Source organism: Pleurodeles waltl, chromosome 12 (genome assembly GCF_031143425.1).
Source record: "Pleurodeles waltl isolate 20211129_DDA chromosome 12, aPleWal1.hap1.20221129, whole genome shotgun sequence".
NCBI classification, from domain to species: domain Eukaryota; kingdom Metazoa; phylum Chordata; class Amphibia; order Caudata; family Salamandridae; genus Pleurodeles; species Pleurodeles waltl.
The window spans coordinates 139,962,590-140,106,768 of record NC_090451.1 but is presented as its reverse complement, the minus strand read 5'-3'; the positions used below and the strand labels follow the sequence as shown (position 1 = coordinate 140,106,768).

Here is a 144,179-nt window from a genome sequence, read left to right as displayed (position 1 = left end):
TTTTAGACGGATCTTGGATTGAGTTGTAAGTGTGTGCGGTTCATCCCAATAGACTTTCAGCCCTAGATTGTAAAAACATTGCCTAATATAGTGAAGCCACGGGAGGGAGATGGCCTTGTCCAAACCCATGATCTCTGTTAGTGCTTGCCTGTATTGGATCAATTCAGGGGTTGTCCAAAGTCTACACCAGTAAAGCAGGGGCCTCAGGGCTGCCAATTTGCCTATTTGTTTCATATTAATGTCATAGGCTAAAGGGATCAACGGAGTGGATGGAGGTAGACCCAGTACCCCCCTCATGAAATTATTTTCCTGAGTGACCAATGGGGTTAATTTTGTAAACCCCCACAGTTCAGCACCATATAGAGCAGCGGCCTGTGCTTTGCACCTATAGATCTCAAATACTGGTGACACAATGCTCGTCCTTGAGCATTTGTATTTTTTACTAATTGCCATGGAGCTATGAGTTAAGGAGACAGCAGCTTTACTGATGTGCGGAGCCCATGACAATTTGGCATCAAGCAGTATCCCTAGATAATTGAAGTTTTTTACTCGTTCCAGTGCCTGCCCTCTAATCCGAATGTTTCTCTTAAGTGCTTTGTGGGGGTTAACAGTCAGGTATTTGGTCTTATTTGTATTTATTTCTAATCCCTTCGAACTGCAATACTCACTGAATTTATCTAATAGGGATTGCAAGCCCATGGGAGTTTGAGATAATAGAATGGTATCATCTGCAAAAAGAAGGGCGGGGACCGGAACATCATTCAATCTTGGTGAGTCATGGTTACTTTGTTTCAAATACTGGACCAGATCATTGATGTATAATGAGAAAAGTGTTGGGGCCAGCACACAGCCTTGTCTCACCCCCCTCTTGATGGGTATTGGGTCTGTCAACTCTCCCTTTGGCCCCCACCGAACTTTTGCAAATGTATTTTCATGTAACCTCTCCAGCTGGCCCAGGAGGTTCCCTGGCATGCCCTGTTTTCCTAGTGCTGCCCATAAGGAGACTCTTGGCACCAGATCAAAGGCTGCACGCAGGTCCACAAATGCAATGTAGAGGTGACCTTTCCTTAGTCTAGTATATTTCCACATTATTGTCAATAGCCTAAAGGCCTGGTCGACTGTACTCGTCAGCTGTCTAAAGCCTGCTTGGTATATAGTCATTATGCTGTTCTCTTCTATCCAGATACTAATTCTATTCAGGATCTGTCTAGCGTAATTTTTTTGCATAACATCTATAAGGCTGATTGGTCTATAGTTCCCTGGGTCTTCCCTGGATCCTTTTTTGTAAATTGGAATTATTTCTGCCCCTTTCCATGTCTCGGGTATTAGGCCTCCCCTTGCTATAGCGTTATTAAAAAGATTTAAATAAGGTGCCCAAATTTCTATGCTATTCTTGAACATATCCCCCTGGATCTTGTCCAAACCTGGGGCTTTCCCTGGCTTGATTGCTTCGATAGCAATCACCGTCTCCTCCAGACCAAATTGTAACTCGGGTAAAATGCCCCAAGTAGCTAGGGTTTTATGTCGTGAGGGATAGAAATCGAGGATGGGGGGGTCAGAGTAAAGATGTGTAAAATAGTTAACCCATGTTTTGGGATCTATATGATGATCTGTGGTAAATATCCCCTCTTTGCTGCCATGGGTAACTATTTTTCAGAAGGTCCTTGTATCATTGCATTTTGCTGCTTCCAGCAGATCTTGCCATTTTTTATCCTCCCAGTTGCTTTGGGCAGTGGCCAGCGTTTTCTTATAGCTGGCCCTTGCCTGTTGTACGGCTAATTGATTTTTTTGCTTTAGTGCCTCTATCAGTACTCTTTTCCTCTCCCTACATTTGATAGTATACCATGGACTGCTTGGGGTGGTATGGACCCTCTCCTTTTTGTGCTTGATCTGTAACTGTTTGGTCAGGATGGGTCTTAGTGCAATACTCAATGAATGGTGAATAGCCGTAATAGGAATATCACAAAGTTTATTTTCTGCATAAGGCTCCAGGAGATCAGAAAATATGTTGTAAATATTTTTCATTGTATCCTGATTACCTAGTATTGCTGGCCATTTCACAACCCTTCTATTGTTACTGAGGGTGGGTTGTAACTCCACCTTGTCATGGTCTGTATATTCCAAGTCCAAATGTAGGAGGTGGGCCCTGAGTTCAATTATTAGCGGGAAGTGATCGCTATCCCTTCTTTTATCAATTTTAAAATTCGCTAATCTTCCCCATGTGCTTATACTATGCAGAATGTAGTCTATTTTTGAAGTTGAGTTGCCTCTCTGGAAAGTATCCAGATTAAGGCCTCCTTCACCCACTCTGCCATTGCACGCCCTCAGACCATTGTTTAGTGTGAGGCCCATGAGTTGCAGTGCGGCCACTGTGCCTGGAACAGTTTTTTCTATTGTTAGGTAAGGAATTGCTCTCATTCGATCTTCCTCTTCTGCTAAATGTTCGAATCCAGTTATAGGTTCATAATTACAGTTAAGGTCACCCCCTATCATGATTGTCTCTCCTGCTGGGATTTTTTTAAGCAGGTCATCTAGTAGAGTTATTTCAGGAGACCCCAAGTTTAATCTTCTAGGTCTTATATATACATGAAACAAGTGGGTTATTATCTTATTTTTTTTTCCCACTACCAACCATAAAATGTCCTCTGACTCAGTATCTTGCATACATATCTCGACATTTAATGAGATTTTTGCCCATATAACCAACCCCCCAGACGGTCTCCCTCTGGCAGCTGAGGTAGCACTAATAAAGTAGGTTTTATATCCTAATTTATACGGTGGATCTTTGAGCCATGTCTCTTGAAAGAGACAGACATGATGTCGGTCAATATAGTCCTGCCAATCGGGGTCTATGAGCTTATTTTTTAAGCCGGCTACATTCCAAGAAATCATGGTAATAAGACCCCTTCTGTTTAAGGTCGTAACATTGGAACTAGGACTCAGAAAGGTTGTTGAATCTTTCCTACTATGCAAAGGCTCCCCTACACTCCCTGCCCCTGTAGCATGAAGAACATTCCCTTCGTGGGACTCACCTACTGTTGTGTCCCCATTGGGTCCCACTTGTGCCTGATCCATCTGGAATAGTCAATCTACTCCATCAAGAATGGAATCACCATTTCTCTTTTGCAATCCCTCGTTGTAAGTGTGCTTATGCCTCTGGACACGGAGTTTGGTAATTAAAGGATCCGAACTGAACCTCATGGCATTGGAATTTGGGGCGGGGGTTCTCTGTTCCATGTCAATCAAGCCTCTGATTAATCTTCCATCCTTAAATGTTAGTGCAATAACATCAAGTTGCCCCTTCTCTCCAGGGATTCTTTCTGCCCCCCTGATATCTGAACGAATTATGGATAGACAGTGTCTTTTGGCCCTAATCCAGTGTGTAAGCTTATTTTTTAAGGAGTCCTCATCTTCTCTGCTATTTAAGGGCAATTTTGGAACATTTAACAAATAAACAACATTGGTCGTACTAGGAAACCTATCCTCCTCAGAATATGGATTCCATATAGTGTATTGATTGTAATCATTAGATACTTGGGAATAGGGATTCGGAGTAGGTTCCAAATTTCCTCTTTGGGATCCTTTTACCAAACGGGGATCTCTTCGTAGATTCCCTGATCCTTGCCATAAATCACTAGCATTTCTTCTAGGGAAGTTGCATGAGCCAATGTTTTCCCCATTAATCCCTGTCCTACATCCCTGTGGATGATGTACAATCTTAGCTATAGCTGGAGTAGGGTCGGGGTTAGTGATCAGATTTTGAGAACATGTGGGTTTACCTTGTAGATGGAACAAAACTGGGGGGGACTCCTTTTTGCACTGGGCTCTATGGATACCCCTACCCACCTCCTTTTCCACAATTTCTGTTAAGGTTCTTACTTCAAGTTTCAGGTCCCTAACTTCCTGGATTAATCCAGTGATTAGATCATAAAGGTCTGCTATGGATCTTGTTTTATATTTCAGAGGGTTCACTGGTTCTAAGTTGAGAGGAGAGGTCCTCTCACTATCTGACTGTACAGTTGGGATATATGGGTGTATGTCATTCTCAGAATCCCCCTCTTGTGCATTCTGTACAGTACTACTATCGAGTTCTGCCAGGACTGCATATTTATTAGAGCACATAGCTTCATGCTCCTGCGTATGGCTCTTCTTCCTATTATTATCGAAGGTGCATAGGTGTATGGATCGAGTTGTGGCAACTTTAGGGCTGCCAGTCCTAATATCAGATGGTGCCTCCCCCTCTTGCTGGCTAACAATCTCTATCACTTTATTTCCCACTGATTCGGATTTCTTCGTGTAATAGGAGGTAATCTTTTTATCGGGACCCTCCCGAATAGTGGCCCTGCTAGACAGTAGTGACTCTACCTCCTCGATAAGATCGTCTATTTCAGCTATTGTGCAGTTCTCACCCGCATTCCTAAGTTTTTTTACAGATTTCTCCTTCCCCCTTGGGGGTTCTGATGCCTTGCGTTTTCCCATAGCTTGAACTGCCTATGAAGTGCTTCGGCTCCTTGAACCAGTCCACACAATATATAAATTATAAAAGAGAATAGAGCAAGGGCTGGTGGGGATAGACCTAGATAGTACAATTATGACAACGATATCTATAAGTTTTCCACTAAAGAAATATGCAGACCTCTTGCAACGTGTAAAAAGGCAGCGGCCCAACCTTGCCCCTCTGATGATAAGAGCGTTGCAACAATTGGTGGAATATACCGACCTATGGCCCTCTATAGAATGACCTATTTAGGAGTAAATGTCAACACAGTACCTTCAGGCAGCCGTGCATGTAGGTTGCCTGATCCTTACAACTTTGGATGAATGTCAGGGGGGTGGCCCAGCCCTGCCTCTTCCTGGCAATGACGGGCAAGGACGGGCCCGCCCTTGGCCCGGGCTTTGCCCGGGCGCGCTTCCCTCGCGCGTCCCGTGCGGCGGGTGCGCTGTTCAATTATAAAGGGCTCCTGCCCCTGCCACACCTCCTGGGACCTCTGACGCGCTTCCCGCGACGGCGGGAGCGCAAGTAAGGAATTAAAGGGCTCCTGCCCTCGACACACCTCCAAGGACTTCAGACGCGCTACCCGCGACGGCGGGAGCGCTGTTCAATTATAAAGGGCTCCTGCCCCTGCCACACCTCCTGGGACCTCTGACGCGCTTCCCGCGACGGCGGGAGCGCAAGTAAGGAATTAAAGGGCTCCTGCCCTCGACACACCTCCAAGGACTTCAGAATACCAGTATCTCCCTCTTGAAGAGTGGAACCCTCTAGGTCCTCAATTACAAAAGAACAGGGATACTATTATCATCAACACACCTTGTTTCTACATACCAAAAAAGTTCAAACAGAAGCCTTGCAGATTTGTCACAACTCTCTTACTGCCGGACGCTGTGGAATCAAGAACAAGCAGGAACTGCTCCTTCTTCCTTTTGGTGGCCTACTATAAAGACATACGTTGAAATCTATGTAACCTCTTGTCCAATATGTTCTCAAACCAAGACACCCTGAACTAAGCCGGCAGATTTATTGATGCCCTTGCCTGTTCCGTCCGTACCATGGAACACATTGTCTACAGATTTCTTATGTTCCTTGCCATCTTCTGCAGGAAACCATGCCATTATGGTAACTGTTGACTCGTTTACCAAGATGGCTCATTTTACGGCTTTGAAGAAATTGTCCACCACTAAAGAAATTAGCCATATTTTCATGCTAGATGTATTTTGCTTACATGACTTCACACAAGTAATCATCTCAGATCGAGGACCCCAATATGTGTCACGTTTTTGGAAATCCTTTTGGAAATCTTTACACATAGACGTTGCTATATCATCTGGATTCCATCCTCAGACCAATGGTTAGACGGAAGGCCTAAATCAGGGAATACAACAGTACCTACACTGTTTCTGTAATGCCACACAAAGTAACTAGTCATCACATCTCCCAGTAGCTGAGTTTTCCTATAACAACACGGTGCGACAGGATCCACACCTTTTATTTGTACCTATGGTTTACATCCAAAAACTTTTCCTACAATCTCCTGGGAACTATCTACAGTCCCAGCAGTCACTTCATTTGCTTGCTGTCTCCACCACATACAGGACATGATACGTACCAATCTTCTAGCCACAAAACGATATATGAAAAGAGTTGTCAGGGAGACCAGATCCTCGGGGTCTGCGCACGTTCCCAACAAGTCCACCAAAAGACAGCTCCAAAACTCTGATAGAAATATCACAGAGCCTAAGAGAGTCCAAGTGGGGAAAAGGGGATTAGGAAAGGAACAGCTGGGAAGGAGACCTGTTGGAAGCAAAGGTTAAACAGCACAATATCAAAATATAGGCCCTCATTACAACCCTGGCTGTCGGTGATAAAGCAGCGGTAATACCGCAAACAGTCCGGCGGAGAAAAAAATGGGATTGCGACCGTGGCGGAAACCGCCAACATAGACAGCCACATTAACAGTCCGACCGCCACGGCGGTACAAACAAACAGCGTTGTGGACACCACCAACAGGCAGGCGGAAGACAATTTACCGCCCACCCTATCACAACAGGCCTATCCGCCACCTTTTCCGGGGCGGAACCAACACGAACAAAAACACGGCAGAAACAGTACACAGAAGGGAAAACACTCACCTTTCCACACTCCACGAGGAACCAGGACGCCATGGAGCTCGAATTGCAGATACTGCACATGATGGTTTTCCTGCACCTCTATCAGGAGGTCCAACGATGGCGGCTGCGACCACGGTGAGTACTGCACCTACAACACAGGGGAGGGGGGAGGGAAAAGAGAGTGACACACACACGCAACACCCCCACCCACAACACCATACACACAAATACATGCAGCAACATTACATATACACCCCCCCACCCCCTGGAAGAACGCAAGGACAAAAGGAATTGATTTGAACGAATGTAATCTTGTGAAATATCATTATCAAAATTCTAAATCCAGTATATACAATTATGTACACCAAATACACAAGTCAGGATAGTGCACCAATCATTGTCCGTGGACCACTGGGCCCAAAATACATGGGCGAGGCCCACACATGATACTGACTCCAAACGGAGAGAACACTGGAGGGGCATCAGATAGAAAATATACAGGCACCTCACGGGGAGGGGGGGCACCTCAGCCTGATGAACGCACGACGCCACTGCTCCACGAGGGGGCTCCATGCCCACAGTTTGGTCCTGGGGAGTGTAAAGCCACAGTCTCTCAAGTCTTTCTAGTGGGTGGTTTGCCCACTGCTTTATCCAGGGGAGTGCAAAGACACAGTCTCTCATGTCTCTCAAGTGGGTGGTTTGCCCACTGCTGTATCCTGGGGAGTGCAAAGCCACAGTCTCTCAACTCTTTCCAGTGGGTGGTCTGCCCACTGCTTTATCCTGGGGAGTGCAAAGCCACAGTCTCTCAAGTCTTTCCAGTGTGTGGTTTGCCCACTGCTTTATCCTGGGGAGTGCAAAGCCCCAGTCTCTCATGTCTCTCAAGTGGGTGGTTTGCCCACTGCTGTATCCTGGGGAGTGCAAAGCCACAGTCTCTCAAGTCTTTCCAGTGGGTGGTTTGCCCACTGCTTTCTCCCAGGGAGTGCAAAGCACAGTCTCTCAAGTCTTTCCAGTGGGTGGTTTGCCCACTGCTTTGTCCTGGGGAGTGCAAAGCCACAGTCTCTCAAGTGGATAACAGTCTCCAATGATTCTGGAGGGGGCTTTGTGCCCAGAGTGCTTCATCCTGCCAAGGACTGAAGTAGTGGATGTCATTCTCCACTGGTTCTGGAGGGGGCTTTGTGCCCAGAGTGCTTCATCCTGCCAAGGACTGAGGTAGTGGATGCCATTCTCCACTGGTTCTGGAGGGGGCCTTCTGCCCAGAGTGCTTCATCCTGCCAAGGACTGAGGTAGTGGATGTATCTCTCCACTGGTTCTGGAGGGGGCTTTGTGCCCAGAGTGCTTCATCCTGCCAAGGACTGAGGTAGTGGATGTATCTCTCCACTGGTTCTGGAGGGGGCCTGGTGCCCAGAGTGCTTCATCCTGCCACGGACTGAGGTAGTGGATGTATCTCTCCACTGGTTCTGGAGGGGGCCTGGTGCCCAGAGCGCTTCATCCTGCCAAGGACTTAGGTAATGGATGTATCTCTTCACTGGTTCTGGAGGGGGCATGGTGCCCAGAGTGCTCCACGTGCAGTGTGGCCGGAACAACACACTCTCCTGGGTGTGTGTGCCACAAGATTGCCGAGGTACAGGTTGCATGATACGCCATGGAGGCAGAGGCATACCCCACACTGCTGCGGCTTCGCATTCCGTATGCAGGTGACAACTGTGATGACAGTGATGCTTCATGGAAGCTGCCCAGGGTCCTTGAACTCACCACGAGCCTCGGACGACTGACCACTGGGGACGGTAGCCATGTCTGCGGTGGTGCCACTATCTGAGGACGTCGCGGGGCCGCTGGCGGTGCTTGCAGCAGTGTCAGTCGTGGCGGTGCTTGCGGCGGTGTCATTCGTGGCGGTGCTTGCGGCGGGGTCTGTGGCGGCGGTGCTGGCTGCGGGGTCTGTGGCTGCGGTGCTGGCTGCGGGGTCTGTGGTGGCGGTGCTGGCTGTGGGGTCTGTGGCGGCAGAGCATGTGTCAGCACCAGCTGAGTTAGAGAGAGAGCAGGATGTCTCCTGCAGCCTCGGATGGCTGCCCACCGGGGTAGAGGCTGGGGTCAGTCGCAGCAGCTGTAGACGTCCTGGAGGCGGTGCAGGTAGCGGTGCAGGTGGCGGTGCAGGTGGCGGTGCAGGTGGAAATGTTCTCCGCCGTACAGGTTGGCGTGGAAGTGGACAGAAGGTGTGACACTGGTCCCTCAGTCTGTGCCACCATGCCCTCTCCTGACCTGCCATTCTGTTTTTGGCCCTTCCCCACCTTTGATGGTGGCACAGTTGTCTTGCCACTATCCCCTTTAGTTTTTGCTGACCCCTTGGTGGCAGGTGTTTTCGGCTTCTCCCTCCAGGATGTGGGCAGCTTTTTAACCATGGCAGGTGGTGGAATGTCCTTGCCCTCGCTCCGTGGCACACTGGCAGCCCTGATGGCTGGCGCACTCCATGACCCCGCAGTTGCTGGCACCACTGTGCCTGGGGATGTGGTGGCTGAGGTGCTGGGCTGGGACCTGGTAAGCCTGGCCCTAGTGGAAGGACGGGGGGGAGGTGTAGGGAAGAGGTCAATGTTAGCCAGGAAAAGTTTTTTAGACACACTGGGAAGGGGTAGATGGAGGGGGTTTGGGAGTGGAGGAGAGGTAGTGGTTGTAGAAGGTGTACGTCTGCTGAATTGGGTGAAGGTGCATGGGCTGGAGGCTGTTGTGAGGTGGATGGCTGTTGGGTGGGTGTGTGCCTGCGTTTGTGTACTTTGGGAGGTGGGCTCACTGACACACTGGGAGAGGACACAGGATGTGTGAATGGTAGTGGGGGTGGTGAGTGCACGTGAGCTGTGTGTGGTGATGGGCATGCTGGTGATGGAGGTAGTGGCTAGGATGTAGTGCATGCAGGAGTGAGTGGAGACGAGATTGGAGGGAGGAGGGAGACGTGGAGGAGGGGGGAGTGGATGTTGGTATGTGTGCATGGATATGATGCTTGTGTGAGTGCCTGTGGAATGTGTGGTGCTTATGTTTGCCTGAGCTACTCTTGTGTGTTGATGTGTGTGCATGCTGGTATGATGGTGTGCTTGGGATAGGCTGAGGTACAGGGGATTGGGACTGGGTGGAGGAGGTTGGAGGGGGAGACTGGACACAGGGACAATGGCTGCCATCAGTGCTGAGGCCAGACCCTGAAATGCTCTCTGTTGGGCTGCCTGGCCAGAATGAATGCCCTCCAGGTATGCATTTGTTTGTTGCAAATGCCTCTCAACACCCTGGATGGCATTCAGAATTGTTGACTGCCCAACAGTGAGGGATCTCAGGAGGTAAATAGCCTCCTCACTGAGGGCAGCAGGGCTGACTGGGGCAGGGCCTGAGGTGTCTGGGGCAAAGGAGATGTCCACTCTCCTGGGTGAGCGGGCACGGGACACACGCTGAGGGGCTGCTGGGAGGGCAGTGCTGGTAGGCGGGGTGGCGGCTGTACCTGTTGATGCGGTGGGCACAGAGGGGCCCACCACCGCAAGGGAGCACCCATCACAGGAGGAGTCGCTGTCGCTGGTCTCTGCTCCTGTCCCCGCTGTGGAGCTCCCCTCGCCTTCTGTCTCACTGGTGGCTTCAGACTCCCTTGTTTCGCCCCCCCCAGGGCCAAGTGGGATGCAGCTCCCTCCTGCTCCGGTGCCAATGCTCCTAAAATCCAGTTTTAGGCAGTTCCTGTGTCCCCATTAAACTAGGACACAGAAGTCTGGTAGAGCAAATGTTCTTCAACAAGCAGACAGTGGATACACAAGAATTGTTTTGGCATCTTGTTTCCCTGCCTTGAAGAGTGCCCACAATTGTATAGGAAATACGCAGTTGACCTGTCAAGCAGTTGTTGACACTGTGAGGTGAACCAGAAACCCATTGTGATGGAGGGAAAAAGAATCATGGAGGCCAGGGTGTTAGCTACACCTGCTTGTGACAGTGTAGGTATCTTTGAAGTTCATCAAGTCCTTGTGCCCAGCCGAAAGGTCAGGACGCAACAAGGCTTTTTGTCCATGTCTTGGGAGCACGTTTACATCTCATTCACTCCCTTTGAATTGCTAACTTAATGGCTGGCAGAAGGGAGTGAGCAAAATGCAGATTTAGCTTCCAGGGACTAAAGGCAGGACAAAGGTGACTTTCGAAAAGCCCTTTTTCCAAACTATCTTTTACAAATCCAACGTCCCCAGTGAATTGGGCTGTTAATAACTATTTTAAAGTCCCAAAAAATACATTTGTAGCTGTTTCCTCTGCAGAGATAATGTATTGTATTGTAGTGCTTTCCTATGGAACAGCCAGCCCTGAAGCAGTGATCAAAGCTTTTAGGGCTTTTTCATGGTAAGGACATGGTTAACATTAAACTTGTATATGTTCTACTTTTCAATACCATGCACTCTGTCTTACGGGCTAATACGGCCTGCTGATGAGTGATTTAATATGTAAAAGGAATGTTTAGGCGTGTCAATCAAGGTTTACATTGCTCAAATCTTTGTTTTAAGACTACACAGCCTTGGCTCCAACTGTAGATCTGGAGACATGCTTTAGAGTGCCACTACAATGGATGGTACAATGAATGCTGCAGTCCACTACTAGAATTTAATTTACAGACCCGGTGTACACTTGGCACCATGAACTAGGGTCTTATGAGTATATTTAATAATGTGCCAATCAGGAGTATAACCATTTTACTATGTTGAAAGGAGGAGTACGGGCACCTTATCACTGGTTAGCAGGAGTATAGTGCACAGAAAAAACTTAGGTTCAGCAAAAAGGTAAAACAATCTGGTTACACTCTGATGAAAGGAAAATTTCCAGCACAGACAGGCTAAAAATGTTTCACTAAATAAGATATAGTACTTTACAATTCCTTCAAGAAAATAAGTCGATATGTGTGTCTTCAGGGTTTCAAACAGCTCAGCTATAAGTGTTTGAATTAGAAACAATACAATATTGACTGTGTTATTGACTCATATCTTTAATTTCCTAGCTATTTAGACAAATCCTGGGTAATCTTTCGCTCCAGTAGGAATATATGGAAAACATGATGGCACATTAAAGGGAACATATAATGTAGAAAGAAAACTTCTCTGCACCTAGTCCTGCTTCTCTAACAAAGGCCGACATTAGACATTCTAGAAAGTTGCCTTGTTTAATGACATCTGCTAGGGTTTTGAGAAGTATTTGACATTCATTGCATGACCCCCTTTATAAGAGTGTATGCTGTTATTGTTTTGTTTTGACATTGTCACACACCAGCATACAGAGCAGTAGGATGTTCCTTCTTTGGAGTTTCGGTCACTTGCCCTCACATTGGTGTGAGATCTGCCTCTCTCACTGGTTTAGCTTCTGCACAGTCACTCATTGATAAGATCTGCATAATTCTAGGTGCTCTGTGATAGTGTTAACCGGCATCACATACAGGAAGACCATGCAATGCCAAAGTGAGATATTTTGTTACTCTATTGCTCCCTCTACACAAAAGACATTTATGTAAAAGATGTTGATTGTGTTCTATGCCATGCCACCTGGCTCACATGATCAGAATCAGACTTTAACAGAAAGGCTACTGTAACACGAGGAAAGAGTGCCTGTAGAAAGTATCCACTCCAAACCCCAACCAAATAATTCAAGATGATGTCTCATCTTGTTTCATGGATATCTGTCTCTTGTTCTAGATTCACCAGACTGCATGAAGTGCCCAGATGATCAGTGGTCTAGCAAGAAAAGGGATCGCTGCATCCTCAAATATGTGGAGTTCCTCTCCTTCCAAGAGCCCCTGGGTTTCATCTTGATTGCTGTGGCCACAGCCAGTACCATGGTTCCCATCACAATATTTGCCATCTTTTTCAAGCACAGCAAAACTCCTATCGTCAAGGCAAACAATCGGGCCCTCAGCTACCTTCTTCTAATTAGCTTGTCACTCTGCCTTCTAAGCACGTTGCTCTTCCTGGGGCGTCCTACTGACATCACCTGCATGCTTCGCCAGGTCACTTTCAGCATCCTCTTTGTCATGTGCATTTCATGCTTACTAGCCAAAACTGTCCTGGTCCTAATGGCGTTCCAAGCCACCCACCCAAACACGCCCTTGAGAAGTGGACTTGGCTCAAAAATACCAGCCGTGATAGTCTTTGTTTGCACACTCATCCAAACTGTGATTTGCACAGTCTGGTTGGTCTTGTTCTGTCCTTATGCTGAACAAAATATAAAATCCCAGACCATGAAGGTCGTGATTGAATGCAACAAAGGATCTCCCGCTGCCTTCTGGTGTCTCCTAGGGTACATGGCGCTTCTTGCCCTCACCAGTTTTCTTGTTGCATTTAAAGCAAGAAAGTTGCCGGACAGCTTCAATGAGGCACAGCTCATCATGTTCAGCATGGTGACCTTCTTAACTGTCTGGACACTATTTTTTCCATCCTATTAGAACACCAAAGGGAAGTACATGGTGGCTGTGGAGGTCTTCACCATCATCTCCTCCTCAATGGGGATTGTAGTTTGCATATTTCTTCCTAAATGTTACATCATTGTCTTCCGGCCTGATCTGAACAGCAGAAGTTACTTGAAGGGGAAACTCAGCCAGTGACAACCAACTGAACTCATAAAAGAAATACAAAGCACTTATTGAGATATTGTAAGCCCCTTTCTGTTAATTCCTTTACTACAGCTGGTAATCATGATAGTACATTGAATTCAGTATGCAATGGAAAATAAAGTACATAAATACCATTGCAACCTATTTTTCCACATTTAAAGGTGCAACAAAATCACTAGCTCTTTCTATGGAAGTGGTCTTGCAGCATCTCTCATACAATAACTTCAGTTTTATCCAGTGGTGTAAATAAATTGTATGGGTCCACCATGCAGAATGCAGTTAGGGGCCCCTGAGACTTCCATGTAATCCACAGAGATTAGTGGGCTTTGGGCTGGGCTCAGGAGAGGGCCAGTTAAGGAGGGAGAGGCTGCACCCAATGGGCTTCCTGTGTTACACCCACACTTTTAAGTGTATACAGCTTATATGTGGAGCAGCCACTTCGTCTAAATTTAGCACCATTTTCCCACTACTAGGCAAACTCTGAATGAGGGACTCAGTGTGTTGGAGACTTGCCTTGTGTATACCTTGTGTTTAGAGATTTCATGTGACACTCATGGAGCTGAAATATTATAAATAGACCGAATAATCGACTGTATCCAACACTGGTTGAATAATTAAATGAAAGATAAATCGCTATCCTGTTAAACCTCTTTTCTTTTTAAATTGCAAATGATATTTTGGAAGTACCTTTCTTTGAAATGTGCATTGCGTTTAACATATTGCATATTGTTTCGGACCACATCTTGTTTTGTAAACTTTCCAGACTGATTCAGAGATGGTCTTTGATGTACAGTAGAGGCCTCTTGAAGTAATTCTTGCTTAGGTGAAATCTTGGCACATGTCATTCAATGACAACAGAAGTGAATATATACAATCAAAAGGAACAAGAGTTTGAAAAACGTGTTCATCATATGACAGGTTTGAAACTCTTCAGTGAATCTCAGGCCTACTTCTACTGGACTTCATGAAATATCTAAGTTATTTTGTGATGCCTTGGCCAATACATGATACTTTTGATAGACAGACACCTGACATTAAGGCAATATCAGCATATGCACAAAATATAGCACGAAATATAGCAGTGGCTGAGGGCAATCACTGCCAAACTCAGTCCTTTTCTCATCTCAGATGAGATTAAACTTCTAATACCTATATCAAATGATACGTAGAACTTCGTACCTCTCATCACTAGAGATGGCCCTACAACAGGGGTATCCACACAATTTCTGGTCACACAGTTTGGCTCTATTGTCTGAATTTCTGTCACAGAAAATATATCTTGTGGCCCAGACTAAAGTTGTAGTGCAGGGGCTCATGCACCGTCTTGTGGGTGGCCAGTTGAATGGTGGTTTGGAAGAGAATTTAGCCTCTGTCCCTCTGATACAGGACTGCTTGTTTTACTTTTACATCTCTGCCTGGTGGGGTTTTCTGTGTTTACAGAGCATCGCAGATAAAATGGTAGATTAGATGCTGTGGTCGCCCTATATTTTTTTGCGCAGACATGGAATTAGTTTTTGCTTTTCAGATTTTTTTTGTTTTTGTTTTCCCAAAGTGGAAGTTTGTTTCAAGAATAAAGAATTGTCACATGGTGGACTCTGGCAGGGATAATTAGTGATTGTCGCATTGCCATACATAGGACGCATCAAATGCACCCGTGAACTGGCCGTCCTTATAGACTTCTGAGTGATAGGTTTCCACTGGTGTAGTGGACTGAAGCTCCAACCCTGCAATAGAGGTGGATTCTTACTTCTAATTAAGTGGACAACCAAAGGCTTGGGGGTTTACAGCTGCTCTCCTTTTCCACAAACCCCTTAATGACTGTCTTAGAGTGTAGAAGATTTGCACAAAAGCCTTTGAAATTCAAAATGTCAATTAGACATCCAAAGGAAGTAGTACATTTTTAGCTGCCAGGTTTTCAAACTGCTTATGTGACACTTCAATGACTTCAATGATTTCAGTTCGCATGAGTGACATTCTACTGGCAAACGTGTGACATTTCCGGTGCACTTCCTCATGAGCAAATCAAAGCAATGACCAGTATCTGTGTGTCCCTCTGTGAGTTTTCACTGCATCCGGCCATACCATGAAGCAATGAACATCCATGTAAAACAAGCCAAGTCTATTCGTGTTGCCAATCATTATTAGCAGAATCAGATCAATGAATAAAAACAATAATGTTGTTAATAATTACAATTACAAATTTTACAATTCTGAAAATAGACTGTGAATTGAACAAGTCTAGGCCTGTGGAAGGGGTAGCGGAAGGGGTAGTGGTATTTGGAGTGCATCAATCACTCCTCTTCTATCCTCTTCTATTCTTCACCCCCTTTTCCTCTGCAGTTTCTCACTCTGTTAACCACCGCATATTGTGCTGCACCAACCTATGCTGAATGTAGGCAGGTTTGCCAGTGAAGAAGCCTACTCTTACACAACATGGTCACCAGAGATAAATTGATATCCAGCCACACACTTCAGGGTTCGTAGGTTTCACAGCTACAGAAGAACTAAAGGGCCGTGCGGAGCGTTAGCTCGGTCTTGAAATTGTACAGGAAAATAAAGCAACACAGGGCACTTGGCCACACAAGGTTCCTGAGATGCCTCACGGCAGGGACACATACAAATAGCTCAGGCCAGGACTTTGGGATGCACACGGCAGGGATACTGGACCAGGGTGGGAATTGCAAGGTGGTAATAAAAATAACAAATATCCTCACACTAAAGGTAAAAGGGGGCAACGGCCCCGGACGAGGCCCATGGGATACCTCACGGCAGGGACACCTGAAGGCAAACAAAGGGTAAGGAGTGGTCAGTGCTGGGCGTTCACTGTATCTGCGGCCCAGGCATGGCCTCGTGGCCACAAATGCCACACATTAGGTAGCAGGGGAAGCTTTGACATTGCAAACTGCTGTACTGAGTAGTAGGAGAGCTGTCACTGAACGCAAATGGTTTATGACTTTCAATGACACATAACATATTGAAATGATTTGAATGTTATTATGTGATTAAGGTGAATGGATAAACATTGTATTAGGAATTAATGATTTTATTACATTGCCAGATAATCATGCTGGGCATGCCAGTGACTGTATATACTATGATGATCTATGTACCAGCTTTTGATGCTAATAAACTGCAGGCGTTCTACCACCACAACCAATCTGGTCTCTTGGTATCATTTAGTGATGGGTAGGTGAATGGCGGGAGAGCCTGCGGCAATTCCCTGCACAGCTGGGGGGGATCTACTGCTGTACCAGAGGTGTAGTCAACCTAGGTGGCATGGCGGCTAACTCCTCGCCCCCCAGGCTCCCACCTCAGTGAGTCAGCAATCAGATGGGGCACGGCAGCAAATGGCAGGAGAAAGCCCACCAGAGGGGCAAGGGGAGCAATTGGTCACTCAGTGACCAGGGCATGCAGGCTTTAAATTGTCCAATCACAAGGGGAGGGGAATGGCCACATGTGAGGACAACAGGCAACTGGGACAAGTGTGTCTGCAACACAGTCAACAGGGAGAAAGTTATACCCACCCACTCATCCCAGGTTTTGCAGGCGTCGCAGCCGCAGCAGAATTACAAGGCCAAGACAGCATTAAGAGGGTCTTGATATTGTACAGTAAAACAAAGCAGCACAGGGCACTCTCCCGAACAAGGTCCCTGGGATGCCTCACGGCAGGGACACATACAAATGGCTCAGGACAGGTGTTTGGGATGCTGCAAGGCAGGGACTTTCAACTGGGGAGGGAGTTGCTAGGCGGTAACAACAAATATTCTCACACTAAAGGTAAAAAGGGGCAATGGCCCTGGATGAGGTCCTTGGGATGCCTCACGACAGGGACGCACAATTACCCGGACTGGGTCCTTGGGATGCCTCTTGGCAGGCACACCTGAAGGCAAACAAAGGTTAAGGGGTGGTCAACACTGGACAGTCGTGGCACCTGTGGCCCATGCATAGCCTCATGGCCACAAGCACCACACATTCAGTAGCAGGGGAAGCCTCAAAATTGCAAACCGCAGTACTGAGTGGCAGCAGAAGGAGCACATGATTTATGACTGTTTGAATAAGACCTGACATATTGAACTGATTTGAATCTTAATATGTTATAAGGTTGAATGGATACACATAGTATTAGGAATTCATGTTCTTATTACAATACAAGATAATCATGATTGACATGCTAATGACCGTATATATCGTGATGATCTATGTCCCAGCTTTTGATGCTAATAAACTGTGGCCATTTTGCCACCACAACCAATCTGGTCTCTTGGTATCCTTTAGTGAAGGATAGGTGAACGGTGGATGGGCCTCCGGAGGCAGCTGGGGGTGGGGGTTTGTGTCTGGTCTGGTTGCAGGGCTGTGTCACAAGATCTTTTCTGCTGTAAGGCCAGCTCTTTCTGCCTGTTAGCTCCTGATGGCATTGTCACGTTGGTAAGCAGGCAGGGGGACTGTGCTCTGTATGTCTTTCCTAGACAGAGATCCATCATGAGGGAAAAAACTGCCATCTCAGCACTTTTATTAGTGTGTGCTCTCTGCCACTGCTGCTTGGACCAGAGACACTGTCGCTCGCTCTTGTGTGACCGGAGGGCAGGTGCGGAGTTGTTGACTAACTTCACTAGTAGTCATTCATGTCCACAAATCCATCTGGCCAAGACGGCTCAAATTATGTATGGAAGATGCTGAAAGGACCATCAGAAAAGGACTCAAATCGACCTGCTCTGGAGCCAATGGAAAACAACATCCTGACAACATGATCTGCCCAATAGCAAGGGGCATTGTTAAGGTCAGATGCAGGCAGACAGACATGTGCAAAGAACAAAACAAAGCTACCACCACCATTGTAGACCAATCACCTGCTGTGTGCTTGCATGGTGGTGACCAGGTGCCTTGCCGGAAACAACAGAAAGCAAGGGGAAACTAACCCCACCCATGTTGGGCTGCAGTACCGTTCTCCTGATCCAGGCAGCTGTAGTCATTTATTAATTTAGCACTATGTTGTCCACCCAGACGGACCGAGGCAGTCGGGCATGATCGGAGGTTGAAGCTAGCATTTTGTTACCCCATAATGCTCTCTCAACCATGATCAAAACAACAAATTAATAAAATGCATAGAAACAATTAGGACCTAGAGCTGTGGTTCCCAACCTTTTGACTTCTGTGGACCCCTATTTTATCAATACTGTGATAACATTAGTTTCTAATTCACCCATTGTTATGCTTGTTATCTATGCATTATAACATATTCTTTTGTACATAGTAATTCTTCTTTGGGATGCCTATTCTCTACCATGGGAGGGTAAGCCTTTTCTTGCTCTGTTCACTGTGCCACATTTGATGTCCGGGTTTTTGTGTGTCCATCACTTTTTTGCACTTGGTAGACACTAATTATTGTCTATGTTTTTACTTTCATGCAGGGCGACCATTTGTCTACTTGACGGTGACAAGTAGTCCTCAGTCAGTAAGTGACTTTCTAGCACTTATTTTTCTTTTTAATAGGAGAAGTAGTTGTCTAGGGCCTGATGAAGCGCCAAGGGATCAGTTTTTGACCACAGAGGCGCGAAACATGTTGACCACTTTTTGTTAGGATTGGGTACTCTACCTTTTCTCCTTTCATGGAGTATAATGGGACATGTTTACCTGTGTCTACTCCTCTAGTCCTCTCTTTTAATCTTGACCTGTTCCTTCTTTCTGAATTATTAAAATATGATGCCTAAGGCTCAGAGCCAATTTTAAATCACTTGTCTCTCCTACACTTTTGTCTTTTTGTCAGTATTTTCCGCAGACTCATTCACATCTGCTGGAGTTTCTTCGGTTGAGTACCACCACCTTGATTGGGGTGGTTCGCCAGACATTTCAGTGCCCGTCTGATGAGGAGATTGCCCAATGATGATACCTAGCATCCTAGTAGATGCTTGAGGGCTCTCCTGAAAATACTGGTATGCCTCTATCTCGCATGCCTTATGTCTTGGAACAGTGTACTATATTTTTTCTATTGTACACAATAACCAAAAAACAGAAGCAGCTTCTGTTTGGCATTAAAGTACAAGAAAGAGTCAATGTGGATGAGGCTCCCAGAAGGGTATTCTGATGAGTCTTTAGAGAATGAGGAGAGGAGGCATGCAAACCTGCGTCGAGCAATTCTGCCTTCATTAGGGCTTAAACAATCCTCCTCCTCGTGTTTTTGGATGCTATGTAGGTGTTCTAGTTCTTTGAACAATCGTGTAATCAAAGGTGGAAATCCCCCAACAATGCACTTCTTGCTTTCCGATCTCCTGCCTCCTGAAAGGCCCGGGTATTACAGTGCTCCAACCCCAGTCTGGTGAACTTCAAATCCAGCGTTCCATAGTAAAACATTTTGGCACATACTACTGGCAGTGTTCCACCAATGTGCACCACGTGTCAATTACCCTGAATTTGTGAAGTATGTTGAATATCATTCAATAAGTTCATTGTTCAAAGCACATTTCTGATGCTGTAGTGTAAATCCTGCTCAACATGGGAATGTTCACAGAAGACTCAGAAAGTTAATAAGCTCAAATCTGTCTCCACCAAATGTGTGCAAATTTTACACGCACCTACAAGCTGCGTAGAAGTAGGGTACGCAAAAGATGGGAAAAGGTTTACATATGATTGAGCATGAGTGACTGAAGTCATATTTTATCATAATTCGAGGAACTGCCATTCGCTACATTGTTCCTAGAATTAATCAGTGTTTGAAATATGTTCATAAGATTTAACACGTGCGAATATAGAGATGAATTCCAATACTTAGCAAATAGAAACACATCCTCAGTTTGCCCACTGCACATATCAAATGAGACACTAGCTCACATCTAAAGCCCGCAGGGATCCAAATGCGCCATCCCCATCGGGAACATCAGTAGCGGCAGCCATACTGTCCAGTCACAAGACAATGGGCTATACATGACCACCCATTACAATTCTCACATTTGCTGTTGTAGGGCTTCTTTGCTGGTGTTGTGTTCAATCTAGTCAGGCAATATGATTGGCCCTCCCTTTTGGGATATTGTAGCCAAGAAAGATACCTTGAGCACCTCAAGGGAAGAGGATCTTAATTATATGGTGAGACGAAGCTCCAGGTCACAGTATAACTCTGGTAGGTATTGTAAATCTTTGTTATTAAGTAATAGGTCTTCTATCTAAATCCTCTATGTGGTTAATGCAGCTGTGCTTGACATAACCCTGGTTCACAGATTTCTTCACCAGTTTTGCGTGGTTTTATCCCAGGGGTGGAGATCATAATGTCTATAATCACACCTGGAAGAGAGCGGAGGAGTGGCTTGTGTATTTATAGACCCCTCAAAATGATACTCTTTGATGGTCCTCGTCCTCTGGAGAGTGAGGTGATTCACCTTACATCTCTGTGTTTACAGATATCCCTATCGTATTCCTAATTCCATGGCACAATTCTGTAATTGTTTTGCATAAATTGACATTTTTTTGTTTTTATGTTGTGGTCTTGCATGACTTTAATTCCTCGCTTAAACTGTCAGGCTATTTTATCAAAGGCTTTCCTTGAAAAGATTGTGATTGTAAAGCACTTACCACCCCTGACTAAGCATTTTTTGCTGAGCAGCCCGCTGCTCTGGAACCCAAGGTTACTCTAGTGTTACTGGTTATTAGGATTAGTCTTGAGTGTTCAAGTCATACTCTCCATACATTCACTCCAGTTTCTTTGTGGTAGATTAAATTAATAGGAGTTAGGTGTTATCACTGGTGAGGGAGTGGGGCAGTTATGTTAGTTCATGCAGATGTTTGCTCGGATTAATAGATGAGCTAGAGGAGAGATAGATATTCGCAAAGGAGTCACTGCATCACAATAGTGATAGATATCCCGTCTGCTGACATCTAAATTCCATTATATTCTATGGGATTTAGATGCCGGCGGACTGGATGTCTGTAACTGTAGTGACGGAGTTACTGGTCCACCCACATCTAAATCAGGCCCTTGGTATTGTAATGTAGCAGTAGTATGGGTTAAAAAAAGGAGAGATAGTGATCTACACCATACTAAGAGAACAAACATGTTTTAATTTGAGGTCCACAACTGAATTGGGCTGTCATTTTTACTTCTGTCAGAGTGATTAGGTGGGGCAAATTATAGTTTGGGCGGTCCTGCTCTGCCGACACACCCTCGTGGCTACCGCCATGGGTGGGATCCTGATATATATGTCTGTGTTTCTGTGCTTTCGTATCAGTGTGGTGAAAGATGAGACGAACAAAGGCTTCTTTTATTGTGAGTGTCTATAAAGGGGAAACTTGTGTACTGAGCCTAACACTTGAAGCCTGTGGACTGTTAGGAGTGCTTAGAGGCATAAGAGGAGTGGAGGCAGACACTTTAAGAGTGGAGTACCTGTTACCCTGTCACTCCTCACTGTGGCCCTTATTCACAAATGTAAACTTACATTTTTGGTGTACGTTTGCTGTTTTTTTGTATTCACAAACTATGAGTGTAGTTCTACATGTAGTATTTTACGACTGATGAGACTGTCCTATCATTTAATGCGTAAAGTTCTCCAAAGTTGTAAAGATAGTACACATAAAACTACAATCGTATTTTGTGTATAACAAACAAAATAATAAATTCACACCAAAAGTGTAACTTTACCACTGTGAACAATGCCCTGTGCATTTAACTTGAATTCAGGACAACTTGAGAACTATTCCATCGTACAAGTCATCATTGAAACCCAATGTTAAGGCTCTCCCTTGTCTCTTGTCCTCTCTTCTGCTTCCCACCCGGTGTGCCCATGTGTCTCTTTCCTCTTTCGTCCTCTCTCCTGACACTCCGTTGTGTTCCCCACATTTCCCCACTCACTCCTCTATCCCTTGCTCTGCCTCTCTCCTATGTTCAGCCCTCTTCCATCTTGCTCTTTCTTTCGCTCTTCTGTCTCCTCTTCTCGCGCAAACATTCTTCTGCTTCCGCAGACATGTTCCTCACCTGTATCTTCCCCTTATATCATTATATCTCAGTATCTGCTCTCTTGTCCTGACCACTACTCATGTTCCTGTACCCTGCAAGTCTCTTCTTCTCCCATTTATTTTTCCTTCTCTTTCACTGACTGTGTCTATCATTCTTGTCAAACAGATGTTACTTTTCGTCACAAAGTCTGTCCTGGGTATATTAGTTGATCAGGAGTTGCATCAAAACCTATGTTTTTTGCCAATCCACTCCAGTAGCACCCACATGATGCAAAGCAATGCCACGCAAAGCTTTTTTTTCAGAGAGAAAATGGCACCTTTCCAGTGCAAGACACCTTTTGTCCTGGATAGTAAATAGCACGCATTGCTTTGTGCTGGCGCAAAGCCTTAGTAAATCTGGGCCTCCGTGTCTCCAGGCACAGAGAATGAGCGGAGGAGAGATGGGAAGGATACATCAAGATGTGCTTGCCTTCTCGGGCTTGCACTCACTTACAATCCACATTGCCTACTACTTCTTGTGCATAAGTGCAGTAAAAGCATGACTTATAGGTAGGTTACCCTACCTATAGTGCTAAAGGGATAGTGGGCAGTCAGAACATGCACAGCTGGAAAACAAGAACGTGTGCTCGTTTCATACAGTGGATCCATTGAGCTCAGTTCAGTTGAAGTACTGTGAGGCAAAGTGACCATATATTTAATTTAAAGAGGTGTTCTCAAATTATTTGGTCCACAGCAACACTTCCTCTTCCATCAAGCAGATACATGAGAGGATAAAACCACTCTACACCTTTCCTGATTACAGAGGAACAGTCGATATTGACAGAATTTGGAGTGAATGTACGTGACAGCCATCTACATTTAATAGTTAACATTGAAACTGACCAATAGCATCCAGTGGTACACCTGAAAGAGGTGAGCGTTACTTACAAAGTCAATTTTGAATGGATATGCTTCTCACCCAGAGTGAGCACACAAAGGAACAAAACTGATGATAATTCTTCTCTTTTGTACGCATATAGAGCTAAATATAGTTTTTGCGCAAGCATTGAAGTGCTTCTCATATTTGGGGAGATATGAGAATTAGGGAACAGGGTTACAAGATGACACCGCATCATGAAGGGGTAGTACTGCAGTCCTGAGGTTTAGCTGAACAAACGTTATGTATTCTGGGAGTTGTAGTTCCGGTTCACTTCATTCGAACTAACACATGAGAACAACGATTTGTAATAGAAAAACCTAGTAAAGGAGCATTGGATCCTTGGTGAGCTTGAGTCATCTCGTAACCTTGATTAGAAACTATTCAAGCATTCTCTTGGAATCACAAAAACGACAAAGGCAGTATTTACAGGAAAATCATCTTTTCTGCATGGCCACCCTGGGGTTGTCGCCTTTTTCTGGACCCTATTTTTGCCGACAGTATAAATTAGTGCACTTTACCCCTGCTAACCAGGAGTAGAGTGTCTGTGTAATCCTTAATGTCTGTTGAAATAACAAGGACAACCATATCTGCATACGTAGATCATGGTAGGTATGTAATAATACAATTGACCCTTGGGACTCATTCAAAAGTGGAGCAGTCGATGAACTCTCCCTCTTTATTGTTACGTGTTTTTTAACTTCAAGGGATTCCACACTGACATATGCAAACCCTGTTACGAATTTTATCAATCAATGCATACAATCATTGGGCTTGCACAGTTTCATTTATCTATGTTATTTGTAAATATAATCACCATTAGAGCACTGCGTCGTCTGCACCATGATTATTTATTTTGTTGATTGTTACACTTGCTTTGAGTCAAAACATTACAAGTTCCAAACTATATCAGTCCTGTGTTTTGTCTTCTTTGTAATTGCTTATGGTCGGATGAATAAGTCTGAGTAACTCTGGGTTTCTTATGAGACACATAAGAAGGTACCATTTTAAAATGAGTCCACTGGACAATTGTTATAATAATATGTGTTCCTCCTTAAAACATGGGTTAATTGGTTTATTTGTAAATCGCACATTTATCTTGCCTATAAGTCCCTAGTATATGGTGTAGAAAATGCACCCAGATGCTGGAAGTTAAATGCCACCTCTGGTCTGCAGCACCAATTGTGCCATTCACAGATCAGGCCCACAAAACATGGCTACCAGCCTACCATTCTAACCTGACTGCTGCAGTGTAAAACCTGCAGTGCGACCTGCCAAAATAAACCTTTTCAAGATGCAAAAACCTCCCTCTGAAATATTATTGTCACCTCTTTGTAGGCCTTGTAGCCCACAAGGCAGGGTGCATAGTATTTAAACATGGGCCATGTAGGAAATACATGGCAAAATGTCCCTACAGTGACAAGGCACCAAAAGATAGTTTCACTGTGGCAGGCCTGACTATCCTATACAAAAAGACAGAGTGCTGGTGACAATATCAATATTGCTATCTCAAATTTGGGTCCAGCTAGAAAAATTATCAGACCACTATTTTAATAGTTGTTAAAATAAAATTCAATTGAGAAGTCAGATTTTTAGGAATCATTAAGGAAAAGTATATTTTATAAAATTACCTTTAATCTGCCTGAAGCTGCTAGAGGTCAATTTGTATTAGCTCCCCAGCTGCCCAATTGTAGTGGGCATTTTAAGAGGTGTGAAACTTCTTCCAGGAGCTACAAAATAGACCACTTTGATTGAGAAGGCTGCTGCTGCCCGTCCTGTTGACACAGCAGTGTCAAATCCTGCCTGAAATATCTTTGTGAGGAACCTGTAAAACATTTGCATCCTGAAAAGGGATTAAACAGGACCAGATCATGATTCTAGTGTATCTCCTTTCTGGGTGATGAGGGCTCTTTTCTGTCTCATTTTTGTTGTAGGTTGAGGGCCTGCTTCAAACTAGATTCCAGGGTTAGTTGTGAAAGGACAATAGTGATTTCTATAGTACACTCATCTACACAGCTCCAGCTCGCAAAGCCCAAGTTTAGGGTGGCTGGAGACTGTGGCCATCTTGGACAGCCCTGAAATATTGTATTTTGTACCATGTACATTAGGGCAAACAGGAACTACTGAAAAAAACAGGTAGGCCAGGCCCAGATAACTTTTACTCCATTGGTTAGGAATTGTCCAGGAGTCACCAACACCCACTACCTCATCCCAACCATAAATGTGGCATCTCAGGGCACCCACTTCAGAAGACTTTCTGGACCTGCAGAAGAGAACTGGACCCTGTTTACTGCAATCTTAGAGGAGTCACAAAGCCTGCTTTCTCTTGTACCCAAGATAAATAAGTGAACAGATAACCTCTTGTATGTCTACAGAGACACAAGGTGCAAGAGACCTTTTTTCCTGAAGTGACCAGTTAACCAGTACCCACAGGAGCTGGAATGGACTCTGCTTGTGGCATCTGTTGGAGTTTGTCCTGGCCCCTAAACACTGTTGTTTAGGCCCGGGGAGCATTAAAGGTGACCTAGATGAGCTGCTCTAGAAACCCTGAAAAGTTGGGACTTAGAAAACGTTTGGACTTCAAAGACCTCCAGAGCCATCAGACGAACCTAGCAGAAAATGTGTCTGACATTGATGCATCTTCCTCAGGTACAGCTTCAGGTTTGCTCTTCTGGATGATTTTGTGCTCCATAAAACACAATACGGGCCTCATTATGACATTTGGGGTCGGACCACGTGACCGCCAATGCCGCAGGGAGGACACTACCGTCGTACCGTCAGCATCCCCCACCCTATTTCGAAGTTCCTGCCGGGCTGGAACATTGTAATAGAACGTTCTTGCCGGTCAGTCTGGAAAGAACAGTGCTGCAATAAGGGAGTCGAGTACTATACTGTAGCACAGAGTGGGCCAACCATCAAAGCAGACAGTGTGCATTCTGATGTGCTGGGCAGGGGGGCCCTAAGCATGAGCAGTGCAGAGGCCCCCGTTGCCCCCTGCACACCCTTACTGTCAGCCTTTCCATGGCGTTCAGACCACCACGGAAAGGCTGGCGGTAAGGGGAGTTGTAATCAGCCAGGCGGTGCTGAGTTCAGCGCCGTCCTGGCTGAGTACAACTCTGACTGCCATCGTGCCGTCGGGAACCATGTTCCTGGCGGGGAAGGCAGTCCCACCATCTGGGTTGTAATGTGGCAGTTGGATGGCCAAAGTTGGGGCGTTACGACTGTCACCATGAGTGATGCGGTCCTTGGACCATCACACTCGTAATACGGCCCTAAGTCAGAAGGCACATTTTTAACTGAGGCAAGTCCCTTTGGTTTATCCAACTCGCGCTCTATCACTGTCGGCCTGAACTCACGCGTAGGCCGTAGCTTACAGCTTCCAATGACAATCATTGGTACTTAGTGCTTTTTGGTGCTATTTATAATTGAAACTTAAAAAATTAATATCTCTGGTTCATCTTATTGTAATTTTAGTCATTTGTTTGTCATTTTGTTTATTAATTGTATCTCTATTTTTCTAATTTGGTTTGGGATTTTTGTCATTTGGTGTTGTTATTTTACTTTTTTACTGTTTCAGTGCTGCATAAATACATTACACATTGAGTTAACTTAAGCCTGTCTGCTCAGTGCCATAGCTACCAGGAGGTTACACACAGGTTAATTTAGTGATTGAAGGGTTCATCCTGACAAGTTAGTGGTTTTATTTCTTGAGGTAGGCAAGCACTCACTCCAAATAATACTGTACTTTCTTAGAGTCGTCCACAGTTAAACCTGCATTAACACAGGCTCTGTGACTTGGGTATCATGTGTTATGAGTATGTTATAAGTGAAAGAGTTGTGCAAAATGTGGGGAGGTTCCAAGTGTCAAACTTTTGTTTACTTAATGCCTCTCCAATCCACATTTGGAAGGGAAAAGAGTCAAGACAAAACAGATCTTTTAAAATCCCCCTCAAGTTTGTGCTGACTGTAAATAGTGCAATGAGGAAGACGGACAAGGAGGTAATATCTGCACCTCATTCATACTACCCCCAGATCTCTTCTCCTACACATTAGGTGTTCTCATCATGAAAAGAAATTCTTGCATCTGAGTGCAAACAAGTTTCAGAGGGCGATGCAAGGCTCTTACTCTCATCCAAGGCATCACCATTCAGTCCAACTATGTGTGGTTCAGATCCCGCCCTTTACCCTGTCCACAGGGTTTCCCAAGGTTGGCGAGTTGTAACAAGTAGGCTCACAAACTGCTCTGGAAATTATAACGACAAAGCACCACCTGAAGAATTGAAAGCGGGGTAAGGAAAAAATATTCTTACAGAAAACAGAACCATATGGATAATGAGCAAAACACAATGACATGGGCTTGAAAGATGTGGCTCACCATAATTTACAAGTAGTGAAAACAAATGTTAATCAAAGAAAAAAGGTGCTTAGGGAATGGTTGTACCGGAGCATGAGATAAGGTAGATATGTTTTTTTAAAGAAAGGACTACTACCAGTGCTGGAATGAAAGGTGATCCAGTTGGATCCTTGTGCTGGCAGCTGTTACGGAGCCAGTTTAGGGATCTGCCTGGCCCCAGTAAAATATGCTGAGTTCAGCAGTGCCCACTCAGTCTGCTTTCTGTTTGGAGCAGCAACATGCAGAGAGTAAGGGGGCTTTCATATTTTAGATTCAAACTTGGCCCAAAACAAATACTAGATTTATCAGCCCTCCTTTTGTTCGAGTATAAGGGCCTCATTATGAGTTTGGTGGTCCTGTGACCGCCATGTTGGTGGTGGCAGTCTGACCGCCAACAGGCTGAGGAGAGGGCCGCCAAATTAAGAGATTGGCGTTGGTGCAACCAGAAGACCGCAAGCAGTCTGCCAGCACCGCCAGGCAGTACAGACCGCAGCAGTCATCTGGAGGCACAAACAGTCTGGTGGAGACCATGTTTCCTCTGGACTTATTAGGAGGTTGCACACCGCCAATGTGACTGCCGCAGTCCAACCACCTCGGAGCACCAGGTGGAAACAAACTTTATAAAAGGAGACACTCACCTCCAGGAAGCCATACACGTCCGGAGTCGCCATGGAACCAGAACTAGACGTCATCCTGCAACTCCTGCTAACCGGAAGACAATGTAATAATTTTGGATGAGGACAACAGCAACCATACGTACACACACACTCACCTGTTACATATGTAAAATGTATAAATTTGTACAGTTGCATAACATACCATAGGGAGGGTGGTGAGAAGGGCTTCACTCTAACATCGTAGCATAGTAATGCACACATTCACATACTGCATCAAGGGCACCCACACATACACATCACACACACTTCAGTCAGCACACACACCACACGTCAATACCACACATTTACGCACAGGAACAGAGCACAGGCCCAGTGTCACAGATTCTCATACAACATACAAACTTGTAAAAACAACACAACAACTGCACAAATATAAATACATGTCAGATGCTTACACCCAACACTGGCCAGGGACTGGGCACACATACAGCACAATGTACATCCATGTGTAATGTAACACATACAACAATACCATCATATAACCCAGCAATCAACACACACATCACACACAGCGCATGCACAGTACACTCAGAAACAGTCAAAACACACAAAGGGACACATCACAACAAGACAGGCACAGCAAGCACAGCAGCAAAACTATACATGGAAGGAGGCCATACTGGGACACATCGTATATTGAACAAGGCCCACAAAAACATGCCCACACAAACAGGCCCTGGTGGGCAACAGCATTGCACATAGCCTCACATACTGCTAAAACAATACATAAAGCAGCAAGCAGCACACACAACAAAATACTGCACACAACCAATGTCAGCCAGGAACAACTCAGTCCTAGAAAAGAAATGCAGGACAAAGATGTAACAAAAAACTGGTTGGCTATAATATATTGATAGTGCAAAATATATGAAAGTTCATGGCCATTGGCCAGTCAATAAGTCACAGTTTTTGCACCAAAGGCACAAAATTGTACCCCAACTCACTCCTGACTGCCATGTAATCTCCACAGGTAGGAGCATCAAGGGGGCAGGCAGGCACCTCAGGGAGTATGGGGACGTGGCGTGGGAGGGGTGGTTTGGGCTAGGGAGAGGTGGGTTTTGGCTTTGGTTTGGGAGTTGGGGAACCTTTTTCGGAAGGGTAGATCTCTTCTTGGTAGTGGGAGGGGCATGGATTGTGACAGGATATAGGGAAGGCCTTTCAGGTGGAAGGGATGGCCTTGGGGAGGGAAACACCTCTTTGTGAGGTGTCCCAGGGGATGCATAAGCAAAAGGCCAAGGTTAGAAAGGAAAACTTTTTTAGACTCCCGGGGATGGTCATCAGTAGGGGGTTTGGGTGCATGTTTGCGGGAGGTTTGCTTGCGTGTGCTGGGTGTCTGTTGGGTAGGTGAGTGAGGGCGTTTATGTGTCTTGGGCTGATGAGGGTTGGAAGTGCTGGGGGATGCCATGGTGGGTGGCAGCTGTCTGTTGTGGTGGTGACTGCAGGTATGGTGGGTTTGCTGCATGTAGGCATGTCAGTGGTTGTGGTGTCTGTGGGTATGGTGACTGGTGTGGCTGTCTGAGGGTCTGCTGGGGAGGTGTCTGTGGGTAGGATAGGTGTGGTGGCTGGCTCAGTGAATGATGGTGTGGTGTCTGCAGGTGTGCCAGCTGTTGTGTATGTGATGCTTGGGTGGTGGGGGTGTCAGGGCAAGTTGTGACTGTTGCTGTGTCTGCAGGTGGATGTTGTTTGTGTGCATGCAGGTGGTGTGTCTTGTGGTGCTTATGTTTGTGTGTGCTTCCATTGTCTGTTGAGGTGCATGCATGCCAGTCTGTTTATGTGTTTTGGCTGGGTTGGGGAGGAGGGATTTGGACTGGGAAGAGGAAGGAGGAGGGGGAGGGTAGACAAGGGGGGACTGGCAACCATCAGTGTAGAGGCCAGAGCCTGGAAAGATCTCTGTAGACCAGTCATTGCACCGTGAATGCCCTCCTGGAACGTATTGCTTTGTTGAACCTGCATTGCTAGTCCCTGGCATTCACAATGGTGGACTGACCCACAGAGATGCTTCTCAAGGAGCTCAATTGCCTCTGCACTGAAGGCAGCAGGGGGAACAGGGGCTGGGGCAGAGGTGCCTGCGGCAAAGGAGATACCCACCCTCCTGAACGAGAGGGCACGGCTAACTGGCTGGCCAGCAACAGGGAGGGCGGTGATAGAACGGGGGTGGCAGATAGAGATGGTACTGGAGTGGTCCTCGATGGGTCTACCACCACTAGAGAGTGGCCACTGGAGGAGGACTCAGATGAAGATGTTGCAGATCCAATCTCACTGTGGCACTCCCATTGCACTCAGGGTCCCTCGGTGTCTGGGGTGTCGTGACTGGAGGTCCCGTGGCCAGAAGCTTCCCCACTCTTCTGTGCCCCATCTCCTTCACCTGCCAGTGCTGATGCTGAAAATAGATAGTGAAGTAGGTTCATACAATCACATGATAACACTTCCATCACAAATCAAAAAAGAAATCACATATCATCATGTCAACTGACCCCCCCATCCCCTCCCACAGGAAGTGCCAGCAAAGTGCCAACATCATGTAACAGCACAATACAATGCATTTCTCTCAATACCAGGAATTAAGTTGACCAACCACACAGACCATACCATAACTAGGTAACTATTCCACCCAATACAGGTGCCATAATCAGAACAACATCACAAAACAAAATAAAATGATGGATGGAGTGTTGAAACTTTTCAAACACTCACCTCCAATCACAGTTCAGGGTTTAATCCATTGTTATATAACCAGTTCAGCCTGAGCTGCCAGGTGAGGTCCTTTCTGGGCAAAAAACAAGTATACTTGGACCAGTTTCAGATTATCAACCTTCATCAGCCAGACTAACTTGAATCTAGTAATGCAGTGAGCAACGGAGCCACATCTGCGCTTACCCCTTCCACTTAGGGCACACAAAGCAACATCACAAAACAAAATAAAATGATGGATGGAGTGTTGAAACCTTTCAAGCACTCACCCCACGTCACAAATCGGGGTTTAATCCATTGTTATTTTGCTTACCACGTCACCCCAGTTTGGAACCAGCCATATGCAAATCAGTCTTGACCCTTTTCCCCATGGGAACAGTCCAACCCAAACTGCCAGATCAGGTCCTCCCTGGACAGGGAACAAGCATCCTGGGACTGGTGCCGGCCTGGCAGTTCAGGCTGGACTGTCACCTTGGGGAACAGGGTCAAGACTGATTTGCATATGGCTGGGTCCAAACTGGGGTTGCATGGTGAGCAAATGAACAATGGATTAAACCGAGATCTGTGACTGGGGTTGAGTGGTTGAAAAGTTTCAGCACTCTGTCCATCATCCTTTTGTGTTGCTAAAGTTGCCCTAAGTGGGAAGGTTATGCCCAGACGTGGGTCCCTTGCTCACTGTGCCACTGAATTCAAGCTATCCTGGCTGATGAAGAGTGATACCGGTCTCAGGATGTTTCTTTCTGGACTGTGGAGAACCTGGCCTTGCAGTTCGGGCTGGACTGTTCCCTGGCGAACAGGGTCAAGACTGATTAAGAAGCCAACAGGGCAGTGTGATCATAGGACCTGTCAAGGATATGTAACACAAATGGTCATAATTTGTATGAGCACATCTGTCACAGCTTTCCATCATGCCCCCAATGCCATGGCAATGGTATGCACTGGGCATAGGCTGAAGTCGATGAACCTTAGTAGTGAGGTATGACTTTTAACATGCTGTTTATGGATACCGGGTGTGGCTACAAGCTCACATTTGCAGTGCAAAAGCTATACAATAACAGTCCAGATGGCAATATTTACAGAAAGTGGCAATTGAAAGGCAACTTTCTCTGCAGGCAGACCACACAGATCAACACAAATTACCATGTCCCAAAAGGTTAGATGCATCACAATACTTCATGTACCCCCTAGCCATTTTCCAATGGCTTTCAATGTGCAGTGCTCAGAGCCATAGAGTATCATTAGCTGGCTTCAGTACAACATTACAACACTGCCAGATGTGGCCACAGATGTATGTGCAGATACAGAAAGGGCACAAGTATGGTGAGAAACAACATGCACCAATACCTACTGATGTCATGTTAGCACATATGACCACACATCAAGCACATCTGATGATGGGTTTACCTGGTGATGGCTGTCATGAAACCTCAGCTAACCATGGGCAACAGTCACAAGGTGGCTCAGGGAACACTCATTGCAAACGCGCCACAATGTGTCAGGACTCTAAACCTGTCACTTTACATAGGTACATGCCCAGGAACTCAACCATTTAAGCACACTGATAGCGCCTAGAGGGCTTTAAAGACACATTCTGGCATATTGCCCATAAGCCTATGGTAACTCAATCAAAGCTTAGTCGAGCTACAGAAACATATGTGCACATGGTGCTCTTACCTGCTCCTCTGGTGCACCATAGAGCTGTTCATACAGGGGTAGGACCTCCTCCCCAAGCTTCTTCAGCTCTTCGGGTGAGAGGGCAGGGGCCCTCTCACCTGGGAATGCTGCATGAATGCTCCCAGAGGCAGAACACAGCACCTCAGGTTATCAAGGTCTTGCTGGCAGCAGTGTCAGGAGTCAAGTGAGAGATTAATCAGGAGATGGCGGTCACGTCCACCACATACACAACCATCACCGCCGCCGGCCACTGCTACTGGCCCAAGACTGTGAAAGGCAGGAATGTGTTCCAATGGCAATGTCCACCGCTGTAGCATCTGCCTACCACATGGATGCATTCTGCCGGCGGTCACACTCGTTTCCTATTGTCCAGTGAAGTAGGTGAGGCAGTCATCATTTTAAAGCCTTCTGATGGTCGGAAAAGTTACTTTTTGATGAGACACAAAGTGGGAAACATTTCTACTGCATAATCTTCAGTGCTGGCATTTTCCAATGATGTATATTTGTCCAGATTGAAGAAAAATGTTGTCATGTTGTCCTGCTAAGTTTCAAAAATCTTTGGAGGCACAGTCATCACCCTCTCGGCCATTGGCAAAAATGTTTTTTGTGCTTTTAAACACAGGTATTGTTTGATGTCAATATCACATAGTCTCACTGATGCATCCGTTTATATATACACATATCTTAATTGAGGTAAGGGTATGCCATGTAACTAATGTGTCACTTTTACCATTGGTATGTGCTGTGTATCATGTTTTCACTGTATCAAATGGCATGTCACATTTTTTATGTCACTTACAAGGGACACACTGAGTGATAGACATACCTTCTTATTTTCTCTCACACAGTTACCCTAGAATGAGAAGGGCCAGGCAACCTCCTGTGTACCATCCACTAGCAGACTTGCAGACCATGGAGAATAGAAATGTCATATAAATTTACCGCCTGGAAAGGCAGGCAATCAATGATCTATGTCGTCAGTTGGAGCCAGATCTGATGCCTGCCGTCAGTTATCCAAATAGCATACCACCCATTGTACAAGTCATGTCAGTGCTGCACTTCCTGGCCATAGGCTCCTTCCAAATTACAGTGGCCTTAGCTGCAGGGATGTCCCAACCTATGTTTAGTCTGGTCTTGAAGGATGTACTGCCTGCAGTGTTGAAACACCTGGACAGCTACATCTGATTTCCACAATGTAAGGATTTGGCCCATGTGAAGGCAGAGTTCTATGGTTCGACACACATCCCACATGTAGTGGGAGCCAATGATTGTACACATTTATCTTTGGTTCCCCCTCATGACAATGAACAGGTCTATCGGAACAGGAAGGACTTCCACTCCATAAATGCCCAAGTAATCTGTTTGGAGGACCTCTACATTTCCCAGGTATGTACACGGTACCCAGGTTCAGTCCAGGATGCTTGCATCATGCGGAACAGCCCTATTCCACAGCTGGTGACACAACAGTAACCAGAGAGGGCCTGGCTGGTTGGTACGATATATATGTCATGTGTGTTTGTATGCTATGTCTCCTGCAAAATGTGATGATGCCCTGGACTCAGGTTTGCACACATGTCACGATTCCTTAAAGGGGACTCTGCCTACCCAAACCATCCCTGGTTGTTGACACGAGTGAAGAACCTAACCATGCCAAGGGAAGTCGACTTCAATGAGGCAATGGAAGGACACGGCATGTAGTGGAGCAGGCTTTGGGCTTCTGAATGCAACATTCTGCAGCATCTATAAGTCTGGTGGAGCCCTGCTCTACTTACCCGCTAAAGTGTGTCAGATCAGTGTAGCCTGCTGCATGCTCCACAGCCTTGCCCTGAGGCAACAGATCCCATACATCCCAGATGAGGGAGAGCTAGCAGTTCCGCCTGGTGAGAATGCAGAAGTGCCAAGTGAGGATGACAATGATGAGGATGAAGGTGGAGACATGCGGGCAGATCTCATTAATCAGTACTTCACCTGAGTGTAAGTAAGTGGTGGTCTGTAATTTCACTGACTCTGTGGGGTAGTGTGGGGGTCAGGATTGGTTTGAGAAGCGTCTCTGTGTGACCATCAGAAAGGTCATTTGATGCTTTGCAGTATACAGCTCACGTTTTCAGGCAAGTTTAGACTTGTGACTCTCGTATGGAACTCCTTCGTTTGGGGCAGTCAAAATACACAATCTGAGAAACAGCGATATTTGGAACAGATGTTTTCTAGGTCATTTAAGCCTTTACCTGCTGAAACACCTTGTTTACCACATTTTCCTTCCAGGTCTCTTCACAAGGCCATCCTTATGTGGACATTTCTGAGTTATGTCAGTGACAGATGGCTTTAGCTGGTCTGACATGTGAAGTGGACATGGATTGATCCAGGTACTGTGTTACATTTTTTAGGTGTATGAGTCACATGCCCAGGCTGTCAGGACAGTGGATGGCAGAGATCTGTGCTACACAATAGATCTGTTTGCCATGGCATGTAGGTCCAATGGTGTCATGTGTGTGATCATCTGTCTTTGACACATGTCATCCTGTGCATCCATTCACTCAACCTTACCTTCATATTGTATTGACAATTATACTGTTTGAGTTGTAGGTAGCTGTCATTGTGTTGCAGGCCACTGTGCATGTGTGTCAACACTGACAAAGGTGAGTAGCAAGCCTGCAGATGCCTGACCATTGTAAGTGGAAGTTTCTCTGACTAGGGTCTGTGGTACTGTCCTCTCTCTGTATTATGGGGTATGTTGCTTTGGTAGGCATGGTATAGGTATGTGATGAGCGTTACTGATGACAATTCCCACCAATCTGTTAGGCTATTCGGAGGGACACAGTCTGACATGTCCCTTACTTTAGTGCTCTGTGGGATGTTACTTACTGACACCTAGGCGGAAGCAATAAATGTTTAGACATATTTGACTAAGGCAGTCCTGACATTTGGTCAGCCTATGTGCTGCACAGTGTAATAAATAGAGATTGGTGATTGTCCACTTATGTCATCACTACACTACCTGTGACATGTCCCTCCTCACATTTCCTTCTTATAAGTTAATCATGAGCATGAAATATGTTTTAGATTAATCTACTTACATAGATGAAAAATGACTATTATACACAGATAGTGTAATAGTTGTGTTTATTTACATGTGCACAGGATATTAGGATGAATGTGAGCAAATGAATAATGTTCAAACAGTGAAGGGATCCGTGATAGTGGATGTTATTATTTGGGTAGCTGTCACAGCATTCTAAGTCCCAAGTCCATGGTCCTACTAACCTGGTAAATTGGAAAGTGGTAGTAGAAAAGTCAAAAGGGTGCATCTGAGGCACAAAAAAAGGAATCTATCAGTTGGAGGTAAATTCCTGGCAGTGGTTGTTGTCTTCCCATCTGCACCTCCTGGATGTTTGGGTGGACGTTGATGCTTGCAGGGGGTTCTTCAGCTATTCAGCTATAGAGGCAGGGGACCTGGTGCAGGTCCTTTCCCTGGCAGGGCTCCCATTCCACAGGCTGCCACAGATGTTGGAGGTGCTGGTGTAACTTGGCCAATGGAAGGGGTCTGGTGTTGTGGACGTTCCCTGCTCAGGCTCCTGTTGATGTCTCTCAGTACCCCTGTTAGGGAGACCATGTGGGTAGTGATAGCCTCCCACTGTTTCGTGACTTCCTGGTGGTTGTCCCTCTGCAGCTGCTTAATCTCCCATCATAACAAGCACCTGGTCCATCATACCTTTGGATTGTTCGTAGGCTCCTAAGACTTGGGAGATGATGTCCTGGCCAGAACTATCCCTAGCAGCCTGGTGCCACTGTCCACACCATCCCTCCCACGCACCTTACCCCCATGTGCCAGCACCCTTGGCACAGTTTGCCCACTGCCACTGGTGCCAGGTCCATCGTTGTCGGGGTTTTGAAGTTTTGACTCCAGTACTTGGACTGGGGGGCACATGAAGGTTGTTACTGTCCTTGGACCACAGGTTTGGGGACGACTAGTTGCCTGGGATGAACATGCAACAGGGCTGCGAGAAGCCGATGTGGGCAGGGTGAGGCTGAATGATGTCATCGGACCAGGTTGCCCAGATGGGCCAGAGCCATTCTCATTGTACACACATACAGGAGTGCTCTCCTCACTGAGGGCTTCATGCAGGAGGGGAGTGTCTGTCTCAGGAGTGCTTTCCATGGTCCCAGTGGCAGGTAGATCTGTTGAAGATGGGAAACAGACAGTTACAGGTTGTTATGTGACATGTAACACCGAATGTGACAGGTAGATGTGCTTTGGGCCATATTCAGATTGGCCTTGCTTGATCCCCTTATAGGACTGTGACCTGCTTTCAATTATGAAGACCTGACATTTGGGGTACACACAATTCCTTTTTAAGTCACCTTGCTACAGGATGTCAGAGTATCTTGGCACTTGGATGTCTGTTCATTAACTAATATCTTGGCAGCATTGTAGTAGTATATGTTTCATGGTGCCTCCCAGTTAGTAATACTTCATTGTTCAGTCAACAGACAGCTGCACAGTGTCATGTGGACACTGGCCTGGCCATCAGATTTGGAGTACCTATTCTACCTGGCCATATGTGAGGGGTTACAACAAGTACAACGCACTGCATATATGAAGATATCCCAGGTGAGTAGAGTCCAATAGGTGATGGGAGGTAGGAGGGACAGAATAGCATAGGACACAGTTGTAGCTGTGTGTGTGGGGAGTATCTCAGTGGTAGCTATCCTTGGCATTCCTGTCAATAGCTGCCCTATGGCAATGGACTATACTATTGTTGTCCCCCTAGGTGAGTACAGTTCCATACCGATGGGAGGTAGAAGAGACAGTTTAGTAGAGGACACAGTTGTAGCTGTGTATTAGTGTTATCGTACTAGCAGATGACCATAGCATTGCTGTCATTCCCACAGACTGTACAATTGTGGAGCATTCATGTGAGTATACTCTATTGTTCAGATTACATGCAAGGCTATTTTCAATATGGTACACTGATCTGGTTTTCTTAATGGACAGAACAGTGAACTGTGCCACTGAACAGTGGAACAGTGCCTGCTGGGAGTTGTAGTGCTGTCAGTCCCTGTACCCCCCATGCCACACATAGATACTGTGCCCCCAGGTGAGTTAATTTCATGTCAGACAGGGATATTCAGACACTTGGACACAGGGGTGGTGAGTGGTTTGTCTGTTAAGGTGGTAAAAGGTGATCAATGAGCATGCATGTAAAAAATTATTTTGGTGGCTTTATTGGCTTAGTGACTTACCCAACTTGACTTCCCCAGGTATTCCTGTCAAGCCCGCAGGATGCAGAATGGCCAAGACCTTCTTCTCCCATGATGTGAACTGTCGGGATGGAGGTGGGGAACCACTACCAGTCTTGAGAACTGCCAGCTGGTGCCTGGTTGACCTGAAATGCACCATCCCCTGAGGTTATTCCACCTCTTCTTGACGTCGTCCCTTGTGCGCAGGTAGCTGCCTACGGAATTCACCCTGTAGACTATTCTTTGCCACATTTCCATTTTCCTCTCATTTGTGGACTGCTGGACTTTGTCTTCAAATAAGTGTGGCTCTACTCTGATAATTTCATTCTCCATGACTCTTCACTCGTCGTCTGTGAAACAGGGATGTTTTTATGGTGACATGGCGGTGGTGGACAATACTAAAAAAGGATGATAGGGTGTAGGTGCTGTGTGGTGAGGGGGTAACGGTTAGTAAATGATGTGTAGAGGTGCTATTTTGTGTGGTGGTGTGTTGTGTGGGAGTGGGATAGTTGCTATGTGAAATTTGGAGGGGGGCCTAATCTATGGTACTGTGTCTCCTCTTTTGAGCTCTGGCTTCTACTTTTGGCATTGTAGATGCAAAGGGGTGTGGTGAGTGAAGGGGTGTATTTTATAGTGGAGTTTGCAGGTGTGTCAGGGGGAATGTGTGTCAGCTGTGTGGATTTTTAATCCATACAATGTGGTGTTGTGCATTACTGTGGTGACCGCCAGCCTCCGTGGTTTGCACCACCCTTTGATGACTGCCATGGAAGAACCGCCATTGTGATTTGTTAATTGTAATAGGTTGGGTGGTTGGTTGACAGGCTGGTAGAGCTGGTGGTTGGACCCCCTGTTTCCCGCCCTCCAGAGTGCTGAAGGTGTTGTTTTTTTGTGCATGTTTTTTGGGTCCTGGTTGTTCAACTTGTAATACGGCGGTCTGTGAGACCACAAACATGGTGGTCTTTTGGTGGCCTCTGCCATACTGCCAAACTCATAATGACCCCCTAAATCTGGCTGTGAGCTATTTGGAGCCTAAGTCCTAGACGCCAATGCAATGGCATTGAAACAATTAGACAGAGCTTGTTATCGCTTCACAACTATTTGGAGGCAAGCTTTTGACCGTGCTCACTCCCTGTATATAAGAGATATGCTTGTATTGTAATAATATCAGGTGTATCAGTCTGTACGAGTACTTACATGAATAAAAATTTAAATAACACTTTTTTATTTATTTATTTTTTATTGCTGCTCTTCCCAATGTAGGGTGTCACAGTGCTTTACATCTCAGACACACTTATTACCTTGATAATAAGGCATACGAGCATGTAAATCATCTAGTGCAGGATGTTACATTAAACAATGGGAGTTTCAAGACACATGAGTCACGCATCATCTTTACTGGTAGGGATTTTATGTTAAGAATGTATGGCCAGAAAAACACAGTGGATTTAAGTTGTAACACAGTGCTTGGGGTTGTCAGTACTAATACAATGATCACTGTGTCTACATAAAATAAAATCTATCATCTGCATGTTACCCAATGTGTTGTCCAGGAGACACATTAACCCTCTATGCTACTGTGAGTTAAAACTGTGACTAGACAAAACACAGATCTCTTCAGCAAATGCATTAAACACCAGATTTATATTATTGGTATTATTCTGTGAAATGTACTGGGCACATAAAACTCTCTGCAGCAGGCATAATAACTCCATAAGATATTTTAATATGCACCCTTTACAACCAATTAAGCCAAAGCAGGTTTACAGTCACTTTTCTCCTTGTTGCAAATTTCTTTGTTGCAGAGTTTTTATAAAATAAATTTCTAAGTTGATTGTCAGACTGCTTTTCATGACTCAACCCCCTGTGACTCCACCCCTGTTTTTGTTGCCACACTTTGACCCCCAATTTATGGGTTCCCAGAGTAAAGGTCTTCCAATTCCATCACAGAGTACCAGTTTTGTTTAAATATATTTATGCACCTCGTTTATTTACTACCAGACAGCGGAAGGACGAAAGAAAATGGGCAGCTGCAGCCCTTTCAGAGACAAACAGGTTTTTTTGAGAAGCTTGGATATGAAGAGGTTGAGGCCTGATTTGAAGGGGGAGGGAGAGAGATGGGGTAGGGACAGCGAATAAGCTTTGCAGCTGATCAGGGCTATCTGCTGAAGGCCTCACTGAAAAGTACTCCCGGATAGGACGGTGGAGTGTGGATCAGTCAGGGACAGATAAGGCTGTCTCTTCCAGTTGTAAATTGCTCTGCTCTCCATGTCTACATCCATTGTGCGAGCATGTTCCCTATTTATTCACAGCTGGGCTGCCTGATTCAAGATCTCTGTGTTGTCTTAAGAGCCCTCTATGCCCTGATCTTGGAGTCCTCTGTAAAGCACTGTGAGCCATGAGCTTTCACAAAATAAAGCAGCTACTGTGCATCTTCTCCATTCATTGCAACCATCCCCCTCCAGCCCTTTCCCTCCCACATTCTGTTCACACCCAGATGGTGCATTTTTTGGTCGAGCGCATAAGCGATTAAACCTTTTGTAAGTATTGTGGGCTTTTAACCACACCCAGGTCAAGCTCATCACTTTCACTCATTTGTGGGCTTGCCTGTCACAAATCACTTGATGTCACTGCTAAATGCATCACGTTTGCCCTGCCTTGAGGTTGTTTATGTCACGGCTTACAGACTGCCTCTGTTACATGGATTATTACACGATCGCCGATATATATTTCAGTGTGGGCCCACTATTTCTTTTGTCTCTTCCCTTCGTGCTGCATGGAGGCCATAGCGCTCACAGCATGAACTCGATCGGCGGAATTGGAGCGCTGGTCACATTGCTCACAGTTACCTAATCAGAGTCTCTTCTTGTGGCTCTCCCCTTAAAACACTTAAAAGTGGTGAATATTTTACGTAAAACAGAAATCCTAGAAGCGCAAGCGGCTCTCCCGGCACAGTGGCACAGCCAATGGTACAATATTCACTGTACTTGGGAAAATGTGACCCATATTGCTTTGCAGGGTATTACTTTTACAAAACATTTTTGTTTGTAACTCAGCCTTTGGTGGTCCTAGGCCAATGTGACCACCACGGAAACGTTCATGACAACATGCCCTTTCTGTCTACATTATCTTTGCCCCCCCCCACACTAGGTAATTGGGGACCCCCAAATAATAAACCCTCCCACAATTCAATGTCATTTTAAGCTCTCCATTGGTTGGAACATTTGTTTTATAGCTGGGTATAGCTTGTGTTTTGAAGGCCTTGTATTTAATATCGTTGTTATAGGCATGTTAGCCCTGAATATATATTATGCACTATGTATCTAAGGGCTGCATATATGGTTACACTACGTTATTAATTGCCATTTTCGCTTTGTGTGAGTATGCCCTATATGTGCTACTTATATATAGTTACATGGTCATGTTTCTTACTAATGCTATTTTCATTGTGGTGTTCTCTATGGGCTCTTCTAAGCAATACAGTCATATCAACATATTAAAATATTTGTGGCACGGACAACTGTCTTATAATGCTTTGCAGGACATTACTTTTACTAAACAGTTTTGCTTATAACGCAGCCTGCGGTGGTCCTATGACAATGGGACCACCTTCAAAACACTGATCACAATTATCCCTACCACCTTTCATTATCTGTTAAGCTTTCATAGGGCTAGAACTTTTGTTTTACAGCTGGGAGAAGTTATGTTTTATGGGCCTTGTTTGTAATATTGCAATTGTCCTGCTAGCCTTGAAAATGTGTGATGTACTATGCCCTGTAGGGGCTAAACAAATGGTTGCATTCCATTATTTTGCCTCATTCCTTTTTCATTTGGTTATGCTCTATAAGGGCTGACTGTATGGTTAAATAACCATGTTTCTTTCAAATACTATTTCTATTGTGGTGTCTTTTAGGGGCTGTTCTGAGCATTGCAGGCAACACACTACAATATTTGTGGCACAAAAACGCAACCCATAATGCTTTGCAGGCCTTTACTCTTACAAAACATTTTTGCTCATAACTCAGCCTGTGGTGGTCCTAGGACAATGGGACCTCCTTCAAAATAGTCTGTCTACATCATCTTTAGGTCCACAAACTAGGTTAGTGGGGCCCCCAAAATAATAACCCCTACCACCATTCAGTGTCTTTTAAGCTTTCTCATGGCTACAACTTTTGTTTTACAGCTGGGAGAAGTTTTGTTTTCAAGACCTTGTTTGTAATATCATTGTAATAGGTCTGCTAGCCCTAAAAATGTCCTCCAGGGGCTAAATATATGGTTACACTGCATTACTTTTTACTGTTTTTTTCATAGGATTATCCACTCTAGGGGCTAACAATATGGGTACATGACCTTGTTTCTTACAAATTGTATTTTTGTTATGGTGCCCTCTAAAGGTTGTTTTGAGCATTACAGTCTAATGCCAACTGTTTATTTCTGATGAAAGTTCATATGATAATTGTATGTTTTAATAATCTTTCCTTATTACAATTATGACCATAATTCAGTCCAATTTAACAACCTTATTATTCTATAACTGTTTGAACACTCTTGATATTTTTGGGTGACCCTTCTAGTTTATTTCTCCTCTGTGGCTGTCTTGTGTCTTTTTTGTGGAATTGTGTTAGCAAGCCAACAACTCTGATGGTGGGGTGATGAAAGTGACATTCTATTGGAATTAGAATGACAGATTTAAATTAGGATGCTAAATGGCAACATTTTCATTTTTGGCTGCAGATAGAGGAAGAAGGTAAATGGAAGTGCTTTATTTAGTGCTGGGCCTCTGGAATTGTCTGGCAGGAAAATACGAAATTATGAGGAAGGGTTGACAAATGTATGTGGCAAGAAAAGTCCAGTTAAGAATTTATATTTGAGTGAGTGCATTTAGCCCTTTCACAAGGAGGTAGTTCCCTTCATTGCCAGTGTTTTTGATTTTACTTTATCAATACTTTAGTGTTGCCTTTTTTGTGGAGCCTGATGTGATAGCAGGAAACTTTCTACCAGGCTCCATCTTTATCAGTTCCTGTCTCCTGATAATGCTGTTGTAAATTCCTTTCAAAAGGGTCTTTGCTTATCTGGCTGCTGCTTTATCACACCATACCAGCAGCTCACAAGAACTCTGAATATAAGCTCACAAGGGTGCTCTTTCTACGCAACCCTAACTATCTTTCTGTGATTCCTTATTTCTTTCTTTAGTTCCTCTTTCTTTCTTTTTTCTTTCTTTGCTTCTTTCCTCTTTCTTTCTTTCCTTCTTTCTTCCCATTACTTTTATTTATTATTTCCGTCTTTCTTCCATTTTCTTTCTTTTCTCTTGTTCTACCTTCTTTCCTTCTTTCTTTTCTTTCTCCTTCTTTCTTTCTCACCTTCTTCTTTCTTTATCGTTCCACTTTCTTTCTTTCTTCCTTTCTTTCTTTCTTTCTTTCCTTCCTTCTTTATTTCTTTCTCAAATGCCAGACCGCTTGGCTTTTTTTAGAATGTGTTAACCCAGGCATTTTTATTTACTAAAAATATGTGTATAATATAGTTATGCATATGGATTTTCAGTCAGACGTTTTCCATCATTATGTGGTTCTATCATTCAAATTTTTCTTCTACCAACTCCAGCATGCATCAAGTGGCAATATGTCAGCCCACTTCAACCGTGGGCTGAATTTACTATAAGTTATGGCTTGCTTCCCTTTCTCAAGGAACACATCAACACAAAGTAGTTTCCTTCAGTGCTACGGAGTGCTACGGCAATGTGTACTTTTTTAAGACCAAAACAACATCTTTGCCTTTAGGCAATGTTTTTGTTTAGATTGATGATGGTCCAGCAGCTTCTCAAACAATAAAGTTGTGCAAAAATGCTTTGCCAATGCTGGTTTGAATACTATCTTCCTCGCTGTGTCAAACAAAGCATTGCTGGATGAGCAGAAAATCTCTGTCACTGAGTTGAGAAGAATGATGCCAAATAAATCCTACACCCACAAAATTTTGATTTGTCAATGTAAACAGCTAAGAATGTGCAATTGTTTTGTGGCAGTATGGAGAACAACTTCTTGGGCATGTCTCCACGTCATTACACATGAATGCGGCAGCCATGTTAGTTGACGGAAAACCCCTCAGGAGCCAATAGGAGGGGAACAAGTAGTCTTTTGGTTGTATTACACCCTTCCTATCTAATATATTCCTGTACTCAAGGTATCCAAGATCTGGGAGGACCTAAAATCTCTCTGTTGGTAGTGCTTCTTAAAGCTCTTTTTCAATGATCACATGAAGTCCTGGCGATAGCTGTGCTGCAAGCCAAATCTAAATAAGGAGACAGCTGTTTTAAGATGGAGTGGAGAACTGCAAGCTTTAGTAAGTACGTTAGTGTGGTGTAGCTTCCCCTCCCTAAAGTGGACAATGAAAGTACCAGACTATTTAGTGAGTGCCCTTTCAGGGAGCTGGCATTTTGGAATATGTAAGTGGAAACTGTACTGCCGAATGCACCATTTGAGTCCATTCTTTCAAGTGTATTTTCTCTCATTTGAAAAACACTTCCCAAGATCTTCCTAGAGAAATTAGAGTTTAGCTGCTTCACTTTGGGTGGTTTCAATGAAGAAAGTGCACATCACAAGTGAGAGACGTAGGCACCCCCAGGTTGGCACCAGTAGGGAGGGCAGGGTGCAGCAGCAGCAACCAAACAAAAATTGTTGTCACCAGCACATTAATTTTTTACAAATTAAGTACTGGAATTGGATGATATATAACTAAGGGGATTTATATATTAAAATGGAAACCATAAGATTGAAAATCAAAATAACAAAAAGTGGCTGCCCAAATTCAAAATAAGGTTCCAGCATCTAGCTGTTACCACAGAACATTGCATTCGAATAAAGTCCATTAAAGGAACTGGTTGCGCATTCAGAATACACTGCCATATAAACACTTCCAAGAAATAAAGGGAGTCCAGTGGGCAAGAGGAAGAGCAATAATTATGAAGAAGAAGGTGAAAGAGATGAAATGAACTGTAAAAGTACAAAGAAGCAATATTGTGGCAGAGAATAAATGGTCACAAAGCCACTAAAAATACATAAATACATTGGTGGTCAATTAACAGGAGAATGTTGTCAGAGGATCATATTATTATACAGTTGGGGTTGTTCTTAGGGAGCACATTCCTAACATCAGCACAGTAAATTACTGTTGCATCTGGGGGCATGATATATCAATATTCATAGCAGAGCAGCACAGCAAGACAACTTACTACATTACATCAACTGGAGAGGGCAAGAATGTGCCATTTTTACTGATATATGGTGCATCCCTGTCATTTCCTAACACTGGTGCACTTTTGGCTGCCTAGCACCAACAGAGGCACCCTTTCACCATGGTGAAAGGGTTCCCGTGTTGCAGGCAAGACTGGTTTTGTGCAGGATGGGACACTTTCCTGCACAAAAAGAATCCTTAGAGGTGTTTTCCTTCCTCTGGGGCCATATCACACATATGGCGCATTTTCATTGTTTGCGCCGAGCGCATCTTTTAAAAGGTGCGACAGCACAAACAAGGAAAATGCGACATATACCCATGAATACGCTGCACCCAGGGCACCCCCGGACGTGTGCTGCTCGGGGGTAGCACATTCATGTGAAAAACAGAGCAGCTGCTTCAAAGCTACTCTGTTTTTCACTGTGCAGGCGGCAACCACCTGCACATTTAAGAGAGATTAGAGATCACCTTACAGGCGGTTGCAGTGAGTGACTGCACCCGCCTGCAAGCGGATGACTGGGTTGTCTATAGGACCCTCTTTCTGCCTCTCAAGGGCTGCCATCAGGGGGCACACTCTCAGTTCGCCTCCTGTCAGCTTCTTTGCCTCTGCACCCATGTCAATAATATACCTGGGTGCAGAGGCAAAAGGATTTCCTCATTTGCATGGACCCGCATCCCTATGCAAATGAGGGAACACTGTCTGATGATAGCGCTGGCGCTATATGAGCTCCAGCAGTATTGGTATTACAGAAGGGGACACACAAGAATTTGCAGCCCTTTCTTTAATACTAAAGTTCCCATGGGTGTGTAAAGTGGGCGCATATGCCTGTTGTACCCCTGGGGCACTTCTGTTATACAGCCCTGCTAGGCCGCAGGAAAAAACGTGGAGAAATAAATATATTTCTCCTCATTGCAAATCTATCAAGAAGGCAAACAATTCTGATGTATTCACAGGTTTACTTCTCCTGGTAACACTGGGAATGTGCCAAAATACATGGGTGGATGCAAGGGAACACCCACTCTCCACCCATGTAACACCTTACCGGCACATGGTAATGCAAGGCAGTGACTTGCGTCGCCCTTGTTAATCCAAATTTACTGAGCCAGCAGAGCCACACAAGGTGACCTTGTGTGGATTGGTAATTCTGACTTAAGGATTGTGATGTCCTTGCATCACCCTGCATGACACAAGAGCAACACAATCCTTTGATAAGCCTGGGTATTTTATTTTTAAATGTGTGGAAAATATTTTTTCTGGAAAAAGTCTGAAAGGTGATGACAGAGCCAATGGCTGCCACCAACAACAACCTGGAGAAAAGTCTAATGCAGCCCCTTTTAGCAATGCTTGGCAAGACCCACATCTATTGACTCGGAGCTAAGAAGCCTGAAGGAGATGGGTGGGGCTCAGTGCTTAATTTGTGCTTGTTGTTTCCGGCATGGAACACCGACACTTATTTCTGAGGGCCGGTGCTTAGTTTTCTATCTCAAGCATACTGCGAGCAAAAGACGGAGGAAGAGAAAAACAAAAAAGCTTCAGAAAGGGGAAAAGCAGGAAGCTGCAAGAATGAGCTGAAGGGGCAGGGGTGGCTGTAATGGATTGAAGAGGCCCGAGGTGGCTTCAGGATTACCCGTCCTCAGTATCATGCACTGGCACTTTTAATTACAACAGCCGCTTGTTTAAGAGGAGACCTTTCAGCACCGGCACCTTTTTATTTACAAATTAATCATTGGTGGGGCTCACAAAAAATGTCAAAGCGTGCACAGAACAGCTACCTATAGGATTTATTATTGCGAAAAAATGATTTACTTTTGTAAAGAATAATTCCTTGAATTCCTAGCCATACAGTTGGAAATATACAAAATAGTATCTATGAAAGATTGAATGCTAGAGAAGAAGCCAAGCTTATCTTTTCTACTATACATCATCCAGGATGCCCTGTACTGTAATGTCAGTATAATGACATAGATTACAAGTGCAAGATCCATGGTGGTCCTACATGGATTTTTGGAGATAAAGGAACAGGCTCTCTTCAGGCTTTTTGACCAAGGTAATTCAAGTGTGGATGAGAGAGGTTTGACCTTGTTTCTTCAATAGAGGAATCATGGTCCAGGGTCATTTTTCGATGAAGGCCTAGGCATGTGAACCTGAAAAAAAGGAAATAAAGATATAGGTGTTCCTTTAGCAACATTGCCTCTGGTGGATAATGTAAATGTGACTGCCTTATATTTAATTTACCGAAAGGGAATCTGATATTCTCTCACTGAGCTGTTTAGTTAGCATGTGATGTTAGCGTGTCCATTTTATTCCAGTCTCTCACAGCCTTTTTCTCAAGTAACTTATTCAGTTATTCACACCCAGTCTCTCTATGTTCAGCTCTCTTTCCAACTGATCTAAATGGAATACTCTCTGAGAGCACCATAACAGGCACTTGGGCATCGCAACAGCTAAAGTAATATTAGTTCTGCTAATAAAGCAGACTGATAGGCAGGGGCGGCTCCTCCATTAGGGCAGAAGAGCATTGCCCCTGCCAGCAGCAGCAGCTGCAAACCTTTTACCAAAAAACAATAATAAATAGTGTTTATTATCTTTTTTTGGCAAAAGGATGGGGACACAGGGGTGACGAGCAATGAGGGGGAGTGCCCAGCACTCCCCCTCAGAGCGCTTGTGTGTTTGGCCAGCCAAACACACATTCACAGTGGGCTTTCTCCAGCCCAGCAATACAGTTGCTTGGCTAGAGAGAGCCTGCACAGGTTCTAAGTCGTGTGCCCCCAGCCAATCCTGATGCTGCTTTGAGCCTGTGCCTGCAGCGAGGAAGTGGAGGAGCCGAGCGGCGTGCAGCGTTCAGGTAAGTGTTTTAAAAAATATATTTTTAATTTGATTTTAATTTCTTACCCCTCGCTTGCCGCCCTGCCCCTTCTGCTTGCCGGGAGCCACAACTATTGATAGGTCTTTCTATGCAGCATACTTTCAGTGTTGGTGTTGGCGCCTTTTCCCGTGTAGGAGAATGCCTTTATAAAACGTAATCTGGTTGGATGCTTATGTTGTTTCTCCACTCTGCAGCACAATATGGTATGTACATGTGTCTATAAACCCCTGTTGTCCCATCCTAACCCAACCGAATCCTAGAAGAGCTCCACATTCCAGGCACAACCCCAAGTTTAGCATTAAAATACTTTTGACTTTTTTATGAACCTGTGGTGGGGGCTGGCAGATTAACTTAACTTTCTGATGTACCATCTTATGGGCGAAGTTCACAAAAACAATTTTTTACATCTATGCATTATCTTCAGTTCTCTTGAGTGGAACTGTTAAGTATTGTGTATAATGCTAAGAGTCCCTAAAATCAGATTTACATTGACGTTTGTCTATTGATTGCTGTGGACAGTTTGCTGTATAAGACATTTGTAACACCTGACAAAAGAGTCAATTTACAGCATACTTTCATAAATAGATTTTCAAAATACCAGTTGCAATTGTAAGAAAACTCAAGTTTGGTAGATGGTGGAACATTCTTCAACCGTAAAAGAGCAAATCAATCATTTTTATAAAGGGTATTTGTACAATCCATTTATGTAACCATTGAGATTTTCAATGTTTAGGAATTGCAAAAGCAGAACAGAAGGATAAGCAACATGTTCAGCATCGATCACAATGTCAAATGAGATGTCTAGAAAAACGAGTCTCTTGCTGAACTTGTCCATCCTTCACCAATTTCTTTTTGGCCCATGGCTGAATGTTTTTAGTTCCATGATCTCAATGACTAAGCTTACCCTTCATATGATTTCGGATGTTCAAATCAGGTCGGATCAAAATGATGTAACACTTTGGAAGAAATATACAAACTACAATACCCATTGAGGAGGAGATTATGGTGAAGACCTCCACGGCCACCATGTACTTCCCTTTGGTGTTCTGGTATGCTGGAAGGAACAGTGTCCAGACAGTTAAGAAGGTCACCATGCTGAATGTGATGAGCTGGGCTTCATTGAAGCTATCAGGCAACTTTCTAGCTCGAAATGCAACCAGGAAACAAGCAAGAGCCAAGAGCCCCATATATCCTAGAACACACCAAAAGGCTTGAGAGGAGCCTTCATTGCACTCAATCACCACCTTCCCAATCAGAGATTTTAGGTTCCTTTGAGCATGAGGAGGGGATGAGACCAACCAGACCACACATATGAGAGTCTGCACAAGTGTGCAAGTAAAGACTATCATTGCTGGGACCTTAGGGCCAAAACCCCTTCTGAGGTTGGTGTTTGGGTATGTGGCTTCAAATGCCATCAGCACCAAGACAGTCTTGGCCAATAAACAAGATACACACATGACAAAGAGGATGCTGAAGGTAACCTGACGCAGCATACAAGTGATGTCTGTAGGGTGTCCTAGGAAAAGGAATGTGCTGAGAAGGCAGAGAGACAAGATCAGAAGAAGAAAGCAGCTGAGTGCCCGATTGTTGGCTTTTACTATTGGAGTCTCTCGGTGTTTGAAGAAGACAAAAAGGATCACAATCGGAACCAAGGCACTGGCTGTTGCCACAGCACCCAAGATGTAACCCAAGGCTTCGTGGAAGGAAAGAAACTCAATCGTTTTGGGAATGCACTGATCGCGTTTCTCGCTAGACCATTGGTCATCCGGGCACTTGATACAGTCTGGTGAATCTTGAACAAGAGAGAAATGTCTATGAGAGCACAACAAAAATACAATCATTGACTACAGGCGGCTTAAAGGTATAAGCAAAGAAGTAAATTAAACTTTTGAATTTGTCTTTCATTATGGCATGATTTATTTTTGAAAGAGATGACCATGAAACCCTATTAGCAGAAGGCTTCTGACACAAGCATAACAATTGTTAAAGGAGAGCAAAGGGTTTCCAAGCATCTTGTTCTCACATCGCCTATTCATCCTGTACATATACTAGTTGAAGTTGAATATTACATAAGAGAATACAAGATTAAAACTGTAATACTATGGATGGAAAGGAAGAAACTAATTTCTGCTGAGAGGAGTTCTTTATACTAATCCAGTGAGTGAAAAAGATAATGAATAAAAGGGTTAAGTAGAAAGGGGGAATTAATCAGATGGTGAGGATAGAAGAAACAGTAATAGTGACTTTTCTTGTGTAAATAAAAATAGCTATGTTACTTTGAACAAGGAGTCTCCATAGAGGAGCTTACACTCACATTTTTAGTCTGGTTTAGCTGCAACCTTTTGATTGTACTAAAATATGTATAATATACTGACATGTAGAGGATTTTAGCCACCTTTCTTCATTCATTGGTCTTTTGTTGTGTCTTTCACATTTTGCTTCCGCCCACTACAGCCTATAGCACAGGGCAGTGGTTCAGCCTACTTAAGCTACTGGTTATCTTCACTTTGACTGACTGCATTTTGCTTTCTCACAAGAAGCACATTCACAAACAAGCTACTTCCCTTTAGTGCCAGTGTTTTGGTTTTAACTTTATAATTACTTTAGTGGTGCCTTTGTGATTAGAGCCTGATGTAATAGTAGGACACTTTGATGCACCCACCACCTTTCACAGATCTCAGCTCCTGCCAATTCTGTTTTAGATTCCATTTGGAGTAGTTTGCTTTTCTGGCTACTGTTATTTCACAGCCTTTCAGATTGTGGCGATTTGAAATTGTTCTGAATTTAAGTTATCCTTGTTTTACTTTCTCTTCTTCTCCCTTGCTTTTTCCTTTTGATTCTTTCTTTTTCTCTCATTCTTCCCTTCTATCATTTGTGTCTTTCTTTCTTTCTTTCTTTCTTTCTTTCTTTCTTTCTTTCTTTCTTTCTTTCTTTCTTTCTTTCTGAATATTATTGTCCAAAGGGCCAAACCTATAGGAAAATGGTTTCATTATTTACATGTGTGAATTGGCTCTTAACTAGCTCTTCAACCTGGCTAGAAAAACTTTGAAGTGCACTCTCATAGAAGTGATTAAATAGATGTTGCTACTGTTGAGGTCTTGCAGGAGCTTTGCATTGGTGGTTGTCATGGATGGTCGTTTCTCTGTGTGAAGGGGTCACCTTGTGGTTGTGGGAAGTCAATATTTCTGTATCTTCACCTTTTCTTCATGAGTACACTCTGATACCAGCCAAAAGTCCAGGTGGGGGGTACTTTTTGGGGACTAGGACTTACTTCAGTAGAGGCCAGCAGCAGGGCTCATGCAACTCCAAGCAGGACCAGGTAGTGATGGTGAGATGGGCCATTGCAGCGAGGCCTCTGGAAGCTTGTTGTGTGTCATTACACCAAAGGTCTACTCACATTTAAATCAGGCGGGTGGACGTTTATATTGGTGGATAGGGTACTCTGTTGTCATTGTGATGGAGTATCCTTTCTGCCAGAATATAAATCAGGGCCTAAGTTTCCTCTTTGAACTAACTGGTATAATACCACTTGACTAATTGAAGAAAGAATATAACTTACTAGAGACCAAAAGGCTGCGCTGCTTGCAAATTAGACAATGTTTTACAAACAAGGCAGTTAATCCACATGCTGTTTCACTGCTTACAAAATTTGAAAAATAGCTGATCACAAAAGAGAATAATAAATGATTCCTATCAGAAATATACCAACTCCCATCACATGCTACCCCTAGCAACAAACATCAGATCAGAAAATATTGGAATCAGAAATTGGCAGAACATTTACTAAGAGAGAATGGGGACACATATCTTAGAAAGCGTACTACCTCTAGATGTGTTGATATCAGAGAAGTACTAGTACAAATTGACACAACCTAACTTCAGTGAGGCTTGGAGCCTGGAATCCTCGAAAGAGAATATTGATGAAAATGTGGTAGCCCTAGAACACTACTGTAGCTCATCAGACTGCCAGCTCTAAACAGGGCAAATGGTATGATGCACCCACATTGATGGACCAAACTCGCGAGTTTGCTGTGGGATTCCCAACAGTGAAGCTGACAAGAACACCGTTGTTGGAAACCTGAAAGTCTGCATGATTTAAAATAGATTGGGCAGACAGTCTTTTTGGTGGGCAGGGTACTCTGCGACATTTGTGGTGGGGTATAGTAGTGTGGCGAGGAAGGCTGACCAACATTCAAAGGGCCTTATTTAAGAAAAGTGGCGCTGCATCTGATGACGCAGAAAAAGAAGGACCAACATATATTCATATATCATGTAACCAAAATCGTATAATGTAGTGTGATTTTAGTAAAAAAATAATGTACGTGGGAAATTGTGCCCTCGGAGTAGTTTGCCAATATTATAAACGAGCATAATTAATCATGAAGAATTGAAAAATGTAGTAATCCATCATAATTGCAAATATGTGCTATGATTTCTTGTTGAAACTGTTTTATGCTTAGCTTAAATTTAGTAGAGGCTTTGGCCTAGTCGCCTGGCCTCAAATTTAACTGCGTGGTTTTCACTTTTATTAACAAAAGGGACTTATTCTGTGTTTTTCCAGTAGAAGATGACTAATACACTTATCTCCAAGGTTTCGTGCTAGGCCGGTTTCATCCCCTTTGATACAAGGTCAGTCTCTGCAGGTGCGGACAATAAAAGTACTGATACCGAAATAATTGGCAAACTTTGTTGCAACTTGTGTTCCAAGGCTCCAAGGACAATGTATGCATAAATGAGTACTAGGAGAAAGACACTATTCATTGGTCAAATTGAAGCCACACTATGAACCCTCCAATGGAAGACCCTGCAGAATTTGGAATGTTTCTTACTTAAACCCACTGGACAAAGAGAAGTCAGCCATTTTCCTTGATGCCATCTTTGAAGCCAAATGCAAGACGTTATCTTGAACGACATCTTGATGCCCTTTTCTCTATTCCAGAGAAAGAGACTTTGAGAATTCTCACCCTAGAGACTTTAACTTTAATTTGCCCCGTCTTGCCCATGCAGTAACTTTGCCCCATTCTCCTTGCTGCTACAAGGAAACTTGCCCTTAACTCTGCCCCATTAAAATCTGCCCTATGCTGATCGAACCGGTACCTGAAGGAAGAAGGCTTTCCTTGTATGCTGATTGTATTTGGTAATTATGAAAGGATAATTGTATTATGCATTGTGTTTTCCTTCCTAGGTACCAACTGCTATTTTGATAGGGCCCAAGCTAGAAGTTTTCCAAATTTGTGTTGACTAAATTCGTTTTGCATGAAGCCCCACATGCCAATGCCAATTAGAGGTTAGTCGAGGTATGCACCTGACGCACCATGTTGAATTGAAATCTTGTTATGCTGACCGATGTATGCAATTAGTCAAATTCAATTACTCACAGTGATTTGCATTGCCGTAACCGAGTGTATTATAATTCAGATTTTGCCTAGATTGCGTTTCTTCTGCCGTTATGGACAGCTAGTAATGTTCGTATACATATATAATTTGATTTTGAGACTCATATATATTGTGTTAGCTTTGTTAATATAGGGAAATAAATTCATTAACTTTTAATAAACTGGTGTGGTTATTCATGACTGAAAGGTCATGTTGCGTCAAAATACGGACAGTTATTGATTCCTAATGTGTTATTTTGACCTAGTAATAGAGTAATGGATATCGATTACAACAGTTATTGATTATTGGTTTAAGCGATCCAACTATTCTAGGGTGAGGAGAGCCCAACTCGGCTAAAAGGTTCACCGACCTCCAACGTGTCCAGGTAATTTATAAGGGCTGGACGCGTTATCATATCCAATGCAGCACCACTTTTCATGTACCCCTTAGCGCCCCCCCTCCCACAATGCCACCAGTTAGTTCCCCAACTAACACCATTTGTGCGCCGTATTTAAGATTCGACGCACCATGGTGGTAGTTCGGGAACTATCATCAACATTTTTGATGCTAGTTTGGTGCTTTGCAGGATTAGCGTCAACAGTTTCCTGCAAAGCACCAAACTAGCATCAAAAATGCAAAGCACATTGAGCCCCATTATAAATAAAAAAGTGCTTCCTTTTAACGCCTGCTCTGTGCAGGTGTTAAAAATGATGCAAAAAAGGCACAAATAAATCTTTTGTGTAGGTCACTAGTAATAGTGTTAAGCAACGAACGACAGTCTGCAGCAACCAATAAGTGGTGTTTTGGCACGCTGTATATCCCCAAAAATGTAATTTAAGTATTGGCCCAGCTTCAGGGTGTCAACTTGAAAGTCTGCCTTTAACCTTTCGGCATATGCCAACACTAAGCATCTCAGATTGTTCTAAAGTCACCCTGAAGCCAGAGTGTTTCCTATAAGTTTTCAGAATTTACATGGCTGAAGGGATCAAGCATTCCGGCCACATCGGCGTCAGCAAAACATCAGAATGTGGAGCTGGCACCTCTGGGAACTCCTTACCTTGGATTTTATTTTTTGGAACATATTTCACTTTCTGGAGCCATCTTTTATGAGCTGATGCCTGCAGTACCTGAAGCAGCGCGTTAGGAAAGTAGCAAGCCCAATGGATGACTACGAGGAATCGGGCGGTATGGCCGAAGGACCGTGATGAACCAGGCCTGGAATAGAAGGAGGCGGAAATCGACTTGTATCCACGAGAAGGCCGTCGGAAGGATGCTTCACCCAGCCCAGCGTGGAGCGTGGCTGACACGGGTGCGTAACCGTTTGTGGTTTTCGCAAGGGAAAGGAGCAGGAGCGGGCTGGGGACTGTATTAGTGGCAAGAGTCCCTTGTCGGGAGAGAAGGGTACTCCTAAACTTTGGAGCACTCTCCCGACCGCTTTTAAAGAGCACCGTACGCGCCAGGATGTTTCTTTTTTTGTTGTTAATTTAAAAAAAAAAAAAAAACACACAGACAATAAGTCTCTTTTTAGATACTTCCATTAGGGTTTTTATGTTTTTTATGCAACCCAGAAAAACGTGACACATCTGGGCACATGTAAACAAAGAGAGCACCAACAATTAACTGCCGTGGGATGAACAGGACTGACATATCGGTGATAGGAACACTAAGGGACATATTTATATTCTGATTGTGCCGAATGTGCGTCAAATATTTTGACACACATTTGGTGCAAACCATGCACCATATTTAATCTATGATGCCCGACGTCAAAATTCCTCCGTGTGAGTCATTTTTTGCATGCGGGAAACTGCCTTGCGGTAATTACATGCAAGGTAGGCGTTTCTGTACAAAAAATTACTTTAAGGTCTGTGCGCCTTATTTATACTCCCACGTCAATTTGACGCACAGGAGGGGACGGGCCTTAAAAAATGACGCACAGCATGATGTGCGCTGTTTTTTAACGCCTGGGTGAGGGCAGGCGTTAAGGGACCTGTGGGCTCACTTCCATAGTCTCGGACCATGGAAGCAGTCCAGTGGTGCCCTTCCCTGCCCCCAGGGACACCCCCTGCCACCCTTGCCCACCCCTGGAGGACACCCATGGATGGGGGGACCCATCCCATGTAAGTACAGGTAAGTTCACGTAAGTATTATTATTATTTTTTTAAGTGGCATAGGGGAGCGTAATTTGGGCCCCCCACATGCCATTGTGCCCAATGGCCATGCCCTGGGGACAGAAATCCCCTGGGCATGGCCATTGGGCAAGGGGCCATGACTCCTATCTTTGCTAAGACAGGAGTCATTTCAATGTGGGTTGTGCATCAAAAAATGGTGCAAGTCCGGTTTGAGCCATGATTTTTGACTCAAACCTGACTTGCACCATTTTTTGACGCACAACCCCCATTTTCCCCTACAGCAGCTAATGTCAATCCTTAAATATTGCGCTTGCATGGCACGTAGGAATGGCGTTGGCCGGCAGTTAATTTTTTTGATGCAAGCCAGTGCTCGTTTGCGTCAAAAAGTATAAATATGGGCCTAAAGTACTACCTTCAACAAACAAGTGAGAGACAGGGATCAGAAGAAGTGTTTTTCTTTTACTATCAAGTGTTTTCCCTCAGACAAACCTGAGACTGAGAAGAAAAACAGCGAGGCTGAGGGGGTGCTGAGGTGCCAAGGACTACAAGCAAGAATCCTTGCTTCCAGACCACCCACAGTGTTAACTGTGCCCAGAAGCACCTGATTTATATACATTGAGGAGCTCCCGAGCCAAGACTGGGCCAAGAACAACCCGCCTGTTCCTGTTCTCGGCCGGACAAGGCTGGGCTGGGCCCGCTCTCTTTCAAACTCTTTTTAGTGGACACTGCTGACTTTGTGAAGATATTTTTATGGTTTGTGGCGTTTACTGGGGAGGGCTCTCTTTTTGTTGTTCTTATTCTGGGGAAGTGCAAAATTGCCGGGGCATGTTCAGTCTCACGCCCCGCAGTGACAATTAATAGCAAGTTGGAAAGGGCAGTTGGACTCTCTTGCTAATGAACTCAAGCTAACTGAGCGTAGACTCTCTTTGGGTTATTGCACTTCACCAAACAATCCTTTAGCTAGTGCTTCTCCATATAATAGTTGCAATGCACCGCAGCCTCCCGTGCCTATCGAGACTGCGGGGGGATCCTTTTGCAAGTGCATGCTAATAGAAGTATCTGTGACAATACTATCGATAGTATTGACGTTTTACAAGTTGGTCCTGTTATGGCCACTTCAGGAATTACTGAGAGTTCCCCCAGCGTAAAAGTCAAAGAGGTAAACCATCCCAGGAAGGGTTTGGTAGCAAATAGCAAATGACCGTCTTCACATTGGAGCAGCAAAGGACAGCTTCTTTCATGGGTTCAGTCCCAACTGCATTTTCAAACATCTGGGACCCAGACATGTGATGATTTAGTGCCTCAGGACTTTCTTTTATGTGCCAGTCTATGTGAGACATTTTGCAGTATCCTGGAGGTGAGATTAAAACCATTAATTGACTGGACAGAATTGAAAACTGTTTGACTAATGCATTTAATTCTTTGCATACTGAACACATGGAGCATATGGGGGATATCAGAAATAGGCCATCAGTAATGGCCAGAGATAGCCCATGCCTCCCTTTTGGGGACAACCAACAGACCCTGGGCAATAATCTCATTGTGTGCACTCTGGTCAATTGTGAACCCCCAGCTAGTGAGAACTTCAGGCCTGTTACTACCTTAGGGGCATCGGCTATGAATACCAATCCACATCCATCACCTGCTGGTCCTCAGCTGGTAGCCACTAACTCAGCCATCAATTTACCCACCAAGGTAGCTCCAAGCCCTAATCTGGCTCCTAACTTGGATAGTTTGAGCTTGCTCCCAGCAGCCTGCCCCTATGTTTTGATCTTGGCAGGGGTCCCCCCCCCTCTTAATTCTGGGCAGTTGGGGGTCAAGGCCCCAGCTCCGCAAGAGTGCTGTTCATTTGCTGCTTAAATCCAACAATTTCAATGCTTGGGGACTTAATGAGATTTTAATGGTAAGAAGGGTGGGCTAGCTTGGCCAATCGAGAAAATATATTGATGGGAATTGTATTGTAACTAACTTCAATAGTCCAGCTTGTGTAAGGAACATATTCAGGGTGAAAGAATATAGTACCTTGATGGACACTAAGGTTGTTGTTTTGCCCCTTGAGTTTTTCTAAAAGCCAGCAATTCCCCCTATATGGGCCTATTGTACCCCCAATCGGGTACTGTCTCTTTTGAACTCAAACATGTTTGCCCCCTTTGTGAACTTAATAATGTAGAATGACTACAGCTTGGGTTACCAGTATCCCAAATACCAACGTCTTGTAACGATATTCCCCTGGTACATTTCTCCACTGCTAGTCCTATGGCCTGCTGTGCAGAGGCTGGGGCTGCGCCTTTGAAAATACACAGTTGGAATGTGGCGGGCCTTCGGTCAAAGATTAATGTACCTGATTGGCTCAAATTTAACAGAGGTTATGATATTATCCTATTTCAGGAAACTTGGGACATACTTCACTCAATTGTGGATGTGTAGCAATGTTATAATGTCCCTGCTCTTCCCTCTCATCATGGGCGTGCTTCAAGAGTACTAACCACGTGGGTTAAAGTAACATTTGGGGGATATATTAAGTTGTTATGGTCTCCACATAGTAGTTTTCAAACCAATATGGTAAAGAATCACCTGAGTTTGTATTTGGTGAACTTCTATAATAATGACTTTATTAATGTTCCTAACACTAAGTTCCCCATCCTATTTAATTACTTCACCAAGCTGGCAGATGGATTAGCGCTGAAAGGGCACCCAATTTATGTCTGTCTGGTGGGTGATTTTAATGTAAGACTCTCTCCCGGACTTAGCACCAAGAATGTTGTGATGCGTCTGCCGCCTTAAAATCGACCCCAGAAGTGAGGAGCTGTTGCCTTTCCTTGCCTCTCTTGATTTAGTAAATGCTCTTGAAGTCATGGGCTCTAAGGCCCTTGAAGTGTCCACCTTTAGGGGCAGAGGCAGCACCTCAATAATAGATTATGCCTTCATCACTCGCAATCTAGTGGATATATTGTTGCAGGGTGCAGTTGTCCCTTTTACTTTTAGTGATAAGAACCCTATCAAAATTGCCCTGCTATTGAACCTTAGTATTGATGTTGTGGCTAACTACTTGCTACCTTTAACTGATAACCTACGGCTGATGTGGAGATTGCAGGACCCAATCCAATTCTTTAAAAAACTGGTCAAAGAGGTCTGGTGGAGCTATGCTTACTGGAAGAGGACATCGACCACCAGGTTGTGGAGGTCTTCATCGACCAGGGTTTTAGTCCTCACATCCTATTGTGAATTCCCACAGATGGTTTAATCACGATTGCTCAGTAGCGAACCGTGCACTGCACTCAGCTTTGGCTGCTAAACTTAGGGACGCTGCATTAGTGGCTCTTCTGTGCAAGCATTACAAGAAGGTTACAGCCATTTGCCTGCAGGAGGTAATGATGTCACAATGGGATTTATTAGTGCAGGCAACTAATTGGAAAAATGGTAAATCCTTTTGGGCTGTTTTCTCACAGTTGAGGCATAAAAATCAGCTGGTGAACTCCATTACTTGTCATATTACTAGTAAGTCCTGGGAAGAGCACTTTGCCATAATTTATGCTGCTCCTGCCTCAGATTATATTTTTGTTATTGATAGAACTCAGCTGTTCGGCTTCTAGGTGACTCTAGTCAATCAATTTAAGTGTTGGAAGTAAGGCACCAGGCCCGGACATGTTCCAATTGGTTTGATAAAAAGTGCTGTCACTTTCTGGGCTCCTCCCCTTACTAATGTTTTTAACAATCTTGATCTTGTTAGGATACCTGATTCCTGGAGCACTTCCATAATTGTTCCCATATTTAAAAAGGGGGATTGTTTACTCCGGGGTTGTTATAGGCCCATATCATTAATAGATATGTCAGCAAAAATCCTTGGGAGAGTAATTTATAGCAGAATTAAAGAATGGAATAGGGTCGAGTCGGTCTTATACCCCTGTCAAAATGGGTTCAGGAATAAAGTTGGAACAATTGAACAGTGCATACATTTACATCTGGTCTTGGGCAAATATACAATAGTCAAATTGTGTCCTCTTTCTATTACATTCATGGACCTATCATCTGCATTTGACTATGGGAATAGGTTCCAAGCTGTGGAACCTGTTAACTCTGCATGGCCTGAATGCAGCATTGGTGCTCTTTCTTGCATTCATACATAAAGATATGAAGGCCAGGGTCCGCATCAGTACACAGGGAGAGGTTTCAGGTGAAATTGAAATCAACAAGGCAGTGAGACAAGGGTGCATGCTGACCCCTTTATTATTATTTATTTTATACATCAACAACCTCCACCCCTTTTTAACTCATACCACCTCGGATGTACCTAAAATTAGAGAGAATCTATGATGGTCCCTATTGTATGACGATGACGCAGTCCTCATGGCACGCACCCCCAGGGCACTGCGTCAGTTTGTATTTGCCTTTGTGGATTTCATGGCCTCATTGCATCTGCAGACAAATTTCACAAAGTTGCACGTTATGGCATGCGGCCCCAGACGTAAGCAACTTTTACGCCTTTTGATAGGGTCAAATTGCCTGAGTAGCACTATTACTTTTCCGTACCTTGTGGTTACCTTTTCTGCTCGAAGGTCTAGGGCACCAAATATTGTGCAGCGTAGAACCACATTTTCCAAGGCTATAGGTTCCTTATGCAGCCTCCCACAACCTCCGGGGCGGCCGTCTTCCCCCCCTTTACAAATTTATAACTCCCAATGTATTCCAATTGCCATGTATGGGGCTGAGGTAGGGGGTATTATGCAGTGTGGGACTTTCCAAAATGAGGAGAATAGGTTTTGTAGGAAAATCGTTTCTGTCCCCATATCTTCATTGCACTTTATCTGTCACAGTGAGCTTGGGCTTCTATATAGAGGATTGGATTAAAGCTCACCCTGTGCTACTGTGGCTTGAAATTTGGAGGAATGCGGAGGCTGCTTTGACAAAAGATATTGGCCCTCATTACAACCCTGGCGGTCGGTGGTAAAGCGGCAGTAAGACCGCAAACAGGCCGGCGGAAAAAAAAAATTGAATTATGACCGCGGCGGTATCACCATTCCGACCGTCATGGCGGTGATGACCGCTGGGCTGGAGATTTCGGTCTCCAGCCCGGCAGCTGTCACTAGACCTCCAACGGTATCAGGACCCTGCATACCGCCATGGATTTCAGGTGATTGGGAACTGCCATGAGATCCATGGCGGTAGGCACTATCAGTGCCACGGAATTCCTTCCCTGGCACTGATAGGGGTCTCCCCTACCCCCTGCTTCCCCCCACGAGTCCTCCCCCCGCACCCCGTGCCCCCCTGCCACCCCCCAAAGGTGCCACAACCCCCCTCCCCACCCTCACCCCAACATGCACATATACACATATACACCCCCACAACATGCACATACATGCACCCCTACACCCACACATACATCACAACACATACCCACACACATACAAGCAGACATGCACACCGACCGACCCGCACACATTTCCCATACACACAGCACCCCCTGCACGCATACACGCACTCACACACCCCCTCTACACACTCACACGCATACACCCATGCACGCACACAACACACATCACCCCCCCCACCCCCCTCCCCTAACGGAGGATCAACTTACCTTCTCCGTGGGCCCTCTGGGAGGGGACGGGATCAGTGGGGGCAGCTCCGTCACTAGCACACCGTCACCAGAACACCGCCACACCGAATCATGGGACATGATTCTGTGGGTGGTGTTCTGTTGACGTTGCGGTGGAGGTTGAGCAGCCTCCACTTTCCCGCCGACCGCCAGTATGGCTGCTGGCGGCTTTCTGTACGGAAAAGGACGGAGGGCTGCCAGCGGTCATAATACGTGGCGCGGAAGACTGCCACCACTGGCTGTCTTCAGCACGGGGGTACCTCGGCGGTCTTGCAAAAAGACTACAGAGGTCGTAATGAGCCTGTCCCTTGATAGAGGACTTCACAAGTACTGTAAGATTGGAGAACAATCTGCCTTTTTGGACCCTATGTCTTGTAATAGTGTAAGTAAAAAGAAGGAAGAGAAAGCACTTTATGACTTTGATCATCTTAGGCGCTAAGAGAAGCGAAAGGGAAAACGATCTTTGCTGTATATTTAAATTTGACTGAATCTTATTATTCGAATGATTACCTTTGGTGTGCTTGGGACTATTGGGTGCGTTCTCTTTTATTCCGGTTTAGATCTCACACAATTAAATATCTGTTATGCTTCCCATTGGGCTTTGTGAAGAACCTTGATAAGAAGCCCTGTCCCTGTGATGAAAAGTCAGGTCAATCAAGTATGATTTTACATTTTTCTGCAAGTTTCATCTAAGCTACACCAAACTTTTTTTTAATGCCGCTTTTATAAAATTCGTTTTTTTTAATGTTAGACAATGTAGGCCTGCTCTTAGATTTTTACTGCAGCTTACTAACGATGAAGTTGTTCTGCACATTAGGTGTGCTGTACGAGGTGTGAAGGGGCACCCTTGCCACATTCCCTTCACCAGTGGGATGTCCCTCGAACTAGTTCCTGTTGACAAGGACCTTTGCTTAAGTATATTTGCAGTTAGCTGCTATCCACGTAAATATGTTTGGCCCTAACCCAATCACCTCTAGCACCTGAAAGAGGAATTCCCAACTGACCCTTTCAAACGCCATTTCAGCATCTAAACAATGTGCTGCCATTGGAAAAAGTTAGGTTTTTTAATCAGATGGAGAAATCAACAAATAATATCAGTGACTTGTCTCCATGGTGCAAATCCTGATTGGTCAGGGTCCATATGGTAGTGCATATGAGGCATCAACCTTTTCGCCAATGCCTTTGTGAAGAATTTTGCATCCGAATTTAAAAGAACTATAGGATAGTGGGCCTTACATTTATTTGCTGGTTTACTAGGCTTATGAATAAGAGTAAAATGTGCTGCCGTCATCGAGGGCGTAATGCTTCTTGACTGTATAAAAGAATAAACTTTACCAGGTAGCTTTACTATACCTGTGACAAATATTTTATGAACGTGCCAAAAAAACAGGTTCTTTGCAGGCAAGGAGGTTGGGGCAGCAAATGAGTGGGACAATTCATACTCTTGTAAGAAACTAGAGTCAAATCTTTGTAGAGATGCAGGCAAAACTCAAGCCTTCAAAGAATATTATATGGCGCCCTACTAAGAAGACACCATGGCGGTCATTCTGACCCTGGCGGTCAAAGACCGCCAGGGCGGAGGACCGCGGGAGCACCGCCGACAGGCCGGCGGTGCTCCAATGGGGATTCCGACCGCGGCGGTAAAGCCGCGGTCGGACCGGCACCACTGGCGGGCTCCCGCCAGTGTACCGCCGCCCCATTGAATCCTCCAAGGCGGCGCAGCTTGCTGCGCCGCCGAGGGGATTCCGACCCCCCCTACCGCCATCCAGATCCCGGCGGTCCGACCGCCGGGATCCAGATGGCGGTAGGGGGGGTCGCGGGGCCCCTGGGGGCCCCTGCAGTGCCCATGCCACTGGCATGGGCATTGCAGGGGCCCCCGTAAGAGGGCCCCTAAATGTATTTCACTGTCTGCTGCGCAGACAGTGAAATACGCGACGGGTGCAACTGCACCCGTCGCACAGCTTCCACTCCGCCGGCTCGATTCCGAGCCGGCTTCATCGTGGAAGCCTCTTTCCCGCTGGGCTGGCGGGCGGTCTGAAGGCGACCGCCCGCCAGCCCAGCGGGAAAGTCAGAATTACCGCTGCGGTCTTTCGACCGCGGAACGGTAACCTGACGGCGGGACTTTGGCGGGCGGCCTCCGCCGCCCGCCAAGATCAGAATGAGGGCCCATGTCTGTAAAGGAAGTGAAGCATTATCTGAAATAATTAACCATGGCAAACAGAGGTGGCCTAGAGGAATAATTAATTATGAAGGAAGAAGTTTTGAAGGCAATATCATATATGCATCCTGATAAGGCACAGGACTGGACGATCTCACCAATAGCATTTATAAACATTTTGCACCCGAACTAGTGCCACACCTGGTAAAGTTTATTCTTTTATACAGTCAAGAAGCATTACGCCCTCGATGACGGCAGCAAATTTTACTCTTATTCATAAGCCTAGTAAACCAGCAAATAAATGTAAGGCCCACTATCCTATAGTTCTTTTAAATTCGGATGCAAAATTCTTCACAAAGGCATTGGCGAAAAGGTTGATGCCTCATATGCACTACCATATGGACCCTGACCAATCAGGATTTGCACCATGGAGACAAGTCACTGATATTATTTGTTGATTTCTCCATCTGATTAAAAAACCTAACTTTTTCCAATGGCAGCACATTGTTTAGATGCTGAAATAGCGTTTGAAAGGGTCAGTTGGGAATTCCTCTTTCAGGTGCTAGAGGTGATTGGGTTAGGGCCAAACATATTTACGTGGATAGCAGCTAACTGCAAATATACTTAAGCAAAGGTCCTTGTCAACAGGAACTAGTTCGAGGGACATCCCACCGGTGAAGGGAATGTGGCAAGGGTGCCCCTTCACACCTCGTACAGCACACCTAATGTGCAGAACAACTTCATCGTTAGTAAGCTGCAGTAAAAATCTAAGAGCAGGCCTACATTGTCTAACATTAAAAAAAACAAATTTTATAAAAGCGGCATTAAAAAAAGTTTGGTGTAGCTTAGATGAAACTTGCAGAAAAATGTAAAATCATACTTGATTGACCTGACTTTTCATCACAGGGACAGGGCTTCTTATCAAGGTTCTTCACAGAGCCCAATGGGAAGCATAACAGATATTTAATTGTGTGAGATCTAAACCGGAATAAAAGAGAACGCACCCAATAGCCCCAAGCACACCAAAGGTAATCATTCGAATAATAAGATTCAGTCAAATTTAAATATACAGCAAAGATCGTTTTCCCTTTCGCTTCTCTTAGCGCCTAAGATGATCAAAGTCATAAAGTGCTTTCTCTTCCTTCTTTTTACTTACACTATTACAAGACATAGGGTCCAAAAAGGCAGATTGACTCCAATCTTACAGTACTTGTGAAGTCCTCTATCAAGGGGCAGGCTCATTACGACCTCTGTAGTCTTTTTGCAAGACCGCCGAGGTACCCCCGTGCTGAAGACAGCCAGTGGTGGCAGTCTTCCGCGCCGCGTATTATGACCGCTGGCAGCCCTCCGTCCTTTTCCGTACAGAAAGCCGCCAGCAGCCATACTGGTGGTCGGCGGGAAAGTGGAGGCTGCTCAACCTCCACCGCAACGTCAACAGAACACCACCCACAGAATCATGTCCCATGATTCGGTGTGGCGGTGTTCTGGTGACGGTGTGCTAGTGACGGAGCTGCCCCCATTGATCCCGTCCCCTCCCAGAGGGCCCACGGACAAGGTAAGTTGATCCTCCGTTAGGGGAGGGGGGTGGGGGGGTGATGTGTGTTGTGTGCGTGCATGGGTGTATACGTGTGAGTGTGTAGAGGGGGTGTGTGAGTGCGTGTATGCGTGCAGAGGGTGCTGTGTGTATGGGAAATGTGTGCGGGTCGGTCGGTGTGCATGTCTGCTTGTATGTGTGTGGGTATGTGTTGTGATGTATGTGTGGGTGTAGGGGTGCATGTATGTGCATGTTGTGGGGGTGTATATGTGTATATGTGCATGTTGGGGTGAGGGTGGGGAGGGGGGTTGTGGCACCTTTGGGGGGCGGCAGGGGGGCACGGGGTGTGGGGAGAGGACTCGTGGGGGGAAGCAGGGGGTAGGGGAGACCCCTATCAGTGCCAGGGAAGGAATTCCGTGGCACTGATAGTGCCTACCGCCATGGATCTCATGGCAGTTCCCAATCACCTGAAATCCATGGCGGTATGCAGGGTCCTGATACCGTTGGAGGTCTAGTGACAGCTGCCGGGCTGGAGACCGAAATCTCCAGCCCAGCGGTCATCACCGCCATGACGGTCGGAATGGTGAAGTGGCGGATACCGCCGCGGTCATAATTCAATTTTTTTTTTGCCGCCGGCCTGTTTGCGGTCTTACCGCCGCTTTACCACCGACCGAAAGGGGCGTAATGAGGGCCAATATCTTTTGTCAAAGCAGCCTCCGCATTCCTCCAAATTTCAAGCCACAGTAGCACAGGGTGAGCTTTAATCCAATCCTCTATATAGAAGCCCAAGCTCACTGTGACAGATAAAGTGCAATGAAGATATGGGGACAGAAACGAATTTCCTACAAAACCTATTCTCCTCATTTTGGAAAGTCCCACACTGCATAATACCCCCTACCTCAGCCCCATACATGGCAATTGGAATACATTGGGAGTTATACATTTGTAAAGGGGGGGAAGAGGGCCGCCCCGGAGGTTGTGGGAGGCTGCATAAGGAACCTGTAGCCTTGGAAAATGTGGTTCTACGCTGCACAATATTTGGTGCCCTAGACCTTCGAGCAGAGAAGGTAACCACAAGGTACGGAAAAGTACTAGTGGTACTCAGGCGATTTGACCCTATCAAAAGGCGTAAAAGTTGCTTACGTCTGGGGCTGCATGCCATAACGTGCAACTTTGTGAAATTTGTCTGCAGATGCAATGAGGTCATGAAATCCACAAAGGCAAATACAAACTGACGCAGTGCCCTGGGGGTGCGTGCCATGAGGACTGCGTCATCGTCATACAATAGGGACCATCATAGATTCTCTCCCAATTTTTAGGTACATCCGAGGTGGTATGAGTTAAAAAGGGGTGGAGGTTGTTGATGTATAAAATAAATAATAATAAAGGGGTCAGCATGCACCCTTGTCTCACTGCCTTGTTGATTTCAATTTCACTTGAAACCTCTCCCTGTGTACTGATGCGGACCCTGGCCTTCATATCTTTATGTATGAATGCAAGAAAGAGCACCAATGCTGCCCTGAGCCCTAAAACTGCCCCCAAAGTGTCCCATCCAACCCCACCCTGCCCTTAAAACTTCCTCCCTCTCCCCCTCCCCTGAGCTGAGCCTGGAAAAAACAGACCCCATGTCAAAAAAACAACCTGGCCCACAATCCCCCCGCCCTGAGACCTAAAACAACCCAGCAAAACTGCCATTTCACCTCCTCTCCACCTCCCACTCTGAGCCCAAAAACAGCGCCCCACAACTGCCCTCCCCCTTGCACTCCAACCCCACTGTACCCTGAACACTACCCAGCCTCCCACCCTGAGCCCTAACACCGACCCCCTGCAAAACAAACAACCCTGACTCCCTCAAAGCTGCCCCTTCCCCCACCCTGTCCTTGAAAATACACCCCCTAACCCAACCTGCCCCACCTCACGTACCCGGCCACCGCATCCGGAGCTTCCTTTTTCTCCCTGCTGTTCCCGCTGTAAGCCTGAAACACGTATGTGTGTGGTTCAGGCAAGCGTGGCAATGCTTGTGTACTTATGGCAAGCGTGACTTCACCTCATAGAAAAGGCCGTTTCCCCCATCTCTATGGTACCAATGAACAACCACCTCTCTAATTCATACAAAGCCAACATTACCATTGTAGCATCCTCCTCAGCTCGGGAGCATGCAAAGAATACGCCACACATTGAACTCCTGATTAGAAATCTTTATTTCTCCGCATACAATCACACACTAAGGGGGTCATTACGACCCTGGCGGCCGGTGGTATGTTGGCGGTAACACCGCTAACAGGCTGGCGGTGTTCCGCCAGCAATTATGACCGTGGCGGAATTGCCACGGCCATACCGCCGGCCCCTCCACTTTCCCGCCAGGATTCCGCCTGGTGGTCATAATCCCCAGGGCAGCGGTGCAAGCACCGCTGCCCTGGGGATTATGAGTCCCCGACCGCCGGCCTGTCCATGGCGGTACACACCGCCATAGAAAGGCTGGCGGTAGGGGGAATTGGGGTGCCTTTGGGGGCCCCTGCACTGCCCATGCACTTGGCATGGGCAGTGCAGGGGCCCCCAGGCATAGCCCCGTCGCGCATTTCACTGCCCGAATTTCGGGCAGTGAAATACGCTACGGGTGCTACTGCACCCGCTGCACATCAGCATTGCCACCGGCTCTATTACGAGCCGGCAGCAATGTTGATGTGACATTTCCGCTGGGCCAGCGGACGGTAACACTGTTACCGTCCGCTGGCCCAGCGGAAATGTCATAATAGGGAGACAGATATACCGCCGGCAATGGCGGTATTCTGTCTCCCGCGGCCTCGGCGGTCTTTTGAAAAGACCGCCGAGGTCGTAATGACCCCCTAAATGTCATAACCGTTAACGACCACACCTTGACACCTCCCAACAGATTACTCAATCTCTCTTCCATGTCCGCCCAGAACTGCAAGGGTCCTAGCGGACTCGGGGGCTTATTTACAAGCCCTGTGTGCCGCCAGTGCATCACTTTTTGTGCATAGTGCAGGCCCATAATACATAATACAAGGCCACCCAAAGCCACTATCTGTGGCTTTTCATGGCCTTGTAGTTATGGTGTAAGGCAACGCAGTGCAAGTGCCTGTGTTACCTTACACTGTATCAGGGAGGCGTTCCATAGGCGTTGCAGTGGGTTTTCCCATGCAACACCCATTGGTTTTGGCGCATTCCTAGATTTAGAAGAATCTGTAAACCTTAGAATGCGTCAAAACTTTATGCATCCCCAGGGGAAGTGCAACGAGGAGGAATATCTTTATTTCTCCTCCTTTTTTCCTCTATGTGTGCTGCATTGTGCAGCACACATAGAAAGAGGAAAAAGTCTCCATGGATTTTTTGTGTGCAGGAAGGTGTCCCTGCAGAGAAACAATCCTGTCTGCGGTGCAGTCAACCTTGCACCATGGTGCAAGGTTGTCTGCCCCGGAGCTAGACAGTCCATTGTGTGCCTGCTCAGGGAGAGAGGACAGAAATGTACCATATCGTGTAGATACAGTGCATTTTTGCCCTTTCCCCTGTGGTGCAGGGCAGCACAGCAAGGTCACTTGCTGCATTGCCCTGCACCACTGGATTTGTAAATAAGCCCCTTGCTCTCATAATACTACATCTTACCCCTTGCTAAATAAAAAGTACAAACAATAGTCATATCAGATCTCTTCAATGAGTTGTCGAGGCACTCACGCTAGTCAGCCAGATGGAGTGGTATGAGGTGGTGAGATGCACTCTGGTTAAGTACCAAAGGTGTAGATTCCGATGCTTGATCTGGACTGTCAGACTGAGTTGTCTCATCGAAGATTGTAGGAGCTGATGAACGTCGAGGGAGGTGCTTGAAATTTGACAAGTCCTGAGGGGTGTTTTTTCCAGGATGCTGGGCTCTGACCATGTGTCCTTTGCACGTCACCACCTTGAGAGGTTCAGCGTCAAATGCGACATGTTTTCCGCTTTTGTTTCTGTTTTACCAGGACCCAGTCATTTTCATAAATGACTGTTTCCTGAGCTCATCGCACTGATTGGTGTACATCTTCATCTCGCCGCCAACCAACCCACCCTCACTACCGACCCCAACGACGCAGCCCTCAACCTCACAAACTGGATCTCCAACTGCGCAGACAACCTTGCTCCCCTCAAACGCTCGCAGCGACAGAACAACACCAAGAAACCCCTCTGGTTCTCTGACACCCTCAAAGAATCAAAGAAAACTTGTCGCGCACTTGAGAAAGCCTGGCGCAAGGACCGCACCGCTGACCACATGACCGCCCTCAAGAACGCTACCCGCGAACACCACCACCTGATCCGCGCTGCCAAAAGGAATTTTTTCACCGACAGACTGGACAAAAACAGCCACAACAGCAGAGAACTCTTCAGCATCATCAAGGAGTTCTCCAATCCCAGTGCCAACGCCAACGCCGTCACGCCCTCACAGGATCTATGCGAATCCCTCGCCACTTTCTTCCATCGCAAGATCAGGGACCTCCACGACAGCTTCGGACACCAGACCCAACCAAACACCACAGAACCCACATCCCCGACCATCACCCTCAACAACTGGACCCACATCAGCACGGAAGAAACCAAATCCATCATGAACTCTATCCACTCCGGCGCCCCTTCGGACCCCTGCCCGCACTTCATCTTTAACAAAGCCGACGACATCATCGCCCCGCACCTCCAGACCATCATCAACTCTTCTTTTTCTTCTGCTACCTTCCCCGAATGCTGGAAACACGCCGAAGTCAACGCCCTACTAAAGAAACCTACGGCTGACCCGAGCGACCTGAAAAACTTCCGCCCCATCTCCCTTCTGCCTTTCCCAGCCAAAGTAATAGAGAAGACCGTCAACAAACAGCTGACCACCTTCCTGGAAGACAACAACCTGCTCGACCCCTCACAGACCGGATTCCGAACCAACCACAGCACTGAAACCGCCCTCATCTCAGTCACAGACGACATCAGAACCCTGATGGACAACGGTGAAACAGTCGCCCTCATTCTTCTCGACCTCTCGGCTGCCTTTGACACCGTCTGTCACCGCACCCTAATCACCCGCCTCTGCTCCACCGGGATCCAAGACCAGGCCCTGGACTGGATCGCCTCCTTCCTCGCAAACCGCTCCCAAAGAGTCTACCTCCCTCCGTTTCGCTCAGAACCCACTGAGATCATCTGCGGCGTACCTCAAGGCTCATCACTCAGCCCGACACTCTTCAATGTCTACATGAGCCCCCTCGCCAACATCGTACGCAAGCACGACATCATCATCACCTCCTACGCCGACGACACCCAACTTATACTCTCCCTCACCAAAGACCCCGCCAGCGCCAAGACCAACCTACAAGAGGGTATGAAGGACGTCGCAGATTGGATGAGGCTCAGCCGCCTAAAGCTGAACTCTGAAAAAACTGAAGTCCTCATCCTCGGCAACACCCCGTCCGCCTGGGATGACTCCTGGTGGCCCACGGCCCTCGGCACCGCACCGACCCCCGCAGACCACGCCCGCAACCTGGGCTTCATCTTGGACCCTCTTCTCACCATGACCAAGCAAGTCAACGCCGTGTCCTCCGCCTGCTTCCTCACCCTCCGCATGCTCCGCAAGATCTTCCGCTGGATCCCCGCCGACACCAGAAAAACCATGACCCACGCCCTCGTCACGAGCCGCCTGGACTACGGCAACACCCTCTACGCCGGGACCACAGCCAAACTCCAAAATCACCTACAACGCATTCAAAACGCCTCGGCCCGCCTCATCCTCGACGTACCCCGCAGCAGCCACATCTCCGCACACCTGAGACACCTGCATTGGCTCCCAGTCAGCAAAAGGATCACCTTCCGACTTCTCACCCACGCACACAAAGCCCTCCACGACAAGGGACCGGAATACCTCAACAGACGCCTCAACTTCTACGTCCCCACCCGCCCCCTCCGCTCCTCTGGCCTCGCACTCTCCGCCGTCCCTCACATCCGACGCTCCACGGCGGGTGGGAGATCTTTCTCCTTCCTGGCGGCCAAGACCTGGAACTCCCTCCCCACCAGCCTCAGGACCACCCAGGACCACTCCGCTTTCCGGAGACTCCTAAAGACCTGGCTGTTCGAGCAGCGATAACCACCCCCTTTGTCCCTAGCGCCTTGAGACCCGCACGGGTGAGTAGCGCGCTTTATAAATGCTAATGATTTGATTTGATTTGATCTTGCATTTTCGAGAAGTGCCCAGGGTCCAAACCCTGTCAGTATTCAAGGGTTGATCCACACTCTCAACAGTTGTGGAGTAAGGAGTTAAGTGGTAAGCACGTAGGGCTTGGCATAGGGCTTGTTTCAATTCAATTCTCTCCATCTCTGCTTGCTGAATTACTTTCTTGAGGGTGCCCATGAATCATTCAACAATGCCATTGGCTTGAGACCAGGGAGGTATGCTCTTTCGATGCTTGACATTCAGTTTGACTAGAAACTCTTTTGACTAGGAATTCCCACCACCATGAAGATGTCATCCAGCAACTCAATGACCTTGTTATGGGTGGTCGATGGCATTTGCTCCACTAGTGGAAAGCTTGAATACTCATCAGTGAACACCATGAGATGATGTCCGTTCTCTAAGGGCCCAAAGAAATCGATAGCCACTCTTACCCACGTCTGTGTAGGAAGGTCAGACATTGCCAATGAATGTTGAGTCACTTTAGAAGAAAGAGTGTCGTAAATATGGCACACCTTCAGTTCCCGCTCAACTAATTTGTCTAGGCATAGGAACCATGCACAGTCTCTTAAGATTCTTTTGATGGATACGATGCCACAATGTCCTTCATTAGCTAGTTCAATTACTTGATGTCATAGGCTCTTTGATATGACGATTCTCAAGCCTCTCAGCATAATGCCTTCCATTTTTAAACTTTTGAAATTCAATGTCATCTTCCAGAGATCAAACATTCTTTTTCCATGACTTATTTAAAATTATGGGGAAGATTCAAGAGCCCCATAGCACCTCCTTGAGCACCAGTGCCATTTTTTTACGCTAATGCGGCGCAACAAGGCAAAATCACCACACCAAGTTTACAAAGTAGTGCAATGCATGCATTGCGCCACTTTGTAACCCTTTGCACTACATTATGCCTGAATCATGCATAATGTTTGCAAAGTGGGCATTCCCCCTTTAGGTGAGGCAAAAAATTGCACTTTTAACACCTGCTAAGAGAAGGCGTTAAAAGGAGGCATACCATTGTTTACAATGGGCCTCAATGAGCTTTGCAGGATTAGCATTAACATTTTAACGATAATCCTGCACAGCGCCGGATGAGTGTCAACAATTCTGACACTAGTTCCCTAACTACCTCCATGGTGCACCATATATTAAATACAGCGCACAAACGGTGGTGTTAGGGGGTCGCAAAGGGGCACGAGAAAAGTGCCGCTGTACTAGGTGCAGCACCACTTTTCATAAATTTGCCCCAATGTCTCTACAAATCAGCATGTTCTTATTGCATTAGTAGGAGTATTGAGCTATTCAATGGATCAGGCTGCTGGCATGCTGGACTTAAGTTGATTTCTTATTCAGTTGTTTTAGATGTCAAACTGTGTCTGTGTAGAGGAACTTGTGAAAAGTGATCAACAGGGTTCTGATCTTTACCCTGCTTGTGCACAATCGCATAGTCATACTCCTGCATTTGCAACTCCTACCTCTCAATGCAATGGGGCATCTTGGCTTTCAGGCTCCCGAAGATAGTGAGTAGCGCTTGGTGATCTGTCATGATGGTAAAATGTTTTTTATATAGAACCACATGAAAGTGTTTGCAGGCCCTGACAAAAGCTCTTGTCTCCTTTTCCTGCTGAGAATAAACTTGTTCTGTGTCAGACAGGCTTCAGCTGTCATAGACCACAATGTGTCTCTGAGCATTCGGATGACCATAATGCTGAGCATGGATTGCCCCCACCGGGCTTTCATCTACAGTGATCTCGGTATGTATATTGAGGTCGAAATACACCATCTTATTTGCATTCTTTGTAAATGATTTAATCTTTTGAAACTCTGATCTCCTTCAACAGACACCTGAAAAGGAATGTCCCATCTTGTCAACTCTCTCAATGGAGCACTCAAAGTGGCAAAATCATCAATGTACCTTATGCAATAACTGCCCATGCCCAAGAAGAATTGCAGCATGATGATATCTTCTGGGGGGAAGTAGCTGACAGCACTTGCACTTTATCTGGGTCAGAACCATTCCCAATCAAAGAATATGTGTCCCAAGAACTTAAGTTTGCTCTTTTGAAACTCAGACTTTGCTGCATTCAGAGTGAGACCAGCATTATTGAGTAATTTACACACTTATGTAAGAGCTTTGCCATGCTAGTCCCTTGCTGCTCCAAACACCAGTGTGTTATCACGGTAGTTGAAAGCATGCATGACTTGTTGAATTATGGGAAATATAACATCCTGAAATATTTCTGCAGCTGATGACACTCCAAAGCTCAGTCTTTTATATTCAGACAAACCAACAAGAGTCGAAAATTGGTACTGTACCTGCAGTTCTCTTCCAGCTCATGTTGGTGATATCCCTTGTTCAGGTCAAGATGAGAGAAGACTTTGGCACAGTTCAACTGCATAATCAAATCCTCTATGTGTGGACCAGGATGTCTTTCTTGATTGCTTTGTTAGTCTGGTGCATGTCAACACAGATGCACACAGCACCTCCACTGTCCTTTTTGGGCACCACCACTATGGGCAAAACCCATGGGGAAGGACCAATGTAGTGCTTGATGATGTCATGCTTCAACAGCGTTTTCAGTTCTTTCTCAACAGCTTCTTGCAAATGAAAGGCATTTCTGCTGTGCCGCTGAGCAACTGGGCGAATGTTCTTATTAATGTGAAGTTGTACTTTCATTGTTTTGAGTCTTCCAAGGCTATGGAATAACAACAGAAACTGACTTACAATTTCAAACTGAGTGTGTAAGTTGTAACTGAGAGATAGAAGTCCCATGTCAGCAGGAGTGGCAAAGCTGAGCAGGCATGCACTGAATAAAGTTCATGGAAATACATGAATTGGCTCTCGCACGGACACTGCTTCGTATTTCATGGTTGATGTGAATGATCATTGACTACGCAATAGTTCAGAAGCAGCCCACATTTATACCTTCGTGTTTGACGGAGTTAGTCGTGGCACAGGATACAGGTTATTAAACTTTTCAACTGGCATGATGTTAATCGAGGCACCACTGTCTATGATGAAGGTTTAGGGGCAACCATTAACTTTTATTGTGATCTTATCTAGGGGCAGTGTCCAAAGAAACTTGGTTGTTCTGTTTGATGATTTATCTTTGTAATTTGTTCTTCCTTGCATGCAGCCAACTCTGCATGTGCCTGGTATCCTTTGGTTGACATCTTCATCAAACATCCTTTTTGATCCCCCCCCTCCCAGCGCCTTGAGACCCTCATGGGTGAGTAGCTCGCTCTATACATTTTTTTTTTATCTGATTGACCCACCTTCTTTGCTAGCGCTTAATGATGGCATTGATGAGCCTTTGCAGGATGGGTGTGATGATTATCGAGTTCATAAAGTTTCTACTTGTCGTAGCTTATGTTGCTTTTTGTCCTTGTGGACGTGGCGAGAAAGGAACATAGATACTCTCTCCTCGTTATGCATTTGGTTTCTCTTTCACCTTTCAAATTATTATGAAGTGGCTTTCTTTTTCACAGCCTTTGCACTTTTGTGTTTTGGGTGGACACCTATCCTGGTGTAGATATGAAAATCCACATCAGAAACATCACATTTCTACTTTAAAGACATTGACTTGCGTGCTTCTGCTTGGCACTTGTACTTGCTCTTCATAACCTATAGTGATTTATTTTTGCTGTTCCAGCTTCCATATCAGCAGCTTGTTGTTCTGCTCTTTCATCATCTCTTACAGGCATGATCATTTTGTCTAAGCTGAAAGTGTCACTCAACATGTGTCTGCTGAAAGAGTCCAACAAACAGTCATCGATGACTCTCAAGCTTATAGCTTCTTCATAATTAAATTCACTGAATTTAGAGTTTTTGAAGAATACATTAAGGGGGTCATTCCGACCCTGGCGGTCCGGGGACGGAGGAAGCACCGCCAACAGGCTGGCGGTGCTTCAGGGGCAATTCTGACAGCGGCGGTAAAGCCGCGGTCAGTAAAGGGGAACCGGCTGTTTCCCGCCGGTTTTCCCCTGCCCCAGAGAATCCTCCACGGCGGCGCTGCAAGCAGCGCCGCCATGGGGATTCCGACCCCCTTCCCGCCATCCTGGTCCTGGTGGTAAAAACCGCCAGGAACAGGATGGCGGGAACGGGTGTCGTGGGGCCCCTGGGGGCCACTGCACTGCCCATGCCACAGGCATGGGCAGTGCAGGGGCCCCCTAACAGGGCCCCATAATGATTTTCAGTGTCTGCCTAGCACCCGTCGCACCCCTTCAACTCCGCCGGCTCCATTCGGAGCCGGCTTCATTGTTGAAGGGGCTTTCCCGCTGGGCCGGCGGGCGGCCTTCTGGCGGTCGCCCGCCGGCCCAGCGGGAAAGTCAGAATGACCGCTGCGGTCATTTGACCGCGGTACGGTCTTCTGGCGGTTCCCGCCGGGGTCCGAATGAGGCCCTTAGTCATTTAATAAACTCATCCATTGTTTCACCATCTTACTGTCTTGCTTGATTGAAAATGTATCTGTCATAGTCTACATTTGGCATCGGATTGAATTTGGTATTCAACGCGTCTTTGTTCTGACGGTATGATACTGCATCAGTTTGCAAGATTTTCTTTAACTCCATCACCTACAAGGTTCTATAAATTCCTAATGATTCTCTTATCATTGACTTCTTCTAGGTTGTCTATGAAGTCATCGAACATCTCAATCCATGCAGTCCACCTGGTACCAATATTTGGTATCTGGATCGCAGGAACTGCAATAAATGCCTGCATCCATCAGGGCCACAGCAACCCTGTTTCAATTTAGGAAGCAGACATACCTCTTTATAGAACACTACATCACAGCACAATACCACGCTCAGAACCCAGTCATCACAATAATTACGTGCTGACCCTACCTCTACCTTTGACCCTATACATCACTTCCTTTTGGCTAGGTTCACGGTATACAAATACCACATACACACATACATGACAACCTTCTCTAGTGACTCCTATTGACAGATTTTCTTCTTAAGTTTCTATATACATGTCTTTCCCTGCATGTCTGGTTCAGTTAGAGATACTGACTTCTGAGGTATGTACAAAAGCCCACACAGTATGTCTTTATTTCATATTGTGCAGAATGTATTGAGGAAAATGACTTCTCTCTTAGGTGGGGCCATCTAAGCTCACCGGTCTGGTTGGAAATTTCTCCATCAGAGCATGGAATGCAGTCATAGCAGCAGACTCCTTGGCCGTCACGAGTGGATTTTCTGAAGCCCACAGTGCACATTTCACTGCATGAGGACTTTGGGATCTGGAGACAGAGACAAACATTGCTTTGAATGTACACAAATAGCTGTATAAGAATTGGGATTATACAGGTATGAAAGGTATGACAAAGGCTTTCCAGCGATACATAATGATTAAAGTGAAAGGTTACTTCCCTGTAACAACAGTTCTCTAGGCTTGGCATATTTATTGACTATTAGTCAAGATAAACAGGGTTCCAACTCTTGGCTGGCTAGGGCTCTTGCACAATGGACTGTTCATGGAAATCAACATGACAAGTGATTGCTTCTCACAAATCCTGACTAGTTTTGTATGGAAACAAACTCAACAAGAGATGGATTCAATTGCAGCTCTCTTTATTCTCCTGAAGCACCAGAACAGTTTGTGCTTGAATATGCCCAGCCCTCACAGTTGATGGCTTGGAATGAGACTAATTGCCTCCATCCTACAAATTGTCAAGAAACATTGGTTATATATGGGGCTAACTGTTTCCCAGACACAGGACCCCAATTTTGAGGAATAATACAATAGCTGCACCATCACTGGAACTCATCTAAAACTATCATTATGCAAGGTCATTAGCTTTGGCCAAGAAATATTAACATTTTGGAGGTGGTGACATGACGTGGAACTTTTAAATGTGTTTTCCCTAAACTGTAAGAAATCACAGGTATGAATGGTCTGCAGACACTAAGAAATAAAGGAAGGAAAGTTGGGTTCACATGCATAAGAAGGGTCTCTGCCAGGTGAATAACAACAAGCAAGACTTAACTGAGAAGTTTTTTTGAAAAGTCGCCAAACTGGGGACTGGAGATTAGCAAAGTATCACCTGTAAAGGCATGCAACTCAAGGTAACATAGCAGCTTGACCTTACCAGATCAACTTACCTCTTCCAATCCAAGATGGTGTCATGTCTACTTCTGGGTTAAGGGAGGAAGCAGGAACCAAGACAACAGTATAAAAGGGTGCTAATCATTTACCACAATGTCTGGCACAGTTCATTGTTGACAGGCTTTCTTCATTCGCAGAGTACGCACCTGACCTCCTTAACAGCACTTTTTGTGTTTTTCTGATGCCCTTTCATTTCCCTTTTTACTCGTACATACCAGCAACTGATTCTCTCTTGTTCAACTTGATTCCTCTTCTAGAACTTCCACAGTTTTTTCTCCTTGGTTGCTTCTACAGAGCAACCTATAATGGTGAGTTCTACTTACCGTATACATACTGTTGGTGAACTTAAATTGTCTATTTTACATAATTTCCACTTTTTTAATTCACTGTCTTTATACAGGCATATGGTGACCATATAAGAATCGTCCCATCAGGATTCTTACCAGAAGTCCAGTGTTTTTCCCGTGTATGCCCCTTTTCCTTGTTTCTCCAGAATATAATTCTTAAATTTATATTACATTCAGGAACTGGGGAACAATAGTCACCGATGGCTTGTGAAGCCTACCAAGTTTCTGTTCAGGTTCATGGCAGATTGCCAAGTAATGGAATCTATAGTCAACCTCCTGAAGTTCCTTATTTTTTAAGCTATAGATGAGATCCAAAATGACAATTATTGGGAAACTTGAACGCTCAGTCATAAATAAGAGGGTATATCCAGTTCATCCTGCTTTTACTGAATCTAATTTGTATGTGGAAGTGATATTATTGTTACAAACAAGTTCTGTGAAGTTTTTTGGACTGATTGATTCTGGAGCTTAAGGAATATTCTTGAATAACATATTTGCTTCAGATAATCATCTGCCTCTAATATTTAGAGAAAGGAGAGAGTCTGTTTCGACTATGGATGGATCCCATCTGATGTTTGGAGATATTTTTCAAGAAACTATAAATCTGATGACAGTTTCTTTGATTGGACTTTTTGGAATAACAACTTTTGATATCACTACTACACCAACATATGCTGATACAGTAGGTACTCAGTGGTGCAACAATCAGAACATTAGAATAGATTAGACACAGGCCACTATGGGGGTCATTCTGAGTCTGGGGGCGGCGGAGGCCGCCCGCCAGACTTCCCCAACTCCAAAATACCGCTCCGCGGTCGAAAGACCGCTGAGGGTATTTTGGCTTTTGCACTGGGTTGGCGGGCGACCGCCAAAAGGCTGCCCGCCAGCCCAGTGCAAAAGAGCCTTCCCACGAGGACGCCGGCTCAGAATTGAGCCGGCGGAGTGGGAAGGTGCGACGGGTGCAGTGGCACCCGTCGCGTATTTCAGTGTCTGCAATGCAGACACTGAAATACAATGTGGGGCCCTCTTACGGGGGCCCCTGCAGTGCCCATGCCATTGGCATGGGCACTGCAGGGGCCCCCAGGAGCCCCACGACAACCCATACCGCCATCCTGTTCCTGGCGGGAGAACCGCCAGGAACAGGATGGCGGTATGGGCTGTCAGAATCCCCCATGGCGGCGCAGCAAGCTGCGCCGCCATGGGGGATTCCCAGGCAGCGGAAAACCGGCGGGAGACCGCCGGTTTTCCACTTCTGACCGCGGCAAAACCGCTGCGGTCAGAATGCCCTGCGGGGCACCGCCAGCCTGTTGGCAGTGCTCCCGCCGACCCTGGCCCCGGCGGTAAGGAACCGCCGGGGTCAGAATCAGGCCCTATATCTTTTGATACTGAATGCTGTCAAAATATTTGTTTTCCAATTATGCTAAGGGCCATATTTACAAGCACCTAGCGCCACCCCAGCATATTTTTTTTTTACGTGAAGGTAGCATTAAGGAGGCTTTTCTCCCAAACCATATTTACAAAGTGGCGCAATGCTCGCATTGCGCCTCTTTGTAAACCCTTCTGACACATTATACCTCTGCCAGGCATAATGTATGTAAGGAGGGAGTTCCGATACAGGGAGGCCTGGAAAAATGTCACAGTTAAATTTACAACATTTCACTGCACCTTTTTTCCATCAGTTTTAATGCCTGCTCAGAACAGACATTTAAAAGAAGCACCCATTTTAATCAATGGGCCTCCGTATGCTTTGCTGCACTAGCGTCAAAATTTGACGCTAGTGCAGAAAAAGCACCACAATAGTGTCAAAAATGTCGACGCTATTGTCCTAACAACTGCCATGGTGCACCATATTGTATGCATGGTCCAACAATGGTGCCATTAGGTGGGGCAGGGGCGACGCAAGAGAAGTGGACCAATGTGCCACTTTCTTGTAAATATGCCCCTAAGAGTTTCATTGACAGTAAGCACTGAGACATCAGGCATAGAAGAGAAATTACCATTGTAATATGCTTAGTTTGCTGATGGGTTTTTGAAAGGCAGGCTGAAGATTTAGCCTTAGATCACAGTTGTGCTTTTGCCTAAGTCCCTGAGGCAAGGATGCTGCAAGGAAGAATCTATGTCCTTACTCAGAGAGAAGGAAAAGACTTACAAAAGTTCACTGAAGATAACTTGGCACATTTCATTTATAAGACACTCAGCATCACCTGCGGGGCCACCAATTTCTTTGTCCCAAAACCACACAATGAAATACCTCTATGCATATTACAGATAATTAAATGTTCCTATAGTTAGAAATAGACATCCCTTGCAGTTTATAGCCATTTAACTAAGCCAATTCAAGACAGACCAGTGGTTAACAAAGTTGGATTTAAGAGGAGTGCATATCCTGGTTCACATTAGTTAACAGCATTAATACAAAACAAGGTCACTGTGAATGTTTGGTAATGACATTCAGGCTATGCAATGTGATTTTCCAGCATTTCATCAATTGTATTGCTCACGTTTTTTAAAATCAATTTGTTGTTGTATTTATGAATGATATCTTAATCCAATCTAATTCCAGGATTGAACATGGTCAAGACGTAATTAAGGACTTGCGATGGCTGAGAAAACATTGACTATATGCCAACCTATTTAAATGCTTGATTGAGGTGAATGGTGAATTTCTTTTGGGATATTCCATCTTTACCTATAAAATGTATCTGGACAATGAAGAGTGTAGCAATCATAGAATGGCCTACACTCAAAAATGTAAAAGACATTTTGTGGGATTTGCTATTTTTTTGTAGGCAAATTATTTCAGCTTTTTCATCTGTCAGTGCTCCAATCAAAAGACAGACACAAAAACTGATGAAATTCATATGGAGAGAGAAAACAAGAAAAATCCTTTTGGAAATTAAATTAAGGCATGCCTGTACTACAGCACCAATTATATATCATCCCTATGTTCCTGTCCCTTTGATTGTGATACCAGATGCTTCAGCTTCAGCGATTGGTATGGTTCTTTCACAGTGAAATCTACATATGGAGGACCTGCACCTTTGTAGATTATTATTCTTAACCCCTTTGACCCACAGAGCAATATTATATAATTTAAGCTTGAGATCTATTGGCTATTAAAGGCTCATTTAGTTACTGGAGTGATTATCTCAAGGTGACCAATCCTTCGGTCATAGTGTGGCCAGACAACAGAAATCATTGATTTTTAAAGTCTATGCAAATATCACAAATATGATCAATGCTTTTTTTCTAGATTTAATTTTAACATGATTTGCAGATCTGGAAATAGTCACTGGAAAGCTGACGCTTTGTCATGCACTTCAGAAGAGATGTTGAAACATCCAGCTCCAGCCATTCTTCTAGTGATAGACACCTCTCTGAGAAAGACTGTATTAGTTGCCCACTATGAAATGAGCCAATTAAGCAATTGATAAACATAAATAGGGTCAAAAGGAATCAAAGACATATCAAGCTACAATTCAGTCCTGTTGCTTGGTGGCCCAACATGAAAAACATGGTTAGCTATTATGTGAAAATGTACATTGTTTATATTCAAACCAAACATGAACGAGGAAAACCCAGGGGGTTGTTACGTACTTTCCCACAGGAAACAACATCTATGGACGTGGTCATAGAATTTCCCATGTTCAATGGGTTTATGGCGCTACAGATAATGAATGACTCATTTACTAAGATGGGCCATTTTGTTCTTCTAACCAAACTTCCAACTGCACAAGAACTCAAAAAGGGTTTTTTAAGGAGGTAGTGAAACTTCATATGTTTCCTAAAATCACTGTTTCACATAGATGTTTGTCTTTTATGTCTAAGTTCTGGTTCACACGTTTCACAACAGTGGGGATTCAATCGTGCAAGCTAAACAGTTGTCATCTACATTCAGGTTGTCAAACAGAGAAAGTCAATTAAACAAATGGACAATTTCTTCAAAGTTTCTTTAATAATCAGGAAGACTGGAAACAATGGACTTCTGCTGCAGAGTTTGACTATAATAATTCCCTCCATAGTTCATTAAAGGTTTCTCCTTTTTTATGCTCATACTGAATGCATCTACATATGCTTGCTGTTATATGTACCCACGTCTTCAGTACCATCAGCTATGGTCCACATACAAAGTAAACAAAAGATATCCAAATCGTCATTTGGCAAGGTACTGCACATCCATCCCTGGGTGTGGTGAAGCGGATTAGGGCAGGGTCTCCATTCTAGATTGCACATTGTAGCTTGACATATTTTCTGATAGTGACCTTTTACATGCTTTTACACTTATAAAACAATGTGCCTAGAAGACACTGTAGTTTCAGATTAATTCCTAGTAAACACTGCCACCATGCAATCTCTGTACACTGTCGAAAGCTGAGTACACACAACGTGATGCTCTAGTATCATGAATGTCCATTGAGGACAGCTCGGAAGCTACAGAGAAATCATAACATTAGGTCTGCACCTCTGACACAGAGCAATATGAACAGTACATTCATTATAAAAACTGTCTCTATGCTACAGTCAGCAGAGATTATCTTCTGATGGGATTATCCTGGAATGCGGTGCACTGTAACCAAGATGCAGCCCTGCAGACTCTGGCCTCTATCCTGCAAAGGAAGATAGCCTACACTACATCAGACTGGATTTTTGGCACATAATACATAGTATTGTGGATTAGGCTGTCCCAATGGATCTGGCAGAGGGTACTCCCACTTTGCTCTCAATAGTGTAGGTAGTTACAGATAGGACTACAGATGGGACTATAACAATATAGTAAAATTACCATGGTTGAATTGCTTATTTTTTTTACTGTCATGCTGGTTACCCTGCTTTGTTTCATCTGCCTAATAATCGCAGCTTGTGCTTTCTATACCAGAATACAATTGTTTCAATAAATGTTTGAAAAACCAATTTCATATATTTCTTGTGTGCACCTTAGACATGCAAATGTAACAATTAAAATGTCCTTGGGAGTCAGAGTGGTTATGTTTGAGGTTGCTGATACTGTCTGGTAGCCTGGTAAGGTTAGGAGTTCAGATAGGGCACTGTGAGCTAGCTAGGAATCTTGTCAGCATGTACTGATGGTATTTGTGAACTGAGTCCCTATATTCTGAGGTCCATGCTGACTAAATGGAAATCCTAATTGATCTGTAGAAACTGTAGAAAATGTGTTAAAGTCAGGATTGCCAATACATAGTATTACAAGGGATGGACAAGACTGTAAACTCACCGTCAGACCACCTCACCCCAAACTGCTAGCCTCACCATTGTGACTTAAAAGAGAAAGCGTCCCAACATCAGTTTGCCTGCCTTAGCAAGGATAGTTGCAGTATTTGTGTTCCCCCTATGTTCTGATCGAAGAACCACCATTGCTGTTTGTATCCACCATTTAGTGGAGTTATACTCCTTGGAAATATCATCCTGGGCAGGGTTGTTGAGGCCCGCTCTCTAAGCTCTAGTGTCATGAGTCACATACCTATCCTGGGCTTTTTCCATACCCAGATAAAGTAGTCTAATGTTCTTTGGAACCTGTTGAACAATGATATGGGAGTATTTTTAAAAAACAGATGCAGCACATCATTTTCACAGGCAGTCTTCTAAGTCAGGGCAGTCCCCCCTTGTGCCACATCTGCAGGTCCTTTAGGATTTCTGTTAGCAGCAGGATATAGCGGACCTGAATGGTTTGGTGTGTGGAGGAAGTGATCTGTATGTTAAGATATGTCAGGGAAGCAACAGACCACTGGAATGAGAACTGTGCTTCCAGAGTGGGTATGTGATTGTTGGGAAAAGAGAAGTTTTATATATGTGATTTCTGTAGCTTCACTTTAATATCTGTAACTTGACTTTGAAGCATGACACCCCCTTATATTTGTGTTCCTTAATGAGCAGTGCTAGCACAGAATTTGTCCGGCCAATGACCTTCATTAGGACATCATCTGTGCGTATCGTTTATATTGCTAAGCATATGGCTACTGTCGTAAATGAAGTACATCCACTCAGGGGCCCCATCGGACCCCTGCCCCCACCATGCCTACTCCAGAGAACTACAACAATTCAGCTCGATTCTCTCACCTATTCTGAGCCCCTTCACCTCTTCTGTGACATTTCTTTTATACATGGAAACAAGCAACTGTCCTCCCGTTGCTGAAGAAATCCTCCATGGATTCTTCAATGCTCACCAACTACAGACTGATTTCCCTGCTACTATTCCTCGTCCAGCTCTTAAAGAAAATCAACAGGCACCTCACTGAATACCTCAAAGAACACCAACTCCTTGATACTCCTTACTCTGGATTCAAACCCAACCACAGCAAGGAAACTGCCCTCATCACCGCCACAGATGACTTCCGAATGACTCTGAATGGAGGAGACACGGCAGCTGTCATCCTGCTGAACCTCTCTGCAACATTTCACATGATGTCCCATTCCATCCTCACCCAACGTCTACCTGACATTAGAGTACGAGGACATGCAATCTGATGGATACGTTCCTTCCTGATTTGAAGGACCCATTAGCCTGACACCGTACACCTCTGATGCCATAACCTCATCTGTGGAGTTTTACAAGGATCCTCCTTGAGCCTGACCCTCTTCAAAGCAAACATCATACCCCTAGCCAGCATCATCCACTCTCAACAACATCAACATATAGCCCTGCGCTCCCTCCCAACAAGGCACCCAGTACCTGGTTCAAGTTCTATGCCTGTATGTCTGGAATCACCTACTGGATGAAATGCACTTCACCATGGGACTCCAGGTGGTGGCCAACAGAGCTAGGATTGACACGCCAAGAACTTTGGAATCGTCATTGAAGGCAAACTCTACATGACTACCCAAGTCAGTGCCATCACCACGTTACGCTTCCATACCCTGAATATGCTGAGAAAGAATTTCAAAAGGCTCCCAGTCAGCACCCGGAAGACTGTCAATAACACCCACATCACAAGCAAGCTTGACAATGGGAACAGCCTCTATGCCGGCTTCAACAAGAAACTCACCAGGCCATTTAGAACTTGGCAGCCAGACTCACTAACAGCCTTCCACAAACCACTCACATCACCCCAGACCTAAAAGAAACTCCCAGGCTCCCCATACACAAATGAGCTCATCTCTCATGATCCTCATTTTCAAGCCACTACATAACACTGGCCCAGCATACCTCAACATTCAGATCTGCTTTCACAAATCTTGCAGACACATCCGCTCATCCAGACTTCTACTTGCACACATCTCATGGATACAAAAAAAACAGATCTGGTGGTCGAGCCTTCTACTACATTGTTCCTAAGATGTGTAATGACCTACCACTACATAGTAGAGCCTTCTCCTCACTTCTTGAATTCCTCAGCAGGAACATTGTCGTCAGGGATGCCCATGGTGTGGTGTGAGCAGGCGATGCCGGAGTGCGGGGCCCACAGGTCGCAGTGTGAGCAGCAGCTTGGTGAAGTCATCAGATGACACTGTTGGTGACACCAGGGTCGCAGTGCAAAGCGGGGCAATGTGGCGTCAGCAGGTCAAGGTGCAGGCCAGCAGCGTCGTTGGCGGCGCCACAGTGGTTTCTCCTCTTGAACAGCACAAAACGCACAGTTCCCAGTGCTGCAAGCTGAGGAAACTGAAGTCTTTGGTGTCCCTGAGATTTCCAACAGGAGGCAAGCTTTACTCCAAGCCCCTGGAGAACTTTCTCAAGCAGGACATACAGCAAAGTTCACCCTTTGCACTCTTTTCAGGCAGAAGTAACAACTGCAGGACAGTCCAGCAAAGCAGCACAGCAAAGGGACAATACTCCTCCTCCAGCTCTTCTCCTTGGCAGGGGTTCCTCTTGATTCAAGAAAAATTCTAAAAGTCTGGGGTTTTGGGTCCAATACTTATACCCCTTTCTGCCTTTGAAAGTGCCAAACTTCAAAGTAAAGTCTCAAGTGTTTGCAAGATTCTTCCTTATCCAGGCCAGGCCCCAGACACACACCAGGTGGTTGGAAACTGTGTTGTGTGAGGGCAGGCACAATCCTTTCAGGTGTAAGTGACCACTCCTCCCTCCCCTCTAGCTCAGATGGCTCATCAGGATATGCAGGCTACACCCCAACCCCCTTTGTGTCACTGTCTAGAGAGACGTGCAACCAGCCCAACTGTCAAAGTGACCCAGACAGGGAATCCACAAACAGACTGAGTCACAGAATGGTTTAAGCAAGAAAATGCCTACTTCCTAAAAGTGACATTTTCAAACACGCAATTTAAAAACAACCCTTACCAAAAGATGTATTTTTAAATTGTGAGTTCAGAGACTCTAAACTCCATATTTCTATCTGCTCTCAAAGGGAATCTGAAGTTTAATAATATTTAAAGGCAGCCCCATTTTAACCTATGAGAGAGATAGGCCTTGCACAGTGAAACCCGATTTTGGAAGTATTTCACTGTTAGGATATGTAAAACACACCAGTGTATGTCATATCTTTTAAATACACTGCACCCTGCCCATTGGGCTACTAGGGCCTACCTTAGGGGTGCCTTACATGTACCAAAAGGGATGTTTTATGCCTGGCACATGGGTACACTTGCCAAGTCGAATTGGCAGTTTTACCACTGCATACACAGAAACTGCAGTGGCAGGTCTGAGCCATGTTTACAGGGCTACTAATGTGGGTGGCACAACCAGTGCTGCAGGCCCACTAGTAGCATTTGATTTACAGGCCCTGGGCACCTCTAGTGCACTTTACTAGGGACTTACCAGTAAATCCAATATGCCAATCATGGACAAGCCTATCAACAGTACATTTTACAGAGGGAGCACGTGCACTTTAGCACTGACCAGCAGTGGTAAAGTGTGCAGAGACAATAAACCAGCAAAACCAAGTCCAGTAAACCATAAAATCAGAAGGTCAGAAGGCAAATAGACAGGGGAGAGAAGCCAAGAAGCTGCAACATCTAACAATGTACCCGATATGTCTGGATTTCACTAAAGCAGAACTGCCAGGGGCTCCAAACAAAGAGAAAACAAGAGAGGGTGAAGGAATAGTGGGTATGAAGGAACAGCTCTCTGTGAAGATAACGATGAAGAATAACTGTTGACTCTGGTGAAAGCTTTGGGGTCATTATATCTTGTGCAAAACCCTTTGTTGAATGTGGAGCTAGTACTAAATTTCTCAAGGGTTTGGTACAAAAATGTCCAATCTATTGGGTCAAATGACTTTTCAGCATTAAGTGACAGGAAACGTCAGTAAGTGTTGTGTGTCCATTCCTTGTTACATGGTTGATTTCTTTGGTGTTATCAATACAAAGGTTACCAGGTATAGAGCCTGGCTGATCTCGGTTGATCAGGCCATGAATCAATGTACCTAATTTATTTGCTAAGATGCTAATGTAAACCAATGCCAATATTTAAAAGAAAGATTGTACTATAGGCTCTCCACATAATCTGGTCTTTAACCGGTTTTGACACAGTTATAATTATGGCTTCCTGAATAGTTGAGGTCACTAAGACACATTCCATGAAGGAGATTCATAGTTTGGATAGGACAGGAGCCAAGGTTTTACAAAAGACTTTAAATAACGGAGTAATAAACCTGTTTCAGCCAAGGGCTTGCCAGTGTTCAGATTAATCACCTCTTCTATGAAGAATGGATAAGATCCTGATCGGGGGAGACACATTTAGCCTCAGAAAGGCCTTTGTGCAACCCACTAAAGTCATGGACTATGCCTCTGCCCTCCATGTGTAGCTGCCCTGAGTGCTTCTTATTCTGTCTTTCGTTGGTTTTAGGACTCAAAATACAAGCCAATAACATAAGTTAACAATGATACTGCTGCTATAGTATTTCTGATGTATTCTTAGCAGAATGTATTTCTGTCTACATTGAGAGCCTTCCCATGTGCCCTTAATAGGATGACAGTCCTCCAGGTTTTAGCAAAACAAGCATTCTGAAGTATGTTTTCAACTTTCTTCATAGCTCAGATTGCTACTAAGTTTATACTATCTCCTTATTTAGCTTGGTGGTATTTGATATCATCTGTCCACTCTTAACCTCTTATGTGTAAGTATTGGCCAATAGGCAACACCCGCACTACCTCCAGTGCATCTGTCGGCCACTGGCCGAAACTAGAGAGGTAACTAAAGGCCCCTTTGGGGCTCACCACCAGAGGGATTCTTTTATTTTATTTTTAGCTCAGGCTTCTTGGGAAGAGTTTCCTGAGCAGCTGAATCTTTTTTATTCATGGTGATGACGAACAGCATGCAGGGCTCACTGACGTCATTGTAGTAAAGAAGAAAGTAAAGCAAGCTGATGGGCTCAATCTATTTTCACTGAACCAGTGTTTGGGGCATAGCTCAACCTCCCAAGCACTAATTCTCTTGGGAGAGGTATCGTTGGAAAGGGGACAATCTCTCCTTTCCATTGTACACCTGCTCAGTTGATCTCTGCTTGGGGATCGTCAAAAGAGAGGGTTAGGGGCAAGGGCTTGTGCTCCCTCTACCCCCTCTACCCCCTTTTAAACATTTCAGTTTCTCTGCCCCCCTGGGGAGAAAGGGTAGTTACCCCTGTGTTGCCCCACCGGGGGGAGCAGAAAGTCCACTAGACACCATGGTCTATAAAAAAATTAATATAGAGGTGGGGGCTGCCCACCAAGGGCATTGCCATGCCCATATCCCCCCACAATATCAGTATTTCTGCCCCCCGCAGGGCAGATTGGGGTGATTACCCCCATTATGCCTCCCAAGGGAGGTGGAAAGCCCACTAGACAACAGGGTTTTTTAAAAGAAAAATATAGGGATGTGGGCTGCCTACCATGGGCTTGGGCATGACCCCACCCCAACAGGAAAACAGTCTTTCTTTCCTTGGGGGCAGATGGGGGTAATTTCCCCTGATATGCCCCTCCCCCCGGAGGGGCAGTAAGTCCCGTGAACACCATGGCCTATATAATAAAATAGATTCAGGTGTGGGGGCTGCCCATTATGGGCATAGACAGACCCCCAGCCCAAAGAAAATATGGTGACAGTCTTTCTTCCCCTCACAGGGCAGATGGGGTGATTAACAGGGTGGGGAGCAGAAAGCACACTAGACACCAGGGACTTTTTTTTAACAATATATAGGTGCGGGTCTGCCCACCACTGGCATGGCCATGACCCTCCCCAACAAGAATAAGACAGTCCTTCTGCCCCAGGAGATGGATGGGAGTATTTATCCCTGATCTGCCCCTTTTCTGGGGTGGGAAGAAGGCCCACTAGACAAGAGGGTCTAATATAAAAATAAATATAGAGGTTGGGACTGCCCACTATGGATGTGGCCTTGCCCACACCCTCCAAAAAAATCTGGTGACAGTCTATCCGCCCCAAATATTGCCCTGGGGGAATTAGAAAGTCTACCTGGCATCAGTGAATTTGCACTTAAGGCAAAGGAAAGAGGGTGGCATTCAGGCAATGGCCACACACCCACCCTGACAAAAACCAACAAATCAGTCTTTTTACCCCCTTCCGGGACAGACAAGAGATTTTTGGGATATCGAAAAAGGGGTGCACTGTTCCATAAGAAAAAGGGGGAAACAAGAAAACTAATCAAATAAGAAATTGGCGAATCAATACTGAGTAATCTCAGGAGGGCCCTCAAGCACCCACTAGGGTGACAGGCATCATCATCGGGCTCGCTCCTCACCAGACTGGCACTGCAATGCCTGGCGGGCCTCCCAACATTCTGGGTGGCACTCAACCATTGGAAATTCGCTAGCAACGCGGGTCTGGGAACAAAACTGAGTGAGGAAAGGAGAGTGTAGAATAAGACAGAAAAATCTTAAAATTAGCTCTGAACCTGAGCCATTATTTTAATGTGATAGAAATTGGGTTCAGGCCAAAATTATAAACAATAAATATAAGAGTGTTACTGGAAATAATGTACCGTCACACTCTATATTTCAGGGAAGGTAGTTAGCCTAATCCTGCATGGTCAACATGTTTCGCGTCTGTAGTTGGTCACAAAGTGATCCAGTGACGCTTCTTCAGGACCCACACAAAAAAACTATTGATTATTAAACTACTTCTCCTATGTGTCAATAATAAATCAAGTGCACATCAAGTCACTTACAGTGTAGAAGACAGAATATGTCTAAGTCAATTGGTCAGTACAGTCGCCCATCCCATGTTAAAGATTGGGCTCCCTAGGTCTGCGCTAGCATCAACCAAGGAGAACAAATTGTTTTGTCCTTGGTTCATCGGGAAGAACCTACCCCCCTGCCGCGCGCCTGTAGACTACACTTGATTTATTATTGACACATAGGAGAAGTAGTTTAATAATCAATAGCCAGTAGTAAGCATTTGAATAGGTTTTTAAAGAGATCTGAAGTGCCTCCCAGAAGCAAACAATAGGCTGGTCTGAATGGGCAGAATTTAGTCATCTGAACCTGATAAAAAATGCAAGATTGGGCTGTGAGTGTCAAAGCCTGTTTGACAGGTCTGCTGCATTTTTGCATACAACACAGGGGGTGCACTGGAAAGGAAGGGAATTAGGGTGCCAAAGGAATTCTTATAAATCTACTGTCTGGTTGCTGAAGGGCCTACTTTGCTGCACCAGATTTCCATGGCTGGGTTTTTGCATAGGGGGCTCACTTGAAAGGAAAGGAAAGGAAATGAAACGAAAACAGGATGCTAAAAAAATTCTTGTATATCCACTGTCTGGTTGCTAGGAAGCTTTGCTTTGTTCTACTAAACCTCTGTCTTTGGGTGTATTGGGGGTACAGTAATGCCTCAAATGGCATTTTAGTATAAGATGTGGAAGAATACTAGGAGTATCATAGTACAATTCTCACTCTTATCCCCAGAACCAAGAGCCCAGGTGTAGAGTTGCTAAAGGCTTTCACCATCTTGAAAATGCCCAAAATGAGTAGGGTTTACCCTAAGAACCATTTTTATCGTATTGGTTAGGGTGTGCCCAGGAATCATACCCACCCACTAGCTCATGCCAAGCATGCATACATTTGGTACCTCCAGGCACCCACTTCAAAATATCCTTGGACATGAGGAAGATCAGAAGAGGAATGAATCGTCTGTCCGCTACCTGAGAAGAGTCCTGAAGCACCAAACCTGCTGTTACTCGTAAATAAGAGAATTAAGTGGACTCCAAATGTCAGAAGGCTGAACTTCTACTAACACTCTGCTACAGATACACAACAAGCTACAAGGGGCCTTTTCCTGCAACTGTCCAGCTGACCACTGGCATCTGGACTGGACCCTAATGTTGGCCTGTGCCTGACACCCTGTAAGTCTTTAAGAACCTCCCCAGAGGACCTGAGGGCTTTAGAAGTGTACTCTTGTGGTGGATTGAGTATCAGGGTCCTCAGCAGACAGACTGATATTCACAGTCTTGGAGCGATGGAAACATTTGTGAGTACAGGTTTTGACTGTCCTTGGTTTTGACTTTCCTTTAGCCAAGGCTTTGTTATTCAAGCTCAAATTGCTAGGATATCCTTGAAATAAAAAAGAATGCCAAAACCAAAAGCACCCAGTTCTTGCACTAACCTGCCAAAGGTAGGGGCAACCCCTTCTGGTAGCCACAATGCCACAAACAATGGAATGCCTAACAGATAGAGCCTTCCACAAGCAGTCTCCAAGAGGAAAAACTCAGAAGGGGAAAAAACCTCTGATGGGGATAAGGGACTCCAGGGATGCTGATGAGGACTGGTACTGATGGTAGAAAGCCAGGACTGCGGCAAGGGTCAGAAGGTGCAGATAAGGCAAGTGGAATGCCAGAACCAGGAGAATAGAAAGGTTCAGATGGGAAGAAACAGGAGCAAGAATCACCAGCAGGAGCGAGGAGACACCAGCAGGAGCGATGATACATGAGCAGGAACAAGGAGACATCAGCATGAGCAAGGATACATCAGCAGGAGTGAAGACACACCAGCAGGAGTGAGGAGTGATGGAAAGAAAAGGAGAAAAACAGTTCTGCTCCTTATATACCAAAAACAGAAAGTGATATAGAGAAAAAAGTGAGGCCGCCATAATGAATTGGGAAATGCTGGGATGATTAAATGATAGAGCCTCCATGATGGATTGGTTAAGTAAAAACCCTTCCTCAGGAATTTTGGGAAAAAGAAGCTACAGACAGCAAGAATATGGCCCCCAAGCAGAGGAACACCTCAAGCCTAGCGGACAAGCGAGGAGAAGAATAGCCCTCCACAGCCCGTTGCAGAACTACCCAGGCTGCAAGTGAGTGTTTAGGGGGTCCCATTGTATAACGCGGGATGCCAGGGAGGCAGTGTAGTGAACTGTGGGTCATGCTACGACTCGTAGTGTAACATTGGGATATTAATATGTCTCACCAAGGGCCCCTAACTTGCATTCTCCGGACCTCTACTGAAGCAAAGATCTTCCAATACTTCCCTTGAGGTTAATTCTTAGCATCAGAAGGAATGATTGATACTGGTGATTAGTCCTGGGTGGGACTCAGTTTGTAGAGAGAGTGATGATTGTGGTTGGAAATCCTGTGAAAACAATGGTGGGTTGGGGTTAAGTCTTCTGAGCAGAGGCCCTCAGGTACTAGTCACAAGGTGTGTCCTTCAGTCAGCATAGCTACTCTGCAACAAGAACACAGTCATTTCAGACAACCATGCGTGAATGCTTTATAATTAGTCTGAGGTGTGAGTCCTTAATAAAAATATAACAAACAAGAATTACTATAAGGAATTCAAGTCCATGTGAAGGACCCTTGAACCTGCGCTGAATTCTGAGAGCCTATCCATTAGCCTTTACTTCCCACAACATCTTTTTCCTTTAGCCAAGGCTTGTTATTCAAGCTCAAATTGCTAGAATATCCTTGAAGTAAGAAGGAATACCAAAACTAAAAGCACTCAGTTCCTGCACTAACTTGACGTCTGTGCAACGAGCTACAATAGCTGGAGGTTGAAGGAGAAAAGATAGTTGAAGTCAAGCAATGGGGGCACAGCAACGTTGGCTGATCATCCAGGTTTCAGGGTCTATGTTTGCTTGAAGATGCCTCAAAGAAACGTAGTTCCAAGAGAGGTTGCTGGCTCCCAAGTTCTAGGTGAAGATATCCAGGTTATTCTTGTCATAAGCAGCGGGCTCGGAACTCAAGGACGGCGTAGATGGGAGGGACATTGCTCTCTAAAGACGGATCAACAAAGCCAACCAGGGTCCGTGTTTGAAAGCTGTATTTATACCCTGACATACATGTGTTTATCTGTAACTTTTTAGAAAATTACTGAGAATTTCCTATCAATTAGAAAGCTGTCTCAGGTAGGAGATGGGAGCAGGAAATAGAAGGTTGAGCAAACACAAAACCACTGAGCACTGGAGTCTTCCTGAACATTATTGAGTGTTTCCTGTGAATTATGTTTTATTATCAAGTTATGCTTATACCTCATTATTTTCAATTGTGGTATCGAAGACACAGCTCGACATGTAGTAGTGAGGTATTTGTATTTTAGACACAAAAACTAAGGTTCAATAGAAAAGCAATGATAGTGAGCATAGGTTGTGGCTCACAACTTTTGGACAAGTGTCACTGAACGTTCAAATCTAGGCACTTCTTCTTGCGTTTTTTTTTTTTTGCAGTTTCTAAAATTACAGTTCTACCTATTTATTTGTTATTGTTGATACTAATGATGTACGTAATTTATGTAGGTCAGAACTAGTTATTTAATTGACACAAATAAGGGCCATACAGTGTTATCCATAGAAGTGACCATAGAGGGTTAGGTCACCGTGAGCACGCGGAGTGGCTCCCGTTTTGAAATATTATTAAGTATGAAAGTCAGTCATCTTGACAGGGATTTCCCCCTACCTCAGCGATTATAGAACGGCACTGTGCCGGTTACTTGGGCGATTTAAAGGTGAGATGGACCCTGTAATTTAGAGATCAGAGTATTAGAAAGGCTAGTAACCCCTTTTTAAAAAATAAATTGTAGGTCTAAATGACCTTTGAAGTGCGCCCTGTATCTTTGCTTGTGTTTCAAATTACCTATACGCCTAGCACAGATCAGAGGGAGAAGGGTGCAAGTCGGGATTATTGCAATTATCCATACTGGCATTTTGGCATTTTTCCGTTTTGCAGTTTTCACTGCCCCTCAATGCTAGGTTTTTCCCGACAGTAACAGACAGTGCAGGCCATTCGATCCTCCAGATTTTCAATGACCATCACTGCCAGGAAAAAACTGGTGGTAAGGGGTACTGAAAAGTGTAGATTCCCCTTCACTTTGGAGAAAACTCACATGGTGAGGGGGGCACTGTTGTTATTTTTTATTTTCAAAAAGAAAATCCTGCTTGGGAATTTTCTTTTTGGTAAAAGAAGCTTAATTATAACTTTGCCATCCAGTAAAGTCACAATACATTGGCAGGAAATTGCCTTGGCAGTCAATGCTTGAAATGTCCACTGGGCTGATGGGCATTTCAACATTTGATAATTGACACTTCCATCAGGGCATGGGCTAATTTACTCTGTTGCCCTAGAAGAGAACGGGTTGAACACCCAGATATAAATCAGCCCTCTAGTTTCTTGTTTTGGAGCTCAGATTACTCCAGTGGGCAAGGAAGCAGGCTGTAAAAGGGAAGGTCACACCGAAGTCAGATAGGCTTGGTGCGAGGGTTCACTGAATTGGATTTTCAGGCAATGAAAAGCTCAGGGTGGGACCACCCTGATTTTCTTGTTCACGAAGGCCTCATCTTGGTTAGATGGACTTGGGTGGTTGGTCCAGGTCCTCAGGAGATCTGGAAATCCAAAATTTTTGTGCTTGTTCTGTTGTTTTGTCAAAACCAAGATATTAATCAGATCTCAAAGTAAAACGCTGAGCCTTCACCATTAATAGTAATAGAAAATGGCACTTTATCAACGCATTGTAGTCACTGTAGAGAAAACTTTGCAAACACACTTTACACCTTCCCTCATTGAAAATCCCACAGTATACAACAGAGCCAGTAGTAAAGACAAGATTTCACACTCCATTGACATGCAAAGAGCACAACATATTATTCAGAGAATTAAAGCATGGAAACAAACCAATACCACCTATAGGGGTTCCCTTCCAAGGAAATGCACTTGGGTTGCATGCAGCCCTGGATGATACTATATTTGTCTAGAAACTATTTAGAGATAGGCCTGTCTAGTCACCTGCTCATATCCGCCCAGTTGGATGAGGCTGTTGTTAAGGATCAACACTGGCTCTGATGTGTGTCCCGGCTGGTAAGTTCCCACCACTAAATTCTCTGCTGCTCCTTCTGCAGTTATTTTCCAGTTGAGTATTTCGTAGGCTGGTGGCGGGTTCCCATTGGAGTCAAAAAATACCTTGTCCCCTGCTGTGCTCCGGAAGTTAACTGTTCTCAGGTAGTGAAGCAGCTGTGAAGATAAAAAGGTCATACTGTATACTAGCATTGGAATTATCTTCTGAATTCTCTGCATGTGCTGGAGCAAATGCATAAAGTAGTGATTCTCCTGAGTCTTCCTTCTTTAGGCTGACACCTACACCCCATCTACCATGTTGTTGATCTAACAGCTGCAACCTCTGCCACCCCTCACTTAGATAGTGCTGCTTGCCCAGGATACTTCCTGTCACAAAGATGGCACAAAACCTTTGGCACATCTTTCCATTTTTACTGCCATTTTTACAGATTACCAATTTTAAGATTTAATTATTACATATTTACAAAGAGTCAGAAAACCAGGAAAGAGATTGAATGACACATGACCTCCTGCTGGTGAAGCTGCTCTGTTGATATGCCTTGACTTCTCTCATAGGCATGGGCAATGTGGGCATCTGCCCAGGGCCTCCTCCTCAGCTCATCTGATGAGGCCCTGCACCAGTGTGCCCTAGACAACAAGTATTTTCTTCTCTCTTTCAACTGCACCTTATTGAGTCATCATAGCTATGAGCTCCAGCAGAAAGAGAGAAAAAGGGTCCCCTCCCCTGAGCCTCAAACTGCTGATCATTACTGTGAGGCTCAGGAGAGGGTTCCCCACAACTTTGGTGTAGCATTGCAAGACCAAGGGGAGAGAGATCCTCTCTCCTGGACCTTGCAGCTTTGACCCCTGGTGCTGTGACACCCAGCAAAAGGAGAGAGAAAAAGACCCCCTCCCAGGCCTCATGCAGTTTGATCATGTCTACTATCCCCTTGGGTCTCACAGTACTAGATCATAGCTGTGAGGCTTGCAGGGAAATCCTCTCCCCCAGGCGTAGCAGTGCTAAACCATGGCTGGGAGCCTGCTCCTATGGGTCTGACAGTGCTCGGTCACTGCTGCAAGGCCAAAGGAAGGGGGCACTCTGCTTGTAGTGATGTTAGGTACCCAGTTCATCAAAATTATGGCTGTGTTTTACTGACCACCAACTAGGCAGGGGGCTAATTTCCTTTCTTGCCATTCTACGCCAGAGGCCCCTCTCCTATGAATGTCACAGCCTCCACGAGGTCCAGGAGAGGCCGATTCTCCCCTAGGCCTCGCTACACTAAACTATGGTTGTGGGGGGGTGTAGACAAGATGCCTCTAAGAGGTGCAGCAATCAGTAGCATAGCACGTGCAGTATCATTGAGGCCCTCTAGGGACATGAGCTCAATGCACCCAAACTAGGATCATATTTTACAGTCCAACCAGTGGACGGACCAGAAGGGGGAAACTTACCTTGCATGCACCAGTCCTATTGGTTCATTGCTATGCCTCTGGCCACCACCCTGTCGGTTTCAGAGCCATTGTTCTATGAAGCCTAAGGACAGAGGGTCCTTCTTTTGCCCTCCCAACATGTGACCGGTGCTGTGAGGCACAGGGAATGAGCTCCCTTTCAGTGGCATAGCTATCAATAGTGCAGCAGTTGCTGTGGCACCAGAGCCCGGGGACATTAAGGACCCAATGTACCCAAATTATGGTTACATTTTATAGTCCAGCCAGTGGATGGGGGGGAGGGAGGGGTTGGTAATCCATTTGCATTGCTTGCACCAGACTAATGACACCACTGTTTTACATCACCCCTCTAATGGGCCTTGTAGCAATGATTCCGTGTTCTGAAGGCCTCACCACTAACATTTTTAGTTGGCTGCATCAATAATTAATACAGATAAGAATGCTGCTGTCTCCACTAGGATTCAGCCAATCAAGATGTTTAATTATGTAGTGAAACTTTTGTTTTCGTCCACCTAAAACCCCTTTGTGAACTGACCCTCACTCTGCCCCAAACCAACCACAATCCAGTCCCTGATGGAAACATTTGAAAAGTACCAAGCTAGACCAACAACAATGGTGTTATGCCATGTACAAGTGTTCATTAGCAATAACAACAAAAATCAGGCCAGTGGTTTTCACCCACTTCATTGCTCATACCCTTACGAAGATCAATAAAACAAATTGTTTACTACTTTATTGTTTACTGCTGTAACAAATGGCCCTGTGGATGGGGAACTGACTGTGTAGAGAAGGAAGGGGACAAAGGGAATGGGTTATGTTTTGTAAATATGCTACATGCAGTAGTCGTGGTGTGCCGCGTCGAGGTACGATGTGATGTCACGCTGTTTTCGTTGTAGTAAATAAACTCAGATTAAAAATTTATGTATATTTAATAGGTTTTCTGTTATGCTACACAGCATGGCCGCTAGCCCTCAGCAGGGACATAGCTTGGCCAATAATATTAGAGGTGTGTTTGTCTGAGGAGTCCTAGCAAGCAATGTAGTGAACCACTGAAAAAGGTAGAGTGGCCAGGGGCAGACGGGAGGGAAGGGACTGCACCGGACAGTGACTGAACAATCTGACCTCACAGAAGTATATTAAGGGACCAAAAAAAAGTACACGAATTGCCATTGTGGGTGGTGATGGACCACCATTAACTAGCGTGATAGATGAGTTAAGTACACTTTGAAATAAAGCCTTGTATACAGGTAAAATATATATGCAGGCTTGTGCCGAAGGATATGCATTACTCCAAATAATGAGAATGATACATGGGCAATGGAACTCCCTTCACTGAGCACATATTCCAATGCACCCTCCATACCATCCCCACTTATCTTTTAAGCTTCTAGACAAATTCGGCTATTTTCCTAGACAAACGCACCAACTGCAGCCAGACAAAGGAGCCTAGAAACACATATCTGACACCTTATTACATTAGCTCCTTTTAAAAGCGGACATGTTCTCCTGACTGCAGACCCTGCATGATTGTGGTACAGGGAGCACTGCATGCTATGAATGCAATTCAAACCAGTCTGTTTTTGTAAAGGCCCAGCCAAGAGCACTGAACCAGAGCACATCTGAGGCTCTGATATAGCTATTAAATGGCTCCTATGGTATATGGGAGCAAAGTATCTAGTCATGACTCTTTAGCAACAAAAAATGTTTTCTAATATTTTTAGTCTATTTAAAAAAATGCTCTTTTCATCATCAATAGTGCAGTTAGCTAAAAACGTAGAACTGGCTAACAGTGTCATGCACAACACAGAGCGACTCACATCTATTCTAGAGAGGTTAATGGCCATATTTTGGAAATCTACTTATGAACTGGATCCTAGTAAACACGCTGGAACCAAGGAAACTCAACTGGTAAATTAACATTGAAAGTATCTGCTAAAGAACAGTATTAAATAATTAATAATCCTTGCAGATATTGTAATAAAATTGAATTTCTACCAGGATAAACAGGTAAGATTTTTAAACCACTCCAGGCACACCCTGAATAAAGCAATATTAGAGCTAAATTAATTTGTTTCACATTATTTTTCAACCACAAAGGCAATGCTTCTTCACAGCCCCACCCAGTTCAGCTACCCAATGCGATGTGTACCATTGATCATGTTTACTTTCTAGCCAACAGCATTTTCCAAGTTATTTTTTAATTCATGGTTTAATAGTAAAAGCAAAATTAGATGTCCCAGAACCTTATGTGCTGTTGGTCAAAACACGCTACTTGCTGCAAACTGTCACATGTAGCCTGTGGCCACTTTGCAGGTGTGGCTGTACAATAACAGCAACATATCACTTTATTCACTCATATCGCGCTCAATTACTACCTGAAAGCCTTTGTAATTTTAAACAGAGTCTGTTATAGTGACAATCTAGTGACAGTATCAGCTCTAGGGATGTGTCAGGACAAAAGCATTAGTCAGTATAAACAAATAATTACCACTTTACCATGGATGTGCACAAAGTCCCAACAGATTGGGGAGTGGCATGAACTGGAGAACACCGACAGGATCACAGCTTGGTCTCATGTCCAAAGTGATACTTTAGCCAGTTTTTCCTTTTAAACATCAATTTGTGTTATGAAACGTGGAGTTGTATCAAAGTGTGAAATGTGTTATTAGATGGACACTCATGACTGGCTAAGGGCATTGTTCCTGACAGCAATACCAGTTGGCACAAAAGTAAGGCACATAAGCTGTGATGCTTGACAATGAAAAACGTCTCTAGTTATACTTCATACTCTCGGCTCAAAAGTGGTCTGGGTCTGGGTTGTGAATTTTTTCATATGAGGATAAAACTGCATTATTGAGTTAAACGTTGCCACTTAATAAAAATTCACAAGCATTTCACAAACCACTTCTGAACAGGATGTGAATAAATTAAAAAGTAATTTCGGTAGTGGTGGGAGACGCATGACATATTGTCACTGCAAGGGTCAGATTTATGAAAAGTGGCACTGCAATTAAGGCAGCGCCCCTTTTCATACACCTCTTAGCGACCCCCTAATGCGTGCACTGTATTTAAAATTTCCGAATTTTTATGCTAGCCCAGCGCTTTGCAAGGTTAGCGTTCAAAAGTTTGACGCTAATCCTGCAAATCCCATTGAAGCCCATTGTAAAGAATGGGCGCCTCCCTTTAATGCCTGCTCTTAGCATTAAAAATGCGTATAAAAATGATGCAAAGAAATCTCTTCGATTTCTTTGCACCATTTTTTCAACGTTCCTAGTGCCGGAATGCCCCCTTGCATACATTATGCTTGGAGCAGGCATAATATAGCGCAGGCGTTTACAAAGTGGCACAATGCATTAATTGTGCCACTTTTTAGGCGTTTTTGGCCTTCCAACGCTACATTAGCATAAAAAAATGACGTTAATGTGGCAATGGAATGGTGCTAGGCCCTCTTAAATATGGGCCCAAATGTCTCAAGCTGCTAGAGCTGTGAGAATTGACTAGGACACCAGATCTGGCATGTCTCAAAAACAGCAATACGTGCAAGTCCTTTACTGTTGTGTTACACCTTGGCTCAGTAAAAAAACTGTAAACTTCGCACTTGTATAGCTCACTACTCACCCATTAGGGTCTCAAGGCGCTGTACGCAAACCACTGAGGAACCCTTCCTGTCTTTTCCCTGTGAGGAACCCACTCCTGGGTACCCCTAGGAGAAGCCAGGAATCCAAGCACTGTCAGGGCTGTTGTGGAGATTAAGCAAGCTATTGCCCAGAGTTAGAGAGTGGGACCCAATAATTAGATTAGGCACCAAGGAGAGAATTATCTGGTCCAAGGGAACGGAGCCCAAGACCCACTGAGGCAGGAATTGAACCCTGGCCCCAGGCCAGATCTTTGCATCAGGGTCTGCCACTCTAAACATTGTGCACTTGTTATGCGAAATGACAAAGATTAGGTTATTATGCGTCACATATCTGCGATTTCATTTAGGCAAAAATCCTATTGTGGGTGCTTGGGAACAAAAAAACAGAAACATTTCACACTAAGGGGGTCATTCCGACCCTGGCGGTCCATGACCGCCAGGGCGGAGGGCAGCGGAAGCACCGCCAACAGGCTGGCGGTGCTTCCTGGGCGATTCTGACCGCGGCGGTAAAGCCGCGGTCAGAAAAGGGGAGCCGGCGGTTTCCCGCCGGTTTCCCGCTGGCCCAGGGAATCCGCCATGGGGATTCTGACCCCCTTCCCGCCATCCTGTTCCTGGCGGTTCTTACCGCCAGGAACAGGATGGCAGGAACGGGTGTCGTGGGGCCCCTGGGGGCCCCTGCACTGCCCATGCCCATGCCCCATAAAGATTTTCAGTATCTGCTTTGCAGACACTGAAAATCGCGACGGGTGCCACTGCACCCGTCGCACCCCTTCAACTCAACCCCATTCGGAGCCGGCTTCATTGTTGAAGGGGCTTTCCCGCTGGGCCGGCCGGCGGTCTTCTGGCGGTCGCCCGCCGGCCCAGCAGGAAAGCCGGAATGGCCGCTGCAGTCTTTTGACCGCAGAGCGGTGTCTCGGCGGGAACCGCTTGGCAGGCGGCGACCGCCGACCGCCGCGGTCAGAATGACCGCCTAATTGTTTTAGCACAAAATTGATCTTTGATCAAGTTTGATAATAAATTGTAATTTTGTGTCATTTTTGGGGGTATTTTGCAGAATTTCTGTAAAGGAAATTACAAAGATTTCCCTCAGGCCTAGAAGAAAGAAATTAACATGTCTTTCATTGTGGATTCAACTAGCGGGGTTACAAGGTTTTACTATTTTTGTTGAGTAAAAGTGCCGCAGCCAAAACAACTTTCATGTTGTGTTTTTACTTTGCCTCTAGTTTAATTTGCCTAACAATCTCCCCTTATACTTTCTTGGCAACTTGCATCATCTCTTGTCAAAAGTAGCCCAAGAGTCCCTTAACAGTTTCAGCTGTCTGGTACATCTCCTTTCCAATGATCAGTTTAACATGCTTCTTCTGTGCAGTTAGTGGAATAGCTCTTCCAAGCTGGCACATTTACATCAGTGAGAGAAAGATAGCTCTGTTCTGTGAATTTTAAAGCCCTTATTTAGTACCAGCTGAAAGCGGGGAGAGCTACCCAACCCCATAGGAGCTCTCATCACTAAGGTGGAATAATCTGGAGAGACCATCAGCGTTGGCGTGGTCAGTTGCCGGGAGATGCTCCACCATAAAGTCCATTCCCTATAGGGAGATGCGCCACCTCAAGAGTTTAGGATTTTCATCCCTCATCTGAATGAGCCATATGAGGGGCCTGTGGCCTGTCTGAACCTGGAAGTGAATCCCCAAACAGGTATGGTCCCAGCTTCTTTAGTGCCCAGACCACAGCAAATGCTTCTCTTTCAATGTTACCCCACTTCTGTTCCTGTGGAAGTAAACTCCTGCTAATGAAGGCAACTGGTTGGTCTAAGCCCTCCTCATTTAGCTGAGTTAAGACTGCTCCTATGCCATGCTCTGAAGTGTCCATCTGCACTATGAATTCCTTGGATAATCAGGAGCCTTGAGCACAGGTGCTGTGCACATGGCTTCCTTGACGGAATGGAAAGGCTTTCTGGCAAGCCTCTGCCCAGTTCAGCAATCTGGGTTGCTTCTTAGAAGTCAGCTCAGTTAAGGGGGCAACAATGGTGCCATATCCCTTTACAAATCTTCTGTAGTATCTAGTGAGTGCTTGGAAGGCTCTCACTTCAGTTTGGGGTTTAGGTGGCTGCCAAGCTAGGATTGTCTCAATCTTGGCCTGGAGGGGCTACACCTTGCCATCACCTTCCAGGTGTCCCAAATACACTACAGAACCCTGCCCAATCTGGCACTTACTGGCCCTGATTGTCAGTCCTGCTTGTTGTAGGGCCTGGAGCACCTTGTGGAGGTGAAGCAGGTGTTATTCCCAGATGGCACTGTAGACAGCAATGTCGTCTAATTAAGCGGCACAGAATGCCTCTTTACCAGCCAGGGTCCTGTTACCATTGGAAGGTAGCAGGGGCATTTTTTAAAGCCAAAGGGTATCACCCAGATATGGTAATGTCCCTCAGGAGTTGATAATGTTGACCTCTCTTTTGCCCCCTCAGTAAAGGTGATCTGCCAGTAACCTGATGTCAAATCAAAGGTACTGAGGAATTTGGCAGCACCTAGCCTGTCAATGAGCGCATCAGCTCTGGGGATGGGGTGTGCATCAGTCTTGGTGACGGGACTGATGCCTCAGTAATCCACAGAACAGAAGTTCTGTTTTAGTGCCCGTTGGGGCAGCCTTTGGTACCAATACCACTGGGCTGAATCAGTGACTGTTAGAGGTTTCAATTCACCCTAAAGCTAGCATCCTGACAACATCCTCCTTGATGCTGGCCTTCACCCTATCTAACAAACTGTAAATTTTGTTCTTTACAGGTGGACTGTCTCCCGTGTCAATGTCATGGATGCACAGAAATGTGAGTCTAGGGGTGAGGGAATACAGGGAGGAAAACTGTGCCAGTAACTGATAACAGCCACCTGACTGATCTAGGGTCAGGGAGTCAGAGAGGTTGACACCCTCCACTGACTCATCACTTTACTTGTGCACAGAGGAGGTCAGGGAGAGATTCACTCTCCTACTCAACACCCTCATCTGTCACAAGGAGCATGCTCACTTTGGACCTATTAAAGTGAGGCTTGAGTCTGTTTACATGGAACACCCTTAAGGGGTTTCAAGGAGTCTGGAGATCCACTAAATAAGTGACCACCCTCTTACGCTCCTTTATTTTGTATGAGCCAATCCAGCGGTCCCGGAGATCTCTGGGCTTTACTGGCCCCATGGCCCATACTTTGTCGTCAGGTTGAAACTCCACCAGAGTGGCCTTCTGGTCATAATAGCGTTTCATTACCTCTTGACTGGCCTCAAAGCACCTCTTGGCCTTTTTTGCAGAAGTAGTGCATCTGTTTGTGGAGGGCCAACATGTAGCTGACCACACCCTGGGGGTGGTTCCTGGGAGCTTTCTCCCACTCCTGACATTGCCCAGAGGTCCCCTAACAGGGTAGACATAGAGCAGTTCAAAGGGACAGAACCCTACTCCCTTCTGTGGTACCTCTTTGTAGACAAAGAGAAGGCATGGCAAGAGGATGCCCCACTCACACCTCTCAAGGTCTTGTTAAATCTCTCAACTAGACCATTGGATTGAGAGTGATAGGGTGTGGTGAACTTGTAGGTTATACCACATGCATGCCACATGGACTTCATGTATGCAGACATGAAGTTAGTGCATCTGTCAGACACTGTTTCTTTGGGGGACCCCACACAGGTAAAGATCCCCATCAAAGTGTTGGTCACCACAGGTGCTGTCACAACCCTCATAGTTTGTGCCAAGGTCCACAAAGACCAGGAGGAACCTGTCGCCTAGGGCTGCCTTAGGGTTCAATGGGCCAATGATGTTGATGCCCACCCTTTCAAAGGGGGTGCCAACGACAGGAAGTGGGATCAGGAATGACTTCAGCTTTTTTCCTGACTTCCAACTGGCCTGGCAGGTGAGACAGGACCTGCAGCATGTATCTGAGGCTGTCTTTATTTGGGTTCAGTAGAAGTTGGTGACAAGCCTGGCAAAAGTCTAGTTTTGCCCTAAATGTCCTGCCAGGGGTATGCCACGAGGCAAACTCAGTAGGCAGGCCCAGTAACATTGGGGGACCACCAGCACAAGTGCTGCCCCATTACCCAGAGCCTTAGGCTCACTATATAGGAGATCATTCTCCCAGTTAATCATGTGATCCCCAGAGGCTTCACCTGCTGAATGGGCTGAGGCTTGTCACCTCAAGCCCTCAAGAGTCGGCCCACCCTCAACTTGCTCAGGTAGGTCACCTATGGTGGTAATTTCCTCTTCGGTTGGCTCAGGGAACTCCTCCTCAAGGGCCCTGTCACCTCTACTGCTGGAACTTCTGGGACCAATTATCTGTGCCCCTTGCCCCTTTCCTTAACAGTTGTCTGGGCCATTCTTCCAGGCACCAGACGCTCTTGACTCCCCTTCCTAGCAGCCATGGACTGTGCGGTCATGCAGTGCCCATCAGGCAATTTGATCTTCTCCAAGTGAGACCTGAGCTCTACCTCCCTCCAGGTAGTGTGCTCTAGATCATTGCCTAACTGAAAATTTACAGGCATGACAGGACTCATAGCTACTTCAGAGTATCAGAGACCTCCCACCCACACTCAAAGGGAACCAGAGCCATCGGTAGGTGCGACACTAGCCAACTCAGGTATCTTCCCACCAGTGTGGGGCTGTTCCCTCTTTGGACTTGTGGAGTTGCCCTTAGAGTGATGATACTTGGAGCACTCTGTGCATTGGGGTACACACCTTCCTGTCTTGTGATCAAGGAACCCTTTTGTCTTAGTCTCAGACTGGGACTGGTTACCACTATTCCATTGGGAATTAGTTTGGGGGCCTTAAGAGAACTCCTTATTTTCAAGTTTTTCTCTCCTCTCTTTCTTCTGTTGGGAACCCTGACCAACTTTGAGAATGCATCCCAGATACCTTTCTGTACACTCTGGTGCTACCCCAGAGGTCTGCGTCTTCAGCACACTTCCTGGGATCAGTCAGCTTACTGTCAACTAGGTGCTGGTGCAACTCTACAAAACAAATACTGAGAATGTGCTCTGTCAGGATTAAATTGTACAACCCAACATAATCAGTGACTTTTTTGCCCTGCACCCAGCCATTCAGTGCCTTAATGGAGTAATCAATGAAATACCCAGGATTGGTTGGGGAGCTTGTTACTGTCCCTGAATGTTTGGTGATACGTCTCAGGGGTCAGTCCAAATTTGTGGACTTGTAGACCCAGCCAGAGACATGATGTAAAGGACTGGTAAAAACTGTAAAGCAGGGAAAGCTTGCAGAAGGAGAAAAAAAATTAAATGACCTTTAACTGTGCGTAGGTAGTGTACACATAGCTATGGCACACACTTCACAAATACAAGTCTTATCCTCACCGCTAATTACCAATGTTAGAAATTGAGTCTCTAGTTGGCAGAGGTATACACCCTTGTCCACGAAGGCACCACAATCCTAGTCAGGGTAAGTCACAACACAATCCAAATTATCCTGTGCTCATTCTCTGGTAGGTTGGCACAGAGTAGGCAGGCTTAACTTAGAAGGCAATGTGTCAAGTATTTGTGCAATAACTCATATAATAACACAGTGAAAACACCACAGAAAGTACTCCACTCCAGTTTAGAAAAAATGATAATATTTATCTAAATAAAATAAGATCGAAACAACAAACATTCAATGTGCAGAAGTTAAGATATCACTTTTTAAAGGTTTAGATGAGTCTCAATCCTTAAGAATCAGTGCTTATATCCTTGTAACACATAGTACCTTGGATGCATCAACAATAACGATGCATGCACGGGGGCCGCAGACAAGGAGATGTTATGAAAAATAAGATGCTGCGTCAGGTTTTCTGACGTGGCACAGATGATGCATTGTTTCTTTCCACACTGCATAGTGTTGCGTCAATTTCCAGCAGCACAGCCTTGGTTCCTCACTGCTATGCAGTGGATATTTTGAAGCCCTGGGACGATGCGTTGAAAATCCTTGACACTCTGGTAAGAAGAAGCAGGTGCTGGGTCAATCTGGTAGGCGCTATTGCGAATTTTCAGCAGCGAGGCGGGCACTGGATAGATTTCTGCAGGTGTTGCGTCGATTTTCCAACGCACTGAGATTTTCTACTTTTTGGTTAAGTCTTTGTGGCCCTAGGAGACATCCGAGCAGGAGGCAAGCTCAATCGAAGCCCTTGGAGAGCACTTGTGGGGAAGGCAGAGTTCTTCCAGCAGAGTCAGAGGCCAGCAGGCAGCAGGGCAACAAGCAGAGCAGCAGTTCTTTCTTAGCACAGTAGTCCAGATGAGTCCTTTGGGCAATCAGGCAGGTCCTCTGACAGAGTCCAGGTGTAGGTCCAAAAGTGTCTGATTTGGTGGGGTCAGGGACCCAGTATAAATACCCAAAAATGCCTTTAAAGTGGGACAAACTTCAAAGAGTGGTTTTGAAGTACACAAGATCCCCTTTCACCCCAGCCCTGTCTGCCAGGATCCCTGTGGGGGGTTATCAGTCCTTTGTGTCAGGGCAGGTCACTGAGCTTTGAAGTGTAAGAGAGAGCCTCTCCAGTCTTCCAGCCTAGGGAAACCCATCTGTATGCAGATGAATGGAGATACAGCTGAGTTACCTCTGTTTATGACTGTCTGGGTGGAATGCACAAGGAGAGCTGTGAGCCAGCACAGCCCAGAAGTGGATTGTAGACAGGCTGTAAGGAACAGATGGGAGTAAGTGCAGAGAAATGCCCACTTTCTAAAAGCGGCATTTCTAAAATAGTAATATTAAATCCAACTTCACCAGTAGGCAGGATTTTTTATTACCATTCTGGCCATACTAAACACGACAGGGCTACTCCTTTCAGACACCAATCTACCACTTATAACAATATAAGGACAGTTCTAATGCTGGCCTATGAGGGAAGCAGGATTCACAGTAGTGGAAAACAAATGTGTGAGTTTTTCACTACCCAGAAATGTAAAACACATAGGTACATGTCCTGCCTCTTACGTACATAGCACCCTGCACTATGGGCTACCTAGAGCCTACCTTAGTGGAGCCATATATGTATAGAAAAATGGGGGTTTTAAGGTTTGGTAAGTAGTCTTAAATGTCAGGTGGAAGTGGCAGTGAAACTGCACCCAGGCCTTGTGTGGCAGGCCTGAGACACAGTTAAGGGGCTACTTATGTGGGTGGCACAATCAGTGCTGCAGGCCCCTGTGAGAAAACAGGGCTGATTGCAGAGGCCCCATAACTTTTTGCCCCCATTTTCCTCTTTTTGCTGGTGTTTTCCTGACTTTGATGGTGCCCTGGGTACTGCTAACCAGTCCCAGGGCCTGTGCTCTGTGTAAAATGGATAGGCAAATTAGGCTAATTATAATTGGCTAAGTTAACCTACCTATAAGTCCCTAGTATATGGTAGGTCATGTAGGTTTGGGGACCACAGCATAGGTGGTGCACACCTAGGTGCACTGCTGAGGTGCCCAGTGTCATTTTAAAAGCAAGCCTGCCTTGCTGGCTGCTTTTAAATTAAAGTTATATGCAAATTCGACTTTGGAATTAAAGGTACTTCCAAACTCTTAAACTACCTTATTTTTACATATAAGTCACCCCTAAGGTGTGCCCTATGTGCCCCTAGGGCTGGGTGCCATGTAACTATAAGCAGGGACTTTATAAAAATAGATTTATAAGCCCTGGTGAGGTAAAAACAGCCAAATTCGTTTTTCCCTCATTGAAGTAAATGGCCTCCATAGGCTAGAATGGGCAGACTTTATTTTAAATTTTAAAGTCTCCTTAAATGTTACATACCAAGAATTTGGTATGAAATTGATTGTTGTAATAAATCCCACAACTTCCAGTTGTTGGATTTAATATAACTTGTCCAGGTAAAAAGTTTAGACTTTACCTAAAAAGTTGCCAATTTCAGCTCTGCATTGTTTTTGCTGCTGTGCTCTGATTGGCCAGCCTGCAGCAGCTTCTGCCAGGCTGCCTTGATGAGGTGTGAAGTGGCCTAGCTTCACACAAAGGAATGTGCTTGGGGGAGAGAATCTCCCCTCAGCAGATGGTGAGGCAGGAAGGGGGAGGGCTGCCAAACTGGTCTTCAAAGGCAGAGAAGGACATTTGGAGCACCCAGCAACACCCCCACATCCTGCAACCCCAGACAATTAGGTGCCCCCTTGATTAGATTAGGAGAGGACAGGAGAGGGGTGTGTTTATGATATTTAGCCACACCAGTGGGTGGGCTCAGCCAGATGTAACCTCCAAAAATCAGATTCATCCATGTTGGATTTTTAGAGACTGTTGCCTTCTGGGATGGATTTTTGCCACACTTCCCAGGAAGTGGTCATCACAGAGGGAAGACCCTGTCCCTGATTGGAGAACCAGGGCCCCCCTGCTTTTCACCCAGGAGCAAGGATAAAACTGGCAGACCTGCACCCACACCTCAGATCCCCACCAAATTTCAAGAAGAAAGAACTTAAGAAGAAGAAGGACGGAACTGCTGGACCCCTGGCCTGCACCTGGAACCTGCACTCAGAAGGACTGCACCAGCTGCACACTTGGGCTTCACCACAAGAAGGACTTTGCCTGGCTTCAACTGGTTCAAGGAGGGACTCCCTGTTTGCTACAGGTGAAAAATTGCTAACCAGAGTCCCCTGCACCAACTCCTGAAGAAAGCGACCAGCTGACCACTGTCCAGTGGCCAAAAAGGAGTTTGCACCAGGTGCATTCTGGGAGTTGAAGTCTGCACCCCCCAAGGACCATCACAGAACTTCTGGACCCTTGGGGTGAGCTGTGGACCCCAAAAGAACCTTAAAAGAACATCTGGGTGAAGCCCCAGAAGTTTGGAAAAGATTTGAGAATTTTTGGAAAAAAGCTCCAGAGAGGGACCGACCCGCCGCGGAAATTCTAGCCGGCTTGCCTCAACCGCGACCCGGCTTGACTTTGTGGTTCGTCCCAGTAAAGAAAAACATCCAAAAAAGAGACTAAGTCCGAACGTAAAAAGTTGACCGGGGCCTCCCAGCCATCGTATCCGAGAAGGGCTCCATGGACGTCGGATCAAGATCCAGGTTTACCCCGGTCAAAGGATTTTCATCTCAAAAAAACGACTAAGTCTGAAGGTAAAAGTCTCCACCGAGGAAACCCACATCGCGTATCCGGACAAGGGCTCCAGGAGGTCGGATTCAACTGGCAGGTTCGTCCCGGTGAAGAAAAACTTCAAAATAAAGACTAAGTCAGAAGGTAACTTTTTAACCGAGGCCTCCCACGACCTGTAGCCGAGCAGGGCTCCATCGCGGTCGGCCTGAAAGTTTGACTTTGCCCCGGTCGAGGTGGAACCAGATGACCCGATTGGCGCTTTTTGTTTCTAAGCGCTAGAAAAGTAATAATTCTTTAAAAATTCATATCTCCGGTTCCCCTGAACCGATTTTAATCGTTTTTGTGTCATTTTAAAGATACAAATATAAACTATTTTTATAAATTGGTTTTGGATTTTTAAACTGTTTCCTGTGTTTTATTTAATTACTGTTTTGTGATATTTGAATGCTTTACACTTTGTCTCCTAAGTTAAGCCTTGACGCTCGTTGCCAAGCTACCAAGGGTTGAGCTGGGATTAATTTACTGAGACCTAACTGTACCTACGTGGAGGTTAGTGGCTTGTTGCTAGGTGTAGGTACCTACCTGCCCTACCAATAACCCATTTTCCAACAGCCCCCTAGTAGCATTTAACTTACAGGCCCTGGGCACCGCTAGTGCACTTTACTAGGGACTTACAAGTAAATTAAATATGCCAATTGGGTAGGAGCCAATGTTACCATGTTAAGGGGAAGGAGCACATGCACTTTAGAAATGGTCAGTAGTGGTAAAGTGCTAAAACCAGTAGAAACAGGGTTAGAAAAATTTAGGGAGGCAGGCTAAAAGTTGCAGGATGAGCACCCTAAGGCTGTCAGGTTGTCAGGGAGACCAGATCCTCGGGGTCTGCGCACATTCCTAACATGTCCACCACAAGACAGCTCCAAAACTCCAGTAGGAATATCACAGAGTCTAAGAGAGTCCAAGTGGGGAAAAGGGGATTAGGTAGGGAACAGCTGGGAGGGAGACCTGTAGGAAGCAAAAAGTTAAACAACACAATATCAGAATATAATCACATTGACTTTTACTAGAATATGGTGCTAAGCATTGTCTTACTGTAACCATGGATAATCTAAGAAGTGACTTAAACTAGACCTCAAGAACTCTGGGTACCTGAAACAAATCAAGAATTATTAATGAAATGTTTCATATGAGCTTTCATAAAATGTCAAATAATGTTTAGAAATACATGAACCTTCTAAAATACTGTTTTCAGAATAAACACTGCTTTTTTAACATGAGGACCAAAAGTCAATTTGAAATAGTTCCTGGAAGACAATTGGACTTGTACCAGGGACTTAATATGCACAAGGATTGTCACATTTTTAATTTAGCATCTTCACAGGAAAATCATAGACTCAGGATCAATGTGTGCACTTCAACAAACATTACATATCAATGTTTAAGTTGACATGAAATGATTGTGCACACCCTTGCCGATCTGAACACCATGTTTACATGCTGGAAATGAATCACGCACTCTATCGATTCTAACAAGAAAATGTAAATGCCATGAAATGATCGCGCAAGTCTTTGTCAATCTGAACACCATGTTTTACATGCGGGAAATGAATCGCGCACACTGCTGATTCTAGCAAGAATATGTAAATGCCATGAAATGATCGCGCAAGCCCTTTCTGATCCGAACATCAAGTTTCACATGCGGGAAATGAATCGCACACTTAGCCGTTTCGAACAAGAATATGCAAATGCCTTGAAATGATTGCACAAGCCTTTGCCGATCTGAACACCAAGATTTACATGCGGTAAATGAATCGCGCACACTGATGATTCTAACAAGAATATGCAAATGCCATGAAATGATCGCGCAAACCTTTGCCGATCTGAACACCAAGATTTACATCAGAACAATGATTTGCGTACTCTGAAAGTTTCACGAGTAGGCCCAAAAACTCAAGAGTCTTTTTAGAACGGGGTCGGGGCCCAGCCCGACCTCCGCCTTACCACCCTGCTCAAGGATCACAAAGATAATGCCTGGCAGGCCTGGAACGTCAAGGTCGGCCTCCGGAACAGGAGCTCAGGAAATTGCTGCTGCTCTGCACCGGGACCTCTGAATAGTGAGCACGTGGAGCTGGGCTGGCTCCCTTATATAGACTCTGGCCCAGCCCACAAACCACACCCAGTCATGCTGCATAGAAAGCTTCTAGAAGGTCCTAGAAGGGACCACACCCTAACACACTCAGTCAGTCTGCAGCAATGCCTTACAAATGAACAGTTATTGCAAACATCATTAATAGTGCTTTTCAAGGTTAAAGTCTGCAATGCAAAAGGTTAACATACTGCATATAAACACAGTGCATGAATTATGCTCTTTCATAAGGGCTGGGTTTTGCATTTTTGTCCCCCATAGAGCACGTACTGTCCTGATGTTGACACAGGTCTAACAATGGGTATACCCATTATGGTTTGCGTGTCACATTAAAACAGCAAAAGGCGATATATGAAATATTTGCCAAAGGTTCAGCCACTGGTAAGTTCTCAGGATGCATTCAATTACATAATTTTTTTATCAGTTCACCACTCGTGCAGAGGAGCAACCATATGCAAAACAGTCCTCCACATTGGCAAATATGGCATGGGGTTAGTACCTCCTGACGGAAATTCCTGTTTCAGCACTTATGGGAGTTTACACCTGAAACAGAATAAGCTCCAAAATAGTAATTAGGGTCAAAGAAAAAATACTGTTTTTTCACCTAAAAGCCTGCTCCTGACTAAAGCTTCTGCATGGGACACACTGTGATATTTCGTGATGAACATGACATCTTCCTGTGCCACACATCCCACAATGCCACTTTAAGTACTAAACAGCCTGTGCAATTCAGAGTTATTGTGCTTATTTTCAAGAGCTTGTTCTCAATGTTTTGGCTTAGCAACAACCGATTCTATATAATTAATTTCTCTGGAGAATAGGTGAGCATTTCCATATCTCTACCCCCAAAAATGAGTCAATCTATGATGCATGCATCATGGCTTTAAGTAGACAGAGTAAAATTTAGTTTAGACAGAACCCATCCACATGTTATTGTTAGTCTAAGAGCCTAATTGAGATATTGAAGGATGGGTTACTTCGCCACAACGGAGACAGATAATCCATCCGCTGAAATCTGAATCCCATTACATTCATTGGGATTTAGATTTCAGGGGACTGGATATCTGTCATTGTTGTGACGGAATAACCATTCTGCAAATATCTAACTCAGACCCTAAATGTTAATTTCTGTTTGACAGTCTAGGGATCACTTTCCCAGTAGTTGCAAGGTTTCCATCACAAACCCCAGCCTCAAACAGTTCGGTGGACTTATGCGGTCCGTAGTGTTAATGGGAATGTAGCTCTGTTAAATTAATTTTCTATGCTGGTGATTATGACAACTCAGTAAGCTTTACCAGAGAGTGTTGTCTGGTGAGCTTTGTCATCAGTAGTGATGCACACAGATGTTTTCTGCACTTCTCCCACAGGGATGTACGTGGACTGTTGCAGGTGATGACTCAATTACTTATCAGTAATCTTCATTACTGTGTTTTGACTTCCTCCTCATCCCAGTCGAGACTATGTAAGGCATCATCCACCTTACATAGAGCTTTTACTATGCTTGTGATATCTATGATCTCAAAGTGTGGTCCTTCCTTTTACACCAAGTGGATTTGAAGAAGACTCCTCCCCATTGCCTCATCTCCTGTGAATCCCACACTCTAAAATAGAGGTGCAATCCAGGATGGCCAGTAGGAATGTGGACAAGGACAAGGAGGACTCTGAAACGGGTAAATGAATGTTATAGTAAGTAATTGAGTTGTTACCCCCTCAACTCATCCTCCTTGTCCCAGTCATGACTATATGAGGATTTATTGAACAACAATACATTACACCAACATTCCACTCATGCAAACAAGTAAATAGTTTATGTAATCAACAATTACACCATTACTGATTTCTAGAGAGTGGAAGCAAAATTAACATCAGAATTCTGCAAGAGATCCAGTCTATAGTGCTTTACAGGTGTCTCCTGGGTTGACCGTATTTTGGCTTGACAAATTTCCTGTACTTAGCTGCACCCTGCTCTGCACAAGAGGTTGATACAGCCCTAGTATATCTCCCCTGAACTGCTGGTATAGATGAATCACCTAGACTTCCATACACCTGAGAGATAGCTTGGCGATCCTACCTCCCGACAGTTTGAGAACAAACCTAACTACCCTTATTTGCAGTGCCATGCATTACAAAGCATTTGACAATCTAAAACTCTTAGTATGCCTTAGATAAATAGTTAAGGCTCACGTGAGACCCCAAAGGGATGCACGTTTGATCAATACCTCTCCAGTCCCCAAGCAACAACTACTTAATGACATCATGAACAGTCAAATCCTCCACCTATATTTTGGACAGAAACTTTATTCTTCACGTGTTTTTTGATCAAAACCTAGGGTCTCCCTGTTATGATTAAGGAGATACTGTATTTGGGAGGGTTGTACATATGTGTCCTTCTGAACACCCTCAGGGTCCTCCTCATTATCATCCACATGCCTTTTTGTTCAAGGTTTTGCATATGCTGAAGCTAGCACCTCTTTAATCAGGCATTGCAGGTACGTTCGAGAAATCTGAAGCAATTTATCTTTCTCTGAAGCCTGCTCCATGTTATGGCACTTGGAGATTGCAATTTTTCCTTCCATGGATGGTCCTGCTGAACAAGAGACACACTATTGTGGCATCTTGTCAAACAATATTGCCCCGCCCTCAACTTCCACCTGAGGTAATAGAGGAGGATCAATACCTTCAGCCTTCCCATGCCTGATTTGCAAAAGTGCACCGGCGCGAGCTCAGTATACTGCAAGGATGGCTCCCAAATAGCTCTGCACATGAGCACGGAGCACGTCGGCGGCACTCCAGACATCTCAACATCAGCTCTGCCAACAACATTATAAATCTAAAAAACATCACGTGAAACAAGCAATCATAAAAAAAAAAAAAAACATGCTTGCATGGCTCACCTCCATCAGAGACAGAGAAAAAGCAGGAGACGGGGTAAGGAGGAGGAGCCTTCTTCACTTTCACTTGGTAGAAAAGAAAGAAAGACTATAAGATCATAGATCAAACAAGTGTGGTTAAAGAGCTGTATCAGGAGGATGCCTCATAGAGTCAAGACTGTGAAGAGGAGAATAAAATGAGGAGTTAATGGTAGACCAGGAAATCTCCTAAGCAGGCACTGTGACAAATCCCTATGAGAGGAAACACTCAGAGATCTGATTTTGCAGTGAAGGTAGAGTGTTTGAATTTGCAGCCTTTCTGTGAATTGATTGAGGATGTGCAGAGGACGTTCTTGCTCAATTGGAGCTCATTTATTGATCTTTTGTATACTAACCCATTCTAAGATGGCAGGTAATTTAGTCCAGTACCACCATATCTCATACTGTGTAAAGACATGGTCAGGTCATGTACCACTACTTTGCAGTGTGCTGTATTATCACTACTGACCTTGCTCTATAGACATCTATTACTGGATAGCATCAGCTGAAAACTGTGTAGATTATATACTTTGTGAAAGACTGCAGGGTCTTTTTCTAATGGTACAGTTTATGTATGGGTTGTTCAGGAGCTTTTGCAGACTGCTTGGTGCTGGTCAATTGGATCCAATATTGCATACCCTGAAAGGAATTCACCTACTCTCATTTAAAGAATTTCATTATTTGTGCACTGTGAGACCACTGAAAATCCTGTATTAAGTGGTATCTTTCATTTTTCAGGTAATGCAATTCAGAGCACGTGGATCCCAACGTCAAAAGAAATACCCTAAGCCAGTTTCTTCAGAAACTTTTTTCAGGGGTTTTGAGACATATCAGCTGACAGCATCCATATTATAACCTCACCTGCCAGGACTCAAACTCATCCCTGTCAGGACAGCTTTTGTTCTGAAAGGGGCCCTCCCCATCTCTGCAAGCACGCAGGTTATGCAGGGCATGAGCTACCGCATAGACAGCTTTGTAAGCAGGGGCGGCATTATTGAATTTGGTCTCATCAAGAAGTGGGATGTTGCGTCCTTCCAGCTCCTCTGTTCCAGAGCAGTCTTTAACATCTGCAGCTGTCCTTTTTGTGTCATTTGTGGGCCACTGACAGCCAAAAATATCTTCCCAGAAGCTTCTCATGAAAATGTCAGAATGGGTGCGAGAGGGTTGAATGCCAAGTATGAAATGACGGAATCCCGGAAGCAAACTCTTCTGGAATACGAGTGTTAAGGAGCCATTTAGAACTTTATTGAACTCAGAGTCTGAGAAGTGCTCATTTTCTGACCAGCCTTCACTTGCGAGCCAAACTCTCCCTGTGAGGTTGAGTCTCGCTGCCTCCTTCAGTAGAGGAAGCATACTTTGCATGTTGGAGAAACTCACAATAACGTTGGCCCGGGATTCCTTGATCACGTTAATGACATAGTTAACTCTCCTTTCTGAGTAAACCACTGGAAGACCCAGAAAGAAAGCAGGACATACTGAATACCTGCTCAGTTCCTCTCTCAGGATCTGGCTGCCCAGTCGCCCGTAGTCACTCTCCTCTGCCACAATGCCCACCCACGTCCAGCCAAAATGACCAACAATATCAGCCAGGACCCGAGACTGGTAATCGTCACTTGGGACAGTGCGCAAGAAGGAGGGGAACTGCTGTTTGTCACTGAGGAGTGAGACCGTGGATCCATAGCTGATCTGTAAAAAAAAAAAAATTGATAAAAGTTCCTCAAATGATTCTGAAAATAAACACACATTAAGAAAGTTCATTGTGCAACACATATGCTTGTCAGCAAGTGCTTCAATTGCAGAAAACTAACTAGTGAGTTTATATACATTGATTTAATGCATGAGTCTTTGAGCCTTGCAACTTATGTGTCTGTTTTATGGCATGATTGTAGGCATGGGCATAATATAGGGTAAACCTGGGACTAAGAGTGACACATTGAGGTGTTAATTCCAGGAATGCCCTTGTGGAACCCATGCATGTGTCATTATACATTATTGCTAAGGAAAGTGTTGGGAATTTGATTCCCGGCATCAGAATTGAAATGCATTTGCACATTGCAATTGTGTTTTGAATTATTTTCTATATAATGAAGAGCCATTTCCTATTATCCATGTTCTGTTCTATTTCCTTTCTTCTATATTAATTGTTGAAACCAAAGCCTGGAACCTTGAATCTCTTTCGATTGAAGCACGTTGCTCACCTGCATCACCTTAAGCACATTTGCTGCTCGCTTTAACCAATCCGCATCCCACAATGCACTCACCAAAATCTGTGTTCATCATTTTGTTCAGGAAAATTTGCCTATTGCAAAAGTTTATACAAGTACCCCACGAGCTTCAGTTTTGTCACATGAATTGAATTCAACTTCTTTCATCCTATGTCATCCCCTTTTGGCAACAGGTAGGTTGTCTCAGTAGACAAACTAGAGCCCTGCAAAAATTCTTCACTCTGGGTTTTGAAACCATATATGTTACGAATGCCCATGTTTTATTCAGCCATCTTACTTTACCCTCTGAATCAACCGCTCCCCTTCCAATCACAGCAACATAACAGCATCTTAAACTCTTAAACTTAGGCACTCATTTTGAACACGGCGGTGAAAACTGATATGGTCATGCTGGTGGTCTTCTCTGTGACCGCCAGCGCCCCCGGAACCCCACCTGTCGTATTATGAACATTCTTCTGGGCCGGCGGGTGTAAACATTGTGACCTGCACGATGGGGCACTGCACAAGGGCCCCTGCACTGCCCATGCCAAGTGCATGGGCAGTGCAGGGGCCCCCAGGGGTGCCCCGGTGCACCCCTTCCTCCAGCCTCTCCCTGGTGGGGAAACCCACCTAGGAAAGGCTGGAGGCTAAGGGATCATTATCAGAGGGGCAGCACCGCTGCCCTGTCGGATGATGATGCCGACCACTGCCAGGCTGCCTGACGGAGGCAGCCTGGCGGTGAGTGTGGGCCTCTATAAACAAAAATGGGGACTGGGAGATTACTGGTCCAGTGCACAGTCTCCCGACCTGAACCTATAATATCAAAATAAGTGCACTGTTCCACGACAGAGAGAAAACAAGAAAGAGATCAGAGGTGGCGAAACTATACTGAGTGTACTCAGGAGAGCCCTCAAGCACCCTTTTGGGTGACAGGTATCATCATCGGGCTTGCTCCTCGCCAGACTGGTGCTGCAATGCCTGGCGGGCCGCCCAGCATTCTGGGTGGCACTCAACCATAATAAAATTGCTAACAACGGAGGTCTGGGAAAAGAATTGAATTAGAGATGGAGAGTGTAGAACAAAAGACAAGACTCTAAAATTAGCTCTGAACCTAAGCCACTGTTTTAATGCGATAGAAATTGGGTTCAGGCCAATATTAAAAACAAAAATATCAGAGTGTTACTGGGAATAATGTACCGTTACACTCTATAATCAGGGAAGGTAGTTCACCTAATCCTGCATGGTCAACATGTTTCGCGTCTATGTTTGGTCACAAAGTGATCCAGTGACGCTTCTTCAGGACCCACAAAAAAAGCCTATGATTATAAAACTACTTCTCCTATATATCAGTAATATTATCAAGTGCACGTACAGTCACTTACAGAGTGGAAGACAGAATATGCCTAAGTCAATCGGTCAGTATAGTCGCCCATCCCATATTAGAGATTGGGCTCCCTAGGTCTGCGCTAGCATCAACCAAGGAAAACGAATGTGTCTCGTCCTTGGTGTGTCCGCCTGTAGGCGCGCAGCAGAGGGCAGGTTCCCGGACACACCAAGGACGAGACACATTCGTTTTCCTTGGTTGATGCTAGCGCAGACCTAGGGAGCCCAATCTCTAATATGGGATGGGCGACTATACTGACCGATTGACTTAGGCATATTCTGTCTTCCACTCTGTAAGTGACTGTACGTGCACTTGATAATATTACTGATATATAGGAGAAGTAGTTTTATAATCATAGGCTTTTTTTGTGGGTCCTGAAGAAGCGTCACTGGATCACTTTGTGACCAAACATAGACGCGAAACATGTTGACCATGCAGGATTAGGTGAACTACCTTCCCTGATTATAGAGTGTAACGGTACATTATTCCCAGTAACACTCTGATATTTTTGTTTTTAATATTGGCCTGAACCCAATTTCTATCGCATTAAAACAGTGGCTTAGGTTCAGAGCTAATTTTAGAGTCTTGTCTTTTGTTCTACACTCTCCATCTCTAATTCAATTATTTTCCCAGACCTCCGTTGTTAGCAATTTTATTATGGTTGAGTGCCACCCAGAATGCTGGGCGGCCCGCCAGGCATTGCAGCACCAGTCTGGCGAGGAGCAAGCCCGATGATGATACCTGTCACCCAAAAGGGTGCTTGAGGGCTCTCCTGAGTACACTCAGTATAGTTTCGCCACCTCTGATCTCTTTCTTGTTTTCTCTCTGTCGTGGAACAGTGCACTTATTTTGATATTATAGGTGAGTGTGGGCCACCTATGGTGGCCCTCCATGGGTTCATTATGTGGCAGTGTGGGTCGCCATGACGGCTGGCAGGATTTCTCGCCACGGCTGGCATGGCATCCCACACCGTTGTGTTCATAATGACCACCTTAGTCTCTGTAGCCTCACTATGCATGTCTGTCACCTTCATAGCACCCTGACTGAAACACTTGTCAGTGGTATTGAGAATTACTCCATCTCTGTAATAGCATGTGGTGTCTCAAGAAGCACTTCCTCTCACAAGAAGATCCAGCACAGTATGATCTCACTGAATTGGCTGCTCAAGCACTGCCACCACTGTGAATGACAGCGTATCTACTATGTTATCATCTTATTATGGCCATTTCATATATCATTCCCTGCCCCAGTAGCGTTATGTGCGTAAACAACCATCACTGCTATTTTTATGTACTGCTTCTTTAATTTAATTCATTGTAGGTATATAGAGCCTCATGTACCAAATGTTTTTGCATTCGCAAACAGTGCGAATCTCAAAATTCATCCGTTTGCGAATGCAAAAATGCCTTTTTTATAATGTATGAAAGGCATTTGCGTTGCAATTTTAAGGAATCACAAAAATAGCGGTTCCTTAAAATTGCAACCCCATTTAGAGAATCACAAATTGCAATTCTTTAAATAGGATATCGCAAATAGAGAATTCCTATTTGCGATTTCCAAAGCACATGTATCAAGCATTTCCTAAATGCGAATTGGGCATTTAGGAAATGCAATTACCACAAATTAAAGTTTAGTGGTAGGCATGTGCAAATTTTAACAATGCATTATAAATGCATTTTCAAAATTGACATGCAGCGCATACATGCCCCTAAGGCATGTGTGTGCTTCACATGTCCCCAAATATTTTTTGGGGGTGCATCAGAGGGCCCCTGAGGCCCCAGGCACCCTGGGGTTTGCATTACCTAATTTGCAAATTCCTAAATTGAATTTGCAAATTGGGAAATGCAAAACCATCCGCACCTATGGGCCTATAGGGCAATCGGGTTGAATGGAGTCCCATTCTATATTTGCGATTCGGTAATAGCATTTGTGAATTTTAAGAAATCGCTATTACCGAATCGCAAAATTCATACATCCCATTTTGCATTTCTTAAATAGCGATTTCTTAAAATTTGCTGTTTAGGAAATGCAAATCTGATTTTTGATACATCTGGTTCATAGATATTATTCTGAAACATACAAACACAAATGATGACAGCAAATCACTGACATTGCCTTAGAATGGCTGATAAATAGGTACCAAGCATAACCTCACCTGTGGTTGTCTGTGCAACCCTAAAACTCTAGCCATGGGTATACTGGCAAGAGAGGCGGCATCTCCAATGATTGCTGCAAGTGGAGGGGTCTTTTGACATCGGTACTGTGGAATAATCTCTTCTCTTCCAGTGAGCATCCATAAAGCACCTTTCAGTGTTCTTCCCACCACCCCGCAAGAGTCGTACATCCAGAATCCAAGTTTGGCATCGGGGAGAAGAGCAGGATCCCTATTGATTTCTTCTACGGCAAACACCATAGCCAGGAGTCTCTGGTATATATTGGATCGGAACCTAGAAGGGGCAGGAACACAAGACAAATTTATAGTCAAATCAAAGATCAAACAGGAACCTCTGGTACATAACTGCTCTTTCATTTATTATGTTAGTTGCTTAGTTTTGTATTGCATAGACTTAAAGAGGTCATTCAGGGGGTCATTCTAACTTTGGCGGGCGGCGGAGGCCGCCCGCCAAAGTTGCCCCGCCAGAACACCGCAGCGCGGTCAAATGACCGCCGCAGTGATTCTGACTTTCCCGCTGGACGGGCGGGCGACCGCCAAAAGGCCGCCCGCCCGCCCAGCGGGAAAGCACCAGCAACGAGGATGTCGGCTCCGAATGGAGCCGGCGGAGTTGCTGGTGTGCGACGGGTGCAGTTGCACCCGTCGCGATTTTCAGTGTCTGCCACGCAGACACTGAAAATCAATGTGGGGCCCTGTTAGGGGGCCCCTGCAGTGCCCATGCAAGTGGCATGGGCACTGCAGGGGCCCCCAGGGGCCCCACGACACCCGTTCCCGCCAGCCAGGTTCTGGCGGTGAAAACCGCCAGAACCAGGCTGGCGGGAAGGGGGTCGGAATCCCCATGGCAAGCAGCGCCGCCGTGGAGGATTCCCTGGGGCAGCGGGAAGCCGGCGGGAAACCGCCGGCTTCCCTTTTCTGACCGCGGCTTTACCGCCGCGGTCAGAATGCCCCCGGAAGCACCGCCAGCCTGTTGGCGGTGCTTCCGCGGTCGTTGGCCCTGGCGGTCCATGACCGCCAGGGTCAGAATAACCCCCTCAGTGTTACATCAGGTACATGATTCGATAGTGCAGTTTAAAATGGGAGTTTTACCCTCAAACTTCATGCGAGACAAGTGAGGGAAAGCAATAGAGTACTTGTGTGTGAAGGGTAGAGATGCAGTGTATTAGAAACTAGAGACACTGAGAATTAAGGAAAGGTGAGTCCTGGGATTAAAGGTGAGTGGAGTGGGCAGGGATATTAGACATTGTGTAGCAGCTGGAAATCATAACAGGGAGGTTGTGGCTAGAAGGATAAGTTAAGATAAATGCAAAGGTGTCACATGAAATCAGTGAATTTGAATTTCAAAACTAGATTAGTTAATCCACACTAATCAGCCAGGGTTTATGCCCCATAGAGCCACGAGGCATAAACTGTCTGCTTGTAAGGTTGGTTAGCTAAAACAGAGGTGGTGGGAGAAACCTGTAGTGATAATGTCACTGGATGCGAGAAAGGCATTTGACTCTGTTGAATGGCCCTTCCTAAAGCTACTATTGGAGTAGATGGAATTCAGTAAAAAAAAATATACAATGGCTAAATTGTAGTATACAAGATCACTTGTAAAGGGTGCAGTCTCTGAGGCCTTCCCTTTGAATCGAGGGAGTAGGGTGCCCACTGTCCCCACTGCTGTTTACCCTGGCTGTGGAACCACTGACTTCCTGGCTAAGAAGAGATGCCCATATTATAGGCTTGAAGTGAGACACTGGATGGGATGACACAGTATTGCTCTCTATATGCGGTATAATTTTATATCTAGCAAACCATGTCAAACTATCCCCAGAGTCCTTCAAATTATCAGAACAATCGGGACTAATTAGTTCTGTGTGTTAATTGGCATAAACAAATCAAATACCCACTGACTGAATGGTCCCCACAAAATGACAAAGATTATACACCACACATAAGCAAGTTAGGACTCAAATACTTGGGAATACTTATGATTGAAAATAAAGACTGAGTCATTGAGAACAGCTTGGGGATGCTCCTAGATAGATTCAACTCTGACGTGTACCACTGGAGGAGACTCCTGCTTTCAATGATGGGCAGTGCCACCCTTTTTAAAATGATTTTGTTACCACACTTGATATATATAGTTCAGAATACTTCTTACATTGTTCCATATACGTATTTTAAAAAATGGATAGCTCCTTGCGCTCTCTGCTGTGGGATGGAGGACCCTTTCAGAACAGCCATGATAATATTACACAGAGGTATATATGAGGGAGGGATAGCATTGTCGTATTTCTGGAAATACTATTGGGCACTGCAGCTAGTTCTTAATAATAATTGGGCATACATGACCCCAAATGAACAATCCATAATGTCAGATATAAGTATACTGTGGGAAGTTACCCAACACTTGCATATTCCACCTCCTTAGTGTCCCCTAACCTCTACCATTCACGTAATCCTAAAAATACCTTACTCCACCCTTTACCCCTATCCATTTTGGAATCCTAAAAACCCCTTACTTCTTTTACTCCTACCCTTTCCTTAATCCTAATAACCCTACCATCCCTTCAAATGCATGAGCCATAACAATCCTGTACCACTGCTTGCTCCAACTCATCCCTTAATTCTAAAAACCTCTTATCACCCCTTACTTCTGTCCATCAATTAAACGTCATTAACACTTACTACCCCTTACCTATCCCCAATCCCATACCCCTAAAAAACCCTTACCAAACTTTACTTTTATCCATTTCTTAAAACTAAAACCTCCTTACCACCTTTTATTTCTACCCATCCCTTAAACCTTAAGAAAGCCCTTAATACCATCAAACCTACACACTCCAGAATACTAATATACCCCATTACCCATTACCCCTACCCACTCCTTGATTTTTTCTTTTAAGGTGGTTGTTAATATATATTTATATATCACAAAAAGGGGTAGGGAGCACACTGCCTGGCATACCACCACACACTTAGCCCAACTACATTGTGATAACTGCTGTGCAGCCATTGCTGTGTATCTCTAGAACCATGTTTCAGGATTTCTGTCCTTCTTCAGTAGAGTAAAAAGTGAAAATGTGGGGTGTTGGCAATGTTGCACATAGTCTTCTCAAGTTTCTGTACCACTCCTAGAGCACAGGTGCAACCCAAAGCTCGACAGCCCAACAACTCAACAGGGAGTCAATCACAAAAGGGGTAGGGAGCATACTGCATGGCAAGGCATACCAGCACACAACCAGCCCAGATGATTTGTGGTAAATACAGTGCATGACAAAACTCACTTTAGTTGAAAGTCTTTATTGTTCAAGGCCAGACTGATCGTACTGGGCTTCAGGAGTTTTCCTGGGAGGCTGGAGGGACTCTAGGGACTCCAGCAGGCCTGGAGGTTGAGGTTCAAAGGCGATAAGCCCTTTGAAGCTCGCCAGCAGAGCAGTGCACATTCCTGAGGGAGGGGGTGTTAGCACCTCCACCCAGGAAGGGCTTTGTTTTACATCTCTAGTGGCAGAATGTTCTAATAGTCTTTTAGCCTTTTGTAGCAGGGCTATACCAGTAATTAAGTCCAGCTCCCTTGTTAAAGGCCCTCGCCTTCGGCTCGGGCCTTTAACGCTGGAGCGGGCCTTTAATGACCGGTATGGCCCGCTACAGCAGGCTCTAAGGCTATAGTATGTAACCTAATCTGGAAAATGTATGACTGGGGCTTGCATAATGTGTCAATTCTTGCAGGTGAGGATTTCTCTCTCTCCAGATGTTCACAAGATTCAGGTCCTACATTACTCATGGGAGTGAGTCAGACATTCTGTGCATGCTTGTATGTGGGGTTTGGGGGTGGATGATCTATGTCACCATGCAAAAAGTGCTCGGTTGTGAAAGTATCTTTAAAATAGGGAGCATGACACTTACCTGTGTGGTGAAAATGTGAGGTTAGGTGCTGCGGGGTAAAAGATGCATGGGAAAGGTGACTTACCCCCAATAGACTATCAATAATGGCAGATAGAAGTACAGTGGACCCAAGCAGGCACTTCAATGCATTATACAGAGGGAAGGTACTCAACACTTGCCATACTGCACAATCACAGTGAGTAAAATCTGCTTACAGGTATACCATACAATTGGATACGAAGGAGCCCTTGTTTTTGAAACCCCACTGTGTGTATCTGTTTGGCTGCAAGAACTTCAAACTTTGGAGGGTTTTAGAAAATGGGACCATATAGTTATCTCTAAGCAGGTGGTTCCTGGAGCTGTAAAGGCCTTAAACTCACCAAGGAACTGAAAGAAGAAGATGAACTATCAGACTCCCAATATTATAAATATCTCCTCATGCATGATGAAAGTACTCGCTAGATAATCTAGAAAATAAAGAAAAATCTTTGTTTGAATATCGGATCCATTGCATATCATATCCATCTCATTGCTTAACAACATGCAACAACTGCTTACAAAACTTTAAGCAAGACAGGCCAAGGTCTCAGGGCTAGTGGAAAATGAGGATTGGTTGGAGACGTGTCAAAATCCAGGAGAGGTAGCCACCAGGGCAGGTTTCAGAGTGGTGCAACTTAAAATATTACATGAGAAGGCAGACTGCACTAGAACACAATTGTTAAAATTTGGTTTGGTTCCAGACAGTAACTGCCGGGCGGGGGTGGTACCGTAAAGAAGGTACAATCATACATAACTGGCAAGACTCCTCCGAAATACAGCATTTCCAGATAGGGAGTAGAAAGCAGTTTAATTGCATGGTCGGGATTGCTTTTGATATGCCAATGGAATTGACACTGCTGGGAATATGGCAAGATGCATCGAAATCCAGATATCCCCAATTTTTGAATGATTTTTGCAATGATGGTGGCTAGCAGGGACATTGCAAAGGATTGCAGGAGAAGCAAGATGCCCTCAGTGGATACCTGGTTGAAAAATTTAGATTGGTGAATGAGTGCTGAGCAATAGGTGCACAAAGTATGAGGGTGCCTGAAGAAGTATGCGAAAATGTGGGAGATTTTAGAGATCTAATGTAAGAGTGGTTGATAACCGAAGGTGATGATACAACTCATTTAATTGTCAATGTGTGCGTTGTCTCTAGATTAGTGTAAGATGCATGAACTATGGAAATATGTATAGATAAATGCTGGTAACTAAGGAAGATGCAGATAGGCAATGTAGGTTTTTGTAAATGTAAGAACGTTGAACCAAAATAAATATGTTAAAACAAAAACATTGGTTTAAAAAAAAGAACATAAGTTGTGCAATGCTGGAAAAAATAAACCCCTGCCGCTATACTTTCTTTGGGTGCAATGCTCTCTTGTTTGTTTATTCACTCATTTCTTGAACAACCATTTATTTATCTAGGCAATCAGAGACATACCTCTGTTACCCCAAAGCTACACTCTACTGTGAAACCTGGCAATTCATTCACAGTACTAAATATCTTAGCTTCTCTGGGTCCTCCTTTTCTCTGCAGCTGTCTATGCGACAAAGGAAGTTTAAATCAACAAAACGCACCTGGATTCCAGGGACCTATGACCTTTTTCAGGAGAATAGGTTACCTCAGGGAACAGGCTGTACAAGGGTTTCTCCCTAGTTTATCTGAGATATACTGTGCCTCCTGGCCTTCGCACCTACTGATCTGCAACAGTACTTCTCTCTTGCCAGCATCTAGCTGTCACCTTCCTTCTTCCAATCATCATTCTAGAGATTACATAGCACATCTCAGCATTGAACCAGATTCATCTGCGCTACAGAAGAATCTGGTTCAATCAAGTGCTACATAAATTCACTATACAATAAAGGATATTGATCCAGTCCCTGAACCACCACAATACCCCCACTCTCTCAGTTACTCTCCTGTTAATTGTATAATTGTTACCCTTACATGGGGTACAAGTCCACTGGCCCAGCTGAACAATTTATGTCACGTCCTATTAAACAGAAACAATTCCAGAATGAAAGATCCTGAAAAGCGCCGGCAGCAAACCACTTCAGCAACGGAAAATCCAACAGGAAGAGTGCACCAACACCACATCCATCCACAGTCATCTCAAGATCAAGGTTACTGCAATTATCTTTTAAATCCTAGGACGAAAACCTGCTTGAAAGTCATTGAACAGACAAATGCCATTCCTATTTGCAGAGGAGACAGCTATCCAATATATACCTGTAAAAAACACATTTGAAGTGTATTCCCGTCCTAATATACCCTCCTTGCGATCAAATAGCCTTTAACCATGGGCACAATTACACAAACGACTGTGAAAAAAGGATTCGAAAGATAAGATCCAGAGTGAAATATACGGTAAAAGAACCCTGAAATGTATACAAACTTTAACCATGAGTGCAAGGAGAAATGATTCCTTGTTTGAGAGATACACATGAAATATCAACCATTACCAATTTGAAAGCCTAGAGAATAGTTATAACTTCTCTTTATGAATGTGAATCATATATTGTTAATATAAAATCATATCTGGCCCAGTGAATATCTCCACAGATTCCGCCCAGGGCTCGGTACTATCTTTTTTTCTACTTTTTGTGTGCATTAGGTTTTCTAATACAGCACGCGCATAATCTATGGGTGCTTATCGCACAAGGCGACACAATTTATATTGTTAGTTGGTAGCTCAACAATCAGTGAGACCCTCGGTCACGTTGCAACACACGACCGTAACAAGTAGACATTAAACTTTGCTAATTCACAGTGCTATGGTGCGGAGTGTTCATAGTTTCAAGGGGGCGCTCCTCTGGGGTAAATCAGCGCATGAAACAATGCATTCCATTGCTCGAGGTCGTCTTGTAACTTTTCATCCGTTCCAGTCAGTCACATTCTAATTTCCCTTGCTGTTTTCCTTTCTGCAATGTCATGTATCCAGTTTTGGACCCCCTGGGATTTTGCGCTAAACCAGTGGGTCGCTATACCACGTTTCGCCAGGAGGAACTGTGAACTGTACAAATCCCTTCTTAGTTTTAGAATTAGTTAATTAGTATTAAAGTCTATACCTAATAAACACACATGTGGGGCCACCGGCACAGGAAGTGACATAGGTGTCTAATATCGGCCCACCATCTACCCCCAGTATGCTGCAATTTTGGAGCACTTCCACACCAGTGGTGCTGTGTAGCCTCTGAACCCCCTGCACTTGGGACATCGGCTCGAAATTTCTTTATCCTATTATGAGGGAGCGGAAGTGCTTAGTATATGTCGTGGGTATTGTGCTGAGGCTGCATTGAAATAGGTACAGACATCTCGGTAGCACTATGGTTTTAGTGATAGCTAGATGCCCACCTACAGCTAGCAGGGTTCTTCAGTGTCGGTCCTGGAGAGCTGAATCCATGCCAGATTTTTAGCAAATCCACATTGAGATGAATGTAGTTATCTTAAAATCTGGCATGGATCTGGCTCTCCAGGACCGACATTGAAGAACCCTGAGCTGGGGAAGGGAAGTCCAGAGATCTATAGAGCCTTTAATGCCTCGCATCAGCCTATGTGTGTTCAGCTCATGCCATTTGGGTTCTGAGTTGGTTAGTGCTACACCTAGTTACCGGAAAGCCACTGTCTCCCATGGGATCCCCAGGTTGGGAGCCACGCTCTTGGTACAGTTGATAGCCCAGCTATTGGATAGAGTGGTGACTCCTGCAGATTAATTCATAGTCCTGTTTAACGACCAAAGCTTTCCAATAGAGCAAGAAAGCGGGGAAGCGCTCCCACAAGTCTTCATATTTCCCCCAGCAGGTTGTTAGCGTAAAGAGATGCAAGATTTTATACATTTCTCACCTGCATGGCCCAGTCCAGTAGGGAGGCCCTAAGCTGACAATCCAGTGGTTCGGCTGCCAGCGGGTGGAGCAAAGGAGACAGTGGACACCCCTCCCAAATGCTGTGCTCCAGTTGTGCGTCTGCCTAACAGCCCATTCATTTTTACTCTGTCCTTAGTGTTAGTATAGAGTAGCCTGGTCATTGCAATGAACAACGGGCCAAAATGTATAGCTCCCAGTGTCAAGAACATGTAATGCCAAGATAAAGCATCAAATGCTCTTTCTGTGTCCAAGGACACTAGTGCATATGTTCTCTGTCCTTCTTTGTTTCACCAAGAATGTTCTTAGTCTCCTAGGATCAAGTGCTGTGTGTCTGCTTGGTATAAACCCTCACTGGTCGATATCATCACTTTGGGAACATCCTGTTCTATTGCTCTAGTGCTGCCTGTCACGTAATTCAAAGTGACATCTTCTGTAATTCTCTTACTCATGGCGAGTCTAAACTCGTGGCACTGTAAAGCAGACTCCGGCCATCGTCATGTGGGTATGCGTGCTCTGTATTTGGCCACTGAGTATGTTACACATAGAGGTCGCCCTCCCCATATGCGTACTAGTATGTAATCTAATCTGGAGTATGTATGACTGGGGCTCCCATAAAGTGTAATTTCTTGCAGGAGAGGATATCTCCCTCCTCAGATGTCCACAAGATTCAGGTCCTACATTACTCTTCGGAGTGAGTTAGACATTCTGTGCTCGTACATGGGGGTTGGGGGTGTAGAGTCTATGTCACAATGTAAAACACAATTAACGTCACCCAGCCATGGTAACAATGTGCCTGTGTAAGCTGTGGGTGTGTTTCAGAGATCAGGAAAAAAGTGTTGTCATTTGTGTTTGGGACTAGATTCCTACCAGTACCAAATTCCTGCCACTCAATTTACCCTGTAATAAAATGGCCCTCCCCATCAGGCTGTATCCTAGTAGTGATAAATGAAAGGCCTGGTTACAGCATGTATGCCTACCCTTCTTGGTTGTGTGCTGTAGCTCTTGCAGTGGAAGTGCCCTTTCCATTTCCACAGTAGTTTGTTGGCTTCTCACATCAGCAAGTGCGTCTCTTGCAGGCAGGCCACTTGCAAGCTGTGTCTGCGTATATATGTTCCCATCCTCATCCTTTTGTGGTAGAGATGAAGGTCCCTCACTTTTCATGTTAGAAATTTGGCTTCATGTTTTGTATGTTTTAACTTTTGGCATCACTGGGACACCCTTTGATGTGGCAGCTGTGAGCTTTATAAATACATGTAACTTGTTCAATCAGCCATTCACTAACCAATGGGGTAAAAGTTACCGGAGGCACCTACTCACTCTTTTCAGCACTTCCTGCTTGCCCTACTGCAAAAAAACACACTTGCCCTTACTCTCATAAATAAAGATGGAGAAACCTTTTCTCCCTTGCTGAAGAGCCTGTGTGCTGACCCAGAGGTGTAGACAGTATAATGAGCACCCCTTCTCTGTGGCCAATGAACTGGTTCTGGGTGTAGCTCTTCTCCAACTGGATTTAGTGCCAGCCTGACTATGGGGACAAAGGTTGGGCCTTTCCAGGTGTCACCTAACATTGTCTTGTGACAGGGCAGGCCCCTTTGAATAAACAAAGTTCCTGGGTTCACCCTTACTAGCCTTCCTTCTGAAGGAAGAAAACATTACCCCATAGGCTGGCCATTGTCGGTGTCCTGGGAGCAGTTTTAACTGCTCATTCATTCCAAGTACAGACTGAGCAGTGGCTGGAGAACGAATGCAAATTAGTTTCAAGGAGCTTCAGGCAGGGTAAATGTAATTTATTTAAAGCTACATTTGAAATACATTTAATAAAATCAAAATTCACCATGAGATTGGAATTGTACTAAATATAAAATTAAATATTTGATTGAGTCTGTAGCTCGTACAGGACAGATTTGATAGATTAAAGTATATAATCTATATTTTGATTTTTCTAATGTGCCGGTTACAGCCTGATCAAGGACAGCATCATTTTGGGCCCAGTCACTGGGGGAACATGGCATTTCTAAAATCACACATTATGCACCCTACCTTGTGAGCCGTAAAGTGTGCTTAGGATGGCTTAATCATATTTAAAATCTGGTTTTCCTACCTATCAAAAGAGTGACCTTAACAGGTCTGTGCAGCAGGGTTCATGCTGCTGATGTCAGGCTGCACAGGGTAGCCTTGAAGCCATATTTTCAATGCCACTGCAATGGATGGCCAAATATGTGCTGCAGTCAACAGGTGGCCTTTGCCTTTTCATGCCAGAGGTGTGCTTCTGCACCATATACTATGGCGTAAGGAAAGTTAATTGGTTTAGCCTATTTTGGCTTGTTTAAATGGGAAGCACAGGCACTTTACTCCTCTTTAGCAGTTCATAAAAATGTAAATGAGTGAGACTACGTTTTTTTCACAACCAACTGGAATTGCTTATTTAATGTTGTCCTGGAAATTGTTGTGCAAAGTGAATTTGCTTGGGCAGCAATGCATGTGCATGCCTTACACATGAAGCAAGTGTTCTCTTGGTGCATGAAGACAATGCTTACCAATCACATATTGGTGCGAACAGATACTTCTGTCTACTCATGCATTACAAAGGTGAGTGGTATGTTTTAACCTACCATGAAGGCAGATCATTTAATTTTCTTGAGACACTAACAGCACAAAGAGGACACAATAAAAAAGAAAGTACTGTCAAACAAAAGGAAATAATAGATAGAAAGGTATATGGTGGAAAGGTGTTCTAGCACCATACCTCAGTTGAAATACCAAACTACTAAAATATTGCATCCACTATATCAACTACAACCTTGTCAAGGTATGTGAATTTGGAGAAAAAAATATTAAATATGCATTAACTTGATGATGCAGTGTTAGGCAGTGGATGTGATATTTGTATTGATGTTGATATTTTGACTGTTAATATACTGACATACAGCCTTCAGAAATACAGTAACCTGGGGGATTAGTAGGGGCAGTAACGAGAAAGGGATACAGGGTTTAGCCTAAGTGCAAAATTGGTATACGTGCACTGGAGATTTATTAAAGCTTTGAAACAGATGTTTTTGGCGGTAGCTTTTTCTGATCCTACCTGCTTCTGCCAGCCAGCCTAGAAGGAAGTAGAGTATAATGAGAGAGGATGTAATACCAGACATTTAAGAAAGTGGGTTAATGATTGAAAGAGGTGAGAGTCCCACTCAGATAATAAACACAAATCTTGTCAGAGTGAATCACAAAAGTCACTAAATAAACCTGCGCTTAACCCTCTGGTAGCTTGTCACAAAGCAGTCAGGCTTAACTTAGAGGCAATGCGTAAGGTATTTAAGCAGCACTTAAACAGTAATAAAGTGAAAACACAGGATATGAAAAATCCCAAACTAATTTATAAAAAATAGAATGCATTTAAATAAATAAAATGACACCAAAACAAAAAAAAATCCAATAAGTAGAAAAAGAGTTCGGAATTTAAAGGTTTGAAGTAAAATAGCACAAAGAAGCACAAAGTGCCAACCATGATTACCTGGTCCTGGTAGTTTGAGTCAAAGTCACAATTTCAGGACAACTACAATAGAGTTCTAGGCAGATACAGGAACCAGGTTGGTCCTGGTGAAAACTTTACACGCACATTTAGATGTTTTTATGAGAAAAGCCCTCATTGATGGAGTGTAAGCAGGGGCAGGCTGCACGCTGAATTCGAAGTGGGGCTCATCGACATCAGTTGGTGAAGAGTAGGCTCTCAGTGTTTCCACATCAAGCTCAAGGCCCTCGACGTCAACAGCTAGATAAACGGAAGAAAGTGAGGTCCCGGCTCAGGAAGGCATAGTCGACGATGGGCTCCTCTTCAACTTCGATCCCAGTGAAGTCCTCTACATTTGGACATAGAAACTTTTCTGAAAGTCAGGAGAGATTTCAGCAGGGGAGCTCTGGCAAGTTGACTCCCACCTGCAATTCGACTTCGGTGGCCACAACTCTTTTTGCAAAATGTCCAGAAAACATTCTAAGTGTCCAGTTCTTGTAGTTTTTGTACAGGAGGAGAACACTCTGATGCTAACCAAGGTTCCAGCACCGGGGTTCAGGACTCACGCCAAAAGGGGCGACCAGCTCAGGAAGGTCCTGTTAGTGCTGATCAGCTGGACATTTGCCGGGAAGGCCTCTGGAAGCTTGTTGTGTTTCAGTAGATTAAACAGGAGACCAGCCAACTGATCCTTGAAGTTACTTCAGAGATTCCAGGGTTCAAGAAAAGCAGTCAGGTCTTCCTTCTTCAGAAAGCAGGGCAGTTCTTCTTCTGAATCTTCAGCAGGTCTAGTAGTATTCTGATGAGAGGTTCTGAGGGTGCCATTTTTATACCTAGTGTCAGTCCTTGTGTGGGGGGAAACCCTTGGCCCACTCCCAAACTAGTTCTGGACGGTTGTCCATTCTTTCTAAGGGTTTGGTTCCAACCTGGCTTTGTGGACAAAAGCCAGTGTAGGCCTGATGTTATTCTCCTTTGTATGTGCTGAAGGCAGGGTTTAAGTGCAATCAGTGCGGAGCTCAGCTTCTCTCTAGCCTTTCTCTCAGGAAGACCCACTATCCTCTAAACCCAGGCCCTTTTAACCCCATTTCTAGAAGGAATAAACATCAGATCACAGGAGAGCTTTTCACAGCCATGTAATCTAGGAACACATTTGGTTTAGGCAGAAAAATGCCGGCTTTCTAAAAGAATAGAATAGTAACTCAAAATGACACTTTACCATTAAAGAGGATTTAAAACTACAATTCAAATGATTGGAAGAAGTATCTCTCTACTTTCTTCCAAGCTGAAGTTATCACTTATTAAGTGCACTTAGCTAAGCCAGTGTTAGTCTATGCCCTCTGAGTCTTCAGGGCCTACCTTTGTAGTAAAGCATGCTAAGGGTGCTTAGAACCTTCATTTTTAAATGCACATTTTTAATTTAGCATTTATTTTCTGTCGGTAACCTTCTACATGGCTTTTTATTTATGTTATAATGTACTGAAAAAATCATTGCACATGTTGCTTGTTCCTAGTAAGCACTGATGCCATCTAGTCTGCACAGTCTGTCCAAGGCTGAAAGCAAAGAACACTATGCCTAAATATTCTGATTGACCATGGAGACAGCACCGCAATTGTAGATATATCACTGCACCGACCTTCCACCTGACACAGTGTGAAAGAAATGATGCTTGTATTATAAAAACTGGCTCTGTGTCAATGCGACAGAGAACAACTTCCGCTGAGATGATCCTGAGACGGGGCATGCCGTGCCCGAGATACAGCTTGGCTGACTCTGATCCTGAATTTCTATCCCTACCCTGCACAGGACAGATAGCCTGCACTACACCAGACCTGCTTCCTGGCTTCCCAGTACATCACACCCAAGAATAGGACATCAGGTTTTTTCTATAGATCTGGCAGAGGGTGCTCCCACTATGCTCTGAGCAGTATAGGTAGTTACAGATAGGAGTATACCAACACAATCACAAAATCATGGTTGAATTGTTTCTCTTTTTTACCATCTTTGTAATGCTGGTTACAATGCTTTTCGCATTTGACTAAGAAGCGCAGTTCATGTTTTCTATGCAAGAATAAGACTGTTGCAATAAATGTTCTAAAATATATTTGTGCGTCTTTCTTGTGTTTCATCTTAAGAACTCTGAATGACACACAAAAGAAGGGATCTGTTTACATGATTTCCTTGAGAATCTGAGTCATGTTTGAGATTGTGAAACCCATCTGGTACCCTGGTTTGTTTGGGGTTTAGCACGGGGCACTACAAACTAGATATGAACCGTGTCAACATTTCCTGATAGTATATGGGGACTCAGGTCCTATACCCCGACATTTATGTTGTCCAGATACACAGCCCTACTTGATTTGTAGGAACTGTATAACACCTTAGGGTCACTCATAAGTATTAAAAAAGGAAGGGTTAGGCCTGACAAAAGATTTATTTTTCGTGTTTAAAATAGCAGTTTTAAAACTGTTTGCACAAACAGGTTGCAGGGACCGGCCTGTAGGCATGTTTTACAGTGCTACTTTAGTGGTTGGCAAAATGAGTGCTGCAGCCTACAAGTAGGATTTAATTTCCAGACCCAAGGTACATGTAGTACAATTTTTAGTGACTGATATGGAAATTAAATGTACCAGACAAGTGTTTACCAATTTTACCATGTTTAAGTGACTGAGCACAAGCACTTTATCTCTGTTTAGCAGGTGTAAACTCCACAGAGTGCTAAAGCCAACAAAAACAGCTTCAGTAAAACAGGATAATGAAAGCAAAAGGTCTGGCGGTATTCTACACCAAGGATGTTAGGTCTAACATGGACTATTCAATTCATCAAGATGTAAAGTTCAGAAAATCTAAATAAATCACAGTACTGTGGAAAGTACAGCCACGTAAGAGCCACTAGAGCTTTTCATTGCCAACGTTTCAGGCATCTCTTCTCATTTGAACATAGCATGAATGTGGGGAAAATAAAATGGGTAAATCACCATTTGTCATTTGGATATTTTCGATACGCACCTGTGTGTCAGTTTTGTTCACCCATAGAATTCTGGGGCAGGATAAGTGACAGCATGCTGCATTTGATGCAGCTGTCTCTCATAACAGTGCCAGGATGAACTCCGTTGCAGCTGTTACCTTCCTCACTACTAAGAAGTAGTGTGGTAGTAGTAGTAGTAGTAGTATTAGTAGTAGTAGTTGTAGTAGTAGTGTAGGGATGCTAAAGGGCACGATTGGGGTTACAGGTTCCATCTCCGGAAACCCCTCGTTCATGCCTTTGCTTGGAAACCTCAGACTTTTCAATCATTGTTTCCGTGAAACTCAAGGCACACACCGATGACAGGAAGCTGGTCCATGACACAGAACACCATGAGAAAGAAAACACCAAGAAATGTTAAGAAGCCGAGCAGATGATGTATCATTACGCAACAAGGGTCATAATACATACATTACCTCGTCATCCCCGTTCTCCTCCCATTCCTAACTCTATGAGGAGAACGGTGTGTTCACTCTGTCCAGGCACCTCTCCGCAAGCTTCTTAAATATCTGAAAACATAGGATTTTTCCTCACTCCCCAAATAAGTCAACCCTGTACCCTCTAGGAAGAATCAGTGTAATGAAGATTACCAGTAAGGAATCCAACCGTTACACCTGGCAGCACAATTCTTTTCCAAGTGCTTATTATCATGTTACTGGTATTTGTTTGGAGCACAGTTTGCCATCGGTATTGCTTTGTGGCAGTGTTGCTTGATTGGGGCGTCTCAGCGTGAACTTCCACGGTTTTCATTACAAACTAGAGTCTGAGTCGTCCTAAGGTGATCTGGCCTGGCTGCTGGGTTCTGTTCCACCTTTGATTGCGTTGTAGTGTCATGTTGCATCTATGTTCAATATCATACATAATTTGCATTGCCAATTAGCGTTGCAGCAACTTCGCAGGTATTTTTACAAATTTTGAGTCTTACTCATGTAGTTCATTAAAATCATCATACTTTCATATTAGTATTTTGTATGCCAAACAGCAAATTTTCCTAGAAGTAAACATCAAAGAAGTGGTAAAATGGTATTAGGATTTTTCAGTGTTTAATTCATAAAAAAAGTATCAGTTCGGCATACAAATAATGAATTGCATTCCAAAGTAGTACTACAGTAAAAAATTACAAATAAATTATAAACAAAATAGTGGTACTACAAGGAGATTGGATTTTGATAAGGGTTGCTGTTGCACGGCTGATTAGCTGCACAAATTTAACAATATCCATCATAATCACAGGTTTTTATGAACTTGGGAGTAGAATTCCATCATAGAGACCCTTGATTGCGGGAAATAACCAAGGCCTTTTTTAATTATATATGGTACACATAGCGACAAGGAAGGAGTTTAATGAACAGTTTTTTTTATAAACTGCACACTCTCCATAAGAATGGATATGATGGTGGTGTGTTGAGAATCTATCTCTATTCAGCTGTTATACTTATTTCAAGTAACTATAACTTGTAACCTAAGGTAACTCTTAACTTGCACCCTCACCTTGCACAGTTTTCTTATCAATAATTTTACTGCAAATCATTGATGTCAAAGAAGATGTCATAAGTGGTGTAATATTCTGGATAATTAGCAGTGCATGGTGAGGGTGCAAGTTAAAGTTACCGTAGCGTACGAGTCATAGTTATTTGAAATAACTTTAACTATAAGAGCAGAATTGCTCTGGTTTTCTGCCTGTAAAATCTGAACCTAAGTATAACATCCCTTTTTTAGTTAATTTCTAAGGCTTTTTGAAATTCCTTTTCCTAACTATAACGCCTCTGTAACCTTTTGTTTTTTTTGGTGATTTTCTAGGGTTGTTTTTAACATTAAGTAAGCTACCCATTGCAATACATGGTGGGTGAGTTTAACACAGGGCCTGGCTCCCTAATTTACTTATTTACTGCAGTATCCTTAGTAGAAAATGCTTTAAATTTTACACTTTGATTCCATCAAGATGGCATACAGATGTGCCACACTTTTGGCATAAATTCAGAATGTGAGCTCTATAGTTGCTCACTACAATATTGTAAGCTGCTGATCACCAGGGAGTTAACTGGCAGTCTGCTGCTGGTGAGAAAGTGCATGTTTCAGTCCATGTGTCAGAATGTTTTAATGAAATAGAAGCAAAAGATATTTGAGAACTCACTTAAAATATTTTTTCTTTCTACCTCACTAACCATAATTTCTTATGACAAAATTAACCACCTCATTTTGTTCCTTCGTAGATTAAGGCCCACATTAAGACATTGGCGATATAAGTCGCCTACTGCCGCAGTGACGGCTGCCAAAATACCGTCATCGCAGCTACCATCTGTTCGCCAGATTATGACCACAGCAGGACTTCTGCGGAAATCCGCCCGTGGCCATACTGGTGGATGGTGGTAAGGTGGCGCTGTTACCTCCAGCAGTCCCACGCCAGTAGACTTCTGCCAGCCATTTCATGACACATGATACTGCCTGGCCGTGTTCTGCTGGCGGGCACTGCTGGCGGTAGTAGCGCCCCGCCCTGTTCCCTGATGGAAGACCACCTGGATGCAGATATGTTGGCCTTCTGACCGGGGAGGGGGTGTTGTGTGTGTGTGTGGGGGGTTGTGTGCATGAATGTGTGAGTGTGTGCGTGAATGCGTCTGTGTATGTAGTGTTGATTGTGTGGGTGTATGCATGTATGTGAATGCATGTAAAAATTGAAATGTGAGTGCGCGTCTGCATGTCAGTGTGAATGTGTGTACGGAAGTGTGCAAGAATGAATGGATGTATGCGTGAATGAATGTGTGTATGCCAGTGTGAGTGAGTGGGTGTATGCGTGGTGCGTGTCTGCGAATGTGTGTGTGTATGGGGGAGGGGATTGAAAGGGGAGGAGTATGGATGGAGGGGGGCATCTGGGGAGTTTTTATGGGGGGTAGGTGAGCCCCTTACCAGTGACAGCTAACGTCACGAAAACCATGGAGGTAGGCAGGCTCAAAATGGCACCCCGGTATGACAGCGACTGTCGGGCTACAGATTGTTATCTCCGGCCCATCGGCTGCTACTACAATTGCAATAGGAATGGTAAATTGGCAGGGTGGCTGCAGCCAACCTGCCAATGTCATAATGTGGCAGTATGTACCACCAGCCTGTTGGTGGTACTACCGCCACATTAACACCTACCTCCAGGGTCATAATGACCCCCTAAATGTTTTCAGTTTTACCATTTTGATTCAATCAAGATGGCTTCAGGTGTGCCAAACGTTTGTCATAAGTAAGACTGTTAGCTCTCTAGTTGTTCTTTAGTACACTCTGGGAGGCTGCAGTAGAACACAGGTGAAACAACTGACAGGGTGCTCCTGTTGGAGGTACATGTTTTACTGAAAAATTCCAGCTTCATTCTCATATGGCTGAGAAAAATAGTGTGAATTTTCAGAAAATATGCTCTCATTTTAGCTTCTGGAGCACCTTCATGATCTTCATAATTCCTGAAAATCCAGCAGGGTAGAATCACCTTAGAACACACAACAATTCCTAAAATCAGCATGGTACCATCAACAAGTAATTTATATTGTAACTAAAATTTGCTATCACCCTTCATACGTCCTCCTTTTTGTGACCCTCATAACCTGCCATTCACTACAATGCATTTCAGTAGGGAGCTATTATGTATATTGGTCCCAAGATGACTGCCATCACTTTGACAATCAATCAGATTTCACCATGAGATCTGTGTTGAAGATCCTCCCATACTTACAAATTTATTTTCCCTTTAATATTTTGAAAACTACTGAACAAATTTACATCAAATAATCACACGCATTTGCAATGCAATCGGTCTTGCATTTGCGAGAGTTAGAGCTACTGGCGTTGTAAATGACAATGGCCCTCATTATGACCTTGGCGGGCGGCTTCACCGCCGGGCGGCCGCCAATGCAGCCACACTCCTGCCGCTGTCATTTTGAGATCCCCGCTGGGCCGGCGGGCAGAAACCTAGTTTCCACTCGCCGGCCCAGCGGGGATCTTGGCTGCAACACAGGAGCCGGCTCCAAATGGCGCCTGCGGTGTTGCGTCCGTGCGACGGGTGCAGTTGCACCCGTCCCGCTTTTTACTGTCTGCATAGCAGACAGTGAAAAGCTGCACGGGGCCCTATCAGGGGGCCCCGCGACTCCCCGTACCACCAGCCTTTTCCTGGCGGTTCAAACCGCCAGTAAAAGGCTGGCGGTAGAGGGACTCGTAATCCCCTGGGCAGCGCTGCTAGCAGCGCTGCCCTGGCGGATTAGAACCGCCGGGGCCATTGTGGAGGAAAACCGCCAGCCCCAGCGGTGCGACCGCGTCAGCTTCCGCCGCGGTCGTAATGACCCAGAATGCACCGCCAGCCTGTGGAATTATGTGGGTTGGATTGAAATTGTTAGTTGTGGAATTGTGTAGTGTATTTGTGTAGTGGAATTGTGTAGTATGGTGAATAAATAGGGGTGAGAGTTGCACAGAATAGATCAAAAGGAAGATAGAGAGGGATAGGTAGTGTGTGCACGAAGTGGTGAATGAACTCTATACACAGATGCAGAGAGAGTGCGTGAGAAAGAGAGAAAGAAGGGGAGAACAGGCCACAGACGCATAAAGAGGGAGCTCCTGTGTACGCAGAAGACACTCCAAAAAGAAGAGGTGAGCCTGGGTTTGTGGGACGGAGACCTTGAAAAGGCATAGGATTTAAACTGTGCTCAAAGACCTGAAGTCAACTACATGAGAGAAGTGGGAAGAGAGTATGAGAGAGCAGGGGAGAGGGGTGAGAGACTGTATAAGAGAGAGAAAGGGATGAGTGGGAGGGACACCAAGAGGTGGGGGGAGGCAAGAGGTGAACCAGTGCACAGCATGAGGAGGTATAGGAGGGTAGCAAGTGTAAGCATGCAGTATGGACAGGAGGCAGGGAGTGTGAGGGAGGGATGAGATGGGACAGTGGGTGTGTGGGGGAGAGATTACAGGGTTGGTGGAAGTGCCAGGGAGAGATAAGTTGTATTGAAATTGTTTGTGGTGGAATTGTGTGGCATGGAAATGTGTGGTGTGAGGTTGTGCAGTGGAAATATATGGCATGATGTTCTGTGGAATTTTGTGGATAGTAATTAAAAGGCATTACGTGTCCTGGAATTATGTAGGGTGAGTGTATTTTGTGGAGTTAATTATGTGGAATAGTATTGTGTGTTGTGGGTTGGCATGTTGTGGAGTTGAATTATGTGGTGCGCTGTTAAGTTGTGTTGCGTGATGTGGAAATCTGTGGTGTGGATTGGAGGTATTTGGTGTGTTGTGGAATTGTTTTGTGTGTTTGAAATGTGCTCGCAATGGAGTTTAATGACACAAATAAGGAGGGTGCAATACACAACAAAATACAACAGTAGCACTGAAGTCCAGAACATCTGTGTCTCTAAAGCTATTCTGATGGGGCTAGCGATAAAACAATCCCCTAGTAGAATGGTGAAAGACAATCATGCAGACACATACGAGTACATGTGTATAATGTTTTAATTGTAAAGTACATAAGTCAAATGTGTGCACAGAAGTAAACCTTTATAACCCAAATAAATAACAATGAAGAAATTATCAAAACACATCCTGGAAATATAACAATGAGGACTGAGTAAGGACTAGCACTATTCGCACCAGACCCTCCTTGCAGTTCATGATGATGCCCAATGTAATTAGCAATCACCTGAAAGACAAAAAAGTAAAAACAAATCCTGTTTTTTCCTAAATGAGGATTTTCTTGGTTTCAGTATACAACACTATTTTGTATCAGCAAATAGAAATCTTATCACTAACAATGTTAGGCATTTCAGCTCATGCACGAAGTACAGCTAAACATTGCTGGTACGAAACATACGAGCCTCATGCCCGAAACCAAAACAAACTACTCATGCGCTACACCTTAAACACTCTCCTATCCCAGCCCAACAAACTTAGAAACTCTGAATTGGCCTTCCAAATACGAAAAGTGCTTTGAGGCCTCATTAGGGGTTTCAGTGTGCTGCTACATGCACTACAATACAATAAAACATCAACTATAATAGTTGGTGAAGGATTGCTGGGTTTTGCAGTCTTACTGTACCTTAACTGCAGTGCTAGTTGCAAAGGACTATACAATTAAAGTCCGCGCATGAAACGAAAAGCCATGTAGCGTCATTAAAGTTGTACTGCCTACTCCCCCACCCCCTTCCGAGCACAGATTCTGTTTGCCTGCTGCTTGTCAAAATGTTGCTCCAAGCATTATTTCCACACAGCTTGTAAAGAGGTTTAAGACCAGGGACACACTATTGTTTTTTTCCCAGTACAGTAACCTAAGAAGGGATTGATCTCAGCCAGTGCTTTATTTGTAAGTAAAAACGTGTTGGTGCTCAAAGCCCTCCACTTAAATATGCGGCTGCTGCAATTAAATGGAATATCGAGGCAGTATAATCCTAAAGCCATCTCGGGCCTCTTACTCCATTTATAGCCACTCCCTGTCACTTTAGCTCACTCCAGCAGCTTTCTGACTTCTCCCTTTGTAACGCTTTTTCGTTTTTCTCTTCCTCCGTCTTTCCCAAATGTGTCTTTTGCTCGCAATTAATACTTGAGGCAGAAAATTAAGTGCCGGCCCTCAAAAATAAGTGCCGGTGCTCAGCACCGGAAACTAAAAGCACAAATTAAGAACTGATCTCAGCTGAATACAATGAGGTGATCCTAGGGCCGGAGGAAGCGTGCTCAGGAAATTTCAATTCTGGAATCCATTATGTTAATTACAGAGGAGTGAGCATGTAAATGCCTGCAATTTTATCCACAACATAAAGCCAATTTAATAAAAATAATTTTGTGTCTCAGAAAGTGCCTTACCCCACCCATATCAATCTGAGAATTTAAAGTTCAACAGTCTGTATTTCAAACTCAGCAACGGGCTGCTGGATTTAATGTGGCACTGGTCAATATAAGTCACCGTTGGAAGTTCAGGAAAACCGAGCGTCACATATGAAGCAATACTTCGAGAGAGCCCACTGTTTGTTTCACACTATTAGAATAGTAATTAAAACAAGACAAGCGAGATAGCGCTGAGAAAAAAGAGAAAAAGTAGTCCACAAACCGGATGGAAAACAGTGAGCCTCGTATGTTTTCAGTACTTGGTCGCTGCACTTGAGGAGGGCTAACCACCGGAAAAAGCATGACGTATGCATGCCTTCAACATTTCATTAGAAAGCAAGCAGATTTTGAAAGGCAGGCCCACAAACCAATAAAAGACATTGACGTGACCTGGACGGGGCTCTGAGTCCTTTTCTAACTACTAGAGCACAAGCGCATTCTACGCAGGCTCGACTCTTAAAAGCACATTCTGCGGAACAACAAGTAGCTTTCTGCCAAATTTTTAGTAATTCTGTCAAGTTGTTTGTGCCGCAGTCGTATTCAAAACTCCTATGGAAATTAACATGACAAACACTCAATTTTTTGACCCCTCCTTTTTCTCAGCCCCTGCTAGACAGATCACTCTGAAACGTTCCATGCACAGCAAGAATCCCAAGCACACTGTTTTTAGAAAATTTTGTGAAGATTCAGATTCATCAAACAACGCCAAAGATAATTATATATATATATATATATTTATATATATATATAATCATCTACTGCCAGTTACCAATAGGTAGTTCTAATTAGGATCTAGTTTCCATTGACGGAGCGTTTTTGTTTTGCCAATAACGTTGGTGACGCTTGATGAACCTTCACAAAATTTTCAAAATGTATACTTTGGTCTGTTCAGCTGCTGCCTTGATGGTTTTGGGGTGATCTGTCAAGGGGGGTCCCAAATCCCATTTTCCCCATTCATTTTTCCCTAGGGTCTTAAGACACACCTGCATTCCAAACCATTGAATGGAATTACACCAAATTTGGCAGGAAGGTAGATGCTGTTCCACGGATTATGCTTTTGATGGTTTGGTGTAAATCTGTTCAATAATTTTGGAGTAGAAGGCCAAAATATATAGATTTATAATGATGCGGAACCTGGGTCTGGGTTCTGACCTGTGAATCTGAGGGAAAAGCAAGGCCCTGATTGGGTGGCTGCAACCTGACAGAAAAGTTGCGGCCACCATTTTGTTTGTCGCATCAGCTTCGGGTGGGAAAAGAAGAGTGCAAAAACACATATGGGGTCAGGATACAGGTATCCTGACCCCATAGGACATTTAGAGCCTAATTATTTTTTTCTTATCCAGTCAGCGGATTCACGGATCCACGGGTGGATCCACGGATCTGGAAATCCCCTGGTGGATTGGCAGTTACAGAGAAAAATTGAAAAAGAAAACACCCACTGCATCCAACCTCATGCTCCGCGTAGCATTTTGGGCCTTCGCCCTGCACAGCTAATTACTCCACATATTACATAATTGATGACACCTTCTATGGCAACATTGATATTATTACTGCAAAATTTGCACTAAAATTATTGATGAGAAAACTGTGCATTGCAGGGGCGCAAGTTACAGTTATCATAGGGCGTGAGTTATAGTTAACTTGAGTTAGCCATAACTATAACTGCTGAATTTCTATGCTTTGATGTGAGGAAATTCAGAACCTAACTATAAAGTCCCTGTACCCTTTGTACTTTCCGGAGAAAAAAAAAAAAAATATATATATATATATATATATATATATATATATTAGTAGCTCAAGGTGTTCTTTCTGTGTGCTCTTTGTGTGTTTTTTCCCCCTTTTTTTTCTTTTTTACCTTCTTATTGCTTCTCTCTCCTCTTCTCTCTCCTTCTCCCTTTCCCCTTGTCAGTTTCCTTTTATTTCCCTGGTTGTTCTCTCTGCATTTCGCGCTGTTTCCTTGTCTCTCTTTCCATCTTCTCTTGTTTTGACTCTGCCCTCCATCTCTTTCTCTTTTTTCGCTTTTATTGTGAAAAGAAAGTGACTTAGGAACAAAAATGGAAGAGAGAGCAGCCAAACGTGCTCTCAAAGCAGCCACATTATTTTCAACGACACATGGAAGTGAGAGATTGGAGGAAGCCACAAAATCTACGGATAATAGCATGACCATACAAGATACATTTTACAAATTGGAGAAGGTATATCGGAAGGAGATAAATAAAAGCTGGGAAATAATTGCTTTAGAGAAATATATAGAGGTTGGTAGAGTACCAAGAGGACTATGAATTTTTACACTTCCCAATCACTCAGACATGAGACCCGAATTACTTTCAGAATGGGGTGAGAATAACATGACTTGCTCACGTAACATGATGTTGATTTTGATCAAACATGCTAAAATGGACGTGGCAGAAGCAATAAAGGAAGCACAAACATTAGAAGAGAAAGTTAAAGACATGAATCATCAGGAGGAATCAATCAAATGTAGGAAAAAAATGGAGGACAGATTGAATAAATATGAATCTGAAGTAGAATCTCGAAAACAAAGAAAATTCCAACGGGATGAATTTGATTATAAAAATGGAAAAGTACTTACCTTTGCCAAGAGGTTTGAACGTATTAAGGAACAGCATTCAAAGGATAACAAACCAAAAACCTCAATGTTATCGGAAACGATTAGTGAATCAGATATTGAAATAAGTGAAGGAGAAGAAACTGGAAATACAAACACCAGAACAACACTGCTAGAGGAAATGCAAATTATATGCAAGGACCAACAAATATCAAAAGGCAGGGGCCGAGGAAGCAATATGGGCAGAGGCCAGCCAAGAAACATGAAATCAGATACAGGAAGATCAGAAGAGGCAAAAGAAAGAAATAATTATCCTCTTCGCAACAGACAAATGAAACAATAGAGGATGTGGAAAAAACTCAAGAGGAAAATCTAGTGATTAATCTCTCTAATCACGTACTAACGAAGGAAGAGGAAAGTGTATTAAACAAGGGACTGTCATTCTGCCCTGAACACCATATGGATAAGGTTGAAACTAAAATAGACACTTATAAATTTGTTAGGAAAATCAAACTAGCCAAGCATTTTTGCAAACATCAACAAAGGTTCAGAGACATAGAAAATGTCCAGAATGAGGAAGGTCTAATAATCGATCAAATAGAAGACATAAAAGTCTGTTATGAGTTAATGAATAACTTGGAAAATGAGGAAATGACATCAAGTCAAATATTGGAAACTATGGGAATTTCAACTAACACTCATGAATACAGTCATTTCAAACCTACTTCCAAGTTTTGTCCAATTCTAACTCCAGGAAATAAAGTGGACCTATTCTATGAAATGGTCATCAATGATTTAGAAAAACTGGAATATGTTAAACCTTCCCAAAAATGGTGAGAATCTAACTGTCAATGAACGGATAGCCTTAAAACAACTGGCGGACAATCAAAATATCATTATAAAACCCGCCGACAAGGGAGGAAATATTGTGATTCTTAATCGTGTTGACTATCTCACAAAAGCAATGAGACAAATAAATGACAAAGGGAGTTATGAGAAATTGAGAAGTGATCCCACTAGGCATATACAGGAGCTAATCACAAAGAAATTGGAAAAATGGCGTGCGGAATGTTTGATCAACGAGGAAGAATTTAAATTCCTAAATCCAAGTCATCCAACATTA

The 144,179-nt window shown here is 44.7% G+C and overlaps 1 protein-coding gene across 1 annotated transcript; it reads right to left on the bottom strand.

The window, feature by feature from the left end:
* Positions 1 to 48,708: 48,708 nt before the first annotated feature.
* LOC138267095 (extracellular calcium-sensing receptor-like) lies at positions 48,709 to 134,077 on the bottom strand. Its single transcript, XM_069215943.1, has 6 exons — positions 134,070 to 134,077; positions 119,338 to 119,629; positions 114,456 to 115,280; positions 94,375 to 94,599; positions 75,939 to 76,062; positions 48,709 to 49,613 (listed from the first exon to the last, which is right to left on the bottom strand). Exons 1-6 carry the CDS (start codon positions 134,075 to 134,077, stop codon positions 48,709 to 48,711), a joined length of 2,379 nt encoding a protein of 792 aa, XP_069072044.1.
* Positions 134,078 to 144,179: the final 10,102 nt, after the last annotated feature.

Excerpts from the sequence above, each read along its gene's own strand:
- LOC138267095 (XM_069215943.1), bottom strand. Across the intron at positions 115,281-119,337 it reads GGTTGCACAGACAACCACAG|ATCAGCTATGGATCCACGGT; the intron begins GTGAGGTTATGC and ends TTTTTTTTACAG. Across the intron at positions 94,600-114,455 it reads ATGAGTTTGAGTCCTGGCAG|CTGCTTCACTACCTGAGAAC; the intron begins GTGAGGTTATAA and ends TTATCTTCACAG.